General features: G+C 41.3%; 1 protein-coding gene across 11 annotated transcripts; it reads right to left on the reverse strand.

Moving 5' to 3' along the window:
* Positions 1–2,326: 2,326 nt before the first annotated feature.
* CDC42BPB (CDC42 binding protein kinase beta) lies at positions 2,327–97,823 on the reverse strand. Of its 11 annotated transcripts, XM_027893632.1 has the most exons (39): positions 97,501–97,823; positions 69,193–69,284; positions 58,072–58,155; positions 54,145–54,240; positions 49,650–49,798; positions 46,292–46,385; positions 44,334–44,534; positions 42,185–42,433; positions 41,144–41,223; positions 39,975–40,141; positions 39,766–39,885; positions 37,748–37,881; positions 35,565–35,807; positions 33,831–33,941; positions 33,127–33,371; positions 32,846–32,951; positions 32,186–32,310; positions 31,380–31,485; positions 29,619–29,767; positions 28,944–29,038; positions 28,777–28,856; positions 27,266–27,316; positions 26,087–26,176; positions 25,573–25,662; positions 25,069–25,174; positions 22,562–22,698; positions 21,845–21,984; positions 20,205–20,286; positions 16,793–17,009; positions 16,338–16,400; positions 11,281–11,877; positions 8,171–8,268; positions 7,975–8,059; positions 7,700–7,820; positions 7,488–7,605; positions 6,512–6,550; positions 6,274–6,382; positions 6,111–6,181; positions 2,327–4,071 (listed from the first exon to the last, which is right to left on the reverse strand). In XM_027893632.1, the coding sequence occupies exons 1-39, from the start codon at positions 97,676–97,678 to the stop codon at positions 3,940–3,942; spliced, it is 5,250 nt and encodes a 1,749-aa protein (XP_027749433.1). In that variant the 5' UTR covers positions 97,679–97,823; the 3' UTR covers positions 2,327–3,939. The 11 variants fall into 11 exon arrangements, 10 of the variants coding, with proteins under 10 accessions (XP_027749433.1, XP_027749423.1, XP_027749426.1 ...); XM_027893622.1 differs by lacking the exon at positions 27,266–27,316 and having other exon boundaries at positions 97,501–97,820; XM_027893625.1 differs by lacking the exon at positions 27,266–27,316 and having other exon boundaries at positions 7,700–7,817; positions 25,573–25,647; positions 97,501–97,678.
* Positions 97,824–144,179: the final 46,356 nt, after the last annotated feature.

Below are 144,179 nucleotides of genomic sequence, written 5' to 3' on the forward strand. Positions count from 1 at the left end.
CCGCACCAACCCTGCAGCTGATGCCCGGTCTCATCGTCACCTGCTGTCCCCAGAAACGTGTTTAGGAGGCTTTGCAAGGGAGCACTGCGATCTGCAAGGCAGCACTGAGATCGCGTAGCTCTTTACAACAACCATGCTTTCTGTCCTGGCCACAGGGAGCAGCTCTCGCTCCATAGGAAGGGGCTGCCCTGCCCTGGGAGAGGGTGGCAGCACGCACAGCCTTGGCACACAAGCTGTGAGGAGCCCCAAGGCTGTACGGGGAAACTGAGAGGGGAGACACGTTTTCAGGGGTGCAAACAGACGGAAGGCAGTCCAGACTCGCCGCCACAGTAATGAAAGGCAAGGGCCGGGCAGGTGATTGCTACATTTTGGATTGTCCTGCTCCCTCCTGACTGCAGGACCTGCTTCACACAGAGCAGACAGGGTGCAAACTTAAACACAAGATGCTCCAGTAGCCTGGCATGCAAGAATGCCATGTCTCTTTTTTCCCCTTTTTCTTTTAAAATAAGCTAGACAAGGTTTTTGGTCATGCTGCATGCAACACCTTCCTTTGACTAATACTTTGCTTAACTGCACCTCAAGGTGCAGTGCAGTTCCCACAGTCATCTCTTCCCTCACCTTCCTGCTTCTCAAGTGCTTTAGGCTTACTCTTAAGGTTTTTACACATCTGCTCTCTCCCAGGGATGCCCAATCTGGCGCTGTGCAGAACAAGGATGCCTGCACCTCCAGCATTTCCATGCTGAGCCCCCTCCCTGTGACTTACCTGAGTTAAACACTTACCCTGCAAAGATGAAGTGTTTACACACCCCTCCTCCAGCAGACAGCACCTATTTAAGCAGCTGTTGATTCTGAGCACAACTGTTCTGTAGACAGAGGTGGTGGCAGATGAGTTTAGTTCTAGGGTGGCAAGAACACCATGATGCATTCCAAAATCCTCAGCTTTGAGGAGAAGGTCTGTGCTAGAAGTGACCAACTTGTTCCGGTGAGTGGTGCGCCCATCACCCCCCAGCTTTGGGACCTGATGTAATGCCTCTGTGAAAATGGAATGAGCAAAGGAACTGGCAGAGACCAAATTATCTTCATTCCTTGCATAGCTCAATTCCTCACTTTCGATCCCAGACTGGTAGCCTCTAGGGATAAGAAAGTGCATTGTCAGAGGATCATTTCACATCCTGAATTTCTGCATTTCTGAAAGTTCTTCTGAGGGCTCAAGAGGATTCTTTAGGTAACCAGAATGAGAATCCTCAAGGGAACAGATGATTTGCAAAGGCCTGGGGTGGAGGACTTGGGGAGGAACTCTGCTTGGCCAGACTCAAGGGAAGAAAAAAAAATGAAAGAATAATGTATTCATATGAGCAATTAATTTATTTTTCTAGAAATGTTCTCCTGCTTAAATTATAACCAAGCCCTGGCACTGCTGAGTGCTATGATTTAATACCCCCATAATTAAAGACTTTGTTGTCATCCTAAGCCCTCACTGTGCAGAGAAAAATCAGCTCAAGAGCAGGAGAAATGTTTTTTAAAAGTCAAAGGCTGATTAGCATGAATACTTGTGAGAAGGCTTCCAGCACACAGCCTCAAACCTCCTGTCAGCTATCGCCCCATCCCCAGGATGGGATGGGTGCACTCTCCCAAGCAACCGGCCCCAGTCTGCCCAGGTAGGTTTGGTCAGGCAAGGAACAGCAGGGTCCAAAACACCCACTCACTGTTAACGGTGAGCCAAACCAAGAATCACTTCAGGCACTCCCTTATGGGGGAGGGATGCTTACCCAGAACACACTAGAGAAGACATTGGCTCTGCTCTAGATACCGTGGGCTCTGCGGTGCTCAAATACCAGAGCATGAGGGGAGCTTTGAAAAACATCTGCTATATGAAGGGTACCACCATTCACACACCAATCCTTGAAACGTTCCTAAGTGTTTCTTTGGGACTACTGCTTTGATAGAACAAGTCAAAAATATTTACTGTTTATCACACTTAAGATGCCTGAATAGATCCTGCAGCCTCCCTACCGTGCTTTGGCCATAAGGAAGTAGTCATATAAATCAATTAAAAAGGAACTAATAGGGCCAGTGACTCAATGAAATGACAACACAAACTGAGGGCACAGCATTTTAGCACTGTATTCCACCAGAAGGACTTCTTTCTCTCCTGAACATTTATTTACCTGCAGCAACTTGCACCTTTCTCATAGTGTTCGGGTACAGAGCTTCGAAGTATCTTTCAGTTTATGTAAAACATCCGTGTGAACAAACTGAATTTACCATGAGACTAAAGCAAGTGTTAATGATAGATTGTTTTCAGATGTCAAGACAGACGACTATGAACTTTAAAACCTCCCTCTTCTGCTTTATTGACAGGTAAATTGTTCAAAAATGTTCTCACAATTCAATAATTACAAAGACTTAGACTTACATTAAAAAAGTAAAAACCAGAAAACCCCCAAAGCAGTAGTGTCCAGCTCTAACTGAGCCCCTTTATCAAGAATCTGAGAAAAAGAGCAAGTACTGTCGAACACTTAACGTAACAGGATTAAATGTTGACTAGAACACTCAGTTTAAACTAAAGATAAGTGCACGTCCTATACAGTGTTTCAGAAAAGAACATTAGCCATTGGCATATCATTAGCCCATTTAAACCGAATTTTAAATAAGTGACATCCAACTGTCATAGAATTGGCACAGAAGGCACACTAGTGTGACAATGACAAACTGGATATGCCAGCCACTGAATTAATTACAAGCTTTTAATGAAACATGGTCACAAATCCTTGATTACTAAATGTATAATACATGGAAGCATGAGATTAAATATACACGCAAAACATCACTGCACGTGGGCCATCGCAAAATATACAGGAGTGTGTTGTGCATTTTTCTACATGATCAATACTTGATTAATAATCATGGGGTCTTCATGCAGGTGAGGATACAATTAATGAGAAAAGCAGCACCCCCAGTTACACGTCCTTCCCGTTCCACTTTGGTGTAGCCAATAAAGCAGACTGATGTTTTAGTGTGATACAGTCCCTTAGGGCGGGCAATGTGTCCACGATCAGGCTTGCTAGCCAAACAGCGTAGTGTGTCCTTACACCAAAAAACCCAGGAGAAACAACTTCTCAGGAGGAGATAGGCAGGAACTAGGAGTAATTTTTTTTTTTTTCACAGCAGTAATTACCAGTATTTTAAAAGCCCTGACTAATGACTGACTGATTGATGAGGACTAAAAAGCAGGGAATTGGTAGAGATAACTGGCAGTAGTCCTATGTACAAGACTAAAAAGTTGGTACAAAGATAGAAAGACAATTATGCAGCTGTATATGTAATGGCTAAATGATTTAAAAGGCCACAAAACTATAACCAACTTTTATTTGACTTCCTGGTGATGTTGGAAATGACCTACAGCTTCCTAGCATTCTCCTTAAGACTTAGGAAACAAACAGTTATGGGAAGAAGGGAAAAGTGTATTCATCTGAGGATGTAACTAGACCTGCTCACATTTCCTATTTAGAGGTCCAAATTCTGTCTAAAAGGATTTCCTGCTAATCAGACATTACATCATTCTATAGAAAAATAATATTCCTGATATTGTAGCAACATTATCAGTATCTCTCTCTATTTCTCTTTCACCATAAGAATAAGACTATTTACTGGTGGCCTTAAATGCTCCTATGCAATAAAACCGTGTCACAGCTGTGCAGAAAGGAATCAACCATAGCTGAGCCAGTGAACAATTCTGCATAAAAAGCTTGATCGCTATTAGTAAAGAATTTTCTTCATTTCAAGAGTTTGTATCTACAATGTGGATATATAATTATTCTTGTACAACACTAGAGAGTCTGTGTCAGTCTTGGCACTAGCATCTGAGTCAGCTCTGCCCTGCTCTTGAATACCCTGGAGTAGTGGATGACCGGAGCTGCAATGGTGAGAGCGGTAGTGTTATGCGTCACAGGTTGACTGGTCCAGTCCATCTAGTGTAAGCTGATTCCTATGAGGAGAGTTGGGACTTGGGGGACCGCTTGGATTTGAGCTGTTAGATGGAGTAGAGTGTTTGGTGGAGTCTGAATCAGGCTGTTAACGAGAAATATTAAAAAAATTATGTTTACTTCAAGTGAATTCTTTACACTCAAGAGCTTTCAAAGGCACTCAAAAATTAGGGTGAGCAACACCTACGAGGCAGTGTGCATTACATTAATTTCATAGTTAAACATTCATGCAAGTACCTCCATTATCATCAACAGGCTGTAGTGTACTCCCAAAGGTGACCTTCTGACGTAACAGGAATTATGGTAAAGAAATTGCTACATCTCCAGCTCCTCTCTGTTAGCCACTGCAAAACTTCCCTGATAGAATGCATCTATCAATGTTCCCTGTTATTTAGAATTTACCAGCCTGCAATTTCTAGGCAATTTTTACAGCCCTGAAGGAGGTTTATCTACCCATGTAAACATGTAAACAATTACAGTCAAATCATCTTCAGTTTGGTGAGAAGGAAGGAAACAAGCATGCAAACTGTCTACAAAAAGCATGTGAAGTGCCTGACAAAAGAGTGAAGGTTGCCAAGAATCAGGCTGCAGATCTGTAAACAGAACAGACTTACTGGATACATCCTACGTCAATATCTAATAAAGACTATCCACAGTTATTTCCCCAGTGTTAGATTAGTTGTTGGATATTTGCCTTCACAGCCTGGTCTCACTTCAACAGGATGGATGGCAAGATTCCAACTATTTTGGTGAGTTACAACTCTGAGCACTGCACACATTCACAGCAACTGAAACACTGCACAGGAAAAACCGGTACCACTGCAGCAAGTTATTTTCAAGAAAGGGAAATATATATTTAGCAAATAGTCTGAAAGGTAACATCCTTCCAGAATGTTGTTCACAAGGTTTTGCATGGTTTGAACAATAATAAGATCATCTATAACAAGATTATCCTAACATGATCCAGTTCATGCTGCGATAAAGCCAAAAGCCATGGGGAAAAAAGTATAAAGCCAAAAGGTGTTATTAGAGCCTCTTTCCAGTTTCACACTACAATTTTTTAAAATTTAGAAAGGCACAAGAAATTGTAAGATATACCAAAAGAGAAAAGATTGTAAAAAAACCTCTTTAGAATCTATCATTTGTGCCTACAAACAGCAAGTATTGCTACAGCATGGAATATAATGGAATTTGGGAAGGATGTGCAGAATAACTAAGTGAATTAACGCAGTCCATCATCATCACCTTTGAAAATAAAGACTGTTTCAAAAATAGGTGTGTTCAGAGATCGCCATCTTCACGTGCTTTTAACGGCTTACTGAAGATGACAAAGGAAGTCAAAACATGTAATCAGAACTCTGGACTTGGGGCGTACTAAGGCATCCTGCAAAGGTCTGGTTTCAGGGAAATATGCTTAAAAATCCAGAATATTATATGGGCTTGCAGTTGGGTATCAAAAAACACTAAAAAAGATCTTGGTCTAAGAGTTTGTCTCCCAGGACACTAACCCTTTCTTTCCTAACACTTTCATTGCACAGACAGTCCTTCAGGAAAGCCTGGAAGAAGCTACACACATGATAAATCAAGGAAACAAAAATCATACATCTTCTCCACTTAGATTCAGGAACACCAGTTTTGTACAGCCAGGACACTTTCAGTCTGGTGACTCCTGGCACGTACTCTTCCTAAAAGCAATTCTATGTATTTTAAAATATGATTCCTTCTCAAGTTATGTGACAAAAAGTCTTCCTTAAGGCAGCACAGAAAATTACTCAACGAGTCATATTACTTTGCTATTCTATGCTAATAGCCCAGAGAACAATTTTAGGAGCTTTGAGGACATTTCATCAATTAGTCAAATTTGCCTTGCCTATAAAGCTTAATCCAAGACACAATACTTCTTAAAATATCACCATAAAAAGATCTTTTCACAGCTTTGCTTTTGTGCTGGCATATCTAACTTGCAAACACACATTACAGGCTGGAAAAAAACATCTGTGGAAGGAAAACATCTCCATAAACATCTCTATGAAATATTTCCTAGGAAATGTAATTTATTGGATAAAGAAAACAACCTACGTCAACAGGATATCGCCGGTCTCCATTTAACAAAAGCTATTTTACCTCTTTGTCAAACTCCTGGTCAGGGTCAGACATGCTTCGGGAAGGCATGGCTGCTCCCACATCACTGCCACCTGGAGGGAATAAAGGAAAAAAGGCAGGTTCACACCTCTTGCTGATGCTATAGATTACAGCTCAGGACTGACAAGCTTCCTTCCAGCCTTACTTGATGAGGGCCACGAGATGTAGGTTTTGTTTCTCTGCTGCTGCTGCTGCCGTGAGAGGTTTGCTGCAGACGGACAGGTTTTTTCATCCTGTGCAGGAGGTAGGACACTCTGCAGTTGAGATGAAACACCTTGTTAGCCAGCAACAAAAGCTATCCAACGAGAAGCTGTTACTCATGAAAACTTTACTGTGCTTTTGAAGCTATTACAACCCAGTGTTGGTAGAAAAACTGAACTTACTTGACCACATCCACATATTTTCAGTAACAGACACAAACCCTGAGAAAGACAGAGAAAGAACTAAGCCCCATAGCAGCCACTAGAACCTGTCAGCCAGCAAACCCTATTATGATGGGGGAAGGGACTGTACCCACAGCTCTGCTTTCCTTCCTCTCCTCCTCCTGCTGAAAGAACAAACGCCTTACCCACATCTGGGCTATCTGAGAGAGGCAAGAGAAAGCCTGACAGCTACAAAATGGAGCGTACATACAGAGAATGTAGAAGTGTACCTTCACGTCTTCCCCTTGTGGACTTAAAACTAAAATAGCTCACAAAATGATGTATTAGTTAAATACAAAATAAAATTAATGCTAGAAAGCACTGCAACTCACATGCATTTTAGTTACCTCCACAGCATTAGTTTCTTCCCCCTTGTTATTGCTCTAGAATTGGCAAAGTGCCACAAGCATACCATTCCAGTTCCTAACAGTTTGTAGCTACTCCTACCCTTCCTAGGGAAGCAGAGGAGGGACAGGAAGAGGAAGAAAGCAGAGGGGAGCCTTGCAGTGAGGAATGGTCACTCTGGAGAGAGAATTCAGCAGAGATAGGGTTCATGTGATAGACGTGCTCAAAGCCTGTTGGAGGTGATATCAAGAGCAGAAGGTTGAGAGGATGAGGGGAAAGGAAATTCATTCTGTTTTTTATGAAGACAAACAAGAAAAAGGAAGGAGGAGAGACTGATTATTTACAAAACTACTAACAAGCTCCTGGCAGTGATATCTGTTTCATTCAGTGTCTCATTCATAAGCTAGCTAACAGTATTTCCTTGCACAGGATTTAGAAGCATTACACAGCAGGAAGGTTCACCTTTCTCAAAAGGCTTTAAAGAAGAATTTGGTACAGAGATAATATTTGAAGCCCATACAGCTCATCTTCACAGTTTTTGTGATCAAGAACAAATGCACATATATCTCTCTCCCTTTTAAATGTATTTTACCAGTGGGAGGTCCATGAGAACCTGCATTCCATCTCCTGGTCCCATATGAGCCACGTGGTTGAAATTCGTTGGGTTAGAAATCATCTTTGACCTTAGCTCAGGGTCTCTAAGCATTTCCCTAAAAAAACAGAGTGATTTGTTTTTTTATAAGCATTCCCAGTCTCTGCATGTCATCATACATATTAAGTTATATACCACAGTTAAATTCTTACCGCCTTTGCTGTAATCGCTCTTCCTCAGGAACCTTAAATACAAATCTTCTTTTGCTCCTGGTTCGAAGCATTTGCTTCTTGCTGTTGTCAGATGTTTCTGGTACACTGAGGCCAGCCCCTGCTGTAAAACCACAATGCAATTTCACATACACAGGTACACACTGACCCAGATGCATCCAACACAAACTTCATCCCGTGCAAAGGTAATAACGTGGTTAAATTTACCCAGTTAGCTTCAAATCAGTTCTCCGTTTCTCCCCTTGCTCTTTACTCACCTGCAAACTTGTTCTTGAAGTATATTAGTCTTGTTGGCTCCCAGTTAAGGAGGTTCAGTGTGCCCTCCATGTTTAATGGTCTGATCTGTTTTGATGAATGAAACAGAGAATTAACTAAAGCCCAGCATACACCATGAAGAAACATCTCATTTGAAATTAGTCCAATTAAGTTCAATATTCAAGGAAAATTACTTACCCTTCGCAGGCCAATAGTCTGGACCCATTCCATGGTGTTAACATCAAATACATCAACACCATACTCGCTATACACTGTTACATAAGAAGAATTACAACCTGCACAGATTAAAAACAAACAGAAAACCCTAATGTCATTTCAGTAGTCCAGATCTCACATATATTTGAGCAAATTTCAATACTTACAAGTTTTCCACTCTGTGTGAGATACATTTTAAAACACTTTTTCAAAGCCCCAGTTTCAAAACAGAATTTTTTGCGATAATAGACTTGCTAATGACAACTACCAGCATCACGGAAAGATTTAAACTTGACCCTTCCAGTATTTTTAAAAATTCACACTGCCATTTCATGAAACTGCAAAATGGCATCTGAAGTTTTCAGATGCATACAAATGTGCTAGGTGGTAGGAACTGAGCAGCTAGCTTTTCTATGGATTACTTCATTTCGGAAGCAGCAACCTAACGATACATCTGCTGTGTGCAGAGAGATGAGAGGGCCACCATCTGTGAGCTGGGTCATGAACTCATGATGCAGATCTGTTCTCAATTTCCTTCCTCTTTTGCTAACAATTATCTAGCTTTAGATATTCATGTATGGGTGCTTTCATCAGGTTAACATAAAAATGTCACAATGCTTAAAGCCCATAACTCATTTTCTTTTCAACTTTTTTTTTTTTTTTAAAGCATAAAAGGCATCAGCAGACAACTTTATTTTAGGCCAAACGAAAAGCGGAGATCTCTAGAGCTTTGTATCAACATGCTTCTGCTCATGTAAAGACTGTGTTCTGATGTAAAGAGAAGTTACTTGAATCTTATGGGATTTAATAAAGTGATGCTTCAATAAGCAAAATGAAAATAACACAATAGGACACTAAACACATCACAAAATCTTCTTAGAAAAACTGAAGTAAGGTGTGGTGCTAGCATTACATTCATTCACGTAAAGCCTTGGACAGCTACCAGAAATATGTATCACAAAAGTGATTTATGGTCAAGTATTTATTACATGGGGTCACGGTTGGCTTGGATGTTCAAATCAAGGGAGAGAACAGAGCATGAGGTAAAAACACCAACTGCCTCTGCTTGACCAGCTTGTAGCCAAGGCTGGCACTTTCCACTCAGAGCTGATGAGCTAGACTAGATCTCGACTGGTTCCCAGTGAGACATGCCAGTGCCTGCCCTGGGCTTGCCCAGGCTACAGCCTCGGGACCTGCTGGCTCCAGGGCTTTGCACCAGGCTGCACTTGAGCCAAGCAGCCCCACGACACCTGCACTGACTCAGCACAGAACCAGGCTGGTGTAGCAGCAACCCAGACAGGCCACCCTGGGTAACAGCTGTGTGAGTGCAGACCCTGCCCTCTCCCAGTGTGAGGGCACCAAATGCCCCCGAGACATTCTCCGCTGTTCCCTAAAACCTCTGTACAACATGGTGCTTTACCACAGTAGAAACCATAACAGGGAGGATCATTTCCATGATCTCTGCTATGAAGGCAGATTGAGAGAGCTGGGGTCGTTCAGCCTGGGGAAGAGAAGGCTCCAGGGAGACCTTATAGCACCTTTCATCACCTACAGGGACTACAAGCAAGTTGGAGAGGGACTTTTTTCACAGGTATGGGGTAATAGGATGTAGAGTAATGGTTTTAGACTGAAAGAGATTTGGTTTAAATTGGATATTGGGAAAAAATTCTTTACTGTGAGGCACTCAAATAGCTTGCTCAGAGAAGCTGTGGAAGAAGCTGCTCCATCCCTGGAAATGCTGAAGGCCAGGCTGCATGGGGCTTTGAGAAACTTGGTCTAGTAGAAGGTGTCTCTGTCCGTGGCTGGAGGGTTTGGAACTAGATGATCCTAAAGATTCCTTCATCTCAAACCATTCCGTAATTTTATGACCTCTTGATGGGATAGTTAAAAAAAGCCACCATCACTAGTGACAGACACCAGGACTGAGGAGGGAGGACAAGCCTAATGAAAAGGGAAGTAATCCAGCTTCCTTTGGCAGTGAAAAATGTTGCTCCTTCTACAAAAACAGCCCTAGGCCAGTGCCACTCAGGACTGCACATACAAGAAGGTTATAAAATAGTTTACAGTAAGAACACTTCTAATAATAACAGACAAGACCATTAACTAGCAAGTCTAGTTTGCTGAAATGCAAAAAACTGTAAAGCTGATTAAGGAAAAGGAAACATTAGTTTTAGCTAATGGTGTTTTAAAGTAAATTTGCCACTACATTGTTTCCTTGGGCCTTTCCTTCAGACTTCTGAACAAAACTAGGTCAGAGTAAAGCAAGCAAACAATTTCAGTCCAAGACAATTAAAATTAAACAAACTGCTATTAGGGCCTGGTCTGATCAAACCATCATGCACCTAACTCCTTGCTGCACTGTTTAAACAAAAAGTTATTTCTTACCTTCAATCATTCAAAACTTTTTAATTGCTATTTGAGCTCCAAATAGAAATCCCAGCCTTATCATCAACTGACTTTAACTCCTGAATACTGAAAAATGCTCTGCATGTACCTCTATCCTACCTAGCTGATAAATCAACGCTCCTGAAACAAGCAGAGTAGTTGAAAAATTTCCCTCCACCTAGATTATTTTTGGAAATTCTCCTCCTAAAAAATAAAGCCAAAAGGAACAAAAGTACTACCAGTTCTGCCAAAATTTGTCTTTTTACCTCTTGTTATCTTCACGAACTTTTAGAGTCGCAGTTACATTTCTTCTTCAACTTTCTACTGTACTTTGAGTACAGGACACAGAAGACATCCTACAGACAACTAGACATTTACACTCTCTAGGGGAACAAAAATCTTTACAGAATCTCACAGACAGGTAGTCTTGCACTGTCCTGCATCCAGGACTACTCTCTGTAGAAGTTATTGTGCATTCTGCTATTCATTCTTCTGTGTTCTGTAACAAGGCAGAGCTTTTCTTGGCAGCATCCAGGATCTCCACAACCAACACTACCATGAGGAAGAACTTATGTGCCTGTTAACTCACCAAAACTTAAACTGTAGATATTCAAAGGCAATTTGAAGCAAAATCGAATACAATGCTGACTATTTTTAGACAAGTAAAGCAGCAACAGGGATATGGCAACAGAAAAACATATACATACTACAGGCAACAGGAGTTGCAGGCCACATTAGTTCCTGCATGCGTGACCTTCGACCTTGCGAATCGACGTATACTCCCATATGGCTGAAGCAAAGCAGGTATTCCTCATTACTGAGCTCCACAGCACAAAGGGCATCAAAAGACTGCTGTGAGAGGAAGATAAGCGAGGGGTCATTAGGATTTACCAGGTTTATAGATTGTCCATCTCCCTGGATGGTCAACAGAGAGAACCCAGACTGGTAGCCAACACAGAGCTTGTCCTTGAACACTGCCATCCACTGTACAACTCCCGGAGCCTGAATTTCGCTGAATTTTTTGTGGAAAGGTTTAGTTCTGTGAATTTCGTAGCAAAAAACCTGTCGCTTGACAGCCACAAACAAACAAGTAGAAGAACTCTTCTTTAGTGTTCCAGTTGTAATCAATTGGCAGCCTTTAGTTTCTGCAAGCTTAATGTCAAAGTTCCCTTCTGACCCATCCAGAGAGGCCCAGGGGTAAAGGTGGACGTGATGGTTCCGACCACAGATGAGGATGATAATTTTCTCTTTGGGAGCAAGCTCTATCTGGTACACCTTCTTGCAGTCAGCAGCTCGGACTATCACTGCAAAGGAAACAAGAGCTGCTGTAAGTTAAACAGGAAAAACCATCAGGCCAGGAAACACTGCAGTATCACACAGTGATGTCTGAAAATGAATCTAAACACAGACGTGTACCAGGTGAGAAAGAGCACTTATTACACGTCTTCAATTTCTGTTATTAATTCTCAGAGCAAACAATGAAGCAAAACATTCCTTTATCATTTATTGATAAAAAGTCTCAACAACACTTTGTGGGAAAAAAATGCTTAATGTGTGGGATAAACAGAGAAAATTTTTTTTATATAATAATATCTGTACCATCTGTACAGTGTTAGATACCACATCTTCTGAAATGGGTCCCACTTCAGGAAAACATCTGCATCTTGGGTAAATTTTGGAGAAAGACCAAATTAGCAGAATACAATGATAAGTATTTAATGCTGATAACTGAGGAAACAAAATGCAGGCAGATCTCACAGCCAGATAAAAAAGCAGTACAGTAAGTGGGTGTAAACACCTATATGGAAAGGCAAGAAATGCTGTGATGGGGAAAAGATAAGAAGGAATGGGCTTCAGAAAGAGAGGTTTAGGACAGGAAAAGCTACCCCACAGAAAGGGCTAGTTAGGTTACCAATGGCAGCTGGGGAGTTTCACTGTTTGAAGCGTTTTTTTAAAGCTGCGTTAGAGGCAGCTAAGGGGGTTAGGTACAATGTGTTCTTCTTTTGGGATTGTGGCTGTACAAGCACTTTCAAGAATGCAGTGAGTATTTCACGGAAGAGAAATTCTAAGATAGGAAACATAATAATCCTAAGCCAACTGTATTGAATTATAACTTCAATTTTCTGTTAGCTGAATGCATTAAAATTATTTGTAAATGACAATTAAAAAAAAAAAAAGGAGAAAGGTTAACTGAAAATTATATGCCTTTTTTCAGTAATAGTTGAGTCACGTAGACAAGTTACCAAATTCTGTAAACTTGGTAACAAGACTTTGGCTGTTTAGATCACAAAGCCAAGTGCTTTTGTGGCATCCTCCCACTTGCATAAACAGATGATATGTCTGAAGAAATGTTCTGTGAAATAACCAGCTGTTGAAACTTTGCCACAGAGAAAAGATTTTTTTCCTAGCTCCAACTCCATCTTATTTGTCAAGAATTAAGTGGTCTTCTGACCAAAGACCTTTGATATAAACATCTGGCAGTTAATTAACACTGAAAATTACAACTGCCATAAAATGAAAAAGAGATTACAATTCATAAGAATGCTATTAACACACAGTACTGGCCTCAGAAAACTCCTGCTAAACATCATTTACCTTTAATCCAAAATTGACATTTCATTTTCACATTTACACATGACATGGTGATGCAGATAATTGTTCCTTTATGAAATACCCTTTCAAATTAAATGTACAATTTTCTTTTACGCAGGAAGCTGTACTGGAATCTCTGGAATTATCTGCATCTCAAGTTATGTTTATATCTAACTACTCAGAGAATGGTGACCACTGGAAGCTTACTCAAAGGAATGGCATTCATTACTCCTAAAAAGAATTTCAAATATCTGCTGTCTCCACGTATAAAGCAGTTTCTCCTGCATTTGCGCAATGTCTTATTCTAAACAAGACGAAGCAGTAACACTTTGCTTTTGGACTCAAAACGACATCCCCGATGTAATTTAATTTTGGAAGCCAAAGGAATTAAAAACCTGTATTCATTAGTTTATTTTTACATTGAAATGCAAGTTTGAGCATGACTAATCCCACTTTCAAATAGCCATATACTAAATTACATGGAAAAAGGAAATCAAGGAAATCACTGACAAGACCAGCCCTCAGGAATCTCCGACCCAGAAGACAAGGGAAAAGGAATGGTGGGAGGAAGACTTCCCCTTGGTAAAGGAGGATTGGGTTTGAGATCACCTAGGCAGACCTGACATCTGCAAGTCCACGGGCCCTGAGGAGATGCATCCATGAACACTGGGGGAGCTGGTGGATGCCACAGCAGGGCCACTCATAATTACTGTTGAAAGGTCTCATGGTGATCAGGAGCAGTTCCCAAAGATTGGAAGTAAGGAAATGTCACCCCTCTCTTCCAAAAGGTAAGAAAGATGACTCAAGGAACAACCAGCCAGTCAGCCTTACCTCAATCCCTGGAAAGATGATGGAGTGCCTCATTCTGGAGGCCATTTCTAAGCATATGGAAGAGAAGGTTTCTCAGATTCTGCCCCTCTACTCAGGCCCAGTGAGGCTCTGTCTGGAATACTATGTCCAGTTCTGGGCTCTGCTGTTCAAGAAAGACATAAAGCTCCTGGAGCAGGTCCAGCAGAGAGCTGCAGAGATGATGAGGGGACTGGAGCATCTCTCTTATACGAGAAAGTCTGAGGGAGCTGTGCCTGTTCAGCCTCGAGAAGAGAAAACCAAGAGGGGACCTCATCAATGTCTATCAGTATCTGAAGGGAGGATGCCAGAAGGACAGAGCTGGGCTCTATTCGGTGGTGCTGAGCAATAGGACAAGTGGCTATGGGCAGCAACTGATGCCCAGGAATGGACTGACCACAGAGGGTGTGCACTGTCCCTCACTGGAGATACTCAAGAACCGACTGGATGAAATCCCGTGTCATGTGCTCTGGGATGATCCTGCTTGAGCAGGGAGATTGCACCAGATGACCTCTCTGGTTGTCCTTTCCAACCTTATCCATTTTGTGATTCTGTGAAATTCAAATTTTTCCATCAGTGGTAAATTTAAAGAAGTATCTTTTTGGAAATTTGAATGACAAATACTAAAAACAATCAAAGGGATATTTCAGGAGCATCTCAAGTGATTTTTCCAAACTTGGAAAAGGTACCTTTTAATCTTACAAATCTGTATCACTATCCTCAATTCCCAGATAGTTCAAGACACCAGAAGAACCTAAGCTCAGAGTTTATAAATATAGGTGAAGAAAACATTAGTTATTTTTTTAGAAATTATCAGAGAGCTCTTAGCTCTCACACAACCAAAAGTGTGGATTTAGAGTGTTTCCTAAATTTAGAATGCTTTAATAGTTATAGGAAAGGATGGATTTTTCACAAGCTATGTTTGGTGCTTTTAAAGTCTGAACTAAACTACAAGAAAGCTGGAGAGGGACTTTTCACAAGGGCATATAGAGATGTGACAAGGGGGAATGGCTTCAAACTGAGAAAGGGTTGATTTAGGTTAGATATTAGGAAGAAATTCTTCACTGTGAGGGTGGTGAGAGACTGAAATAGGCTGCCCAAAGAAGCTGTGGGTGATCCATTCCTGGAAGTGTTCAGGGCCAGGTTGGATGCGGTTTTAAGAAACCTGATCTAGTGGAAGGTGTCCCTGACCATGGCAGGGGGGCCTGGAACTGGATGATATTTAAGGTCCCTTCCAACCCAGACCATTCTATGATTCTATGAATATTTCCTACAGCAATTTGGAAAAGGATAAAACAGTAGTAGATTGTTGTATTTTAAAGACAATAATTGCAATATAAGTACAATAGTTGCTTCTCAGACATGTATTACTTAACTTCCATAAACTCACAGAATTCAGTTTAACTCAACCACTTCATCTTGTTCATCTGTTTGTTCAAAATAAGAATATCTCATTTTGTAAGCAAACTGCAAAATTAACCAGACTCATTCTTTACTTTTCCATGTTTAGAATTGCACTTCATAGGGACTGACCCCAAATGATCCCCATGCTCATGTCCCAGTAATCCTTCCGGCCTCTGTTTTTTCCCTATCATACCAAGGCATGTGTCCCATTTTTATTTGTGCTAGTGCTCAGTATATCCAGTTAAAGAGAAAAATACTTCTCTTATTCCTCAGCTGTGATGCCTAATAATTCAATGCCCAGTGACTATGCAGCATATGCTTTGCTGTGGTAGCTGGAGCAGTGAATTTATGGAATGGACACTGTGAGTCTTCAGAAAGAACAGACTACACTAATCCCATTTTTCCCAAAGCAGAGGGCAAAGTGCACTAAGAACAGGAAGGAAAAAACAGGTTCAGGATGAAGCATGGATTTAAGGAAACAGATGATGGAAAGGAGCAAGGAAGCATTGCTTTGGCCATCATCAGTGTGAAAGAGAATGTGAGTGGTTGTCAAATTTCTGGAAGAAACAAACAATGAGACACGGAGGCTTTGATGGAAAGTCTACAAACTCTGTGTGTGCTGTGCATGCTCTGGGTGCTTAAACATTTTGCTGCCGCCTGTGGGAACACAGTTAAGGTGAGAATGTGTCAGAATATGCCCAGTAACTCATTCCTTTAACTTCAGCCAGTCAACTGAAAGTAATGATAATGACCAAATTAGTGCTTATATCTCACATTCACTTTTCCTTCTCATCAATTAAGTGAGTGCTTAATACTTACTACACATGAAAGGCTGTTGAGCAACCTATATTACAGCAGCACTAAAAGTTATGGAGCTCATTATTCTGTATGTAATTACTGCATGCATTATAGCCTAACTTACCATCACGGGTCACCTCTATCACATACAGTCCTTCTTCTGAACCAATTGCTATTCTATCTCGATCTAAACCAAGAGAAAAGAAAAGGCTATTAATTCAGCTACACTTAATCTTGTCTTTAAAACATACTGTTTTATTTGAACACCCGAAAAAATTTCTGGACAAACAAGATTTTCAGCAGCAAATCAATTTTGGTTAAGGTCACACAGTCTGTCAAATGCATGCTATATACCATAACAACCTGCTAAACAACTAAACAGTATTTTTTACCCCAAGTGGATGAAGAAATCTGAATATCAATGCAAGATTAACATTTTCCCCCGCTGTTAAATTCCTATGAAGGAGTTCAGCTGAGGAATTTATTTCAAAGTGTCAGTGCTCTCATTATGAAGCATAAAAGCTCCATCCAAAAGCTTCAACAACCCTCACACACTGATAAAAGTTAAAACAAACATACCTACAATAGCAGCAGCTAAACTTCCTTTAATAAGAGGCAGTGTACTATCATAGGCTTCTTGTGGAATATGCACAACCTGGTTCCTTAGTCTGTTTTTGTGCAGGATAGACTGCAACCCTTCTAGGATTCCAACCCACTTCCTCTTCTCATTCTCATTTTCCGTCAGGATCAGCAGAGAACAAGACTTTGAAGGCAAACCTAAGAGAGAAGCTGTAACCTTTTAAAAGAGAAAGTGAAATTAGCTAGAGTAATAAAAGCCCTTTTTGTCATGCAGAATTGTGAAAGTAAAATACACTTTGTCATAACAATGCAACGATGTACCTGGGGGCATGCACAACACAGCTAATATGGCCACAGTGCTTCAAAGAAACAAATTAAAAACAACCACTGCACAAGACACAGTGGTTTCGTTGAGAAGTACTCAGTCTTGCTTAATCATTCTGGATCCTAAAATATGGGCAAGGAATGCTGCATTTCATTCCTTCAATAATCAATACATGGCAGTTAAAGGCTCCTTCCTGCTCTGAACTGGAATTGCAGAAGCATACCATAGTTTGTCCTGATCCCTCCTACCCACCAGATTTTAATAACTTGTTGAAAGTGACACACGTGCCTTCAGAGCTACATGCATTTAAAACCCAAAGGCATTGCTACGATCAGCTCTAGATTTTGATTTTGCTACTTAATTTTCAAAATATTTGCCTGGAGGAAGAGCTCATCATATCTGCATTCAAAGCTTTTGGTGGAAAGCAATGTTTTGAGACTGAAGTCTGCCTTCTCCTACATGCCCATTTTAAAAGAAAATCACAATGGCTTCATTTAATTTTCAGGTAAAACATCCTACAGATCTCAAATCAGAATGCATTCTAAACAGAAAACTATCCAGGAACTTCTGTTGCCTTACTAATTCTTAATAGTAGTTCTCTGTCCGGCACGAAGAGCTTGAAGGGTTTGTGAGATCACAGAAACTATGCTTTCAGTCACAGAAAAAAGTAACAAAAGCTGCAAAAGGGCAAATCTGAAGGCTGTAACATGGATTAACAGACCTTCAGCCTATATGCCTTCATAAGAAAATCATCATAAAGGTGGATAATGTGATTATGCAACACACATATTTCCTGAAAAGAGAGAACTGAACAATAACACTCATCTCAAAGATAAAATATATCTGAAAATAAACCTGGGACAACAGGATTTCAAAGTCAGAACTCCAGAAGTAAGATGAAGGTGAAGGGAGGTAAAAAAAACCCCAAGTAGCTTGCAATTGTTCATAGCTCTTGTTACTTTGCATAGAGTTTTTTCATGTCTGAACTGTAACTAAGCATTATTATTTTAAAGACAGATGGAGGCATAATGGATAATATTTCTAAGTTAGAAACCAAAACCAAACCAGACTCCAGCTAAGGTTTTCCCTTTGAAGTCCCACTATGTATTACTCCTCTCAGTCTTTTGAAGGTGGCATCTTACATATAGTCAAATGCAGGAAAAGATGTGAGAAGTCATAATATACCTTGCATTATTCATCATACAAAAGTCCAGCATTTGCTAGGAAACTCAAGATTTCTTAACTTCAACTGCTAAGCTGTGGAAACACTCCACTACAGACAATCCTACATTATTATTAAAAATGTATATTGATGGAAGCACTTGGACTGCAGTATCTAAATGGCAGGACAGCCTAACATCCAGCTTTAAAAACTGGTTGCCAAAGAGAAACGATGGACTCTGAGACAAGTTCTTCCTCTTCTTGGATTCATGGGGGGTTCAGTGGTGGTCGGAGGTCATTTTATTGTTTGGCAGCATTCTGGTATTTCTTTCTGCTAATGGAAGATCCAGAAAAAAAGGAAATCTGTCTTTGGTGAGCTGCCAATATCATCATGTGTTATATGACACATATGAAAGAAGGACTACATTTTTACACAGATTACATGAAGTAACAGTTTTAATGGCTATGTAGAAGCTACTCTATGTCATTATGTCAGCAAGAAGCAAATCTAGAATTAAATGAAATTGAGAAAAGAGACTCTCGCACTAGATATTAATGGTTTCCAGTTTTAGAAATTTCTTCTTTTGAAGAAGAACATAAAACTAAGAAGAAGAGGTGGACTTTGGCAGCAACTCCTCTGGTATCTGAATGGATTTACTCACACGCCAGGCTTCCAGTAATTCATCAGATCTCTTTAGCAGCGGATAATCTGACCAAGTCATGGAGATATTCTGTAATGTCTATCTCTACAAGTATTCTTACATGAGAATATTTGACAGACTTTTTCTTTTTTTCTTAGATACTCTTTCAGTTAAAAACTGCAGGTAGAAATTAGAGCAAGTCAGGCAGGCTAAACGGTATGGATGCCTTGTTCTTAAATGAATGAACCACCATTCTGCATAGCATATTTTCTCTCAGAAGCCCTTTCCCACAGTATTCCATGTTTGCTAATTTAAGAAGAGAGAGGCAGATGGGAATTTAAAAAAAAAAAAAAAAAAACACAACAAAAACCAGAACAGAAACACGTAAGAGGAAAATTAAGGTAAAGGTATTAGTAAACTAAAGCATAAAATTCCACTGCAGAAAATATTTCCAGAAAAAAGCAGAAAAGCAAAGACACAAAGGCAGTCAGATAGAAAGACATTTCCTAAGTAAAACCCTAAAGGACCAAATGATAAGAGACTGCATGTGACTGTCAGCTCTCTGCTTTCCATGTTTCACTGACATGATTCTAAATGACTGAGGATCAGAGATGCTGAAAACAGTGAGTTTCTGTATTCGAATGCAAGGGATTATAGATACTGGCTACTAATGTACTCTGCTCTAAATTTTAAAATTCCAGATTAAATGTAGTTCACATAAAACCTAGGAAAGAACTTCCTGTTGTTAAAACTAAATGCAGCATTCAGATAGAACATAAATCAGAGGATATTTTAACTCAGCTAATTATTTTCTCCTATTTTTTTTTTTCCTACTGAAATACGTAATTAAAGAAGCTGAAATTTCAAATGCATTTCTTAAATACAAGATAATACATGGCAGACTAGAATCAGTGAGCACAAGCCAGCTTCAGACTATTCTATTACAGCATCAGTTTCTAAAGCAAGAGTCCAAAGTTAAGCAAGAAAAACCAGAATCTGGTAATACCAATGCAAGAAGAGACAAAATATCCCGAATTATAACCAAGAAAATAAAAAAAGCCAAACTTTTTATACAAGGAAGCAGTGAAAGAAGGAGAACTTTTTCCTTTACAGTTCAGATATGAGTACCACCATATTGTTCCTCTATGCAGCAGCCCTTGTAAACTCTTACACTTCTGCATAACTCAATCAACATTAAATATGGATAATGTATGTCCTTCTCAAAACAAAACAAAACACTGGTATTCAACTTGCATTTTCTTCATGAGTAAATTGGTTGCCATACCCTGAATATACAAGGGATGTCTTTACGAGTTGCGTGTATTACATCCGATGCTAGGACAGAGCTCACACAAAAATCTTCATCTCTAGTAAGAAAGAGAGCAAGAGAATTACATACAAGCACACACTGACATTACTCAGCATCGTCTAATTGGTATCACCACTGTTTCAATAGGCTGACACCTCCTAACACCGCACAGAGGTCACAACTGCCATCACTGCTTTGTTATGCTCTAACCATCCTTGACCCAAACAACTCACAAGCCTCAGTTATGTTTCTACAGCAGTCGGTAGCTCAGTCCACCTGAAGTTAAGTGGGGTGGCTTTGTGTAGTTTTGGTGTACCAACCACACCTATATTCTACAATTAGAAGCAAGAAAATTGCTCTTCCAGCCCAGCAGACACATTAGAAATGAATAATTCATACCTCAATGTGTAGCAAGAGAGGGGCCTTTGGAAAAAAAGAAAAATCACATAAAAAGCTCTTGGCAACATAATTATAGTTTGTGGGATTCAAATAAGGGTTTTCAAAACAGCTAGATTTTATTCTCTATTACAGTAAAATAAACAGACATCAGAACAACTTTTGCATTTCAGAGGGCTCCACCCCAGAGGGCTTGTCTACACAAGCCTTTATAAACTGAATTTGACCAAGTTGATCACCATAATTGCCAATTTTAGTGCAAAGATGACATTAATGTCTGAAACTTGCCCATGATAAAATTCATAGCTGTGGTGGTTAACATCTATTAAAAACATCTAAGAATACTCAGAAGACAGCCTCAAAGACGTAGCTACAATAAGCAGATAAAGGATAGGGCAGTTGGTGTAATATCTGGCTGAGCTGCTTCAAGCAATGTACTGATGTGAATGTTGCTATTTGCAATACTTCCACGTTTCTTCTCCCGCTACCAGCATGTCAGAGAGCTGACACTGACAGTTCTCAGTGACTGTGAGAACAGCACAGCAGTACTGGTGCAACCCCACGGTACCTACTGTCTGGAAAAAATATAAATCAAGGTGCCTGTGAATGCAAACTTTATATTCAACAGAGATACAAAGGTGCTGTAACATTAAAAGGTATTACACTTTCTTGATATTTCCATAAATTTTAATAAAAAAACCCTCTTGGTTACTCTGATCACTGTAAGTCTCAGATCTTCTGTAGACAGTGTTCAGTGGTTCAAATGATTCCCCATGAAATAATAACTCCTGTGAGACGGCAGGGTCAGAGCCATTTGCAGTGTAAATTGGTTGGTGCTCTTCTGCAGACTACTTCAGTTTTTCCAATATTCCTGAAATTATTTGCTATGGCATGATCTGTGACTCAACATTGAGGTCAGAGTGCACGGGAAAAGCAATCTACCAAAGAACATTTGCTTCCCACAGATGCATATGGAAGTCTAGCAAGAAGCATGCTAATACTGTAAATTATTGGTGACTGCAGTTTAAGTGACTACAGAGTCACTTAAGTGACTTCTTGCTGAGCCCAATCTATCAGCCTAAACTTAGCCACAGTCTATATACAGAGCATACATATCTTCTTAGACCAGAGCTGTCCTAATGGTATAGCTTCTTGTGTACTATAAATAAATACCACTGTCAAGAAAAAGAGAATTTCTGCTCTGTCATAATAATACAAACCTGAGATCCAAGACTTGACTTGCCACAACTCCAGGCTGAGTGGATTTTCCTTCAGGCACATCATATAAGAAGAGTTTACAGTCACAGACAACTGCATAAGCCCTCTGCCACCCCTTCTTAACTCCTGTAGGTTTTGGGACCTGTGTATAAATAACTGATTGCTTATTAAATCTAAGCACATGTAGTAACACAGAAAGCAAGACATTTAGAAAAGATTATACTAAGATCAATGGAATTAGACCACATTCTACTTTGCCCTTCAAAATAGTATGAAAAATGTCAAGTGATCAAGCAATCATTTCTCCTCTCCTAAGTTCAGCCATTCCTTGTTACAGTTTAATAAATATATTTAGGATTGTATAAAGGCATTAGGCTTGTATACTGCACAAATGCCAAAATAGTAGGACAGTTTACCTTTTATGTTGTGTTTACATCAACAATGACAGAAATTCTTTCTTAACCATTCTTCTTTTTCCCTTGCTGCTTGTGAACATTTTAACTACTAATCTGCTGACCTTCAGCTCCTGTAGTAAAACCAAGTGTTTCTCCCATATCTAAAGGAACGAATGTTAAATAAGTTACATAAGATGGCACACAAAGCCTTAGGGCTTTAGCACTGTTTAGGTGATCTGTTTAAACATACTTAGAGGTTCCAAGCTGCATAGCTGTAAGTGAAGTTTAGTATTCTTCTCTTGTCCAAGAACAAAAGACTGTTACCTTGACATAACCTTTATAGGCGGTTCCTATTCCTCTTTGTACATCTACTCCAAGAGGCCTTTTGGCTTGCTCAGGGGGTATAGGGCAGACCTGAGGTGCACTATCCTTGCAGGAAACATGGCATGCAAATGAACACACTAAGTACAAAAGAGAAAATTCACAGTGAAATGCATGTATAAGTCAGTCATAAGAGGTGATTAATGTAGTCTACACTCAGTAAATTAATTAATCACACTGAAACTGGCAAATAGCTCACTTGCAATAGCTCACTATGCTGACAGAGTGAACACACCTAGATATTGTGTGAGACTTTCCAAAGCTCTTTCATTTCTTCTTTTTAGCCTATTACATCCACAAAGGGCAGGAATTGAGTTCACATTTCAAGGAAATGGAGTTGGGGAGCCTCACTGATGTTGAGCACCAACTAACTCAGTGACAGAAGTGAAACAGTATTAGTAAAGGAGGAATAAATATTACAGGATAGTGATAATAGGTGTTTAATTTGATCCAAGTATGCAAGGATACTGCAAAGACAAAGTAAAACTAAATCAACCAAAAAGATAGAAAGGCTTAAACTATTAAACACAAGATACAGACTTGAAAGCATAAATGAAATAGAAACAATGGGCAAGGACTGAAATACTGCATGATGAAAACGGCATATACATATTGTCCAGAGGTCAAATAAGTTCAAATAAGTAGCAAACATCTGTATTAGTCATTGCATGCTTTCTTACCATTTGCACCACTTTGTACCACTTTGTGCTGCACCAGCAAGGGACAAAGGTCTCTCTGTCTCTTGCCTAGAGAGCACTTCACACAGAGGCAGTACACAGAAAAAACTCATATTATATGCCATTTTACATAAGACAGACTACAGGAACTGCAGAATGAGTTAATGTGTGACATTGAGGCATTCGACCCACAGTTTATGGGCCAGATCTTTCCACAGAGATTATGCTTAGTTTGTCCCAGCTACCCTGTTTCTACCAGTAGGCTTGGGAAGGCAGCAGAAGGGCACAACACTCTGATCTATTCTGTGTATCTTTCTAACCATATTCTCAGAAGTGGGAATCTGGCAGCTATCCTAGGTACATCCAGTCCTGTAATTATGAAGTGTCAAAGGATTCCAAAAAGCCTGGAAACAGCCTGCTTCTGCTAAAGCCATAGACTGGGCAACAAACCTCCTCCTCTTGATGCCTGAGGGAAGAGACAGCAGAGAGGACAGCCCTGAGCAGGCTGCCTGGTTTCTTTGAGCTACTGTCTGCTCCCAAGAAGGCAGGGGTTCCCAAAAAGTCATACATGCAAAGTACTGTAGGTGCTCCTCAAGACCAGGTAATAAATTCAGCTCTTTGAGGAGGTATCATAACTATTTGGGACTGTGCATGTCAAGGCACACCAGCTGTGAAATAGGGAAAATCCACAGGATATAGTCAGTTTCACAGGTCTCTGGAAGTGTAGCAGTATTTTACTGTAGTCTCCAACATCAAAAAGAGGAGGAAGTGGGAAAAACAAGTGATTAGGAGTGGAACATGGCAAAGTTTTGTTCTTCTGGAGTCACCTCTATTCTTATGTGAATGTGAATCTAGTTTTTTCTGTAGCTATCAAATCTGCTGTGGAATAGCCAAACTGGAAAACTAATGATGCAGAGCTTAATCAAAATACATGAGATAAAAAGAAGAGTGAAGCTCATAGCTACACTAAGGGAAAAAGACAGTTTCAAGCTTGCAGGAAGGGATGCAAAACAAAAGTTCAGAACTGTCAGCAACAGGAGACAAAAGGCAGCCCCAGGGCAAGTGCTGGCAGAATCATAGGTCCTCTTGGGGAAGAACTGCCACCAGAAGATCTGCCAGGAAAAAAAGCCCTGAAGGGCAGATGAGGCAATCTAAATGTGATACTGAGGGTGTCAGTGGAGAGGGTGTCACTAGCAAGAACTAAGCTGGGCACAGAAATAAGGTTATTTATACTGTAGTGTCTTCATCGGATTTGTGACCTATTTAACTGAGTTCACGTGTCCAATCAAGATACAGTAAATATTTTCAAATAAAAATACCTCCCTATACTCAAACACAGCATTCAGTAGTGACACATGCATCAGAGAAAGCATTTTTGAATAAAACTGATGGACAGCAAGACAAGCTACAGACAAAATAATCTAGCAAATGGTCCTCCCAACATTCAGGGTTTATGATTAGGATAGCATAAAATAGACATAATCAGATCATTCCCCTAGTCTTCTCTGCTACAGCAACAGAAACCAGTCCTGCCTTCCCCACCTCCTCCCTCGCACTGTAACAGCACTAATGGCAGTAGAATTAATTAGCAATACAAAATTATACAACATCATCATACTTCTAAAGGGATGCAAAAGAAAGGAGAACCATTCAGTGGCAGCCACCCCTTTCTTTCATTCCCTCCCCAGAGACATGGTTGCCTTAAACTACATTAGTGTTTTGGGATGTTTTTTGAGGGACTTGCTGAAAATATAGAAAGTTTCACTGACTCACCGTCACAGGCATAACCTTGTCGAACTAATCCCACCATAAGAGAGGTGCAATGACTACATTGAGTAGGGCTTGTGAATGACTTGATATTGAGCTGGTGAGCTTTAGGCTGAAAAATACATTCAGGATAAAAAATAACTTCATTTTCTGGACTTAAAAAAATGCAAGCACCTCCCTTCACCACCCTCCAGTATATCAGTGTGTACACTATGAAACCTGGGCTTCTTTTATGTAAGTGCAGCTTGTAAAAGGTGCTGCAAGACAACAGTGACAGTTTTATTTCCAACTGCAAAAGACACTCAAACCTAAACTTACAACTATTTTTTGTCATCCCCTACAACAGAACAAACCCCATCCATATGCATTTGGAAACGTGATTAAAAACACAGACCTAACAAACACACACATGACAAACCCAAACAGGACAAGAACAAACACAGAGGGCTAATTTATAGATTATACTTTTTTCCTTTGTTCTTTAGAATAAGGTTAGCACAGTCCCCCTACCTTTGGTACAGCTAGAGAAATGGACTGAATGGTGGGGGAAGGAGCAGCAGGCATCCTCTGAAGCCGAATTGGTTCCTGAATCACAAGAAACTGTAATTGAGCAAAATAAGGCTTCAAGAATTTGTTTCAAGATTGGGGTAGCAAAGCTTATTGGTTTTGATTTTTTTTCCTTTTTTTTGAATACGATCAGAAATTTAATTGTCGAAAACATCACCATTTCGATTTAATAGAAACAGATCGTGTTTTAAAGCACTCACAGGAAAGCCTGCACACTAACAAATAAGCAGCAATACAGAAAACATGAAAATGAGGTACATCAACATACAGAAAGGCAGCGAAAAGGTTTCATTTGCAACTGTCTTCAAAGCAGGTGAAATTAACACTGCGACGTTGCAAATAAGCAGCATTCAATCCTGTTTCTTAATGATGAATGCTGCAATGCGTATTTATCAAGAACAAGACAGAGAGACTTTCTGGGGAATTACTCTTCAGGGTAAAATAACAGTTTTCTTACTTCTTGTTGTTGCTCTGCAGTTACAATAGAAGTAGATTGTGAAACTTCTGACTTGGGACCCTGCATTTCCTGCTCACTAATAGAGCTGGTCTGCAAAAGTGACAGCAAACATGTTATATTAGATACCACATAACTGAATGAAGTGTTCTCACATCAACAGAATGGAAACAAAACCCAGTGTTGGTTTCTAGATGAAATACACAAACATCTAACAACCTTCCACAAACATCTAACAACCTTCCACTCTGAGAAAAGATCTTTCCTCAAAACAAACCCTGCCACCTGATGGAAAAGCTGGAAGTACTGAAATGCAAAATCTCATAGCAGGCAACTACAATGCTGCAACAGTCATCATCTCCCACCAAGGCTGTGTCTAATCTCCTGCATGCAGGTATGGAATGATGTTTAAGAAGCCTGGCAATCATCCCTAAAACAGTTGATTTCTCATATTAGCTTATTACACTAGGATTTTTCTAGCACACAGCAGCCAGCAAGTCTGCCACAAGAAAAATTCTTTAAGTAGTAATAATCAATCGTTAAAAAAGTCATTTAAAAATGTCTCCTTAATCACATTGTCTTATATTTCACTAAATTTTAAGACTAGCATCCATTACAAGCCATCTATTAATTTCACACTTAAATTAGCAACTACTAATTGCCAGCACAAGGGGGAAGTATGCTACAATTCCAGAGCTAAAGCAGCTGGGTGTGGAAGTAGGATTCTGCATTACTGTACTCTGAGGAAATCATAAAAACCATTATTAACAAACATCAGATTAGACTTCACATCAGTGATGTAATTAGCACTAAAGGCAACAAGTAATGAATCACTCACTTCCCAGCCAGTTTAGACAGGAAGAAGCTTCGCTCAAGTTCAGTTAGCTCACTAAATATGTTCGGATACTTGTTATTTTTGTTTTGTTATGAACTGATTGGTAGGGCTGGGCCATTTTAGATCAAATTGTACCATTATGTAATATGAACAATTTCAAAATGCTAAGTGTGATTCAGCTTTAGCCATATAGATAGTCAAACTATAAAACAAGTAAGCCTCTAAAGAGGTTTAGTGGATTAAGTTACAGAGAAATTAAGGAAGCACAATATCTAGTTTTAGAAGGCCATTTTTACTATGACAGGTCACAACAAAATAAGGACACAAAACTACTAACAAAAACTTACTTCTTCCCAAAAGGCTAGCAGAGAAGATGTAGACGAAGAAGAGACAGAATCCTTTGTTGTAACAGATATGAGGGATAAAAACGATTGCTTATCACCCATAGGAAAACTTCAGATAGAATATTAGTTGGCTAACTAAATAAAATGTTTTATATGGCCAAATGATATTTAGTCCAACTAGATTAAACCCCAGTGCAGATGATACAACCTATCTTTATAAGTACATGTGGAAAAAAAAATTGTCAATGTAAGCCATTAAGTACAGTATCAGCAATTTTAATGTAATTAATCAGAAAATGCCACCTGCATTTTCACAGAGACTAGGTACTTATTTCAGGATCTGTAGAATGGAATCTCGTTTAGTTATGGGCTTGATATTCTACATGTTACTGTTTTAAGTAAATTGGTACTTTTTAAAGCAATGTTTCCAAATATCAAGGTCAGTAGATAAAAGTTATTATTGAGATAGTAGCATATATCATGTTTCTCTCTCTTCCCTCCACCTCATCCATACAGCACATCTTGCTGCTTCAGCAAGGAAGTTAGCATGGACATTCTGTGGCTGGGAACAGCATATATACACAAATTGTATGCAAATATCACATCATGTCCATAGTTTGTTTGTTTGTTGGTTGGTTTGTTTCTTTTTTAGCAACAGTGACAATTAAAAAAAATAAAAAGAGTATACACACCTCAAATATAAAATCTAATGAGACTGACAAGGTTTTAACCTGAACCCCCTTAACTCCGCTTCATAAAAAAATTATTCTCTCCAGTTCAAGCTCTTGGTTTTATCCTTAACTGCCTATGCTTTGCAAAATAACATTAAAAAAAAAAAAAAAAAAACAGAAAAATCTCCATGGATCAAGAGTTCATGAAGTAAGGAAATGTGATTCAATGTTGCATTTAACAGCTGCTTCCTCAGGGAATGCACAAATCATTTAAAATGAAACGCCTACTTGGAGCTGTGATTTGTATGACTAGTTTTCTAAGGATCACAGGGTGTGTCACGATAAACTTATTATACAAACATCTGTGGGTCCTCTGATTCTCTTCCCAGCTCCTTCTACCCTAACCACTCCATTAAGATCTGGAGCCAACAATTTTACATATCTGTTTAAACACTCCTTGAACTGTGTGAACACTTTTCCTTGTAATAATCAGCATCTTCCAGCTGCAAAGCATTTAATCCCTTATTTGTAACAGGGTGTGCCAGCATTTCCAAAAGACCCTGAATATATTTCATTTAGTCAAATGTTTGATATTAGCCTAAACAAAGAAGCTAGAATAGGAAATAATTAATGTGAACTTCTGAGAATATTTCCCAAAGGTGCCAGCTTCTCTACGAAATGCCAAGCAATCTGACATCTGCTGGGTATCCAATTCTGTGCCACGCTTATTTGGCTAATATGCCAGATCCAAATGTGCCATACAGTTGCCTAAGAGTTACTTTAACATAATAAAAATATAATTTGGTTATCACATTTTTATAGTTATTTTATGTAATAACTCACTCTGAAAGTCAAATCACGTGTAAGAGGAGAGGTGTTGAAATAATCAAAAATGGAATCTTGAAAATCTGGAAGTTTGAGACCTAAAACCAAAAGCAGAACAGGCTTAGCTAAAAGGCAACATCACAGGTGGTCTTAGAACTCTGTTAAAACACAGTAACTTTAATTACCTGAATCTGTTCTGTATTTTTCTTCCAGTTTTTTCTTCAAACCTTCCATCTCTTCCAGTAGTTCTCTATTTTTTGCTTCTGATTCCTTTAATTTACTAAAGCAACACAATATGATCAAAATGCAGTCTGAAATGTCTCAAAAGCAGGAATGCTAGTGCACAAGAGTTTCGGATAAAGCTTTTTTAATTTTTTTGAGGAGCATGGGTTTTTTTAAGAGATTATTTTAAGGTTGATTAATTTTACTTTTCCCATGAATAGGCACCTCACTACTTGACTAGGTATTTAAAACTGTAGATATTTAAAACTTGAAACTTCTGCTATCATTGCAGATGTGCTATTATTCTAATAGCAATTTGATTTTTAATTCCCAGGAACATGCCTAACTCTCTAGTTAGTCTAATAAATGGTAGTGAATTTGCTTTGAATTTGCTCTTATGCTTTTTTTCCTCATATACCCAAGATTTATATCTCAGTATAGCAGTGAAATGTTTACTTGAAGAAATTTTTACAGTTCTCATTTGACTATGGAAGAAATGTGTAGACTGTAGAATGGGATCTTTCTGGCAAAGTCCAATATCCCAGGCACAAGGGGCCATTTTAAGAAAGTTGCTACTATTCTAATCAGCAGTTTAGATCAGTATATTAAAACCCAAACAGAACCAAAGGTCTGATTACCTTTCAAAAGATATGTTTGCATCTTTAACTTTTCGCAACTCTTCCTGAACCAGTTGTTTGGCACGAATTTCTGCATCAAGGGCAGACTGTAATTCCAGTCTGGCTGACATATCCAACTTCTGACTGCGTCGCACTTTCCAAAGTGGATCCTGTTGCATAAGTTACTGAATATTAGTATCACCTGTCTAAGGATATTTCTGTTCTTGTCCAAAGACATAAATCAGCTTTCACACTGGTTCAGAGAATGCTCTTCTAATTAGTAATGGACAGGATACCTGCTGCATGAAAATCAGTCAATAGCTGGACTTCATTACACAAAAAATGAAGTAATGAGCTATTTTAATAGCGGTTAGACCATTAACACAATATGCCTGAAACCAAAATGCTAGATCACTAAGCATGGAAGTCAAACCAAGAGAATCTATTGAAAATGGTTAGTTTTCCCTGTCCAATCTAGAAGAGAGTGTAAAACTTGCACAGTGACATAGTGGACTTTCAGACATGAGATAAATGTCAATATTTAATGTAAAACATACTAATATAAAGCATAGCAAGAGTAGCAAAACCATAAGGAAAGAAAAAAAGAGAATGAATCCAGGTCTTGAGATACCCAAGATACCTGTAACGTTTGCCTAAGCAATTCTTATGCTTGCTAAAAGTACCATATGCTATACTTCTGAATACACCATGCAATTCCACCCTACTACCCCCAAAAGCTAAAATTCTGAGTTTTTCCAGGCATTTTTCAGTATGGACTACATTTCTGATATTCCCTAATGAATACCTCTCCAGTCACACGTGAACTTGCAAATAACAGACAAGAAAAATGAGAGACATTTTTTATGTTGAGAAATAATTGCCTTAGATCAGGTTCTGCAAAAGTTACAAAACCAGCTGTAATACGAAGAACAGACAGCATCCTTTGTTCTGACAGTAGCTAAAATGAAAATGCCAACTGCATTTGATCTGATCTTTCTTCCTAATAAACCTCTCAATATTATAATCACCTCTCGATGATGTAAGCAAATGTTAGCTCATAGAAGTAACAATTTTCTCTTCTTCTCCGGTATTCATAGGTTTGGAAGGGGTGAGTGACTTCTTAAATGTACAAACCAGCAGCAGATGGACTCTGCATGGCAGCCCGTGCTGACTGGCATTGCTAGGGATGTGGGCTTCCATGCCAAGCTGCAAATGGCTCTCCCTCTCCTTCTGTGGGTGTTTTCTCTTTGAAACCCTACTCCTTCATGAGAGCTCCTCTAATTTGCAGATTTTTTTGAGAATTCATGTTACTGCTATATGGGAAAACTATAGAATAAGGTCTCATTGTTCTACAAATAAATAAAGCTACATGCTTTCAGTGTGCCCCTAGTTTGTGCCAGTATCAATCAGTTAGTACTTTTCACTAAGGAAAACTTACTTTGTTGTCTCACTGTAACAGTAGTTAAAATTATTTGGTTGCATCTAACATGGTGAGGTACATTTCTATATGCCCCTTTAATGGTTTAAGTAATTGTTTCTTCTTTCCTCTGTCCTGTTTAAAGCAGTTTGTGATGGCAGATATTAGTATGAAACAACTACCCCCTGTAATTATCAAATTCTGATCAGATTATCTACTTGGATTTTGCAAGCAATAACTAAAAAACAGAAAGTAGAGCAGGGGATTTATTAGAAAAAAATTCTGATTATGTACAGGTAGCCCAAACTAAAAATGTAGCTTCTCAGACATCCCCAGAACAACCTGAATGCTTTCTATTTTCTTACCAGTGTTCGTGACCCCAGACTGGAACTTCTCAGTGATTCTAGTTCTTCTGTCATCTTGGAAGCTAATGCCTGGAGATAGCCACGAGCATCCTTCTCATCACTTACCCTGTTGTGCAATTACAAAAACCTGTAACTTAGCAGTTTCATGGCTCACAGCACCAAATACTGTGGATAGGGATATAACAGAAATGGACAGAGCAAGGAAAATTCTCCCAGCAACACAAAACTGAATACATCTTAGATTGCCTACTTTAGATTTTTCTTTTATCTGATTTTCTTGATTGTGGCAGTTGCTAGGGAAACTTAAGTTTCCCTTTTGCCATCAGCAAGAGTTCTGCAGAGATTCACTGTTATAGTTTGGAATATGATCTGCATATTACTGCTCAGTTTTTATAAGGGCTACCTTCCAGTCCTTTTTATTTAGCATGCTGAAATACTTGCACACAGATTGCTAAAACAGTGAATTAGAGGGGGAAGAACAGACCTAGGAAGTAAGTCCAAGTGTACAGCTAGTGAGGTTTTATATGTTAACGTGGACCTTTAAAATCATGACCATCTTCCTGACTTAATTTATCAAAATATTCCAGATTGGATGATTTAATAATCACTTTAGAGTTGACATCAAAACTTTCTCCTTTGTACATGTTGCAGTGGCATCTGACAATGTCAATAAAATCAACACTATGCTTTTGTTCATCTCAGACACAGAGAGAGGGCCTAGTTATACATTTAAAAAAAAAAAAAAAAGCCAATCAATATTTCAGAGGTTGAAAGTGGCCATATCTGGATCTCTAAACAGCACATACCATTGAATAATTTCTGCAATCTGAGCTTCCCAGTGAGCAACAGACTCCTTCTTTGCTGCTAGATCTTGAAGCTCATCTTCCAGCTGTCTGTTCTGTGCTGTTAGTTTGTCCACAAAGGAGCAGAGCTGAAACAAAAGATTAGTTTCACTTGTGACTTATGTCAGTTCCAGACTTTTCATATATGTGTATGTCTACACAACTATAGAATCTGAGCAAACAAGACCACCCTGGGCTATCTGGGAGCAAAGGACTGGAAGGGGTTCTTCACTGTGGAACTGTCAGTTCACACAAAATAATCTAAAACAAAGGAAAAGAAAATGCAAGTGTAGAGGTCAGAGAGGAACGAGGTTTAACTGTAAGTCATCAGGAAGGCGGGCAGTCTGTCAATGCTTCTCTCTCTGAGCAGCCTTCATGACGAAATCAGTGAATGGTGTAATCTGAACTGTGGGAATCAATCCCCCAAAGAGCAGTACTAGGATGCTAAAGTTACTATGTAGCCAAATCTCTGACATTTATATGGTGAAAATGACATTTGTTTTATTCAGATAGTGCCTGAACATCCACAGATCCTGTTCTGATCAGTGCACAGACTACTTCAACACCAGAGACTAATGACATAAGAATTAAATATTGCTTAAAAATGTTTCCTAAAATAATTACCCTCTCATTTTCTGTTGTTAGCTTTTTGTTATCTTCCAAGAGCATAGATCTTTCACGCTCATATTTCTCTTTCATTGTTCCTACCGCTTCCTCCATTTCACTGTGCCTAAGGATAAGGACAAGAAATAGAAACACTTTAACATTGCTAAACCTGTGGGATTTTTAAAAGGGAATAAATAGAGTTCAGGTGAAATAGCAGCCTGCAAAGGTACTTTTGCAATGCAATATGTACACACAACAAAAAGAAATCCATAGTTAAGAAATCCTGCCCAAAAGCTTACCTCTCTCTCTTTGTTTTCTCTAGTTTATCCTTCAATATCATGATCTCTTTCTGCAGTGCAAGCTGATGGCTCTCTGAATCATGAACTTCCTTCTTCACATTTTTTACTTCTAAAACATGTGATGCTTCTCGTCGAACCAACTCCTCTTCATAAAATAAAATTTTCTTTTCCAGCTCAGACTTAATTTTGGAAAGTTCCTGCTGATGTTCTAATGTGGCACCAGCTGCCCGGCCTCCCTGCTTCAGCTGCAGAAGAAGAGGAGAAACCATCAGGAAGAGGCCATGATCTTTATATTTTGGGAATATTCTTTCAAGTCATAATTATCCAACTGTGGCAATTTGGAAAAAATATTATTTGGGCACCAAGTGTTTTAAAAGGTACCTGTCTCCAAGTATTTAAGCCCCAAGTAACTGCTCTGCTTACACGACCCTAATAAGGGGTTGAAATGGGTTGCAGAGATAACAGATTTGGACCACGTTAGTTTATTATCTGCTTAGAATTTACATAAACTGGGCATTTTCAAGACATTAGTGTCCAATGACTACAGTCTTTCAAGTAAAAAAGGCAAATAAATTTGGACAGGTTAGGTCAGGTTGCTAGTAATGCTGTAGTTTTCAAGCCTCCCACTGCTATCAACAGTTGAATAAGTAAAACTATTGCAGCTCCTGGGCCATGCGTAAATATTTGTCAAAAAAACATGTAACCTTTAGAGCTTCCAGTTCATTTTCCAGTTGTTTGGAGAAAACCTCACTGTGCTCACGAAGCTTGCGTTCTTTTGATGCTTCTGCTACAACTTCTTCAAGTTGGGCTTCCAGCTGTAACGAGTAATTTTAGGTCATTTCAACCCAGGATAGCACTATCTGTATCATTCATTTCCTTTCCTCCATATGGACTAGCAGCAAGTTTTATTTATTTCTATTTTAAGTTACACGACTCTAACAATCATCTCAGAATGTCATGATAATTGTTTTGCCTTCAGTGATTCAGGCATCCATCTGTCTCATGCAGCAAAACTATTATTTTATGACTCTTTGTACTGATATGAACTACATCAAACTCATTCAGGGATAACTGCACAGCTTCCATTAAAGCAAAGAGAAGGAAATGGCACTAGGACATCACTGCAGTTGTGAAAGAAGAAAGTCTTCCACATTAACACTATGTCTCAGTATCAAGTAAGGCAGCTTAAAAATCTCAACCTTTGACACAAATTACTGCAAAATACTTCAAATATGAACACTGAACATTTTTGCTTTGCAATTATGGAACAAATAAGCTTGATCATCCATTTATTGACTTCAGAAAGCTTATCAGAAAGACAATTTAGATTTAGTGGCAACTAAGGCAACTTGCATTTCAAACAATGGTGACACAGTTTCAAAACCTGACAGGAAGAGTAAAATTTGCTTTTCTGTGTTCAAATTAAACTAGCAAAGTCGTTTGTAAAAGGGTTGTACTTAGAACTGTGGGACAAGATAATGAACTTCCAGACTATGTTTGGAATAGAAGATTGATCTGTTACGAGAGGGAGTACAGAGGAATTTTTAAGAACAAAGACAGGAGATTTTAAAGCTCTGCATGGAAGCATTTAACTGAATAAAGAACAACACTTGAATGCCTGCTGCACTCTGCTCTGGAGACAACATACCAGAGTTCTTTTCCAGTTCCCAGTTATCTACCACTTCTTGTTCATGGATAAAAGCCTGAGAAACTTCATCTTTTACTACACTTTCATAGACTGCCCCTCAATTTACTAGAAGTTTTCTAGTAACATTTATAAAGCTCTTGAATTGGTCTTCTACACTTCACCCAGAGAATGCATAAAACATGATGATTTTTCAGTGATTAAGACACTCTTGATTAACCACGGGAGCTTTTTCTTATGCCCTTTTCTGTTTATCCACTTCATCTTACGTAAAACTATAAATTGCCTTGAATAATAATTGCAAATTAACTTTAAAGATATTACAGATATTCTTACAATGACTAACTACAGAGGAAGGAAAATCACATATCTGTATCACTATTCCTCTCTTCAGCTCAGAAGAGAAACATTCAGTTAAAAAAACCAGTGAACTCAGAATACTGCAACCTCAAAGCACATGAAGGAGTCATTGAGCTTTTTAAGTTTCAAGCTGACTCTGAGTCAGAGTCTACAAGAATCAAAACACAAGAACTAATAACCTGGGCATGCAGTAAAAACAGCTTCCTCCAGATTCAAATCAGTCTGACTACAAAAACAACAACAACAACAACAAAAAACCACACACACACAAAACCCCACAAAACAAAACAAACAAACAAAAAAAAACCCCAAAAAAACCACAAAACCAAGAAAATCCAGAAGACACTCCCAGTTTTTCAATACAATCAGATAGGAGATCCTGATAGGCAGCATGTTACTGAACATGTTACTGCTGGCTGTTTTATCAAGCTACCTCTTTCCTTATCTTCTCGGATTTACGGACGTCCTGTCGCAGAGCATCAATTTTCTGCATGCTCACTTCCAACTCCTCCTCTTTGTCGCGAAGTTGCCGGGACAGCTTCTGCTTTTGGGACCGCAGGTCTCCCATCCTCTCACTGAGCTCGGAGAACTCCTGCACAGCCAACTTTCTCTGCTGGTGGGCATCCCTCAATTCTTTGGACTGCGCCTTTAATCTCTCTGAAGCTTCCACAAGTTGCTGGTTTAAATAAAAAAATATAATAAAAAGAGTAATTTGAACTCCATGTATTCTTTCCAAGAAGGAAGAAACTGGACCTACATAAGCATGACTTGAAAGCTCAACCACCTCGCATAACTTCTAAACGTTATTTCTAATCCTTAATTTACACAGTTGTTCGGGATTTTTTTCTGGTTAAGCAGCTGCAGTGACATGCCAAGACAGCCATTACTCTGTTTCTAGTGTGGCAGCTCCAAGACTACCTTTGGTGTAGCTTTTTCTGCTACTCATACATTCTGGTTAACAGACAGAAGAGAGACTGTTAAATTCTAAGGTAGAAACAGCCCAGAGATTTTGGCCCATGGATTACTTTTGAATTCATCTGAATGCCCATGAACAATATGGCCGATAGGCTTTTCCAAAACTAGTTATTCCAATACAGATAGAATTTTTTTAAATATTATTGAAAGTGGTATGTAGTATATACAACTCCCTATTTACTTTACTGCAAAACATTTTGCTGATTTAAACTAAAAACTGCTAAATTTTAGGAAGCAAACAAAAGTATAATTTACACAGCAGCAAACAAACTTAGCAATTACGTAAAAGTCATCATCAGTCTTAAGCAGTAATTAACCTTTTGGTATAACAAAGAGTAAGTGGGCTCAAGCTGGAGCAGTGATTTAGCTCTATTAACTCTTTCATATATATATAAAAATACACACACATACACATATGTGTGTGTGTGTATATATATATACACACATATATATACATGAGTTTAACTCCTGTGTATGTTATCATAGAATCACAGTATAATTTAAGCTGGAGAAGACCTTTAAGATCACTGAGTCCAACTGTTAACCCAGCATTGCTCAGCCCACCACTAAACCATGTCCCTAAGTGCCACATCTCCACATCTTTCCAATACCTCCAGGGATAGTAACTCTACCACTTCCCTGGGCAGCCTGTTCCAATGTTTGACAATTCTTTCAGTGAAGAAATTTTTCCTAATATCCAATCTAAATCTTCCCTGGTTCAACTTGAGGCCATTTCCTCTCACCCTGTCATTTGTTACTTGGGAGAAGAAACCTACCCTCACTTTACTTCAACCTCCTTTCAGGCAGCTGAGCAATAATGTCTTCCCTGAGCCTCCTTTTCTCCAGACTAAACAATCACAGCTCCCTCAGTTGCTCAAGGTCTCATAGGACTTGCACTCCAGACCCTTCAGCTTCTTTGTTGCCCTTCCCTGGACTCATTCCAGCACCTCAGTGTCTCACTTACAGTGAGGGGTTCAGAACTGGACACTACTCAAGGTGCGGCCCTCACCAATGTCGAGTAAAGAGCAACAGTCATTGCCCTGGTCCTGCTGGCCGCACTGTTGCTGACACAGGCCAGGATGCCATTGGCCTTCTTGGCCATCTGGGCACACTGCTGGCTCATGTTCAGCCACTGCTGACAGGACCTCCAGGGCCTTTTCTGCAGGGCAGATTTTCAGACTCTCTGCCCCAAGCCTGGAGCACTGCAAGGGTTGTCACTACCCAAGTGCAGGACCCAGTTCTTGACCTGGTTGAATCCGTCACAAGTTTATCCCACCCCCTCTTTGGGGAGAGAAGCAGTAACTCCTATGTGACTCAAGGAGTCATCCCAGGGCTCTGAAGTCTCTCTTGATTGCCCTCAGATTTCTATTTCAACAGTTAAGAATAATTAAACAGCTTAATTAATACCATTCTTTAGCTGTTTGTTCTATCTAGCAGAACACATAAATAAGAAGCCCATCAACTTCCAAAAGAGAATGAGTGATACTTTGAGAATCTACTGTACTGCAGAACAGGTTCCCTAACATCTCAGTACAGTTCTAAAAACCAGCATTTAAAACACTAACATCGCAATCACAACATAATTATTCTATATCTACTTTATATGACCATTTTTAAAAATATCTGTCTTTGGATCAATACCTTATGAAGGTCCTCCTTCTCTTGCCGCAGTACTCTGCACTGTTTTTCTAGTCCTTTCAACTTGTGTATGGAGTCCTCATGTTCCTGTCGAAAAGCCACTGCATCTGCAAGCTGTGCTTCCAGTTTACTTACATCTGTAGATGAATACATATTAAAGGTAACTGATCCCAAATTAACACCAATAAAACAAGCAATATCACTCATACAAATTGGCATCACTTTGCTTGGAAAATCAACTTCTTTCCCATTCCCACCATTTTAGACTGTGTGAGGTCATTTTGGGGCATTGATACCTCAAAACAATTTGATTTTTCTCCGCCCCTTAAAGAAGTTCTCCCAAAGATTGTGATCTCTAAGTGAAACAGCCTTAGCACAGGGCTTGGTTTTGTTTTTGAGGAATGCAACTTCTAGCCCTTGAAATCATTAAAATAAATTTGAGTTGTTCCAATTCTAGTTCTAGTAGTGTGTTTCCTAAATAGTTTTTACTATGTGACAAGAAAGGCTAGTCAGTCATTAGTGCATTCAGCCAGACAGGCATGGACTATTTATTTTCTAGACTAGATAAGAACTGATAGTCTGGGAATGAAAAACTATCCTGGACGAGGTAAGCTGGCGACTGTATTGCCCATATTGCTGGCATTTTGTTCTCTCTTTACTATCAAAGAAAAATGAACAAATATGACTTGAAATTAATGCTTTTATGTGCAAAAAAACCCACAAACCACTAGTCACCTCTATATATTTCTGCTCAGTCTTAGAACTGGTAAGAAAATGAACCACCATTCTCCATTTGGTTTTAACTACTAAACAAATAAATAAGAAATTTCACAGGGAATAACTGTCTCCCTCAAGTTTCACTGATGTCTGTGGCAGAACACAAAACTGGACCCATGTATTCAGGAATCTCAAGCACTGCTGGAAGCTTGAAGCATTATTCCTTTCCTCACTCCTGCACAAACTTCCTCCCACCCTACATGAACCAATGCTACTTCTTTTTAAATCAGGACATACTGCCAGAATTTATATTTAACATTGGCTGAAGAGCTGGATAAACCTCAACCATTTGCAGAAGTAGCACCTTAATCTAACTATTGTTAGAGTCAAACCTAATTTCAGAATACACAAGAATAGTTTTTTTTGGAAGGATAATTTATGTAGGAGAGCTGAACTGATTTCTGCAATGCTTACACCTACAAAAGTGGTATACTGCCAAACTAACAGGGGAAAATGAATTAAAAAAAACATCAGCATCAGCAACTCTGCATCTGAACTCACATATGCTATACTACAGGCCCCTATAAAACTCTCAGTCAAATCATTAGGATTCAAAACTAACATTTTGTTTATCACTGATTCCCACTTAAAAATTAGGTGCTAACAGGAGGCTTGTATGGATAAACTAATAGCATTGTCAAGCAACAGATTTTCAGTGATATGGATGAGTCAGTCTTCCCTCAGGACAGATGCCAGTATTTGTTTTTCTGCAATGCTCAGTGATTCCTAATTAATGCATCACCAAACAGAAACACAAAGGGAGCAGGAGCTCAGAAATATTTAAATGTGAACTATTATTACACATCCCCCCATCTATTCCCTTATGTTACTAAAGAGCAACCAGACTTCTCTCTCCCCTGTCTGTTACACCTACCTTCAAGTAAAACCCCTCCAAAACAGTGCTCCCCCCAAAAAGAAGGAGTAAAAGAACATAATCTCCTGAGATTTTTAAGGAAACAAACATCACACAAAATATTTAACTGAATCCATCCAACACAATTTATTGTACTCTAGACTTCCCATTCTAGTATATGCTATCAGGCCAAGTAAGTGGAAGAAGTAGTTAAGCACTCACCTGGAAAAACTGAAATGCCACTTAATATTGAAGGAGGATTAAAAAAACTCTTTTGTTTTTTAAGTACCTCAAGAACATTAATTCTACTTATTGCAAAAACACAGCACATCACGTTACTAGGAGTAGCAAAATAAACTGCATTACTATAATTACCATGCCAGAGGCTTACCTGTTAATTTGTTCTTCAACCGTTCAATTTCTTCATTTAATTTTTTAATCTCCTTATCTCGACTTGTATTTACTGTAACACACATTGGACCTTGGAGGCTCTGCACTGTCTGTGTAGATTCTTAAAATCAGAAAAGAAAGCAAAATATTTTCAATAAAATATGTTCCAATGACCAGAACTAAGAATCCAAACAAATATAAATTACTAACCTTGCAGTTTTCTGTTTAAATCCTGCTTTTCTTGCTCTAATTTCCGTATTTTCTTTTCATAGCCTTCTATTTGTGAAGTGTTCTTTAAGTCACGTTGTACATCTGCATCTTTGGTTACAGTGTCAGACTGCATCACACTCTTTAAAGTGCCTCTATCAGATAAAGAGCTGAAAACAATTACATAAGTTAGAACATTTTAATAAATACTCACAGCAGTCTATAGCAGTGACATGCTGGGATTCCACCAAATGGGCACCTTAAATTTACAAGAACAATTAATGCAGTAATTGTTACTGTAGAGACAACTGTCAGAGTAAAGTTATTATTCCCTAGCTACTGTCCATGCTGCTGTAGAAGTAAGATAACTGCATGCAGGAGTTCAGTAATGCAGAAGCACAATTCACTTTACAAACTACCTAAATAACTGGAAATGTTAACTCTCCTGTGCCAAAGGTTACTACTACCTGGCAGAGAAGGAAGCAGGTAAGTGTACCTGCACTGAGATAGCTGAGGGACAAACCTCAAAGTTTAGTTTAAAGCATGACAAAGATGGATTTCAGTGAAGGCAGATGATCTCACTCTGAAAAGGATGAGATGTGTATATCGGGTTTACAGCATAACAAACCCCAGCAAAGAGAAATAACAAAGTAACATACAGTGTAAAATACCTTAAGATCAGAGACAAAAACATGCTTGAGAGATCTCAGGGAGATCTCTCTACATGGAAGCCATTTCAAAGATGTGCAAAGTGAGCCACTTTGTCCACTCTCAGAATCCTCTGTGTTAACTTGGCCTACCAGCAGGACATCGGAGCAATGAGATAATCCTAAACAGCTCCTCCTGGAAGATGTCCAGCGGGGACAATACTTGCTCTGAGCCTCACAAATGCAAGGACAGCAAGTTTATATCCAACTGCAATTGACACATCTCATCCCTTAACTTTCGTTCATTTCAAATAGATAAAATATTAAATACAAAAGCATCTAATCTTGGCAAGCATAATTAAAATATGTTCAGACATTTAAAGGGGGGGAAAAAAAAAGGATACAGTTTTATCAAGAGGTATACCTGTGGACACTAACCTTTCTACACATTTATAAAAATGAGAATTTCCCAGAATTAGTTGCATTTGGGAAACAAGTTTAAGGAAGAACAAATCCTTTGCTTACCTATCAGTTGTGTATGTAAACCCAACGAACGGTAAATGCAATCCAGAAAAGCCTGTGTGAGAACTTGGTGGCACCACTTCCTGCATGAAAACGACATGCATGAAAATCCAAAAGAGAACCCATACAGAGTGAAAGGCATTTGACTGAGCCTCAACAGCTACAAGAGAGACAGCTAGGGGAAACACTTTTCTTAGTACACCAACTGACAATTGGTAGTTATGCTCCGCTGTCCCTGAACAAACTTTATTTCAGATTAGGTCACTCAATATAATGACCTGAATTTAGGAGCCTCTTGAACTGGCACTTGAAAGGGCAGCATTTCAACAAGTTGAAAGCACAATCCATCCACTAAAAGAAAACCCAAAATATCAAGTTCCTAATTAAAAGTGACCTGGCACCGAAATGCATGCTGTTAGTTTTAGCATTCTAGTTGCTGCCGGACATGTAATCAAAAAATGTTCCAAAAGCTCTTTATTTCTTGGAATACAAGCTGATGAACAGATTACCACAAAAGCTCTCTGCTCTTCCTGACACATTTGTGAACTATGACACAACAGAAATGGAGGAGCAGAACTCCAATGCTCCCTACTCCAAAAACCAACCTCCCGGTTCCTAAGTGAGTGGAGTAGCAGTGTGAGTCCTCTTGCCTGGACGGCCATGATTGCAAGCTGCGTGGAGAATGTATGTGTATTTCTAAAGACAGATGTTTTTTCACCTTTGAAAAGGAATAAACTCAAATACTAAGCTCCTTGTAAAGGTAAACTGAAAGGGCAACTAAGGGTTTTTTCCCCCCACCTAAATATGTTTTAATTTTGACTGACCATGTAACAACAGTGCATTTTGGCAAGTGTTACCACCTACAAAAGCAGCTCATGACTTCTGATAACCCAAAACGTCAAAAAGATGAAAAACCTGAATTTTCACATTTGAAGTGACTTATTTTTCATCTCTCACATTATTTTGAAATAATTTCTCACTACTACCTTACAGCGCAGCAAGGTTGCACACTTCCATTAGTAATATTTAAAAACAAAGACTCACTGGATTTCTTAGTACATCATCATCTACATCAAAGTTTGAGGTGTCAGAAGGACTGCTAACTTCTGGAATGTAAGGTGCTTCTAGGTTTCGGATGTTATCCCAATTAAGTCCTTCAAAAAATGCATGAGACTTGAAATCCTCTATTCCATTCTGTCCCAGCCTACGCTCCCTGCTGCAGATAAGTCGCTGAATAAGGTCTTTTGCTTCTTCAGATACATCTGTAACATGGGATGGAAACTGAAATCGTTCCTAAAACAAACAAACAAACAAATATGAGAAGTTTTTAGAGAAGGAATCTATTCTGTAACTTCAAACAGTAGTTTCAAAAACAACATGCTGGTAAAACTGGATATGAATAGTCAAATATTGTTCTAGTTCCAGCAAGCAGTGACAGAGCACAATTCAATACATTCAGTGATAGACTTTTTGTAATAAAATGGATTTTGAGGACAAGAAATCATTTTTCAATTTCTTTAATACAGATATGTTTTAAATTAACTGTGGTTACAGTAACTCTGTTGAGAAAAGTGAACTTTTTTTTAAGACATACCAGAATTTTTGCACACTACAATATAATAAAGATTATACAATAAAGACAGGCTCCCACTGGTATTCTTAGTCAGAGGTTCATTGATCTCTTGAAGATGTATTTTTTGAGATTTAATTAATTTCAGCTCTTAAAACCCCATGATGGTAGTTAATTCTTTACCAAATGTTGTTATATTTAAGGATGTATTTTTCTAATTTATAGGTTAAACACCTGCTTTTATTACCAAAATTAAATCTACATTTAGAAAATATTTATATTATCATAAACAAACCATAAGATCTAAAAATTGCAATTACCACTAACAACTAAAAGTACTCTAGATAGAAAAAATTAGGAAACCTTTATTTCTATTTTAGTTTGCTACTACTACCACCACTGTACCATCAAGAAGGGTTTTTCGATGTTTGGTTGGTTGGTTTGGTTTGTTTGTTTCTTTTCCAGTAAAAGAAAATAGCATATTTATACATATCATAGAATGGTTTGGGTTGGAAGGGACCTTAAAGTTTCAGCATTATTCTAGTTTCAACTCCCCTTTCATGGGCAGGGCTGCCAGCCACTAGATCAGGTTGCTGACAGATATATATAAAATATATATATTTATAATACAACTTTTCAAGTTTAAAAATGAGATCATTAAGGACCAAACCAGCATAAATGAAATGAAACTTAAAAACCTCCAATGGAAAACATACAATCATATTGACTGTGTGTCCAAGTGAGATTAAAATATTAAGTTTGCAGGACAGCAGCTTCAAATTTCCTCCCAAGTAGTTTAAGAGCCAGATAGCCACAGTTCACACTGGTTACATTTGCAATCAGTTCACGCATTGAAGGAATTAAAGCAAGAGAGATATTAATATTCATCACAGCAAGGGTGTCAGCTCTGGCAAGAATTTCATGTCTTATCCATCACTGCCTCACTGTAAGAGTCAGCATGTAAATTCCAATAAAGTACACTCTCCCTGGGGAGAAGAAAATGCAGTAATAACCCTATTGCAACAGCTTCTGGCTACCTGGAATGAGTTTGCACATAAACACATCCTTCTAATACAGCTCTTGAAAGGACACCATGAAATGTTTTATTCTCACTCTGTAACGTTCAAAATGCACCCACAAGTTCCAACTCTTCTTTACTGCTCTGATCCTGGGCAAACACCTGACCTCAGGTTCTTCATGCAGTTCATGTCTACGCTGATTGACTTGCCTGTTGCCTTTTTGGCACTGTTATCAGTGTGACAGAGAACGTGCACAGCTGTGTAAATAATGCATTACTTCATTGCTCCTGCACAGTCCAGAGGAAACTTGCATTGGGCCTAACACAAGAGTAGCTTTTAATTTTGACTTTGTGATGACTGCTTAGATTTTCCAAAAACCACAACATCAGCATTTAGAGGAAAATTTCGATTTGCCAAATAATTAAATTTCTGCAGTTCAGAGAACCAAACATTCCCAGAACCTGAACCAACAAACCTACACAACATGACTCTAAAACACTGAAAAAGCAAAGAACTACTATCACTTCAACATCTTCAAGCGATAAGTTTCTCTGTAAACACTATAAACTCTGTGAAAATGCAAGAGATGTAATATAGCTCTTACTTCATGGTTCATAATCTTCCCATAGGTTTCCACTAGTGACTCTGCATAGAAGGGTGTTTCCCCATACAGCATTTCATACATGCAGACACCCAGTGACCACCAGTCACATTCAGGCCCGTATTTCCCCATTCCATCCTCCATTGCTTGCAGGATCTCAGGAGAGATGTAGTCAGGCGTACCCACTGCTACTGATGACTGTACCTTGAATATAAGGCAAACATAATTCTCATAAGTTTTCAGGTTCTTGCAGCAACTTTTTTAACTCAAACACTACTATTTCAGACAAACAGAGACAGCAGGACATGATTCTGGAGAAGGAAGGGATTTATAAATTCCTAGCAACATAACAAAGAAAATATTAAGAAAGTAACAAAGACTGCAAAGATTAAGTTCCAGTCTACTGCTACATAAAATCAGTTGATATGTTTTATTCTGAAGACAGTAGAAGCCAAATATAATCACAACTATTGTGAAAGCAGAAAGACAAAATATGTTTGCGTCTGTTTATACTTCAAAATTGCAACTGGCTGCCAGAAGTTGAAATGAAAAATGGATAAGTAGGGAAATCAAGTCCTACCCCTGAATTTTACAGTTTCATTTGAAGATCACAAAACAAGTTCCTTGGGTAAGTTTTATTCTGTCAGAAATCAGCCAAATGTTTACTGCCTAATGTGCAATAGGATACAATACAGGGGTAAGGTGGAGAATGGGCCTGTGCCAAAGCAGTAGAGAAGCCGTGACCATCAGAGCAGTGGCAGAGCAGCTCTGATCTCTAGGAATACGTTCTCAATTCCAAGGGCTCCTTCATTTTGCAATTTAACATGGTAAAGCCTTGGCAGGCATTTTATAACTAGAGAACATCACCAAGATGTGAGTTTGTGCCAAAATCAGGGAATGATGCTGCATGGCATACTTTGACAGATCTGGCACCCCTGGAAGTGCCCTAAACTAGGGAAAACAAACAAAAACATCATGCATAATTTAGCTTTTAGAGGTATATCCAATCTGGTGCACAAGATGGCCAATTACCAGCATATTACTGTTCCATTTGTCAAATGCATATAAAATAAATTGCTTATTAATTATAGAATCAGACAATCATTTAGGTTAGAAAGAACCTCAAAGATCATCGTGTCCAACTGTTAACTGAGCACTGTCAAGTCCACCTAAATCATCTCCCTATGTGCCACATCTACACATTTTTTCAATACTCCAGGGATGGTGATCCCACATTTGTATGTGTCTAAGTGGTGTAGAAGGTCACTGACCGTTCCCCCTGGGATTGTGGGGACTTCATTTCTGCTCTCCCTTCCCATCTTCCAGCCCATGGGGCTTGTTACCCGGAGAGCAAAGGGTCTTACCATTAAAGACTGAGGCAAAGAAGACATTAAGTACCTCAGCCTTTTCCTCATTCTTTGTCACCATATTTCCAGTCGCATCCAATAAAGGATGGAGATTCTCCTTAAACCTCCTTTTGTTGTTAATGCATTTATGGAGACATTTTTGTTTTTTACAGCAGTAGCCAGGTTAAGTTCTAATTAGGCTTAGTTATGTCCTCACTTGGGATGACTTACACTTAAGTCTGTCATGGCTTTTAAGATTCTTGGTCACATGTGATTCTAACACACATATAATATCAAATTTCTGTCCTTTTTTAATAAAAAGGTCTTTGGATTGTTCATAAAAATCTCATGAAAACTCCAATGGTTAGTAGGAGAAAAAGTGGAATCAGAAAAATATAGCAAATTATAACTTTTTAGCAGCCTGTAAAATGAGGAGATGAAGACATCAGAAATGTGTTTAAGTACGTTAAGTTACACTCTTCCCTCAATTTTTAGCATATCAGAAAGTCTACAATATATCACATCCCTGATGCACGCTTATGATGTCTAATTTCCAGCAACTCACTTAAAAAGTCCCACTACCAGCAACCCAATTAAGTTTTGCTTCATACATACTGTGCCATCTTCACTCATTTTCAGACAGGACCCAAAGTCTGCCAGTCGTATGTGGCCGTTCATGTCCAAAAGAACATTATCAGGCTTTATGTCCCTGTTAGAATAGAAAGAAGTGAAAAGATTTATGCATATGGAATTAGCTCTGACTGTAAAGATTCATCTTGCATAAGAATAACACAGAATTTTAGGTTGGATACCCACTGATGGAAACTCTTTTTACTGTACTATTTAATACCCTCTCCTCGTGCTCTCTCCTTCAAATTTTGCCCACAATGTTGAAGACATAGACTATATCAGATTTTTAAGCTCAAAGTTGAACTTTGAATGTTCAACTAACCATGCAGACCAATGACAGTGAGTCTACCAACTGTGACAGATAGGCAGTTTACTCCATCAACATAATTTCATTGATCATATGCATCATAACATATTGTTTAGAGGCAGGAAAAATAAAAGAGAAAAGACAATATTTTAATCAAATGTTGGGGTTTTTTTTGTCAAGACCTATAACTAACTTCTAACTTCTTATCTAGAACAATTTTTTAGTGCAGGGAATTTCGTCCAGTATTTCTGTTCACTAGTATTTTTTATTTGCTATTCAAGCCTTTCTATATCCTACTGCACAGCACATGTGCTTCTAGGAATACCTAAGGATATTTGCATCCTGTGTACAGGCAGTAGTTACCCTACAAGCCACTGAATTCATCCAGCTCTGGGCTCAGGGCAATACTATTTCAACAGGATACAGCAATATTAGAAAGTCTCCAATGTCAATCTGCATCTTTCCTGTTCTTACATAGATATAGCTGGGTATGAAATTATATACAGCACAATAAGGCTACTAAATTACACAAACTAACATTCCTGTTTCATTCTAGCTTATTACTTGATATTCTTTTGAATATCAGGAAGGTCATCGAAAAGGATTTACTGAAAAGCATACTTATTTAATTTTGTCCACCAATTAACGACATTTTATTTCATCACTTTGCACTCAAATTCACATGAAGTGAAGTATCAGCAAAAGATCAATCATTCAGACATTCGGGTGTTGTTTGTTTGTTTGGTGGTTTTTGGTTGGTTAGTTAGTGGGTTGGCTTGGTTTTGTTTTTTTGTTTAGTTCTTTTTGGTTTTGTGGTTATTGTTGTTGTTTGGTTGGGTGTGGTTTTTTTAATTAACAGCCTTAAAATATCCTAAATTATTTAAGAGCATCTAGCCAATATATTGGGAAGTTGGCAAGAAAGGAAGAAAAGACACGAATGCAGAAAGCAAAACCAACTCACTTATGTACCAATTCTACAGGCTACAAAGGAGAAAATCCATGTGTTCCAAGATAACATATACCAGTCTCCTCTCTTCCTTTAGCCAACAATACCCAGGATCAGCTTCCAAGATGCCAGCATACTATCATGCCATTTTTTAAATATTATTTTTGATCTGAGCTAGCCAAGAAAAAGATAACCAACCCAATAAATGTGTTGATTTGGGTGGGGGAGTTTTTTGATATTATGTTTATTCAAATAATACTACTTACTAGTAATAAATAAAATCACATGCGTTTTACCTTAAACCTTTAAAAGTGAATTTCCAAATGCCACTACACGTGCCCAAAACTTTAAATACTGTACACAATACCTTCAGCTTAATCTTTGAGGAGGAGACTAGAATTACTAAGAGTAAAAAAAATATCGTGCTCTAATACACCCTCCACCTACACAGATGTGAAAGTTCACAATATTTGATTTTTAAGGTGGTAAATTCCGGTTTCACACTTGAGGAGACTTGTAAGAAGAACCATGATAAGTTTAACAAAAGGTCCTCATAAGTGTAAAAATCCCGCCAACCTGATACATTTTTATTCAACACAAACTTGCGTTAACCTTTTTTAACCAAAGGCTAATGCTCTGCAATTAATTGCTGAAATGTCACTAATACTGCTGCTCATTAGCAATTAATACAAAATAATAAATGCTAATCTATGCCTGTCATCATAAATTTAAATGCATATTTATTTGTGATAATACAGAAAAATATGTGCTGAGGAAATTAGACTATGTCACTATGCTTTCCCAATAAATTCATTAGCCATTTTGTACTTTTAAACTTATTCTATATATTTCAGTTCCAGATATTGTCAACATTCCGTTACAATCCCATAACCACAAATCAAGCTCAATAGTTGCAGGGGACCATGAAAGCTAATATACAACTATACATTCATTTGTTTGTTTTTTAAAGAACACTGCTCACAGTGCCATTTGCAGCATGAGCCAATCTCATGCAACACTTCTCTGCTTCACATGCAGATCTCACTTGCCTCAGGGACCATTGCTGCTGTTCAGAAAGGCTTAATGCCTCATCTCTGAGCTCCACTGTTTCCTATCTACAGCTAACAGGTCGTATAAGCCTTTAAAGGGTCCTTCAAACCCTCTCCAGAGCAATCATGCTCCCTCCTAATCCATTCCAGTTGCCAAGCAGTAATTTCTTGGGCATTCATACATCTCCTATTCAAAGCATATGTTTTGAACTCAGAGGAATCCATTCCTATTGCCACAACAGATATTCACTCAGTCCCATGAAAAGGTGTAGCTGGTCAGTTAGTTAGGCCACCTTCTTCAGAAATGGATGCAAGGTGCCTCTGGTGAACTACTCTGAGACTGTAACATCTTGAAATCTCCACATATTGTCCGCTTTTACTCACAGAAGTTTTATAGAATTTATACATATTTTCTAGTTTTTTAAAACAGCAAAGCCTGAACAGAAGAGTTCAAAGCATTACAGTTTGAGAACTCCCTGTGCTTTTTAAACATTAATTGTACCGTTACAATCCAGAACCTAGGTTTATACGATGGTAGTCACTGATTCAGAATACACATCCTGTGTACAAAAACAATTAGACTGGTACATGCCCACTGATTACAAAAACTGTTTGAGATGACCTCAGGTAATCAGATGCACTGATGTTATCATGGGTTACCTGTGCATAAATTTTGCAGAATGTCTAAACATCTGTATAAAGTTCAAACTGTTTCAAACTGCTTTAAACTTCTAGATTGGCTTAGACAAAAGCAGATAAATATTCATTAAGTGAACCGAGAATAAGTCAAGAACCCTGATTAAAAATAGAAGCTTCAGTAAAAGGTTAGTCAGATAAATGTCACTGCTTCAAATATCAATCCATCAATACTTGATATTTAAAATGTAATAGCTTACACAGCTATTATAGAGTATACAGTAAGCATGTACCCACAGTAGCTTGCCTGTGGCTACTGAGATCATTTGTATATGTAGCAGTATCTTTAGGATTAACTCCATATAACTGTACATGTATTTCTTGCCAAATGAGATGGTATTTTACCTGTGCACATAATGCAGTTCATGTATGGAATGTATAGCAAGCACCATTTCACCAATGTAGAACCTAGCCATATCTTCTGGAAGCTTGTCTTCAAACTTACTGAGAAGTGTCAGCAAGTCACCACCGACATAGTAGTCCATCACTAGATACTGAAAATGGAGAAATAAAGCAGTCAAGTACTGAGAGACACTTGGGAAGAGGAAAATCTGAAAGTTCATCAGTTAACCCCCCCCAAAAAAACCTTTCACTGCTTTTTTTCTGTGCCTGTGGGAAGCAGTCAAAATTGGTGATCTTCTGTTTAACTTTTGTTTACTTAGTATAAAAAGATACCATATTCTTTTAATAATCACAGTAAGAATGACACATCAGCATTTAGTTCTTACCATAAAAAACCTCCAAACAAGATATGGCAACAACAAACAACTATATCAGAGTTTATTTCTATCTTAACCAATATCACTCAAAGAAACTGATCTAATATCACCACAACTAATGCTGGTTATCAACTCTTTAAATGAGAGATGATGGAAGAAAAAAACAAGTATAGTGAAAACCACTATTTCATGCAGCTTAGTCTAAAACATTTCATTACTACTTTTAGTTTTGGTATAATTTCATTACTACTAGTTATTCCAAAAGTGGCACTTATCACATCAACATCTTCAAGTTGGCACAATCCACATCATGGATGCATAACATAGCTGGCAGGGGCTTGATGACACTATACATTACAGATGCCCATGACAAGCCAAAAGCACTGTCAAGCCAGAGGCACCAAAGTGGGAAATTTAAAAATCAAGATTAATGGTCTTTTGAATATATTTCAATGAAAAAGAGCCTCCTAGGTCAAACACCCATTACCCTATCTAGGGAAAGGACCAATACTGAAAGGGTAACATGAAAGAAAAGGACTCAGGTGTGCTATTTGTTTTTCGTACCACAAAATAAGGATTATGGTTTAGTTATCTCCTAGCAACCGCCACCTAAATGCAGCCCATCACTTCAAGTATAATAACTTTATCTAGTACTACCAATCTTGAACCATTTTGTTCCATGTTTCCCAAAGTGATTCAATATGTGGGTTTAGGAGTAACTTTGCTTATTCTGGAGTCAAGTTTCAAAACCAGTCATGTTATCTTTCTCCTCAAAGTAAAGCAACCGAGAATCCACTGTCCCTGCCACAGATTCATCTTCCACAAGGGAAGGAAATTAAAGAAGATAGGAATGAAAAGGAACATAAAGTGCAATATTAACCATTTCCTCACTATCTTTTTGCTTAAACAAGCGACTCTGAAAGGTGTAAGTTTTGATATTTTTCTCTATCTTATTCAAAGTACAGCTTAATCCGATACGCAAATTTCATCACTTCGGTCAAAATCAATCTGCATGTATTGCACCAACGAACTTCAAACGTGATGAACACTGTACACAAGTAACTTTTAGGTTTGAAAACAAAATGCCACAGACAGGAACCATCAATCTTCTAAAAGGGGTACTGTCTTAAAGTATTTTCCTTCAAATTCAAGGCAAAGAGACCTTACAGAGCCTTCTGTGGGAAGTGAAATATCCTGCCTGTCAGAGAAAAGGTAATGCACTTCCTTCAGCACCCAAAGCATCTATAACTCAACAAGAACTCAGCTGACCCATGAAGCAAGGAACTTGGATCAGAGAAAGATGGAGAGACCTCTTCTATCAGAAAGTCAAATTTTATTCACTTTTCAATTCAGAAGAATCTACTTGCCAGGAGGTGCTTCTCCATTCCTATGGGGTTAAAATAAAGGCTATTCTGATGCTGAAATCTAGAGGCATTGCATTTCCTCCAGGGAATTGACTACATCAAACAGGGTGAGAGTAGTTAGAAATCAAAGGAAAAAAGGATATCAAAATACTCTTATGAATACTCACAAGCCTTTAAGGGGCTGACAGCAGACAAACATACATGCCCCTTCATCACAACTGAGACTGGGAAAGAAAACTAACAGATTTTAATCTGGAAGAGATAGAGAACTTCAGGTCTCATACAAGTTTCTAATTTTCATGGACTGTGTTTCACCTATATCATATCTGCCTCAGCAAAATCACCAAAGACTTACTTAATCCATCTTGACTCAAGATATCTCTATTAAAGCTTTCTAAGACCCAGAAGAAAAAAAGTCATGCTAGCATTCTCATGTATTGTCATTTAAGAGTTGGCTGTTTAGAAAACAGTAATGTATGATGTGTTTGCTTCAAAGGTTTTAAAACAACAGAAGCAGAACCAGAAAATGAACTCCAGAATATACGTTTTGTAGAACTTTGTATTTCTTCCTTAAATATAAGTTCTGCATTTTTCAAATGCTCTATTAATATTAAATAGAGCCTATAAAACCCCAGTTACTTTTAGACTCTTCAAAGGCAGGTACTACTTTTCTACTTTAACATCTTACCTTCTCTTTGTCTCATTCTAAACCCTTTGTCATGTGGCCAGAGGGGGCAAAGTCCGAGGTGTGGGAAGACACCAAGGCTCACTCTCTGCTTCAGGTTTGGCTTAGGTAGTTTGGCATTTAAGAATCTCTAGCTATAAAGCACAAACATCACTGTGAGGAAATACTGGAATCTCCAGCTTTCTCTTTCAGAGGGCCAGGTTGGAAAACCTGAGCTCTGTTGTCTGTTCTTGTTTTGTTCTCAGCTTTGTATTCCATTCTACAAGGATCACAGATGAACAGCACAGATAAAAGTAAACCAGATCTGTCCAGGTTCTGTAACAAGGCAGCACTCTCCAGGATGAGCAAAAATGTAGCTACAAACTTCTTCACGCTCAGAAGAGAATCGAACAGAAATCTTTTAGCCCCCGGACAAGCACTAGACAGCATGGAAGAGAACCTTCTGCCCAGGTTTTTGGATGAATTTGTTTCCCAATGTGTTTCACCTTCTCTTCATGCATCATTTACAACAGTGACTGAGATGCAGATCCACTCCATCTGTGGGCATCACACATTTACAGGAGATAGATGCTGAGTAACAGACCAAATTGGAAGGCAGCACATGCAGAACCAGACCTCAGGCAAGTTGAGAATCTGCTGACTTTGGCTGCTGGGCAGAGCTGTTGCTTTCTCAGATACTGGATCTTATATTACATGTTAGATGCCTTTATTCTGCTATGAAGTGAAACTTCAACCTCTTAAGTGCCTCTGGGAACTTCAGGAAGACAATTGTATTTATATTGATACATCTTGCTTGGAACTGATTTGTATAAGATGGTATTAGATCCCCCTTTTGCTGTCATTGCTATCTTGTGCAGCTAACAATTTTTTCTGGGTTAGCTCTGTTCTTACAAGCTACTTGGAAATACAAACAGGATACTTTACGTTATTTTTATGCAAGTCTGAAGGCTGTTTGGTTCTGTGGGAATTTGAAATTATAAGTTACCTACAAAAGGCAGTGCCAGAGATAACCAAACTGTGAGAGACTGAAAATCTGGATCTATCACAAACCATTCAATGGAAATAGCCTGTAAACGAGGGCCTAAGACATGACTACTTACTTTCTTACAATGTGCTTGTTATTCTAAAAATACTTTAAACCTGATAAAGTAATGTGTTTTGTTTTAGTATTTGTGGAAATGAATGTGTCTTTTCTAACTCTTGCTTAGCTCCTGAACTCTTTGGCAGCCTTTTATCAACACATTTTTTCTTATTTATATTCATGACTTGCTACTGTGGTACTATCTAAAAAGTGTTAAGAAGGTGAAAACTTTCACACTACAACTATTTCAGTAGTTACAGAACCAGCAGGTTTGCAAATCCAGCCTCAAGTAGCCACATGGAAGCTGTATGGTTCAGCATGTTGCAGAATGGGAGGACTTGATTGTCTTTGCTCCCAACCAGTGCTCTCCTGTATTCTGTGACTAAGGTAAACACAGCTTATGTTACAGTTCTAGTAACCCATCATTAAAAAGTGTCATAAGAGTATGGACTTTCTTTATAAATGGTTGCTAAAGTCTCTCAATCTACTGAGATGACTCATCTGCTGATTTAAAAACATACTTTTTAAATACTTATAAGAAATAGGCTTTTTTTCCCCCTAAGGCTTTTAAAATACCAACATTTTAAATTACTTTTGCCAGTTTTAAACTGCTTCAAAAGACATTCTGAAAGTTTAAAGTAAAATAAAAATATTTCTTACTTTCACAGAGTTAACACCTCTCAAATTATTTAATTTCAACCTTATCCAAAATATTAAACTTGAAAATGTTATTTTTTATGCAAGGGTAGATTATTTTACTTAAAATGCTTAACTAAAGCTCTACATATTACATTACTACACAACTTTCTCACTCTCCTGGAGTTACAGTTAGTCCCTTTGAAGTTTTTCTTCAAGGAGAAAACAAGAATTTTGAAACACTGCTGTGAGGCATGAGGTAGACTGATCTAATGCACTAATATCCTTAAAATATACCTAAAAATAAAGTTCTTTCACAACCCAAAGCTTTTATTAGATGATGAATCAAACATACCAAATAGTTCTCATCTTGAAAGGCATAGTGCAACGTAGTAATCCACTGACAATCTCCATTCACCAAGACATTTCTCTCCTCTCGGAAGCAAGCTGTCTAAAGGAAGAGAGGGGGGAAAAAGCCATTGTCAACATCAACAAGTAGTTTTCACAGGATGAATATATATGGATGTTTTATGGGATTATTTCAAATTACTGAACAGAGGTCTCTATTCATTGGAATTCAGTCTGCACAAGTGACAAGCCAAGGAATCTCTGCAGGCTTTAGTGAGGCATTCAGTCACTCTAATCCTGACTGCAACTTTTAAAAAAAACAAAAAACAAAAAACAAAAAAAAAAAAAAACCAAAAAAAAACAAACAAAAAAAAAACCAACAACAACAAACCAAACCCAAAAAACTCCACATCAACACACAACACCCCTGCAAACACCAAAAAGCCCACATGCCAATTCAAGACAACACTAGATCTTTGTTTCATAAAGTATTTTTAAAGCCAGAAAATGATAACTTGTCACTGCCATCTGTAGCAGAAAGATAATGGCTCTAGGGAAGTAAGTCTGGTTCTTCTGATAAAGACTTTTATGAAAACAGTTTCATGTATACTTTTATTACATTGCAGTCCCAGTTCCAGACACTGTTAACACATTATAGGAAATAAGCAGATTTTACTATTACTGTCTTATCTTTGTCCAGTAGAATACATTTTCATTTTCAATAATCTTTCCTCTACTTCAAACAGCACACTGCAACACTTCAGAGAAGCAAGCTCTGTGTAACAGGTTTTCTCAGCATCTTTACATAAACCCAACTTTCATAAACTTCAAGCGAGTCCTCCTTAATAAAAATATATTAATGTTTTTATTGGATCAAAACCATCAAGACACAGACCTTGGGACTCTTCCACTACTCCCAGTTCAGAGAGGCATTATCAGGATATTCAGTAGATTCAAGTGTTAGGGTTCTAGACAAGAACTGTGGTTTTTTTTGTCACTGCTATTTGTTCAGATGTCTTAGAAAACATATAATGGAAATGTGACTGGGGAGACCTAGCCTTCCCATAAATGATTGCACCTTATAAAGGTATCCTGACCCTTTTTCCCCTCAATGGAAGCAAAATTCCATTTACATTTCTACTGAAGAAGACCATGCTGTGGTCACATTGTAAAGCTAGTAATCATTGGTGCAAAGAGAAGTAAGTAAGTAATGGCCAGTCTTCACAAACGAAGAACCAGGGAAGGTCTTTACACCTTCCAGCCTGTGCATTGGATTTTTTAGGTGAGACACAGTGTGCGCAGAACTGAGCCCACCCTTTAATCCTGAGGTTCATCTGCCGGGGCCAAGCGAGCTTGGACGGTGGCAGCGAGGTCCTCAGGACGTAGATGGATTGCCTTACAGGGCTAACGAGCTCCATCTGCCCGGGGAGTGGCCCCGACCAGGAATCGAACCCCGGCCTCGGTAGTGATGGCGCCGTGTCCTTAACCACTAGACCACCAATGCCAACTGAGTGGTTTAACGGTTTATGAATGCAAGGCCAAAGTAACGCTCGACAGAAAAGTTTGGCAGCTACAGCAGCTCCAAGTAATCCTATTCCCTTCCCGCAGCACCAGAGCACAGCCCTTCTCAGATCTTCTGGCACCACGATGAGAGGAGGCTGCCAGCACAGAAAACTAGTTTGTTTATTTTCAAAGACATCAGTTCCTTGATCCAGTTCACTTTGCAACCTCAAATAGTGAGGGAACGTTATGAACACTAAAATCCCAGCAATGCTGCTGAACACTTTGCATCATGAATTCAGAGTATAAAACTCTCCTTCTCTGCTTACACTAGCTTAAAAGGCCTTGAGACGTGACTTGAGAAAGCATGACAGGCTACCTAATAACCCAGTCAGGACTTATTTGGAGCTGTCAACAGTAATACACTAATGACTATGTATTTCGCTGTCAAAACAATAAATACAAATTGTCCTTATCAGCACAGATGGCATGCCAATTTTGCTTGTAACCCATTTATCAGGTGATGTCAGGTGATATTCACTAACCTTTCCTGTATTTTAGTGGCTTCCAACCATGTGGGGCTTTTTTTTTCTTGCAGCTAGTACATGAATAAGCAGTATTTAGATAACTTCTTGCTATGTTCAATAAGTCATACACAACAAACATAAACCAGTAAAACAGCATGCTTCTCAGATCACTCATATAGTGGATAATAAAACACCTGAAATGTGCTTTTCATTGGAAATGCCCATTTAAGAAGCTGCTGTATTCTTGCAGGTTTCATTTTAAAAATAACAAGTTTTACCATATTTGGGAAATTTTAACACCCAGATGTTGTATGAACTTGATGTGCAGGCTATAAAGTCTTCCTTACCCAGAAACTGAATAAGCAAACTGAACAGGAAAAGACAAAGAGGCCAAGCAGAAAAGGTAGTTCCTTTATTGCCCTTTGTAGATGTGAAAAATGAGCAGAAAGAGAACTTTTTTTGACTGTTATTTAAGTGTGTATTGGGAAAAACTATAGTTTATATATTTTTCTTGGTGGTCAAACCTCTTCCACCTCATGCCTATCTGAGAGGGTAAGAGTCGCATGATGTGAAGACAATTTCTAAATAGCTGTCTTCTCAGGACATCTCTACATGCAAAAGTTGCAGCTATTCAGACAGGCCATTTAATGAAGCCACTTAAAAAATTTCTAAAGTAAGCCACCATAGTTGTATTTCCATGAGAGTTTGGGAAATTCCTGCAAACGTTTCTGTTCAAAATAATTCTATACTGACCAATGAATTAACACAGCTGAAATCTGCATAGAAAGGGCACCAAATTTCCCTCATACAGGGAAGGGCTTAATGCAGAACCGCTGATGCAGCACAGCCCAGAGTGTGAAATCTCCTGACAGCTCAAAGGAGAGCTGGGCTGCCGCTGCCTATAAAGAAGTGCATGGATGGACGGAGTGTGACTAAATCAGGCAAAGACAGGGATGAAGAGGGGCTTAACAGGAGGGAGGAGATTTTTATCACAGGAAAAGAGCTGGCACTGACTCACTGAAAGGAAGGGAGGCATTAGGAAGGGCAGGCTGTGGGGGGAGGAGGTGTCAGGAAGGCGACAGAAGAATGGAACAGGGAAGGGTCAGCAAGCTCGGTCCTCAGCAAAGCAGCGAGTGCTCACCCCTTCATAGAACTCCTGCAAGTACTGATGCACTACATGTACTTTCTCCTCAAATCTATTGCTGTTAACTTATATAATATTACATTTGCCATAAGGTTTTCCTCTACTGTGCAAGCGTAGGTATCCTAGGAATATCTATCCTACAAAGCTGATTCCCACTGCGTATTCTTTGTAGGTCTTTTCCACATCTGTGAAGTACCCACTCCTATTTACACAATTTGTTGTGACAATGTACATCTCCTTTCACAAAAAAACCCCTTCTTAGACAAATTTACCTTCTTAACGTTTTGTTTTACAATCTGAATCTGTGATTCAAAAACATTTAGTTACAGTTTCACTAGTTATACAAATCCTTTTACAAACTGTAGGATGCAAAGCTCCTTAATGTATGCTTTCTGAAGAGAAAAAAGACCTTTTCATAATGTTTTTGTACATAGCTGTGAATGTCACAGTAGCACCAATCTCAGCTTTCATGTAGTCTTTAACTTGCCTTTACTGTAAACAAAAATCTGGCCAATAAATTCAGGGTAAGAACTAGGGCAGACTGTCTGGTAAACGAATACAGAGTAATGCTGAGAACAACAGATGCCTGGAAGGGACTGTCAGACTTGATTGCATTAAAACAGCTTAAGGAAAAAAAAAAGAAAAAAAAGAATGAAGCTCCTATGCTCATGAAATAATTCTTCCTAATCTGGAAGAGCTTCAATGTAATCTTCCTAATGTAATTTTAAAAATTCTCTGTGTTAAAAAACCCCATATTACTTACCTCTGCCCTTTTAAGCATTTCCCATTTATTTAGAATTTTCATTGCATAAATGCGCTCTGTACACTTCATTTTAACAACCGCAACCTGAAATAAGAAGATATTTTTATTTAATAGAAGCATGGTCAGAAAAACACAGTTTTCAAACAGCCTAATGTTCACAAATCAACAAAATAAGTTACTCATGAGTAATCAATTGACACATTGATAAACCCCAGCTTGAGTCTTTGCTCCTTCTATATTTCTCCTACATTAATACTATGTGCCTGATGCACCATGTGTGGTCAAGTGCTCATGATGAAGTACATGGGGGATGATACAGGAGGAGCATGAAGCTTTTCATATGAAGATGTGTAGTAGAGCTGCATTGTTTCCCAAGAACAAGCAGGGCTTGTAGCCAGGCCTGCAGCCAACGGGACAACACTTAAAAGGGCAGCCTGGGAAAACAAGAAAGGCTGCTGTCCATAGAAATACACTACATTTGACTAATTTGTTTTCACATTTCAGGTCTCAGAAACTTGAAAGATATTTGCAAATTAGCATGCTTTTGTGTACTGTATGCAGATACTTTAAAAGAAAAAAATCATTTATTTATTCACCATTTTGCTTGTAGCATTTTACTCTGCATCCTATGCACTAGATTTGCTTAAGCTGATCTATTATGAACAGTAGCTGTGCACATAGCTATAACAGTGGAAGAAAAAACAGAAGACTACAAAAACTTCAAGGCTTAAGAATGCAAAGACTTTATTTTGACCAACACTTGTATCCTCCAAGACCAAAACTAATTCTTCTTGTGGTAAAGCCATCCTTTCCACAAAATTCTTCCAGCTGGCAAAAAAAAACCAAACCAAAAAACAGTCATCATGACTAAGACAGCAACGTTTTCACAGGACTATACATGGACTGCTTGAATATTTCTACTGCTTGTCAGCTCATCTTTATTTCAGAAGCAGAAAACCAACCAGCTTCCAACAGAGCTCTGAATAGCCGTGTGAAAAGTAACAGGAATGACATCAGCCTGCCTCTTCTGTTGCTTAAAACCCCTTATCAACAAAGGATTCAGGAACTACAGCAGCTTTAAGATGATGCTGACTACAAAAAAAGGCTGGAATAGTGCATCAAGCAGAGCAACACTATACAAAGCCATAAGTCTTGAGGGGGGAAGTGGGAAATGTAATACCTCCCAGCACCTTAGCAGTAAAGAAGCTCTAGATGAGGGGCAGGGGGATTACAGCTTCTCCAGTAACACAAGAACGGGATATTCACATTTAGACAGACATCTCACCCTGCAGGTGAATATCTAAAGCCTTCCAGCTATCAGAGTGAAACTCCACTCACCAGGTCACATAATGGACAACACCTTCTACACACCTTCACAGAGTCATGTATTGGAAACACAGCTCTAAAAAAGACCTCACAGGTACCCACTGAAAGAAAGACATGGGAATCCGGCCCTAAGCACAGCTGGGAAAGGCACAGCATTAAGAAGCAGCTTTTATAAGTGATGTAGAATATCCACAGCTACATTACAACCCCAGTGCCTCCTGGCCTACCAGCACCTCTCGCAGACACTGCTTATGCTGCAGGGGAAGGATGAGCAAGACAGGAGTGTTTCAACCGAACACACATTGGTTCCTTGGCACATATGAAAACCCTTCAACACTGACCTTCAGCAATGGCTTAAAATGTAAACAGCCTTGCTCCTTGCCTCATCACAGCTAAAAGTCATTGTAACAGCCTCTCTCCGTACACTTAATTGGGTCATTACCCTGATCCAGCTGAAGGCACGCTGTAAGTCAAACAGCACATTAAAAGCTTTGAAAAACTGCAAGATGCTGACTGCACTTCTTCAACTGTTCCAGGCAGAACAGGTCGACTCAGGAAAAGCCCCCCCTCCAGAGCAGGGACAGAACAGCACAGAATGCTGTTACCTGCTGCAGAGGAATAAAGGAAGGAACTCTCTGGGGCAGATGCAATTTGCAAATGCAGCTCTGCGAGCCCTGGAGTAGCAACATTCAAGCTTCACTACAGCACAGCACTAGAACTGTTCAGCTATTTAACTGCAAATACAGTGCATGAATCCGAACCCAGACAGGCATCTACTGCACTTCATCTGAGGCCATCACTGCCCGAAAGCACTGCAGGATGGTGCAAGTTTGGAGCGCACTCAATTGGTGAGGAGGGATGGGAGCCTGGAGTGCGGGAGGACAGGCACAGCTGAGGAGCTGTGCAAAATGTTAGAACAAAGTAGGAAATGAAACAGGCCTGAAAAAAAAGAAAAGAAGAAAGGATGCCAAATCCGTAGGACCAATTTAGCGATTCCCCAGTTGCTAACTATATATTAGTGCTATTTATTTTCAACTGAAAGGACTGCTTAAAAAAGACCAATTTAAATTTTCTGGAGGAAGATAATTGTCTTCTGTGGAAGAAAAAGTAGAATTCATAAAAAGAAAGTTGAGTCATATTTTCATATAAAGTGGTTATCAAGTTATGACACCAGTAAACACCTTCTACTTTAGCAGTAAGGGGAACAGTGAGGCAGCTGCTTGTGTCAGCAGAAAAATTAACTGAACCATACATCAAATTAGGTAATTCCCCATGAATTTTATCTCTGAAAAAAAGTCTGAGGGAAGATACTTCACAGAAGTGACAGAATTTCTGCCTGACTAGACATGACTCCTCAACCAATTCCAAATCATTAGGGTTTTTTTAAGGAAAATAAACAGAAAAGTGTAACCCAAACCTCCTGGATGTCTGAACTGAAACAGGGAAGCACAAGCAAATTATGCCCTGATAAACTCATTGCTATTATATGCAAGAGTACTTACAATAATGAAAAAAAAAAATCCTTTCTTCTATAAAACACCTCAGCGTTTCCTTTGAGTTACATTTCTTTTACTTTCCTCATCAGGTAGCAGTATTTCTAAGTTTACTATTGGCACTTTGGCTGCTTCTGAGATGGTGCAGTGCAGTTGTTTCTTCTTAGTTTTGTATTAATTCCTCTTTCTCTGGAGTACCTCAAATTCAATTACAATAACCACACTGACCACTTTGCGAGATCAGAGACCTCTTTTACTGCAAATGTACTAACCATGCAAGAGGTCTGGTTTTAAATATGCTGGTTCTTATAGCACATGCTGATTCACCACATCTGCTAAAGTTGGTGTTCAGAGATATTCCAAAGGACACAGATTTGTAAACTGCTACAAATGCCTACTTTAAGAACAAAAGCATCACTTCTACCTTCAGTGCTTAAAAGTCTACTGGCTTAACGAGTGCTCATGTTATGCACAGACCAGGATTTAATTTTGGTGCTCATTCTTCATTTCCAAGGCTAATACAACTTACACTGTAATAGAAGTTAAAAAAAAAAAAAAAGTATGTTGAGAATAATGAAAGGAAGAAAAATGTACAAGAAGAGGTATAATAAAAGAAGAAGAATCTTCTGAAGAAGAAGATTTAATAACCTAAAATATTCCAGGCCTGAAAGAGATAACAGCTATGATGGATATATAAAACCATGAAGAAGATGAACAGAGAACAATAATTTGCTGTTTCTCATAACACAGAAATTGAAAAGCATCAAATAAAATAAAAAGGTAATAAGATTAGGGAAGTATTATTGTCACACAACAGTTCTGGAACTCAGCCACAGGCTGCTATGGACACCTAGGTATTCAGAAAGTATTTAAGTACATACATGCTTAATACCTGAGTAACACACACAGTAGTGAGGGTCTCAGTGACTACTGACTGCTGGGTTAGGGAGTCCCTGAACCCTCAGCTGCTGGAAACTGGGAGGGTTCAGCTCTGCTCTGTCCTTGGATTTTGTTTCCTACACCTCTGTACCTGGCCAAAGGGATGGGATGTGGGCTAACACTTTTGACCCAGAACAACTAACTCTGACACCTGTCTCAAACCAGGAAAATTAAAACTTAGCCACCTTGCATTTCATAATGCCAGACTGGAATGCAGTATCAGGGGTTCTGAATAAACAACAGTCACAGAGAGGTTTGGTAGAGAGATTTATGTGATTCTGTTTTACTAAGTCTTGAAACACTGGTGAGGAAAACTTGTAGATGCAAGGGTTGCACCACCACTGCAACCCCCCCCCACCCCCTTTCCAGGCATGTCTGTATGGGTTTACTATCTGACTCAGTACTATCTGTTGCCATTAGCATCACAGTTACTCTCAGACAACAGGAACACTGCAATAAAGCTCAAGTATGTTTCCTCAAGGACCTCAGAGAGTCTAATGAATCCTAGTGCCTACAATTCAACCAACTTCAGACATATTTATGTCAAAAAATATATGAGTATTGGTGTTAAACTGTAAGTGAGATCCAGCTATGGTTACTACAGGCCACAACACCCAATCAGATTTGTATTACTTCTGCCATCTGTTTTATTACCACACTTTGTGCCTCAAAGCTCTGTTTCACTTGTACTGCAATAAAATAAAATAAAGAACCAATATAGCTAAAGTAACTTTTCTAGGCGTTGGCAAGAGTTAGTATTTTCCTTCTTGAATTGTTTTATAGAAGTATTTTGTTACGTTTTGATCTTCAAAACCCACTGAATACTGACACTTAGGGCTGCACTGTGCAAAAGTCATCCCAGGCCAATTTCCACCTTTCCTCATGCCCCCATGAAACCTACAGGGTGGGAATCTGAGCCAAATCAGCCTCTACAAACATGACAGAACTTCCCACCGCTGTACTTTGCCCTCCGAGTGACATGATCAGCATTAGTAAGCAGCATCAAGTTACAAATTTTCTTTTATGTAAACAATAAGTATGGCACAAAGTGCAGAAATAATTTAAATGTTAAAACTGGCTTTCCAGAAAACAATTAAGATAGTTAACAAAAAGACTTCTTGGAAACCATGCTGGCATTGATTTCTAAGCAAAGATAAAAAAAGCTCACTAGGGCAGTACTCATGCTCATGGCACTTAAATTTTCTGCTAAAACTTATCCTCGAGGACTGGACTTTAGTAACAAGCTGAAACTCAAGTACAAAATGTTCTCAGCTGAAACGAAGAGGAACACAGATATATAGGTGATAATACTCATGCAAACAGCTCATAATAGTAAGTGGTTAAGAAAAAAGGCAAACTTGATTTTGGAATTCACAGGCAGATAGATACACACCACAAGGGATGGGTAAACATTACTGCCTTGTAATACAAACTCACTGGAAACTCCACATACAGCCACACCTCAAAAAAATAAACTTTATCTGAAGCAGGTGTGAAAGAGGACTATTGAGATGATCAAGGAACTAAAGAGCCTCTCATACTACTGTGGGAAGAGAGGGAGCTTTACTTGTAAAAAAAAAAAAAAAAAGGTAGATGTTATTGTTATCTACAAATAAAATTGTGAGGAAGGACATCAGTAATGTGGGTGATAAAAGATCTGGTTAGGCTAATGTACAATAAAATTACACAGATAAAACAGTGTAAAATACCATGGCAGGAACTCGGAATGGCTTTAGACATTTGAGCAGAGATTTTAGTCAAGACTTTCAACTGGGAGAAGAGACAAAATGTCATTTCAGATGTAAACAATTTAGCTGTAATGTCATATTACCAGATTCATAATTGAATATTACAGTCATTTCCCTCAGCTAAAGTTTGTGTATGCCGCTTTTACTCTACTATTTCGGTCTCATGCTATTGATACCGTGGACACCAGCTACTGCAAAAACACTGCAGGAACTGCTTTATCCTCACGATACTCTTGGATATGAAAAGTCTTTGATATAGAGCTCATTAGTTAAAAGTTTTAATACTGCATCCTGGAGGAAAAACTGGTCTGGGCTGCTCTATCATGGGTTTTTTATGTCTATTTTACATATAAAATTAACAATCAGAGTGTCTTTTGATAGAGTTCATGTGCCATGCTGTGTATTTCCAAAGCAAAATCGGGTTTTTTTGAACATGTAGTGTATATTTTCATGTTGTGCAAATATGAAATCCCTCATAAGTGCCAGTCAGAAAGATTCTGCAAAGTAAGAATAAAGGCCTTGAATAGCACCTAAGCTGCTCCTCAGCAGTCAGGGGGTTTGCAGAGACAAATAGCTGGTCTCCCAGCAGCATTACAATGAACTGTGTCTCTCCAGCTCCTTGCAACCTGCCTGTCTCCATAGTTACTCGGTGCTGCCATACAAACACACACGGATCTGGGGAGGACTAAGATAGCAACCAGCTCTTTTGAAGCATTTTCAAAACAAAGCAGCTTCTTTCTTCATCCATTTCCACAGCAGAAAATAGCTTGCTTTAATTTATTTTTTTTTTTTTTTGTGATGAGCATACTGAAGAAAAGCAGAGCTAATTAAATACTTCCACATCATATTCTGAATGCTTTGACTCTTTGAATAGTTCAACGAAAAGTGTCATATGCTGTGTGCAGTACTTAGGAATTCTGTTAATCTACAATGTAGGAAGGCATAGTCCCTGCTGGGCACCTAACACCAACCACCAAAGCTTCTGAATAGGTGAGACAGCCTTAATTGCAGTCTGTAGCTCACTGTGCCCCAGGTTAATTTCGAGAAGTACATCAAAACATAGAACTCAGTACCCTACAGCTGTGATTACAAGGTGGAAAGGGCACAAGCAGCTCTGCCTCTCGCTGCCAAGCACAACTGACCGCAGGAAGCTTAGGCTTTACATATTCACTTTTGACTCTCACTGCAACCTTAGCCAGTATCTCTCTCATTAGGAACCACATAACTGCTCAGAACCTGTGGTTACACAGAGGATCAGTCTTATTCTCTCAACCTTTATTTATTTTCTTCTGGAAACACATTTTTATGTCTGCTGATTCCAGCTGAGACTGACTAAGCCTCTGAGTCGAGGTGACATGTACTATTACTAAACACTACACAGATCAAGTCTGTACAGAACAGCACTTACATGAAAAGGTATTTCTAATCCATTCAGAGCAGTAATACTTAGGTGGGGCACATTAAGAGTTTTAGTTATTTTTGTGCTAAGCAAGACCAAGCAGTCCCACCCTTCCGCTGGAACCACAGTAAGCGTTGCTCATTCAAGAAATCCTTGCTAACAAACAAGGGAAGGAAAACAATTATTTCAATCCCACACTGCTGCATTTCCAGGAGGTGTCAGCCACGTTATACAATCCAAGTTCTCAAATAAGGTACATCTTGACACATGCTTCTTTCAACAACTGCTCTTCAATTGCTCTGAAATTGCATACAGCAATGTGCCTAAAATGGTCTTCTACACAAAATGAGGACAACAGGACCTTAAAGGCTTACAAGTACCTTTCAAGAGGTCAGACGAACCTTACAAAGCATACATACAAGCATTTAGAACCACAGTCCCCATACACAGTGTCCTCCTCCTGTCCTTCTCACCATACTGTAAGCAGGAATACTCCCAGTTCCCGTGCTACAAGAACTTTCATTCAGGTAGGTTTTGCATTGGGTTTTGTTCTCTAATTGCTGGAAAAAATGCAGAGAACCAAGCTGAGTTCTGCTGGTTTGCAAAGGAGTAAGAAAAAGGCAGTGACATGCCAGTACGGATAGGTACTGGTGATTATATCAATCTGCCTTAAATTAGATACTGATTTCGCAGCTGTGGTCACAGGGATAAGCTCACATGTGGTCTCAATCCTCACTCTGGTCAAATACCACGTTTCCTTGGCTTACGTGTTCTCTGCCAAAAACTGACCACTGATCCTGACTAATAACTAATATCATGCTTTTATTTTGTTTAAGCTATATTTCTTCAAAGCTACTGATTAAAGCTAAAGGTCTTAGGTAGGAATAAAGCTGCTGGCATTCTCCAAAAAGTCCAAAGGAGCTAAACTGAGAAGAATGGAATGTAATTTTCATCTTTTTTGAAGTCTCTCTCGTTTAGCTCTTCAGTGCTTAAATTAAACTACTTAGTTTTAACAGGAATATGCTTAGTTTAATTCTGAATAATTTCGTTATAAATTTAAACACATATTGTATAGGTATTTAAAAAATTTACTTCCAGCAGATAAATCCCCTCAACTAATTTCTAACACAGTTCCCATGTATGAATGAATGTACTATGGACAATTTACTTAAAGCCCCTCCATTCAGTTTTACCAAGTGTTATTTTATACAAGTCAAATGTCAAAAGTTCCTCTCAAAGGACTATATTTAGGAATATATATAATATATATAGGAATGTCAGCCTTTAAATAATAACTATTTTATAATGCCTATAATATTTGGCAGTTATAGCGGTGTAGTACACACAAGGGCCAAAGGATGCTTTCATAAGCAAAAAGCACAAAATAGTCTGTGGCAAGAGTGATTAAAGGTCAGTGAACTTAAAATCAATTATTCCTGCATAATGTAAACTGATAAAAAGTTTCACACTGCTGCAACTATAAACTAAAATTTTCCTAGATAAGAGATGAACAAGATGTGATATTGACAGATAACTAACACCACTGACTCTGTTGAGCATTCACAGCTCTACCAGAAGGATGAAATTAAGATCCTTTCTCATTTCACTTCTGTGAAATTTCATTTCCACCGGGGAGGATGGGATGTTTGAATTGCTTTAGTTAAGTTGCATGCTTTTCCAAAAGAAAGAATACGAAACACATTGTTGATTCAGGCACTCCAAACACCATTAATACAACTTTCCATCCAGAATTTGTATCTTCTATACACCTTTAGACTTTTGATCCAAAGCTAAGAAAGGTCACCCTAAAGCCCCATGGCAAATATAAACAGAAATTTCTGGAAGTGCATATAAATATTTCATTCTGCTGTTGTACTGAGATTTCCAGTTGGTCAATTCTTGAAGTGGAGAAGAGCATCTTTTGAAAAAGAACAGAACAAGTATTATGGAAAACAGCTCTTCCTTAAAGTTATACTCTCAGAAGGCAATCCCAACACTGACTCCATCTGCAAGTCACTATACAGGGTTCCCATTTTTGACAGCTACAGCATTCACAAGTCTAGCTCTGAAAAGATCCAGAAACCCTTTCTTATTTTGCCAAAAGACAAACTGCCAAAATACTAATCTAAAATTCTTTAGATATCAGTGGTCACAGCCACTATAGCAAGTAATTCAGCACAGCAAGACCAGCACAACATCAAAGTATCCTGTGCTGAGCCTTCCCATCTATACTGTATGCACTTCAGAGTTTTGTTTCAGACTGTATCTAGCCTGGTTTCCTGGCCCAAACATGCTTTGAAGCTGTTAGGAGAGTCAAACCCAGTGATTGATTCTTAGGTACTCCCTGGGCCCAGAAGTGCATTTGGCACACACTTGGAATGGAGGTACTGGTTAGTGCCCTCCAAAAGAAAACCGGCTCATGCTTAATAAAATCATTCTGCAGTAAGTGGGGACACTGTCTTCAGTGCCACTGCTTTGAACCAAAACCCTAAGAGAGAGGTAGACACTTACCTACTACTGTCTTGATTCTCCAGGCCTTTCATCTACTCATAAACCTCTCTACTTAGACCTCTTTCCTGGACTAAATGTGTAGGGTTTTTTCAGTCTTTCCTGAGACTTAACAAATCTTTTCCAATTTTTGCTTTTCCTGCCAAACTCTTCACAGTAACTTTTTACTCTAAAAGTCATGTTCAAATAGTACATACCAGCTAAAAAGAAACACTCAAGTTGAGTAACTGATTTCCATGCAGTATTTTCACTGCCCTAAGATTCCACATTCCCTTTTTTGTAACAAATGAAGTTCAACATCCACTAGAAAGTGAACTTTTGTCTTACAGGTCAAGATATTACTGTTTATCTGCACATTTTACTTAAAATGCTCCAGTTACTTCAGAAGCTATATTCACAATAATTACATCTGAAATACGTGTTACCTCATCGTATCATTAGATGATGGTACAGATGAAGAGCTATTCCTGAAACACTAATTTCTGTCTTCTAATTTCTGTCTTCTTCTATTACTTCACCCACTGCAAAGTGCATATGTACATATAAACCCTATTACTTTCTGAACCCAGTCCAGTAGGGTCCTGGAATTTCTGGTATTTCTCCAGCTTAGTTTCTGGTTGGCCTGTGACAGCCCTGTCCAACAACCAAACCCTACGTGGAAGAGTTTGAGGTGTCTGGGGCACACTTCGCTTGGAAGGAAAGGCCTGCATGGCACACAGTCCTGCTCTCTGTGGAGACAACAGGAGATGGAGATCAGGAAGCTTATCCTTAGCCACCAGCAGCAGAAGTGCTAATGGGCTGAAGTGAGCCACTAATGGCAGTCTCTAAATTTCACTTTAGTGTGGCACTACTTAAAAGAAGTTTCCTGGAAGAAATCTACGGGGTTTTTTACTTCTAGAAATTCTCTAGTTAATAACCTCTCTTGCTGACAGCTATGAGTTTAGTTACCTGTACTTAAATGCTGAAAGGGTTCTCTTTTGAGGTTCTCCAGAAGTTTCAGGTATCCTATGCCTGCTGGAGGGGACACGCTCACAAATGCTTTTGCCAGTGGCAAGCCCTACCAGTACCAGACTTGTGTGACTGATGAGACTTTCATGAAGCATATTAAGCAGTAAAGCTTCAGTCCAGGGTCCTGGGACTGGCGAGTCCTCAAAACAATGCGTTCCTATCATCCCAGCATGATTCAACTTGCTGTCCAAAAAACAGATCCAGCAGCCTTTGATCTTCAAAGATGACAGGGAGCAGTCTTTGAGGCAGCCAAATGCGTCTTTCTGCATTACCAGATTGCTACAGAGACAGGCAGATGGGTGGAGCAACCTCCACGCTCCTGCCATAGAAGCAGCCCAGTTCTGTGTTAAATTAGAGCAGCACCCAGCAGCACATATGGCAAGTGGGAGAAGAGATCCCAAATTCAGCTGTGCAGCTTCTAGGTGGGACCACCCTGTTCATAAACACATTGAAGAGACACTTGTTTTGCTACAATGAAGTCAGAATGCGCCAGTCACAGAAATGGCAGAACTGGGCGCTAAATAACCTGATTCAAAGGGACCTGGCAGTAGTACTTAGCTTCATCCCACATTTGGAAATATTTTAACACATCTGTGTGAATCTTTTGTCTTTAGGACAAGTACAGGTCAACTATAGCAAGAAATCAGATTCACAAAGGATGAAAGTTATATTAGTGCAACTGTGAGTAAAAATCTCTTACCTCTCCAAATGCACCTCTTCCGATCACTTTTATAATTTCAAAGTCATCTCGGTGGAGTTGCATTTCCTTTACCAATTTTGTAAATGGTTTTGCTGTTCAAGGAAAAAAAAATTCAATTACAAAGAGAAACATTGCAAGCCAAAATAATCCATAAACCAAAGGTCAAAATTACTAGTTGCGTACCCAGAGCAACAGTAAATTTTCAACTATTAGAACTATAGAAGGAAAAAAAAGTTAATTACACTATTTAATTAACACTTAAAAGTTTTTTTAAAAGTTCAATCGTATGAATGGCTCTGTCTTGCTGCTAATGAGTAAAGTGGTCTTGCAGAAGGATTCCCCCCCCCCCTTTCTTTAGGGCTTTGTGAATCAGTAAAGGACTATGTGAAAGGGAGAGAGCTCATTCATTATTGGTAAACCCTAGAGACAATCTGTCCTACCCTTCAGCCACTAGATTAATTCTCTTCTTCAGCAGAGTGCAGCTTTACTCTTTATTATTTCAGCTAGTACCAGCTAAAGCTTTAACATCCGACTCTCAAGAGAGCTGTCTCTACTCAACAGCAATGAAACCATTTCCCACAAGATCTGTGGCTAATTTAGGATTTATACTTTGAACTATCTTTTCTGTTAAGCAACATTGACCAGATCTCAATTAGACCAAGTACTGACAGGCTCCAGCCTAAAAGGTGTCCAGTGATTAACTAACCTACACTTACTTTATTCTGTGGTCCCACTGGGTTCATGATATTTCTCAAAATATTTGGTTGATAAATTCTACTGCACCTGCAGCTCCATCAATTTTCTCCTCTACAGATCACAGCACAGGGATCACTATTTAGATACAACGTTGGTTACAATTCACTATTCTGATTATGAAGGTCAAATCAATAAGGAAAAGCAAGCAGTGGTGCAAGTGCAAGACAAACTGCACAAGGGCAAGTAGGCACAAGCAAAGCAGCCGCTCACTCTTCAACCTAAGTACAAAAAGATCGCTGCTCTTCACTTCACCACACACATTATCAGACTAAAAAGAATGAAGTTTTTCAACCCATGTATTTTTCCCATCTGCAACTGAGTAAAATATCACAGAACTACTATTTGAATTCAGCCCAGGTTCCTGTTTTACCTCACCTTACACTATGATTAAGCTAATGAGTTACAAGCCAAACAGAATTCCTAGAAGAGGGGTCATTGCCTTGATGGTGTATTTTGGTTGATAACAAAAACAAACGTACCCCTACAACCACACAGACAGAAATTTGAAAGGGAGACTGCATATTTCAGTATAAAGTCTAACTAAGAAAGTGTGAAAACCTCTCAGCAAAAAATCATCAGGGCTAAAAAAATGAAGAAACAGCTGTACTGAAGAACAGCCATTCTGTTTCCTTGTACTTAGGAGAGGTGTAACTAAAACAGTTTCCTCCAGAAGTAATACTTCTTTCACTGCATGTTTCTTGTCTACCCAAAGTATGAAACTTAAGAATGAGACTCTACCAGCTTTTCTGCTAGACTCCCTATTTCAGCTGGACAGAAACGCCTACCACAGTCTCCCTCACCCCAAGGCCAGTGAGACTATCACCCCAAACTCCCAAATTGTTTATTAACACCACCTCAAACCAGTTAGAGACCTATACCAGTCCAATCAGACACCTGTGCAAGTAAATACCACTGCTGATGCCTGTGATATATGTCAATTATTCTGCAAAGTTCTCTCACCTCCTTCCCACCAAACCAAGACAGAGGAAACACAACTGCAGACAAGAAATTAACGTGACAGTTCCATTATTAAGTAGGAGACTGCTAAGACTAATGCCACTACAGAATGTGGGTCTTTGGACTAATTTTGAAGAACATCAGCTCCTGTTATTAAAATTCAAGGACAGGGGAAATGAAATCTAGTAATTATATTTCTGGGGTCACTAACCCAGTAATAATTTTTGTTTTAAATAAATAACAAAGTTTAGCAATAGTTCTGGTAAGCAAACAGAACATCAAAATCATAGAATGGTTTAGGTTGGAAGGGATTATCCAGTTCCAATGCTCTTGCCATGGGCAGGGACACCTCCCACTAGACCAGGTTGCTCAGAGTCCCATCCAGCCTGGCCTTGAACACTTCCAGCAACGGAACATCCACAACTTCTCTGGGCAATAATTGGTTCAAGTATAAAAAACCCTGTTACTGTAAATTGATCCCAAGCAACCTTCAAAGCAGGATGACACAACCTATCAAAGTCTAAGCTGTCTTGTACACTTCAAAAAACCCTTAAACCCTTATATTTCTGTTGACTGGTGACAAACTATTTTGTCTGCAAACTTCCTTGCTTTGAAGTGTATCTAACTTCCCATCACTAAAACTGGGACTCAGTTTAGAAATGTGTAGAGTTATATAAAAGCAAGTAAATTCGATTAGTTTTGTATTTCAAAAGATAATAAATATTATGTATCAAGCAGAGCACATACTTTAATTTTAGTAAGCAGAAGAAATAGTCTCTGCGGGTAAGGGCATGAACACCACCTCTCTAGGAACTGTACCCTTGAAGGAGGGATGAGTAGCCCTCATTCTCCTGACCAGCATTTCAATTGTAAAACTACATGAGTCTTAGTTGATCCTGCTTTTTTTCATCTCAATTGGTCAACTGAAGTATTACTTTTAAAATTAATTATTTTAATATATGTAAATGAAAAAAGTATTCTCTCCTAAAAGGAAGTTACTATTTTTACAAGCCATTTGTGCGCTTAAGTAATGTTTGCTTTTAGTATTTAGCAGGTGTTGGTGTCCAGAAACACAGCAGCTTCAGTGGCCTCTCTCTTGGAAAGCATGAATATTTGAATGTACAGAAATATTTTAAGTTGGACAGGACTTGTCTTGAAATAGAACAATTCGAGTCCTAAAGTAAAACCTAATATCCACAGAATCTGATCATCACAGAGACTACAACAAAAGTTACACATCAAGTCAGAGCTCAAAGGAGGCAACAGACCAGTAACGCATTTAAAGTCATAATTACTTTATTATCACTTTTAAGTAGAACCTTGTTTACACCAGGATGTGACCTGCTGCATTTAAGTACTGGATTTCACAATTTCTCTCTCTTAGTAAGTTGAATCAAAAAACATTTCCAATTTGCTTTCCTACTCTCCTCCCAGGAGGCTGCTGTTCCTTAATCCACAAGTATCCAGATCAGCAGCATGCAAAGAACTGGCAAAATTGAGTAAGCAGAAACTTCCACCAAAAAGTAGCAGAGACAGGCTGTGTTTCCTGTGCTTGCCAGAACAATGCCAAGTGATTTATCACTATCTAACTGGTAAAAAGCTTCAGCTTCTCCTTTTACATACCACTATTTCATAAATAGGGAACTCAAGACAAACTTATCTCCATATACTGGAATGAATAATCACACTTTACTGATTAGTTTTGATCCTAATTTTGAAGGCAGAACTTATGATTTAGAGTTGATTTAATACTTAATGAAAGTATTTCATCCTGGCAAACAGAAGCATTAGCTGTGCTGGGGGTTTTGTTGGCAGTGATTACTGAATTTTGTTATATATACACACTGTTGTCAGGGTAACATTAGCTGAGAGTAATTGCAAGAGTTTGTTTATTCATGACTGTGAGGATGTAATCAGAATTTGGGATAGACATTCTACATGCAAATATTTGTATGCATCACTGCCTTTTCTCTCAAGCTCATTTTGCATTACTGTACTTATCCTTGTTTGGAAGAAGGGTGTTCTCCATAAGGCCAGACACAAAAAAAACCCAACAAAACCCCAAGCAACTAATTTTAAGGAGCCAAGTAATGTATGCTCTCAAGAATATAATACAAAACAGTAACAGTTGATGTTTTGATTCATAATGGGAAGTGACATGCCAACCTTTATTTCTTCATTGAAAAGCAGGGTACATATGAAAGACATAATTTTCCACGCGCAATTTCTATTCTGATCATATTCTCCTCTTCCACTGATAGTTGGGATTAGAATATTTTATTTACACAAAAAGAAAACATCAATTTGAATAATTTGAAAATACAATTTAGAGCGCAGTCACAGGTAAATAGGTTTGTGATTTAGGTTTGAGAGCTGGTGCACCTACACTGCAGTCAATCTGTATTATGCCACCTGACAGAAAATATTTGAAGGCTGTTTCAGAATGACTAAAAGCTGCAGGAAACACCACTGGAGATGATCTGACATAGCAGACTGGGCACTCTGCACTGCTACCCCAGGAACGGGTGCACACCAACCTCTCCCAAGGTCAGAAGCATTTGCCAAATTTCCTCTCATTTCTGAAGGCAGGTCAGGAAAGGCAGTATTGTCAACAACATCCTCAAAAAATAAAAAGTTAACTCTTCCCACCTAGAATGCTGTTAAAAATGAGAAGTGTTGAGGTATATTTTAAATTTTTACTTTCTGTTCAGATTCTGAATCATTCAATTTATGTCAATAATTTACCATCTGGAATCACACCAGCCAGCACCTTTACATCACTGGGCAGAAGACTACCTGCTGGGTTTATGATAACTACTGCTTCAGTGGTGGAATTATCCCATGCCTGTAATTTGAGGACTCCTCCATATTTTGTTAGGCAGTGCAAGTTTCCAGAATTTAAAAAAAAAAAAAAATCACTCAGCTTAAGCTGCCAAATGTTCAAGAACATCTGATGTTTTGTATCATTGGCAGCTCCAAGTTTTAAATAAATGTGACAACTGCAAGCAAACAATACACAGACTCACAATTCAGGTTGAAAGGGACTAGCTGGTCTTTAATCCAACCTCCTACTCAAATCACCGTCAATACTGATTTCAGACCAGGTTATTCAGAGTTCTGCCTGGTCAGGTTTCAAAAACTTCCAAGTATGGAAACTCCATGGGCTCTTGGAGAACCTTGCTCATATACTGCACTGCCCTACCCCAGATAGTTTCACAGTTTGGAACCAATCCTGTAAGTGATTTGGGGTTCAAGTCATTACATATCATAACAACATCACTGAGGTAGATCTACCCTGAAGGTACGTCCAAACCGTCTGGTCAGACAGAAATTCATCTGCCACCACAGTCCCTTTATCTACTCATCCCCTTTACAAAACATTGTGGTAGGAAACTATGTGAATTGCAAAAGATTAATGTCAGGGAAACAAGAAAATGACGCAGATAACTGTCTGTGGAGCCACGCTCCCATCAGGCAGATACAATATTTTATTTAAGATGTTTTCTTTGGAGGAAGAACATGAAAGAGCAGCAAGTTTTACCATTTCCCTCAACCATCCCTCTTAACTTACATTCTAGAAATCAAGTAACTTGTTTGCCCTCTGTGCACCCTTTTCAAAGAGACAGCATTCCTATGATATTGCTACTAAAACAGAAGGCTGGCAGGTTTAACAAGTTAGTGCTTGTATACACATCTTGGGAGATACCCACACCCAGGTAGCCCCAACCTGCTCACTAGGGTGATAAATACCTGTTACAACCCACACTTGAGTTTTAAAGAAGTACAATCCCCTTGCTACCCAATTGTGAAATTTTCCCTGTATTTTAAAAATGTAATTTTTTTTATTCTTCCATCTTTTGCTGACTACAGTTTTAATTTTTCCAAATATAGATCCTTGCCTCCCTTTTCCTGTGCTGCCTGTTTCCTCTTACTGTCAACGCATGTGAAAGCTTTCTTTCAGTCTCATTTCCTAAGGAAATAAGGTATGTGTGATCACACTGCTGGGCAGTCTGAGGCCATTCCTCCCACCCAGTATCTTTTGATCCCACTGAACACCCTTCATATGCACTTTATCAAATTTCACCAGAGTCATCCGAAGATACCAAGTTGCTACAAGTTTTATTAAAAAAAAGGCATTGACTAGAAGACACCCACAGTGTCACCTCCACTAAGGGAAAGGCTGCATCAGCAATGCAGCAGTCACTTGGCAGCCAGCACACACCAAGGTGCAAAGCATCCATGGTCATGCAGGGACAGGGGAGCAGTACTACACAGCAGAGGGAAGAAAGGAAGAGTGCAGCAGAAAAGGGAAGGTAGTACAGTGGGAAGGGCAGGGGGTTATTCCACTGAGCCTAGTAAAGGAGGCAGATACAAATTCTACAGGAAGATGAACTTCACCAAAGTTCTGCTGTTTACAAGCCAAAGGTGACACAGTCTGTGTTCTCTGACACATTTTCTGCTTGCCCTCCCTCCTGTTGTTGACATACACGCACTTTCCTTACTCTGTCTGCCTCTTGCTCAAGGATCCAATTCTTTGTCATTCATCAACACCCATTAGACCAGTGCAGTGGTGCAAAACTTTGGTTATCACTACAGTGACAAACTCCACAATCTGGTTACCTCTTACCAAGTGCCTACAGCCCTGGCAGAACAGCCTCCTGATATGACACTGCTTCACACACTGTCAGAGTTCTCTTTATTCCCCAAGCAAGGGGCCATCCAGTTTTACAGTGCCTGGATGCCCAGTATTTCCTAATTTTAAGATGTTCTCTTCTAACAGCATTTATCTGAACTAAAATGACAGTAGAAACAGACATTAACACAACAGCAAGGAAGTCTGAGTCTTCTTGAGGCTGATTTTTCAAGACAGTAAGTGGTAACTAATTATTAAATTATTGTTGTTTTTTTTAGTATCCAAATACTTAAAAAACCTGCTTAAGCTCTTCTGAAGATCTGTTGCACAGAGGTATCCATTTGCAACCATGATTATGGATTTGGTTATTTTATAAAAGCTTTCTGGAGTATGTAAGAGTGTCTGACCACTTTCAATTAGATACCTTGCTGACACTTAACAGAACTATGAATTGGGACAAGATTTGGATTAGATAATTACATGCAAACCCCTCAAAAATGTAAAAGGATAAAAAGATAATTAGCTTTAGGCATAAACCAAGACTGAGTGCTCATAGCTTCCGCATTTTGCTCTGTAAGTGGCTTTATCAATTACAGAAGAACTGATTGTGGTATTTAGAATTTGTACACTAGTCTGTGATAACTGCATGAAAAATTTATCACCAAGCTAAAGGGTAATGGCACTGGGAAACGCTTGGAAGAAAAATATTGAGTAGTAGTTCTGATGTTGATCCTATTAGTGCTGCTAAATTTGCCAGCAGAAGAGCAAGGCATTTACCTTGAAACATCATCTGTGTTCACTGTTACTCTTTTTGTGTGGCAAGCCCCAACTGCAAGAGCCACACAGAAGGACTCAATCAGCAGCAACATGCCAGCTCGCTGATGAATGTTACCACAAACACTTAATAGCTGGCTATCTGCCTGACTAGCCCATTCACTGCTTTTCATGCTTTCAATGAAAGGACACCAAAGATAATACGCAGGGTTTGAACAGACTAGAACAGAGGAACACACAGATGGTTCCCAATAGTCCAAGCGACAAAACATATTGCCAGTTTAACTCTCATCAAAGCCACCGCATGTGTCTTCGAGAACTAAACAGCAACAGTGTTCTAGCAGGTGAGAGGAAGTAAGTGTTGGCTTACATATCTTTAAAAAGCCACCAAATGACTATTTGGTGTACTCATATATATGCAACACCTTACTTTAACAAAAGAAAAATAATGGTCAGGTAAAATAAAAACCACATGCCAATCAGACCTAAAGGTAATGGCATATGCTAATACTACAGGGGATGCAAGCACAAGGAGAAGCAGCTTACATCAAACAGAGGGCAAAGCTGAGTGACTAATTTCTCATCTTACTCCTGTGTTAATGGCATGGAATGATCCAAATTTAGGAAAGTATAACTTAGTCTCTATAACCAATTCAGGCAGGATTTGTATTTTCTTATCTTCCCCCCCCCCCCTTTCCCCCTCCAAATACTGGAGTTGCTCTTGGAAGATGGAACTATTAGTACTAACACTGAAGAAAAACATGCCTGTGAATAGCATTTTGTTTGGGAAAGCCAGAAGTGACTTATTATCCACACAAACCCGGTGAAGCTTCACAACATGTAACATTTCAGATACAGCAGGAAAAAAGACTGAACACTGAACAAGAAAGCACCTTTGGGAGTGCTCATCAGGGCATTTCAGAAAACAGCAGCTTGAAATGAAGTTCTAGCCCAGCTTTCATGGGAGAACGAAGAAAGCTCCAAGAGAAATTGTGTTCCTGACTGCGCTCTGTAGCCCAGCTTTTCATACCTCTTTCCAACTTCGCACATTTGTTTGGGAGAGGGAAAAGTAATACGCCATTCTAACCTTTCCCTAGGGTTTCCAGATCCTTCAGCAGACTACGCACCAACCATAGATTCATCAGCCTCTTCAGCTTCAGAGCCTTCACTAACTATTCTGAGCAGAAGTTCAGACTCTGCAAGTTGCCACTTTCTGAAGAGACTGAACAAACATATCTTGCTTCTACTCAAATTCTGTAAGATTTACTAAGGTAATACTTTCCTTCCTCTTAAGCCTTGCTAAAAAATGTAAAGAAAAGATTACTATTCCATAAAAAAGAAATTTTCCCACTCTTATATAACGGTTGATACCCAATGCCTTCATAGGCTTTATCTTCAGTCCTTTTATTTTCGTCAATACGATCATATCCAGTCCGGAAGATGCAAGTACATCAAGTCCTATAGAGGCTCTTTGAATTACAGATTTTCCTTGGAACTGTCTGGCATCCCAGACATTTGAGACAACTGAATAGGGAGCTACATGACCACTTTAATTCATAAAGGAAATTCATTCTGCTGCCAAAAGAGTTTCTCTTTGTTCCTTACCACCACACTTCACTCTATTGTTTGGACCAACATTATCATTCACGTGTAGGTCAAACCAGAAAACATTTCCAGGCAAAAGCTGACATGTCTGTCCCATTCTGCCCCATCCCACCAAACCATTCACCCAGTGTGACCCAGATACAGCTGCAATGTTGGTGACCCAGCCCAAAGCAGGGAGAAGGGCAAAATGGCTTTTGGAATTGATGTGAATCCAGCTTGGACTGCAGCAACCATGAAGTGCTACACCAGAGCCTGTTTCTAGTCAACATGTACCAAATTAGCACAGGATCTTCCAAGATACATGTCAAAACACTGTAAGAAATGGATGCGACACACCACAGAATGCAATCTCTGTTTAATATAGCTTTATTTGTGCCTCAGTTTTTCTGTACTCCTAGTTCAGGGCCAGATTTTGCAGGTGTTGGAGAGGTCATTTAAGCCACATCAAATGGCAATCCCATGTTGAAGCACATCAGTAATGGAAAAATTTTTTTCAGGGTTTTACATGAATCACTAGTTCCAAACAGTAAAATTTCAATTATTCCATTTCTTTTATTCCATAACAATGTTGTAATTATTGCTAAAATCCACTTATTTTACTGCATGATGAATAATCTTAAAAACATAGGGGTTTTTTTGTAGAATAGTTTGAGAATTATGACTGCTTAGAAAAAGAACTTGGATATCATCACTTATTTTTCAGACGGTTTCAAAGCAGAGATTAAGAAAATCTCAACTTTAAGCTCCTCCAAATTTCATCAACACAGGATGAAACTGAATTTCATCAGAACCAGCACCTCTAGCACACCCTGCTAAGAAATAAAAGAATTCCAATCTGATGATCACACTGCTGATATATAAGCTTACATACACTTACATCAATTAAGCCACCACTTACATCATCAATGTATGAGCAAAGTTCTAGTTCCTGATTGCATGCTTTACTTCACCTCAGAAGTAGAACTTCACAAGAAAGCAGCATCAATTACCTACAGTGAATGCACATCTTTTTTTCTTTGCTCCAGATATATGCAAGATGTTCTTTCAAGTTTCTATAAACTTAACACATGCTAAATGTAACTGAACAATTTATACTTTACACTGGTGCTGTGTTTACTACACGCCACCTCCTTTATTTTAGAGGTTAGAGGTTTCTATTAAGTTCTTCTAGCCAAAGCACCCTACGCAAATGCACTTAAGAGTGACAGGAGTGAAATCCACATAATGAGGTATCCCTTTTAGTTTAATGACACAACCACAGTGGATCGCTGCAACCAGAGGGGCAGTTCCAGAGGTCGCTCTCTTCCTTGTACCAGCTCCAACAAACCCAACTGGTCTCACCTCACTGACCTGATTCTACTCACTGAACCAGCGGGATCCCGAGACACAGAACACAACTATCATCCTGTAGTTTAACAAATTGAATCATCGTCGCTGAAGGGTCAGGAGAGGCTGCTGCGCCAGCAAAAGCAAGAAGGTTAAAGGAGTGCAGATGTTCTTTAGAGGCCCCTGTCCCAGGTGGCACAGGGTGTGATGAACTGCCCACACATCAGCCTTCGATGCCATCCAGCTGCTGCAGAGGTGGCCTGCCTTGGTGCTAACACCCATGGAAAGCTGGATGAGGGACCAGAGACAAACAACAATCATCCTTTTACTGATATTTCAGTGCCCAAACAGATCAATACCATAAGCTAGGAAATATAAGACTAAGGATCAGCATACAGTGCTACAGAACTGCACCTGATTTTTATCGTTTTGATGGCTCAACGCTGCAACACTCCACATATAAACACCTGAGCTGTTTTTCAATTTCAAGAGTTCAAACATCTTTCTTTTCACTTCCTTCTAAATGGCAGTGTACAGGAGGACATTTTCTCAGACATTACTCATGCTGTTTCAAAACTTGCCTGGAGCTTGAGATCTAATTAAAAGGTCACTGAAAGTCATATTTTTGCCATAGGAAAAGGCCACAAAGACATTCGACAACAATTACTGTAACCAGGCATTAGAATATTTGGAGGAGCTCAAGTTACTGAGCAGGAGAGAAGAGGAGGATTGTCTTTAAATCTGCAGAGAATACTAACAAGTCCCATGCTAAGATTTGCTACACATTATAGTGGATGGCACAGAGTGACTTTTTTAATATTATAAATACTCTCACTCAGTTTCCTCTCTAGACCAGGAAATCTAGAGCCAAGGCCATTCTGTCTCGTCCTACTAATTCCAATGTCACCAGCTGGGAACAAGGAAGTGGAAGACCATTTACAGAGGCACTGTTTTCATGGACTCCAGGTGCTAAAGGTCACTACCAACAAAACACAGGGTAAACATTAGGAACATGGCCAGCCACCTGTAACAGCAAAATCACTGGGTTTGGGGCCATTCAGAAGGTAAGCACATCTCCAGAGGGCATGTCAGGATGTTTCCTAACACTTACTTGCTCAGAAGATGTAAAAAGTGTAAAAAGGAAAGAGAAATACATCTCTCAGCCTTCCAAGATGTGAGGAAAACTTTATCCAGACAAGGCAACGTGCTTCTAATTTCACTTTGCAACCTTTCCCTAATGTCTGACACTGACATAGCTTATTTCACAATTTGTCTATATCTATCCCCAGGCTTTTCATATACTACAGTTAACATTTAAAATGGATAAGTAAGGTCTGAATTTTTAGCAAGGGCAGGAAGGGGAGAATCTATTGGAAAACTGTGAGGACATCCTAAACTTGGCCTTAGATACAGATTTCTAAAAATGGAGTCAAATTGTACGGTACATGGATCATTCGCTGTACAGAATTTTTTATAAGTGGTCATGGCTCAAAAACAAACAAACAAACAAAACCACAAACAAAAAAACCAAACAAAAACCAAACAAAACCACACATCACCCCCAAATAAAAAATTCACAAAATGTCATTATTAGGAAATAAACCAAAAAGTCTGCAGAATGCTGTTTTAGAATATTACCCATTCCAGTTAAGTTTGCTAGCATCAACTAATTAGACTGAAGTTTCAGACTGACCAAGATCATAACACCCGCTATTAAATAAAGAAAATGAAGCCATTTAAATTTTGTCTGGAAGTAGGGTTGGGTTTTTTAACACACATTGAATAGCCCTGAAAGAAAACATTTTTGATAAATGATAATTTAGAATATTAGATACATGACAGTTTATACATGTTTGAATTTTTAAACTGTCCTTTAAATCAAAAAGTCGTCCTTAGGGAAGTCAAATCCTGGAACAGTTAGGAGTGAATTTTTAAAATCTAACTGATTTACAGCATGACTAAAGAGCTTTAACATCACTTCTATATATGCAAAGCATACGGAACAAGAATCTAAAAATAGAACACCATGCCTTTCCTAGAGACATTTCCAAGTCTCCAAGCATTATAAATTCAGCTTTCTCTAGTACAGGCAGGATGAAGTTCTTCCTCCTTCTCTCCCCCTCATTCTGCATTTTTATCATGCTTTCCTATCCAAATTTTTGCTAATTTATGTACAGTACACTGAATAAGCTCTTTCCCCTTATCTCAGTATTTTGTGTATCAAAGAACAGTTTTGGTTTTGATTTTGTTTAGTATTTATAGCCCATCTTTTCCTAACATCTTTGCTGTGATATCTTTTAAATTCTCAAATCCAGTTTCTGGATCGTGGTTTTAGAAAAGCTCTCAACAGACTGCCAGCCCACATGACATGCTGTTTAAGGGACACGCTTCCAGGCATTCCCAAACCTCTTGTAGGCTCCCGGAAGCTTGTATCCTCCACACCAACATTCCAGTGCAGAACATACATCCCATCACTGCACACTGCAGCATGATCACCAGCAGTCCAAGATCGCTGGGTTCTAGCTTCTCTCTCCTTCTTGCATATTCTTAAAGCCAGTAAGAAACAAAACTCTGTTCAGTCACTACCCTCACAGTTGTAGATGTCATGTCTCACCATTACATCTTGCTCCTCACCTTTACAAGGTAGGCATATCAAGTGAGGATCTTCCCAACAAGTTTTTATATCAGATGCAGTATTAGATAGAACATTCTGCTTTAAACTTGTCATTTTAAACCCAACTTTTCAGTTTTGTACACTCCTCTTTACTTAAATTTAGGTGTAAGATTATCCACATGCCATCTGTGTTTAATAAGCACCACATCCATAATCCTTTTGCCCTAAGATTTATTTCCACACATTTAGGCGGAGAGTTTCTTTTCTTTACTCATCTACAGCCCATCTAGACAGGTGTGTTGATTTCAACACAGAAATTCAATTACTAGGACATTCAGAATGAGCTTGTAGTACCCTGGAAATCTCAAATCTTCATCTATACCTCAGGCTCTATTCTCTTGGCTTGCAACCTTTTTCTTTACTCATACTTGGAAATAACCAAACATTTGGAAGCTCCAATGCAACACCAAGGTGAGCAGCTGCATGCCAGTAGAGATGAAGCTGGAAAACCCTACTGGTATAGATGTGCTTTTACAGCTTTTCATTTCCAGAATAGGAACCCGTGAAGATGCAGTAACTTCCTTCCACAAGTCTTCTGACATAGTACTTAGCCTCTGAGGAGACCATGAGAAGAAGAGGTGATCACAGGCAGAAGAACAAGGAATTTCAGTTAATCCTCAAAATACTTTAACCTACTTCAATGCAACTGCAAACTCTGCAAACTAGTAGAGATACTGAGTCAATATTTACCCAGAGAATAGCCAAATGGTTGCCTTTCTACCTCCACATGCATCATTTTAGCTATATCCCATTCCCTTCCTTTCCCCCCCCCCACAGAATTTAATATTTTCCTTTACTGATTTGTCTCTAGTGTCATCTAAGTAAACCTTGGCTACTTTGCCCATTCCATGATTCTTTTAGCTCTTAAGTAATATTTTCCAACTGCATCGACTCACTTTAAAAAAAAAAAAACACAGTCCCAAACCACAATTTACAAAGGCTGTCAAACTTTTCATCCTTGATAATGTAATTCAGATAAGTTAGTTAGTTTCTTTTTTGATGCTAGTATTGTTGAGCTGAGGCTATGTAATTCTTTTCTTCCATAAACTTCTTTGGAATTCTCTAACAGAAAAGTCTGGAAGAGATGCAATCTTTAATTTTTTGCTTTACTTTATAATCCCTTAAAATACTCAATATATATGCCTCTCTGGTCATCTTTTTTTTTTTTTTTTTTTTTTTTAACATCATGGATAGGCTGCTCAGGACTGCTTGTTAAACAACACATCATTCCACCTGTGAATCTAACAAGGACATGAGCATTACCAAAAATATTTTTCATCTCTTAGTAATTTCATGGTATTTGAAGCAACATATAAGTTTCAATCTGGTCCTTATAGGCAGGTACACACACAACACAAGTTTGTGGCATTGGTCTGCAAGACATAGATACCACAAAGCACTGAGGGGAAAGTAGGATATACTTACTAACTTGCATTTTTGTTGATCAAATTGTCTCTAAAGAAGTTTAAGTCTTGGAGGCTATTTTTCTGGCAACTGTCCTAATGTTTATACCTTAACAGCAACAAAATTTCACTTAAATAACAATCTCAGGAAGCTCCCAAGTCCATAACAGGATCAAAAAAAAAATTAATTTAAAAATTAAAATCTTTAAAAAGAAGTAGCAGGAACAGTCATCTGTTAAAATATTCCACTTTATTATCTGCATGAGCAGCAAATGTCATTTTGTCATTGTTTCTATTACTGTGCGCAGATTGCACAAAAATGCACCTTATTATTTTAAGAAATTTTAAAATTGCAGAGTAGTTTGTGCAACTGCTGGCAAAAGTTTGTCCCTCACTGATTGTTCAGCTGCATTTTAAAGGAAGGAAAGAAGCCAGAAGCATTCATAGCTGTATTATATGAAATGAAAAATTTAAAAATTATTCTTTTCTAAAGACCCACTCTATGAGAAAGGCATTTTAAAAGAACCAGGAAGTCAAATTGGATCTCATCTTTCTTACATGAACATATTTGAACAGATCAAGACCCCCAAGTCTAGTAAGAATCTTTGTTGTCTCATATGAAAAGGTTTTTTTTTGAGTGCCATCAGTTCCATCACTCCTTCAAAATCTTCCTTTACAGACATTTTAGTATATAAGCTCAACTTAAAAGTTTTCCTTAAAGTACAAGAACTTCTGGAAGCACAAGTAAAGACATCTGGCCTGACCAATGTTTGTAGTGCATTGATCAATATTTAGGACTTTAAATGATACCTTTCCCACTCCTTTCGAATTCATGTACTGCTTCTTTTTTATTCCAATACTACAAGTTTTAAAACAAGTACTATGAATCCTCAACAATCTATTTCTGGATAAGTGTTAAAAGATTACGAGCTGACAGTGTTGATTTCCTCTTCCATGAATTGTTATGCACATCTAAAATTATTTCCTTGCCAATTAATTTTTTTTATTTTATTCTTTTAAACACAAAAGTGATAACTAGCAGTCTCCACCCAAGTCTCTCAGAAAATGGAGAGGATGGGTTAAGTGTTATATGGGACATGAAGGGGGAGGAAGAGATGAGGGCAAGGAGATTGAAGTAAGAAGTAGGTCTTGCCCATGCTTTCCTCTTGCAGAAAGATAATCCATTATCTTTCACCAGCTGTCACCCATTTCAGAGCTCCCCACAGAGCTCTGAAGGTAAATTACTGGAGCACATTTTCCAGTATAGTCTCTGTATGATTTATTCTGCAGCTATCAAGCATACACTTGAACAAAGAGCTATCATTACCAATGTGCACAACGACATATTACAGCCATTGACACAAAAGATCATTGCTGCAATGTGTGCACAAGCGTGCATTGCTGTTTTAAAGACATCACTGCAAAGTGCCTTCTCTAAATACAAATAGGAAATGAGAAACGAAGAGTCTGAACTAAATGAAAGAGGAAATTAAGGACACGAGAAGAGGGGAATTATATTTCTCAGTAGTTTTAACCAGCAAGACTCAGTCCAAAAAAAAGAAGTTACTGCCATTATTTTACTATCTGCTTTTTCTTCCAAGGTACCTGCAAGTGTGCATGTACCAGAGCATCTGAAACAACTACAAACACTTTGAAAAAAGTTTTTTCTGAAAAACTAACACACATCATAAACTGCTCACAGACAGTCCTTGCCCCAGAAGGGCAGTGGAGCATTACATTATATAGTACTGTCAATTAATGCCTTCATGACATAGCTGACAGTGTATGTTCTCTGAGAAGAATGTCTACCAGACTTCCAGGCATTTAGGAATGTAAGAATTTTGAAGATTCTTATCATTTTCCAAGGAGTTTGCTGGAAGCAACACACTCAAAGACACAGATATAAATTCACTGTTTGGAAAGTCAAGTGGCGCTTAGGATACCCTATAGACACGGCACACAACTGACAAAGGATTTAGTTCTTGGGTTTTGCCCCATGTATACACTGTTATCCTCATCACTGATAGCACTTCCTGTGCTATTTTCCATACATCAGTATGATTTTGAAACACTGAATTTGTTGTGTGCTTTGGTTAGCTGAGTGTACTATCATCAGTAAAGAACATCAGCATTAAAACCATGTTGCAAGTCCAACTTCGTGTAGGTCATAAAGCTCTTATTCTACAGAGGAAGCAAAAAACCCCAGCTACTATTTCCCATTAGATCTTTAGAACTATGAGGAAGATTTGTTTCACCCTGTTGTTAGCAACCACTCAGCCAGACTCATTATAATGTCAGATATAAGGATATTAGGAACCCTCCTAGATAGGGATCCCTTTGTGATATGAGAACATATATCCAGTAGAACAGCTAGACTTGTATTTTTCATAAAGAATGATTCAGGCTCACAGTCATGCAGGGATTTCAGGCTCTTCTGACACCTCCACAGAACAATGCTTTAAAATACTTCAACTGCTATCAAGGCTAACAACCAGACATAAGGAAACCACACTTGAGAAAAAGCACTAGACATAAAACATAGGTTCAAAGTTCTTAAAACCTGTTCTGGCAATTCTCTGCCAGGAACAAGGAAACTGGTGCTTTCTTTAAATACACGGCAGAACAACATGAAAAAAGTTTAGTTTCCCTTCATTTACAAGCCCAGTTACAAGTCTGTCGATACTTATATTCAGAATGTGGTATTCACCTAAGATTACCAAAAATTAATAGTAAATTTACACAACTTGTGTGAACTTCTTTCTTACAACAAAAGATTCTATTTCACATATTTCATTCCATTCTGAGAAGTATGAAGAACAACTGTTTTCTATTAGAGCAGCCATGATGTAAAATGCATTTGCGAACACAGGAAAAAATATTACACTGAACCACAGAGTAAATTTAGGTTGGAAGGGACCTCTGGAGATCGGAGTCCACCCTCCTACTCAAAGCTGAGATAACATCAAAATTCAATCAGGTAGGTGACACAAGGCCTGTCCAGCTGAGGTTTGTCCCTTAGGATGGAGAGACCATCACCTTTCTGGGAGACTCTTCCAGTGCCAGACCACCCTCACAAGGAGTACTTTATATCCCGACTGTTTCAATAGTCAGAATCCTCCTTGCCATAGTCTGTGTCCACTGTATCTCCTTTTTGGCAGTGAACCCAGGAAGCATCTGCCTGTGTGTCCTCCCTAACCACACATCTGGCAGCTGAGGATGGTGATCAGCTCCGCTTCTCCAGGCTGACTAGCCCCAGATATCTCAGGCCTTTCTTGCATATCTTGTACTTCAGGCCTCCAACCACATCAGTGGTTTACTGGCAGACTCTCCAGTTTCCCAGTGGTTTTTCTGTACTGGGAAGCCCAGAAGTAGACAAAGTACCCCAGAAATGGCCTCAGAAGTGGTGCAAAGAGACAAATAACCACTTCCCTCAGCCTGCTGTCTACAATCTCACAGATGCAGCCCTTTACACAGGCAGCTTCTGTTTCTACAATGGTGCACCACTGACTTGTCCATATAACTGTTTACCAGGATTCCCAAATGTTTTTCTGCAAGGCTGTTTTCTAGTTGGTCATTCCCCAGCTTTTACAGCAAGACTTCACACTCGTCATGCTGAACTCTGTGAGGTTTCACAGTGTGAAGGAAGTATAATGCTGGTATGCAAAAGACTGAAGGACAGAATGTAAGGTCTGCCATCCCCACCCTCAACAAGCGCCCAGAACTGTAAACACAATCTTTACGATGTTTAATACTACCCACAAGAACAGGAAGGTTATACCTAGACAACCTATAGCTCTGATTCTTTCATGATCAACCAGGGCACTTCTGCTCCTGGTCCAAGCCACTCAAATCCATGCATACCTTTAAAGTTGAGGAAAATCAATGAAAGCCCTTTCCTAACGGCAGTGAAAGCTTCTCCATTACAGAATTTAATTTTTTTTTAAATTAAACTTCTCTCCCTTCCCTCCTCCTCAAAATGCTAAGTCTTATATCTTTACAGTTCACATCAGACAAGAGTCAGCTTCAGGACTCACAAGGATTGATTATTTCTAGCCACAGATGTAGACCTGCCTGGGTCAAGCCTGACCAGTATAGCCCTCTTCATAGAGCACTATATCCAATCCAGTAAATCCTGCTGGCCCACAATAACAAACACGGTGATACCCACAGTTCAGTTGCCTTAAAACCAGTAAATATTTCTAAGGGCAAGATAAGGACAGTGCATGGGCTGATACAGCCTCCAGTTAGGCATCCCCACTGTATGTTGTTCCTGTGTTATCTGGAGTACAAGGCCAACAGGACCACAGTTTAAAAACAACTGTGTATATTGTCATTATTCCTAACTTAAATATAAACTGTTCAGGAAACCAAAGGATGAACTTACTGGTAATGGAAATCTTCAGTTACATAAAGTAATTTAACACAGTCAAACTTAACTCCTCTCTGCAGTCAATATGTTGCCACACGACTAAGGCATTTTACTACAACTAGTTAAAGCTGGTCTGGAAAGAAAATGTTTGTGCTTCTTCCGCGTGACACAACCAATCTGCAACTTCTCAGAAAGTCTGCTCTGAAAGATGAAGTGTTGTGAGTTTAGTAAAAATACTGTATTATCCTTAAAAGGCAGAAAGATTAAATACCACAGACTCCAGCCTTCACTCTGCACTATAACCCAACATGTAGCAATTATCAGCTCCATTAGGACATTCAGATCACTTTTAGCCTCTTGTACATGTAAAACTTTTCTTCTCACACCCTCCTGTAGGGTGAAGTTCTGAATCATAAAAATGTAGTTTCCTTTAGGGTAACTTGAGAGCATTGCAGGGCAATGAAGCCACCCTAAAAGGAACCACTGATTGCAAGGGCACAGCAAGATCCCCTCCTTTGCTTAAAGAACATACAAACTAAAAAGAAAGAAAATGTGGCCAGACATTACATTGCCATTTCTCACAGACATAATGCAAACCTCGAGACCTAGAAACCTAATTTAAATTTTTTAATGTATTAATATAATTAACAATAATATTATATTTATAATATATTGTTATTATTATTAATTTAAAATTTTCAATAGAAACTTCTTACTTAAGTACACCTATAGCTATAGGAAAACCACATTTGGTACTCTCCTTTGGATCCAGAGTCCAAGAATGGACAGAATCCTGCAGAACAAAGCCTGCAGTGCCTGCACACTGGGCATTCATCTCTCAGGCCTAACGAGACAAGGAGAGCCCAGCCATGCAGCCATTATACACAGAAATGGGGGTGGAGGGAACAACATAGGATGACCTAACTAATCCTATCAGAAAAAAAGAGCTAAATTTAAAGACTAAACATGCATCTTAAAAAGCAAACCTTTGGGAGCATATTTCAAAATGATATAATAGGATCTTCATGCCTGAAGTCACCCTCCTGCTGTTTCTACTCTGCCTTAATTACAGTAAAATAGAACGACACTCAGAACACTCACAGCTTCCCTCATTGATAATCCAAGTCACACGGACAGCAATAAAGCCAACAGCCACACAGAAAAGCTTCATGAAGAAGCCATCTTTTGAGGAAGAATGTGCAAAATGAAGATCATAGAAGTCAGAATTGCAGCAGAAATCCAAAGGTGTGCAAGGCAACAGAAACAACCCCCATCCACCCCCAAGGTACACACAAATCTCTGGAAAAGGCAGAGGAGGGACCAGGAACAGAGGAATTCCTCAAGGGTGGGAAAAGGGTTTCAGACACCCCACCAGTATTACCATGCAATTACTGGAAAACTTGTCCTTCCGCAGATGAGGACAGAGATTTCATCTATCCAGGGAAGGCATACAGTTTAACTCTTAGGCTAAGGGACCATTATTAGCAGGGAAATCATAAAGTACAAAGCCCCCATACTTCTATAATGGTTGCTAAGTTTTGGGTAAAGTTATACCACCTGTAAAAAGAATTAATCCACATCCCACAAACTATACAAACTTCCCCAAAACATAGTCCCAAATAAAAGTACAATATTGCCAAAAAAAGAGTGGTTTAATACTCCCTTAAGATCGACTTCCACATATCTATGTGATTTTAAAACATGTGTCATCTTACTTGTAACTGTATCTTTCACCTAATTATTTAATGACAATTAAAACAATATAACCCAGGTTTAAGATGAATTAAAAATCCAGACAGAATTTTGTATGGACTTTTCTAAAACCCTAAACATGCACATCTTGCTAAACTGGCATAAACACATTTCAAGCAGGACTTCACAAAGCAATTATCCATGTTTGTTTTTATGTTGGAAAACAATTATAAATGGTGAAAAGAATTTGGAATTGGTACTGCTTCTCATCTCTTGTCTTCTTGGCGTCCTGCAGAAAGGCAGCTATACATACTCAGCCCTCAATGGCACTGCACTTAAGCAAATTAAGAACTATATCTCAGCTTTCGTTAATACACATCTGATTAATAAATTCCATTAATTTTCAATGATTCAGTATTTGGTGAAGATACCCCACCAGTTTCTGAAGCTCAGACTCCTTTACAGAGGTCTCAGGTTGGGTGTCCAAAGATACTAATCACATTTGAAGCTTTAGGCCATGGTTAAGTAATAACAGGTTTCAGTGTTAAGACCCTGATGACATGAATGATAGAAATTAAGCTCTCAGGCACTTCAGGATGCCTAAGGCCTCAGCTGGAAATGATGGATGCACACACTTAATCTGAATGCACTCTAAGTATATCTACAGACATGATTACTGAGGCCTATGCAAAATCAGGGCTTAAGAAAACAGTGTGTAGTTTCCTATTGAAGAAAGCTACATTCATTATAGTGAACAAGATCTTTATAAATGAAGGCTTGCATTCTGGCAATCTGCATACGCTGATGAGAAAAATAGGGTGGAAGATTTTAGTGTCAGGAGAGAGCTAAAATGAACAGATCACAGTGAACCACAGAGCAAATGTACATAAAAATTCTTAGACCTGGAGAAGCTTTTCAAAATTAAATCCTTTTTCTTAAAAAAAAGTAAAAATTAAAAAAAAAAAAAAAAAAAAAAAAAAAAAAAAAAAAAAAAAAAACGCCACAAAACCTAGAGCTTCACTGATATATTATGAAGCATGATACAAGCCCTTTGGTAACTACATCAAGAATACACTGGAATTCTCAAGTATACTTTATGAAAGACCTAGGAAATTAATCTCAGCTCTGTTTAAAGCATTATCAAAGGCAACAATACAGCAAAAAGATTTAACAAGCCCCTTCTAATTTTTTTAAAGTTGGTTTATGGTCCATCATCCTACTAATCTTTTCAGACTTGGGTAATGAAAAAGATGAATCCATAAAACTTTACCTAATCCTATTCTATTAAAGGCTCAGATAAATTTGCAATTGTTAAGGTAAGTATTATAATTCTTCCTTTTTGTAATACCCATCTAAAAACAGCTGCATTAATTGCTTCAAATTACATGCAAGGGATAAAATATAATTTTTATGAATTTTTTAATGTTCCCAACTAATCTCAACTACAGATCAACATTTTTAAAATCTGAAACATTAATACAGAACCATAAAGTAAAAGCAACTTGCTAAAAATAGCTAATGAAAGAAGTCTCCTCAGTTCTGATTCATGCAGTTAAAATCATTTGTTCTAGTAGGTGTGGAAGAAACTGACTCACCCCCACACGTGAATTGTTTGCAAAAATAGGTTAGTTCAACTTAATTTGATTTAAAAAGTTCATTGTACTGGATCTGTTGACTAAACTGACTTCCAAGAAGTTTCACTGGTAATGCATAACTCTGCCAACCGTGGAAGTTTTAAGGATGTAAAGTTTTTTTTGCAAAATATTGTATCTTAATATATGTGAAAAATCAATATGAAAATAATTTAGATTTACAAGTGAAACAAGTCAGAAAAACCATTAGATTTATGGATGCTTATAAAACCTTATTTCTGCATTCTATACCTTATCATGCACCATCACTGAGAAACTCCTAGATGCACACATTTTTTCCTATATGAAGACAAATTTATCCATTACTTACTTATCCTTTTCTGAGTTTTTATAAACAAAATTAAAATGCAAAATATAGATCACAGCCTTTAACATACCACATAATTCCTCAAGCCCTCACTAAAGACCTGTGTTATTTATTAGCACCTTTATCCACAGAAAAGAGATACTGACTTCCTTCTATGGGACAAAAGACAAGCTTCACCCAGGAGTCTGTCACACTGACAGCACATGCCTATGGATCTCTCATCTTCCACATCATTACTAAAATACGACTGCACCATTCAGTGTGATGTTTCACTGCATAAAGTTCTACAGAAATAGTCATTATAAGATATTGCCTCTCTCTAAAAATAACAGATTAAAACAGATGTCCTGTAAAGAGTCCATCACCACACAGCAGCAGGGTTTGAACCTCATGCCCTCAGGTCATTAGCCCAGCCTACAATGCTGTCAAACATGGCAGCTTGGGCTACTTCAACGTGAATTAACATATGATTTTGAAAAGAACAAAACCAGTTTAAAAAGCAGAGAGCAGGGAACTGGGATTTGGTGGCCATGCTCTCACTAAGACTTCACTAGCAAAGGTGATCCAAGCTATGGTGTGCCATACCTGACCACAGGAAAGCCTTCAGGACCAGAAAAGGGTTCCAGCTGCATCCACATTGCATAAATAAACTGTAGTGATCTCCACCACTTGCCTTGCCAGGACCTCTGAAAGGCACCTATAGCTGGACGCTGCCCTAGTGCACCCTCAATCCACACCCTCCTGCTGGTGGCTCTAGTATAAGAGATCATAACAGGCTTTGGTGGATAGAGGATGGAAGTAAAGGAAATTTAGCCAAAATCTGAAATTCAGTTGTCTTGTTCATCAGCTGTCTTCATTATCTAACCACAGTCATTTCACACTCGTGCCCAACAGGCTTATCACTCACTGCACAGCTTTTGCCTGCTCAGAGAAGGACATTATACAAGCTGGCAGAGCCTGAGGTCCCTTCCTGGCTTTTTATGTGTATTTCTGCAAGCAGGAGATGGGGGAAGGAGTGCCAAAGGGAAAGAAAAGAGGAATTTAAGCCCTCAAGTCAAGAGATATAACATGTTATCAAGTGACAGTTTTTCCTGGTGTAACCCCGAAAGGCCAAAAAAAGAAGATCCTCATAAGCAACACTCAAAGTTCGACAACTCCAAGGTCATCTCAAAAATACTTAAGGATAGTTTCTGTCTCCTAAATCAGCAGCACACTCCCTCACACATCATGCCCCTGTCCTTACCTACCACTTTTTCTAGTACATCAGTAACTGTAGAAGTCAGAGAACTACATTTACCCTGCAGCTCGTTTTTAAGATGCTCTAATGCAGGCTGGGAAGATCTTTTCTCAAATCCACATCTACACTTCTAAACACAACTTCTTTTAGGCTGAGAGCAGGCTCTACACTATTCTGACAGAAAGGCCAGCCTGCAAGATTCTCCCTTCCCTCATTAGGTATTCTTTTATTTGAAAGGTTAAGGTGCCTTTTTAAGCAGAACTGGAAGGAGGAGAAAGAAGGCCTGCAAATCAACTTGCAAAGTTCACAAAGCCCCTCCAAGCAGCAAGATCCAAACTTGAAGCACCAGTCCTGACAGCGACCCAAAGCTGTGAATCACTGCACCAGCACAACAGCAGCCCTTCCTGGTAAACGTTCTGTGCATGATTTTTTCCATCTATGGTCCAGCCTCAAGCGTAACAGAGATATACCCAAAAGTGGCAGCTCAGGGCTAGGCTAGAGGTTGCTTTGAGCACTGTATATGTACATTTTTCTCTCCTCTAGTCCACACTGGGAGCACATTGCTGTTACTACAACAGCATCCACTGTCTATTATGTTGAACTTCAAGAGCTCAGCAGCAGGTGCCCAGCTGGCCTACTTGGGCTAATCATCTGCAATCTTCCCCCACAGCTTCAGCCCCCTTAAAGTTCCTTTCAGGAAAAAATAAAAAACACACAGACGAAAAAAACCCATCGCCACCTTCCAAAAGCAGAACACCACTCCAGCTGAGTAGCAGAACTTGCACAAACTGAGAACACAGAAGGTAAGTCAGCATACAAACAGATAGCCCATAACACATCAGGAGAAATGGTCCACAGAAGTATCTCATGCACCTGCTTCAAGCAAAAAACCACACACGTTTCAGATCAGTCTAAACCATCATTTTTGAGGTGTTCTCACAAAGAAAATCAGCCAGTACATAGTCCAGGAGTGAGACAACACCGAATGAAGTATACGGGGGACGTGTGCCACCTTGCCCTCTGCAGCAGGCCAGCAGCACGACACAGGGTCAGAGGAAACAAAGGCTGGAGCAAAAGAGGCTGTGTAGCACCAAGATAATTTTCAATACAAATAAAGCCCATTCCTTTGTGACTTTCCTCGGAACATGCTTTCCTACTGGCTGCAAACTATGCCAAGTAGCTGTCCAAAAATGGAGCAGCCGGTTGCACCAGTCCCTGCTGACTGTAAGTAAGGGGTAGTGAGCACCAGCCACAGCCAACTAAGATAACTCCTGAAAAACAAGGTGATGTCAGACCAGCACAAAACTGGTGCCAGCCAGCAAGGTGCCCTGGCAGCAGCCACTCTAGCACAGGATTATGCAAGACTCAGATGCTTCAGTATGACAGAACAGGAGGCTCCATAGGGAGGAACACGCTGTACCTGAAAGCTAAAGGACAGGTGGTGCTCGGACACCTGAGCTGCAGCAGTGCTGCTCCAGCACTCCTGCACTTCTTGTCAGGTTAAACAAGGGACAGTACACATTTTTTGCAGGAAAAGTCCCTTAGGAGGTCTCTCTGCAGTGCATGGACAATACCACCCCACAGCACCAAGGCACTGGTGTGCCCCACAGTCCATCAGGTAAGTCCGAAGGACATGCAGCCTCCTCTGTGCCTGCTGATAGCTTTAGGTTGTCTCACTTTCAGAGAAGAACGAGCAAAACCAACTAGAATAAAGTGGACTCTTCACTGTTAGGATTCCTCTTTATTTCTCACTCTAGGAACAGCAGATACAGGAGCAGTTCAAGACATTAAGAACAGATTTGGGAAATTCTTCTGAACATGGGTCTGTATCTAGCAGATTTGGATTCAATTCCCACTGAGAATATTGAGCATTATTTCAGTATCTATTATATAAACAATATATTGATAATCAGCTGGGTGGGATCTTATTCAACGTAAGTTATAAATAAAAATAACAAGAAGAAAAGGCCTTTGGACTCCTCACTTGCAGCTCAGCTAGCTCTTCTCCAAAGACATCTGGCATAAAGATATGCATATTATAATACATCCACTATAGGGAAAAAACAGTCTGAAAGCTCTGTTCACCATGGGAAAGCTGTAATTGCCAAGGTTAAAATGGCAGATTCTTACAACATTTGTAAAGCAATGGAAGCCACAAGCTGCCTCAAGGCAAATGGCCACACCCTACACTCTTGTATGGTTAGCAAATAGGAAGAAGATTTTGAAGAAATAAGCTCGTGGCAGGTCTGCCAGGAAGCAGCAGTGGGATTTACAGGACAGAAGCAATGGGATCCACCATTTGGAGCTCAGCAGCCTCTGCAGGTAAGGTGTGAGGCTTCCACAAACGTTGAGTAGGGACAAGTTGGCCCAAGTATCACAGGATAAACGTGGGGCTTAAATTTTTGGACTCCCCATTTCTCTTCTCCAGCAACCAAGCGCCAGTTCCAGAATATGCTGCTGTCAGAGAGCAGAGATGTCCACATCCAGACACCGCACCACACAACTCTTCAGCTCCTCTGCACCACACAGCCAGGAAAAGCCCTGCCTCAACTACCACGCCTGAACTCTCTTTTCTCTTGACGATTAAGAATGAGAGCAAGTCCATTACCCATGCTGAATCATTTCAAGGGAATTTTACATGTGTGATACCTCACACCCAGTTTTAAATCCAAAATTTTAAAGAAATGTTTGTTACATAGCTCAGTTTAATTCAAATTTAGAACCTGTGCAGCTTATTTCCATTGCCAGTGATAAGTCTCCATTTTGTCAAAAGGAAATTCTGTCTGCAGTTGATAAACACTGCTCTTCAAAGTATATCCCAAATATTTAACTACACTCTCATGCTTCCACAGACACATAGCAGCACAGAATACTTGTGCACATCAATCCAGAATATCTTCTAACAGAGAATCAAGCTGTAATTAAGACATATCATGACATAAGGAAGATTAGCATGTTTGGCATGATATTTTCCTTATTAGCTGGAGGCAGAAACAAGTTCCTTGTCAGTGGAAACATATTGTGAGGGCATTAGGACACAGATAAAAGGTTTCTCGTTGCTGGCATTTATTTGTTTTTAACAGCTTGAAGGAAAGGGAGGAGCACAGGGTATCAACTGTAATTGGTTTTAAGGGTATCCCTTGTTGATGGAACACAAATATACAGCAGTCCAGACTTAGGCCCACCCCCTTACCATCAAGAGCCTGGATTATAAACTTTTATCCCCACTCTGCAGCACCAGATGGTAGCTCACATACATTTCAATTATTTATTGAATAGGCACTTTGTTATACCAGGGTAATCCCACACTGCAGTAAGAACTACACACTGTTTTTATTGCAAGCTATACTTTTCATCAAGTCAGTAACCTTTTCACATTCAGTGAACACAATAAATAGAATTAAAAGAAGCGATTTCATAAACAATTGGATAATCGGCCTCTCGATCACACAGAAAATGACAACGCAGGGATCAATCAGTGAGACACAACCACCAGCAGTGCTATAGAAAAAGCACATCATTCTCTGGCCTGCCCCAAATCCTTTCCTCAACTTCAGTGCTATAAAGTACCTTTGCAGTCTGATCTATCACACTTAACAGTTTGCTGGTGCTCACCCGTTCAAGCCATCAGCTTGAAAACAAAACACCCTGAATGCACTTTGCAGAAGATGTACAAAGCTCCCACGACAAAACAAATAATCAATGGTCCCCGGGCTGCAGCCTTGCGGGGCAGATGTGATAAAGTGGTTAATTATTCAGTTGGCAATCGCATTACTGACGTCAATAGAAGAGTCCAGGAAGTGAATCCTCTTAGTTTGTTAGTGTATGACAAAGAGTGGTGGTCCCCACAGAAATTAAGGAGAACCAGCTGTCCCTTCATGGTAGTGCTCTGGTCTCTGGTGCTGAAGACACACATTTGCATTTACTGAAGTAAATCTGCCCCTCCCTCTCTCTTAGGAAATCCTTTGTTTTGTTGGCTGTTTTTTGTTGTGTTGTTTTTTTTTTTTTTTAAGAGTGCTCTTTTAAAGCCTAATTAACTGTACATGCATGAAACAGCTGATAAACGGGACAATGTACTCGTGAGCAATGATCTCTCCTCCCTCCCCTTCAATTCTCATTTCCATGGAGAAGTTAAGTCACCTTCATCATGCATTATTATTCATAACTTACTCAGCTGAATAAACCAGTCAGCCACCATGGCCGTTTTAACATAAATTCATTTAGACATGCAGCAGGGAAGGATCTCTGCTCTCCACATACCTGTAGTCAATAGCCTTTAACTAAACAATACTGGATAGGAAACTTTTATCCTAAGTGTTACCAAAAGTATCCACATCTTCTTTTGTCAGCACTCTCCGGACTACTGGAGGTCTCTCATTATCAGGCTGCTTAGGAGTAGGAAACCATTAAAGAAAAGTCTTATAAAGGCCGCCTAGGAACGCTCAGTCCTTCGGGGGCATACCCAAATCACAAAAAAAGACTGCATGATGAACGGGAGCTGTTGTTTCTTCAAGACACACGCACACACACACAGGCCCTCTCCAAAGCAACGACCCGGCACCAGAGCAGCGTTTCAAAGCCCGAGCCCGCTGCTCTCCCCTCCCCCAGGTAGGAAACCCTCCGAGGAGCCCCGGATTAGCCTGACATTTCGGGCTAAGCCGAGCAGGGTTTCAGGCCAAGGACACCCCGGTGTTCTTCCTGCCGCCGGCTGCCAAGCGGTTCGCCCGGGACCGAGGGAGGAGACCCGCGGGGTCAAGGCCCGGCTGGCGGCGGGGGTGTTCCCCAGGGAGGCGCCGCATCCAGGGGCGGCGTCTCCGGCCGCTGCCGGGAGCGGGGAGCACCGTGCGGGGCCGGGCCGCCTCCGGCCCCTCGCCCGCAGCCCCTCGCAGCCCCCACCCGCAGGCCCCGGCCCCCCGGGCTCACCCCACTCGAGGAAGTCGGACACGTATCGGTCCCGGCGGAGCGGCGAGTCGCGGCTGCACTCGGCGTAGACGCCGACCAGGAGGTCGAGCAGGGTCTCCACGCTCAGCACGCTGTCGTGCCGCTGCGGCCCGTCCAGCACCAGCTGCTCCAGCCGCTTCAGCCGCACCTTGGCCGACATGGTGCCGCGGGGGCGGCGGGCGCGGGGCGCGGGCGGGACGGCGCTGGGGCCGAGGCCCCGGGGCTCAGCCGCGCTCGGCCGCCCCGCAGCCGCCGAGCGGCTCCTTCCGCGGGCTCCGCCTCAGGCGCGGACGGTCCATGGGCCGGGCCGGGCCCGGCCACCCCCCGCCCCGCTGCGCTGCGGCCTCGCCCCGGCGGCGGCAGCGAAGGGAAGGGAAGGGAAGGGCCGATCCCGATCCCGATCCCGATCCCGCTGCTCCTCCCCCGGAGCGGCCACGGCCACGCCCCCCACGCGGCGCCCGCGCGCTCCGACGTGGGCAGGGCCGCGCGAGGCCGCGCAGGAACGTTGGGCCTAGCGGGGACCCGTAGCGGCAGATTCGCCGCGGAGCGGGCGGGGGCAGCGCGGGCAGAGCGTCCGCAACGGCACTTTCGTGTGTCTGTCTGTGTGTGTGTGTCTGTCCCTGTGTCTATGTCTATCTGTGTGTGTGTCTGTGTGAGTGACAGATGTTCCTCGGGAGGGCCTCTGGTGTGACATGCTGGTGTACTTCCGAGCCTAAGGAAGGAGACCTAATCAGTGGAGCAGCATCCCTTACTCAAGGACATGGGTGGGGCTCATGGATGAGCTTTAGGGATGCAGTAAATCGAGATGTTGGCGTATGTCTGTGTTTCCAGAACCACAGGATGGGTCAGGTTGGAAGGCACTGCAGTGCATCATCTGCTCCAACCTCCCTTGCTCAAGCAGGGTCATCTCAGAGAATATGGCACAGAGCTGCGTCCAGATGGTTATTGAATATCACCAGTGAGGGAGACTCCACACCCTCTCTGGGCAATCTGTTCCAGTGCTTGGTCATTGCACAGTAAAAAAGTTCTTCCTCGTGTTCAGGTGGAAGTTCCTGTGCATCAGTTTCTGCCCGTTGCCTCTTGTCCTGTTGCTCAGCACCACTGAGAAGAGCCCAGCTCCATGCTCTTGGCACCTGCCCTCCAAATATGTATAGATGTTGATGAGGTCCTCTCTCAGCTGTCTCTTCTCTAGGCTGAGCAGCCCCAGCTCCTTGAGCCTTTCTTGTAAGAGATGCACTAGTCCCTCAATAAACTTTGTTGCCCTCACTGGACCCACTCTGGGAGCTCCATGTCTTTCTATACATTGCTAACTTGGCAAAATACTCAAGGTCCATGTATCCTACAGCTGAACTATCTTAAATATAATACTACGAATCACACTTAGATATCAAAAAGACCCCTGCCCAGGTGAAGACCCTTCCTCTGAACGTGCACAGAAGGTAGCTGGGCTTACTTAACTTGTATGGAAATTACTAACCAATCCTAACAGAGGGGTTGTATTTGGAAAATTACTAACTCTGAATTTCTGTGTATAAATAATAGGCCAACAGTCTGGTGGCAGGTGCCTGATTTGTGGAATACCACTGAGCACCCGGGCTTGTGCAATTCTGAAATAATCAATGTCTCCCCTGAGTGTGTGTAATTATTGGCTTGCTGCACACCAGGTGACAAATCCCATTTTCTGGACAACGTGTGTGTCCCAACCTGGTTCTGTGTGTGTGTTTGTGTGTGTGTATTTGTGGCTGGGTTTGCCCTGGTGGCAACAGGCGTGGGGCTGGCAGGGTAGGCATGGCCTCACACAGCAGGACGTGTTGTCTGGAAACTGTGGCTTCCTATGCCTTTCAGAACCTCCCTGGTGACAGGGCTTTATTTCCCAGCAGCAGCAGCTTGCCTGGGCAAAGAGAGCCTTGTGTAGTAAATTCCCTACTTACTGCAAGGGACCTGAGTGTAAGGCACTCAAAACTTTCTGCAGAGCTACTTTTTTCCTTTCTCATCACAACTTATTCTGAGAACTGTTCTCTGTAGAGGCTGCAGCACCTCAAGGCAAGATGCTGAGTAGCTTGGCATGGGAGTTTACTTCTGTAGGAATGCAGCCAGTCAGGTCCTGATGCAAAGCTGAACCGGCAAGGATGCCGTTTCCTTGCTTGTCTCCCCCGGAGAGTAGTTGGAGTGCTGTGTGCTGAAAACCATCACACCCGAAAGAGAGGCAGCTGAGTGCTGGTTCTGTCACGGCTAGGAACCCCCTGCCTCTGGCAGTAGGAGCTGGATGGGGGTTTGCAGCATGGTGGCTGCAGTTGTTGGGGCTCCTTTGTGATCAGATGTGACATGTAAGTCATTGCTGAAAGACCTGAATGTTCTCATCCATCACCTTCAGGGCCAGTGGCAAAGCCAAACCCAACTAGCTGCCCTTTTCAAAGGGTAAGGAGCATAACCAGGCAGAGTTAGATGGATTATTGTGTAGCAGAAAGTGTTGCTTCCAGTGTGTCAGAGAGGTCCAGCTGATGATTACAGAAATACTTGTTATCAGGTATGTTTGATAGCTCTTTGACACCAAATACCTGAGAGCTATTCAGTTCATAATAATACTGTGCTGTGTATTTGGAGCCAGTACCTGGGTCAAGAAGATACAGGCATGTTGGGACCTGCTAATTCTAAAAAATGCAAGTCTATAGAAGATCCTGTGAATCATATTTTTATACTGAGAACCTGTAATTTTAAAACAAAGAAAACCCACAGTGGACTAAAATAGTTTTGTTTTTCCTGAATAACTTCTATCTCTTGGTGCTTCCTTCTGAAAACATCCACTTGAAAAAAAAAAAAAAAAAAAAACAAAAACCACACACAAAAAAACCCCATTTCACATCAGATCTCAAAGTTTTCGTTGTTCTTTTGCTGTGTTCCTCCTTGGTTACAATTGTTTCACCTGACCTCAAACTGTGTCATATCACAGATACATTCATCTACAGGATCCTTGGCGTTTTTAACAGTCACAATTGTTTTTCTGGTGCTGTTCCTTTATTTAAAAGGAGACCTTAACATTTTCTACTTCTTACCATTTTGGAGACTCATTTTCCGGTAGTTGATCAGAGTAATGGCTGGGGAGAACAGAGTTTTAAAGATCCTGTTACAATATCTGTCTTTCCCCTTCTTATCTGTTCCTGCAGGTGTTGATTATCATCACCTCCCTCAGCAAGGAAGAGATAAAGGAGGCGGCAGCTGGGTGAAGAAATAGCCATTCCTGCCCACCAATTGCTCTATTGTTTCCAGTCTTCTTAGTCTGTTTTACATTTGTAGAATTCAGGGGTATTCAGGAGCTATTCCTGACTTACACCAGTCCCGGGGAAGAGCCGGGTCCAGTGCTGGGAAAACGACAGATGGGTGACAGATGATGTTGAAGCCGGCTTTAACAGCTATGGAAGGTTTAATACATCAGACCAGCACGTGCAGGACTATTTATGAGCAAAACTGTAGGTATTCCGGAATGAGTTGAAATTTCATTTAAAAAAAAACCCTTGCAAAGGGTTAAAAGCATTGTGTATTGTAAATAATGCCGGGTGCTCACAGCAAGGATTTCAACTACAAAAAAACCCTACCGACCTGAAAAGTGACATTCGATATTCCTACTAGGAAATATATGCAAGTTTGGAAATGCAGCTGAAGATATTCGGCTTCTGTTACTCATCTGTGCCAATTCCATAGGCTAAAAATAAATGTGATCTGGCTAAAATGAACTAAATGATCCATCTTGCCTGTTCCTTTTTTCCTGTGGCATAGTGGAAAATTAATTTTTTTTATTCTCTCTTTTTTTTTTTTTTTTTAATTTTTCTATTTTTTAATGAGTGAATGGGTTCTCGCTTATCTCACTTATCTGGAATTATTATAGACCTGCAGAACTGAATGCACAAAGTCCATATGGCTACCAAAAAGTTATTTTGCATCCAATCAACTTAAGTCTTTTTATTATTTATTTTTGTTGTTGTTTTGGCGGTACTCCAAGTAACTTAGTAACTAGAAGAGGGAGAAATTCTGTTATAGAATTTTGATGGCAACAGGAAATAGCTGTGTCACCACTTTATGACTTCAGGAAAATCCACCCACAGATCATTTTGGAATTGAGGAGAATGAAGAAATATAAAGAGTATGGACAGAAATTGCAAACATAGCTCATTAACAAGGAAGACCCCATGCTGAAAATAAAAAGAAAAAAAAAAATGAAGTTGTTGCAAATATTTTTGTCCAGACAGATAATTCTAGAAAAAGAGGAAAAACCCATCAAGTTGCAATATTTTATTTGCTTTTTGTTTTAATTGTTTTTACATTAGTGAGCAAAGGGGAAACCTTAAAGAGCTAGAAAACCTAGCTAGAAGACCTGAATATATTCTACTAATTAACAAAATTAGATGAAAATTTTAACTGAGAGAGAAGATGACTAATGTGCAGCAAGGGAGGAGTTTTTCAAGGATCCAGAATGCAAAATATAATTAAACTGAAATCAGAGAAAGCTCATAGTAATAAGTTCCAAAGGTAGAACATAACAAAGAGTTAAATAAGCCTTAAAACAACATGACTGTTTTGTCATCAAGGACTTTCCTTCCTGGAATTATTTTTTAGGAAACTGTCACCTTTGCAGCTCTGTTTGTATTTGGCAATATTCTAAAAAATTCTTGCTTGCCAAAAGCAGTGTAAATCTACAGCTGTCATCCATACTGGGAGCCAAAAATAATCCATCAGTGGGGGCTGTCTTTGATGATGTTGCATCATGTAAGCCTGAACACTGAGCCAGTGTACTCAGTATTGAAAACAACAGCTAAGTCACCACTGGGATGATATTAGCTGTGGTGGGAAGTACATGGAAAATTTCTCAAAGTCTCTGCTCTTTTGGTGATGAATGCTGGAACTCTACTTCACCTTCCAGGGAGCTCTGTCTGCTTCAGCTCACTGGTAATGCACTAGCTGAGCAAGGGAGTTTCACAAATGCTCTTGTCTTTGCACATGATGATGAGTGAAGTGGTAGGAAAGAAAGGGCAGTTGTTCACGGGAAAGTGCTGGGAAGGGCTAAGAGTCTGGTCATGTCCAATTTTCAGTAAAATGCTTTCTCATAACAATAATTAAAAAAAAAAAAAGAGCAGCAAAGCCATTTGGCAGGCTACCTCCTGTTAAGTGCATTCTGCCATTACGTGCGTATGTTAGCAGTGCTTCTGTTTTGCTTTTGTAAGCATCTAGATTTTAGTGATGGTGTAACCCAACATTTTGAACTGAAGGTGAAGCAAACTGGGGTATGAAAAGTTTTTTACTTGGTGCATGCTGTCCTAAAGAGAACAAAAAATAAAGAAGCAAAATATCATTAGGTGTATTAGCAGATACTTTTAAAAATCCTATCACTTCTGATTGGTTTGCTTTGCAGGATTTAGGGAACAGAGTGCTATAATAGGCAAAGAAACCTTCCTTCTTCCAGTCTAGATGCAGCAGGTTCCCAAACACATAATTTTATCCCTCGGTATTTTTTCTTGTTCATATAGTTGTCTTACTTGAAAATTTCTTCCTACATCTCTACCTGAAAGAAGGGAACTTCCCTCCCTGCTGCTGTTTCAGGAAACCGTCAGTCTTATTGATCTATATGTTTCCTGATTACAGACAGTTTAATAGAAGGACCCTGAAATGGATCCCATCAAATTAACAGGCTTCCCATTCCATTCACGCTTTGAGAGCAGCATTAACTGAAGTGGGCAGCTGCTTTCATCAAAATCATTATGAGATCACTTGTTCTTGTCTTTCTTCTTTTTTTGTTTTTCTTCTCCCCTCACCCCCACCCTAGGATTTGTCTGAAAATGACTGAAGTGTAGGGAACTAGGCGCTTAGATGAGGTCATTGTCATGGACATCTGGAACAGAATGTCATCACCACATTTAGGCAAGACAACAGCTCATTTTTATTTCAGTTCTGGTTTCAAGTCCACAGTATCCTAAGAAAAACATTGGCTCAGTGATCCTGTCTGTTTAGGCACATGGCAGTATTGAAAGGCTGACAAAACAAAACAAAAAAACCCAAAACACCCTCCTTAGTGTTCAGATCTCTGCTTCTTCAGGGATCCTCCGAGAAGGTGGAGGCAGTGGTACAGAGAATGATGTTAAAAAACCCCAATACTCATCGCCAGTTATGACACCTTACAAGTCACAACACCATGTCTTGCTCTCTGTACAGCTGCCATTTTGTCATTTAATAGTGTTGTGTTACTGCAACTTCACATCTGCCAGACTCGGTCAGATCAATCTCTGTACGAAGTGTGAAAAGCATGGTGTTGCTAGAGGCGATTTTTTGCACCTGGGTTGATGCTAGACTAAGATTATCTAATTTTGTTTTGTGGGCTTTTTTATTTTTTGCTAGATACTCTGGCAGTGTGGTTCAGCCAACCTGACAGTCGCACTGTTGCAAAGAATAAGAGGAGTTTTAGGTGATATGTACAAAAAATAGGTAGGAAATGTGTTCCTTTTTCTTGGCGAATCTGTAGGATTAGTTCTCCTGGGTTGCTGAGAGTAGCAGTGTTATTCATACTGCATTTTAAATTAATACTAATTAATACATTTTATTTTTTTATGTCTTGAGAGGAATGACTGAAAAATAAAACTTCTCCAATCTTCTCTCTTGAACCTTTAAAAATCTGTCACTGACTTTAATAGTAGTGTTCCCATGGAGATAAGCACAACTAAGTCTATCTAAAAGGAAAATAAGTAATCTGCTTTGAATGAAATATTTTTGCATTTTAAGTAATGTTACTTTAATACACACTTCTTTCTTCTCTAACAAAGTGCTCTTTGATTTTTCAGAAAATGTGTAATCAAAATAAAGAGCAAGATCTATTGTATTCTCTTCCCTGGTTCCCTCTCCACAACGGACAATCCATAGATAATAATTTTGTGGTAATGAGAAGTTGAAATCAGAAAATATTCCAATCTTTTTCTAAGATACAGGCAGAGCATAAATAGCATTCAGGCAAAATGCAGTTGTACACTGCCCTAAAAGCAGCAGGAGACATTGTACAGAAAAATGCTTTTACTTCTTTAGTAATGACGACCTGGCAAACCATTCCCAGCTGATGGTTCTTTATTATAAATTTCTGAGCACTATTCAGAAAGGCAGAGGTGGGACCAAAATGGCTTCAATTCACAGTATCCTGGGACAGTGAAAAAAATAACTGTACCAGCTTCAGCATCACATATCCTGAAAGGCTGCTCCTGATAATTCTCACTTTTCTGTCCTATAAATCATCTTCCAAAAACAAAGTGATTTTCCTGACAATGTGCAAAAAAGACATTTTGCTCCTATTCATTTGCTCTGAACGAAGATTTCAGCCAACCTTCAGGCTGATCTTGACTGCACCATTACACATCCAGGGCCACTCAGTCTGGATTTACAGACTTACCCCGCCTCAGCACAGAGCTGCGCCAAAGCCCTCGTCTCACACGTAAGCAATTACAGAGATTTGTAACAACACTGACAGCAATTCAGAAGAGACTTGAACTTCACAGCACCGCAGGGAAGTGTGAGTGATACCGCTACCTGACTCCCCTTCTCAAAGCCACTGCCAGTCACCCACCCACTGGAAATATTTGATCCCCCACTTCCCACCTCCTTGCTGGGGGCTGGCTCCTTGTCATGCCCATGTCAATCCCCTACTCTTCTCGACTAGCAATGAGCTACTCATCTTCCAGTAGCAGATGCTATAGGAGTGAGTGGGGGCACACAACTAGATTTTCAGAGGTCATGCCTTTTGGACGTCAGATAGCAGGTCATGCTGTCTGCAGGAATCAAGGGGAAGGACAGAAAAAAGCCAGAAAAGATCCTGAAGAGCTGGACATGCACCTGCTAATTTGGGGATGGGGGCTATAGGGTGGCTGGCAATGCCCCTAGTAGTGGATTAACCTCCCTTGGAAGGAGTAGCAGCAAGGCTTGCTCTCCAGCTTCAGTCAAGAAGGAAAGGATAATGCTACTTCCACACGTTTCCAGCTAGCTCTGTAGTTGCTAGGCCTCAACTACTCCTAGCGTTTAAAATTATCTCCTGCCCCTGCTCTTTATCTTGTTGTCTTTTTAGCTTTGTATAGTCTCCATATTATGTTGAAATTATGCATGCATTTTAGAGCAACCTGAGGCTCTGAAAACTGAATCTGTGATGAGCTGCCTCAGTTGGGTTTTCAACTTCAGAGACAAGACCAAACACCATGTTGCAGGTGTGTGTGCAATTCTTAATACCATGGGGATAGAGACTGCATCTGCTAGCGTGTGTGACAGTGTCAAACAGACATTTTTATGGCATCACACATGTCCTATCAAAGCTCTGTTTTCAGAGACAAAAGACCAGGCAGTGATCACCTTGTGTGCTAAGAGCCCATAGTCCCAGGCAAGGAGCAAGTACCATGGGAGGAGCAGCAAGGAAGGAATCCCCAAGTAGCCTTCTATGTGAGAGCTGCTTCCCTGCTGGAGATATAAGAGCAGATGTATAGTGTATGAGGAGGAAGCTGCTGTGGTTATCATTTTCTGAATCTGTTAGCTGTGATTGGGAAATGGGAACTTTCCTGAATGCAAAACTGAAGACTCTGCAGTGACCATTGTCACAGGCCAAGAGCTCGGGGTGGACAACCTGGGAGAGCACGAAGTTGTGATCGTTCTTTCTGAGAGGATCTTCTTGTATACTCTGTGTGGCTCTGACCCCAACAATTTAGGAAAGATGTGAGGTCCTTGAGTGCATCCGGAGGAGGGCAACAAAGCTGGCGAAAGGGTTGGATGGAATGGCCTATGAGGAGTGGTTAAGGACTTTTGCTTGTCTAGTTTGAATAAAAGGAGGCTGAGGCATGACCTCATTGCCTCTTACAGCTTCCTGAGAAGGGAGGGTAGAGAGGAAGGTGCTGGTCTCTTCTCCCTGGGTTCCAGTGACAGAACACATGGGAATGATTCAAAGCTACATTAGGGAGGTTTAGGCTGCATATTAGGAAGCATTTCTTTACTGAGAGTGTGATCAAACACTGGAACAGCTTCCTTGAGAGATTATTGATGCCTCAATCATGTCAGAGTTTAGTTGGACTGGATGATCACTGTAGGTCCCTTCCTAATAGACTGAAATATTCTATTCTATTCTATTCTATTCTATTCTATTCTATTCTATTCTATTCTATTCTATTCTATTCTATTCTATTCTATTCTATTCTATTCCAAATGGATATTGCTCCTGTTCCTGATATAAAGTGGGGGCGGGGGAGTAGGTCCTCAGCTACAGTAAATTGCCATGACTTCATCTGAGTCAATAGCAAATTGCAGAGTCTCACTATGTCAATAACTAAACTCCCCAGGGCTGATAGAATCGGTCATAACTTCACTGAAATCCACTGATGTCCATCTGACTCTGAGGTTTTGGTATTGATTATGCTGGGAGTAGGACAAGACCTAAATTGAATTTTGTGATGGTCCAGGAACAGGATACATTGTTTCAAAGCATTCGTCATTACTGCAGTTAATTGAGGCCTGTGCTGGACAAGGCTGTCTCTTTCAATTATTAAAATGCTGCTTGCCAATCTATGATTTGCCCTGAAGATGTGAAAATCTGAACTGACATAATATATGTAAAACAGAAGGGGTTTGACTATTTCAGGTTTCATTTAGGTGTGTAGCCTATAGTTGCCTCAGGTAACACTGAGGTACTACTTAATCATGATAACATGATTAAGATGCAAATCTACATGCCTAATTTAAATACATTTGTTCTCTGAACCATCCACCTGGGTGTAATTTCTAAGAGTAAATGCAAAGTACTCACAGCAGGCTTCAACTCAAGCAGAATCTCAGGGACAGCTTCCAAATGTAATCACTCATTGTCATGGTAGAAAGGTCACCTTTTTTAAAAGTCCAGGTGTTACACTGATCCTCACTGTACTATAGAATAACAGATCATAGAGTGGATGAAATTGGAAGGGATGTCTGGAGGTCACCTGGTCCCACTTCCTCTGCTCAAGCAGGGCCATCTAGAGCCAGTTGCCCAGGGCTGTGGGAAGTATCTATAGGGATGAGAGAATATTTCTTGGAGTGGAAATTTCATGGCCTCCCTGGGCAACCTGAGCTGGTGCTTGGTCACCCTCAGAGAGGAAAAGTGCTTCTTCATGTTCACGTGGAAAGTCCCAGGTTTCCTTTGGTGCCCTCTGCTTCTTGTCCTCTCACTGGGCACCACTGAGCCTGGCTCCATTCTCTTTACGCTCTCCCTTCAGGTGTTTATACACATTCAGAAGGTGCCCTCAAGCATTCTCTTTTCCAGGCTGAACAGGCCCAGCTCTCTAAACCTTTCATCATAAGAGAGATGATCCAGTTCCTTAATCACCTTACTGTCTCTTCACTGGACTCTCTCCGCTATGTCCACGTCTGCCTTGTACTGAGGAGCCCAGAACTGGACACAATGCTCCAGGCAGGGCCTCACCAGGGCTGAGTAGAGGGGAAGAATATCCTCCCTCAACCTGCTGGCAGCATTCCTCCTAACATAGCCCAGGAAACCTGGGGCTTGCTTTCTCACAAGGACACATTGCTGATTCATGGAACTGCCAACTTTTTTTCTAGGGGAAATGGGCTTTGTGCAGGAGTGAGAGGATATCACCCCTGGAGCCAAGCCTCACAGTTAGAGAACCTGCAGAGAGACTGCTCAGCAGGGCTGACAAGGTCTCTGCTCTGAACATTAGAGAGCCCTAATCTAACCAATGGATCTACCTCTTCAGGTCTTCCCTAGTCACGTCCACCCATCTGTCTTGACCCAAAACTACCTGGTGTGTAACTACTGAGAAAGCCTCCTCAAGGAGCAGCCACTACTGAGCAAGCTGATGTGCAGTTCCCATTTTGGATCCTGCTGGACCCCTAGCAAAGCACAAGGATGGTATTGATTGGAGATACATACAGGAATATGGGGCAACAACTCAAGGTCTGAGCCATGTCTGGCTGGACACCTATCCCAGGATTTTGTCCCTGACAACCTGTAGGCAAAGCCAGGTGGGGGTTGGTCTCTTCTCCCAGGCAACCAACAATAGGACAAGGGGACATGGGCTCAAGCTCTGCCAGGGGAGGTTTAGGTTAGATCTTAAGAAGAAGTTCTTTACAGAGAGGGTAATCAGGCATTGGAACGGCCTACCCAGAGAGGTGGTGGATTCACCATCCCTGGAGGTTTTTAAAAAGAGATTGGATGTGGCCGTTAGTGCCATGATATAGTAATTGGAGTTGGATCGGGGGTTGGACTTGATGATCTTGGAGGTCTTTTCCAACCCAATCTATTCTATGATTCTATGATTATCTAATGATTATCATATCTGTAGCAACCCCTGAGTGGTGAGATACAGCCTGGTCAGAGTGGCCATTTCCCCTCTGGCTGTGAGTAGCTGTCTTGCCTGTGTGGGACAGGCCATGATATTGGTGGTGGATTTGGCGGTGCTAGGTTTACAGGTGGACTTGATGATCTGAAAGATCTTTTCCAACCTAAATCCTTCTATGATTTTAATGCAGTTGACATGCAGTCTCCAGTCTGCAGCTCAGGTTAAACCCAGATGTGCTGCAAGTTTACAGCTTGTCCTGTTCTGCCTGCATTTCCTCCTGCCTGCTGCATTTCCCCTTGAGAATAACTCCTGAGGCTCCAGTGAAGGTTTGCTTCATTTTCACTACCCTAAGGCAGGGCTATGGGCCTCACTCATACAAAGTATGAGCTCTAATGGTGTTTTAATGGCCCTTCCTAGCTAGTGTATGACCCTGCAGAAGGGCTTTAGTATTCCCATGGGTACACAGCTAATCCTCCAGTAGTTTTACTTGCAGGCTCCTTCCTCCATCATGCTGAAGGAGAGTGTCCAGGTGAAGAAGCCTGGTCCTTTAGACTGCAGGCTGGGCGTGTGTTGAACATTCCTCCTATGAAAGCCCTGATTTATATGAAACTCAAATACACTTTAGGAAATCACCAAGAACAATGTGTGCAAGTGAAACTTGGAATGTGAGATGTTTTGATCCTGTGCGGTTCAGGCCACCCCCAAAACATGACATTGCAACCAGAGGAGTATCACAGCCATGCAAAAATTGAGAGAGCTGGAATACACTCACTTAAAAATGCACAAACCCACTGTTTTGTAGCAGAAGCAAGTTGGCCAGATATGCAGTGTGAGCATGTATTATGATGAGCCTGGGTTATTAGCAGCCACCAGTTTGGAAGCCCTCAGTGAATAAATTCGCTGTTTCAGGATAAAAAAGGGAGCACGGCATCTGCTTTGTCAGTATCACTGCAGAAGTGAATAATGAAATAACAGGAACAGTGCATGAAGAACTGTGCGGATACATGCTGGGTTTCTCAAGTTTATCAAAGAAACAGGCAAGAGAACTACAGTGCTAAAATAGAAAAAGAAACTAATCACATGTTAAAAGAGTTCTTGGGCTGTGAACAGTTACAAGGGAATGAGATCAGACACACTTAAAGATATGATGCAGAGATCAGGTCACTGTTAATCATGTCAATCAGTTTGTCAGCAGTGATCCAGGATGGAGAGTGTTCATGAGCTGCAGATCTAAGGAACCTTTTTCCACTGGATCTGTGCCCTTACACTAATGATCACTAATGAACTCTGCTCATCCTCTCTGTCATTTCCACATCAGCATCCTCAGAACTGTTCTACATCCAGCACCACAGTCCTGTACCTGCCTTTCCCACTCATGCTTTCTGTGCCTCCATCCTCCAGCTCTTCAAAGCATTTACCACTTCCTTCTGGCTAGTGTCAGTGTTTCCAGTTCCCTTCTTGTTTCCCACCTACCTCTTGTGGGCTCTCAATCAAGTGTCACAAGCACCCAAGCTGTGCTTCTTGCCAGACCTTGTAGGTGAGGGCTGAAGACAGTCTTGCCTTTCTCTCTGGGAGGGTAAAACCTCAACTTCTCTCTCTTCTTTTAAATCACCCATTTGCACAGAACATTCAGGAAGATAAGATCTTTGCTATTTCTTTGCTTTTGACAAATTTGGTAGAAATCAGGTTCCACAAGTACTAGTGCAGGGAGAACAGCAGACACATAACCAGAAGACAGTTGCTAAGGAAATCAGAAAAACAAAACACGAGGTTCCTGAGGAGCTCTGACCGTGACTTGTAGGAATGCTGATAGCAGAAATACCTGCATGATGGAGAAGTAGATGAAGAACAGCCATAGAAATACCCCAGAGGCTTTGAGAAACCGAAGTCTAGAAAGGGACATTACAGAAATGCTGAGTTTAAGGTTTTGACTGAGTGTTGTATGAGAGTTGTGAAAGATGTTGGTACCTCCAGGATACACCCGGCACAGGAAGCATGACACAAAAGCAGCTGAGGATTAATGTGCAGTGTGACTGATTGTTTGCATTCAAAACATAACTCAGTCTCTTGCAGAGGCATATGATACTGCTGCAAGTGGGCACAAAAAGCTGAGAGAATGAAGCAAAAGGTATTTCTTTTGTGGCTTTCCGGACATGACGGGTCAGAGTAGGAGTCCTAACAGCATGTGAGCGTTTTACAAAACTGGCAGTGAAGGGAAGATAGCAAGTGGGAGTGAATCCTATAAAGAAGAAAAATGGAAGCTTTTAGTTCTAAAGAATTCAACTGCAGAAAGGCAGAGGAACACTTTAATGAGGTCCTTAACAGAGAGGTGGGCAAAGGTGAAGAGTAAGTGGCCATTTACCGCACAGCTGAGCTGTTTGCAGAAAGATTTTTGAAAAAAAAGATGCAAAAGACATTTGGGAGGCTCAGGACCAACAATGGAGAAAGGCACAGAGTGTTCCTGCTGATTTACTAAAAAATAGGTGGTAGAGATAACGTGAAAACATTTATAAGCTATTTTTACTGGCTTAGGGGTTTCAAACAATAATGGAAGGGTTGACTGTGATCTAAACTGCATGCCCAGTTTGGAGAAAGGAGTAAAACAAGAGCCTGGGAACATCAGAAACTGCTCTTCAAGGCTTGTAAAATGTAATGGTGATGCTCTGGAGAGGCAGACCCCTCAAGCCAGGGAGCTAGTCAGGCTTTCCTGAACACAGGACTCAAGAGTGCCCAAGTCAGTTTTGCTGCCTACATCCCAGAAAACTTTTCAGTCAGTGCCTCAATGTGAATGAGCAGCTCTCTGGATTCAGGCTGGACAGACACATGGACACAGAAGCCCTGAACTCTCCCCTCAACTACTGCTGCTGTACTTCTAATATATCTTCTTGTATCTGTTTCTGGATGACCTGGGAGTTTCTTCTCTATCTCTCAACCCTTGTCACTCAGCCTCAAACACTACCCAGACAAAACCACGCTACCCAGAACAGCTGAATTCCTGAGCAGCCTCCCCTATATGAATCATATGTTTACTGCCTCTTAAGGATTCCTTAAATGGAAGAGCAGCATAGAAACCTACCATAGCTCATCAGATTTAATCCAGTCCTAAAGCAGCATTTGTGTAACTACTGTGTTTGTTCTGTGCTGTAATCGCAGCAAAATGCACCTACCACAGGCCATATGGCACAGATTCTGCATTCTGTACCCCCAGCAACACTGTTATTTCTCTCAGTTTTATTGCAGTGACATACAATGCTGATGAGCTCAAAACTTTTCTGAATAGGACTCCCAAATACTTGGCAGTGTATTGCATGACAGTGCTATTTGCAGCTTGGCACTTCTCCGTGATTTATTGTTTCACATTAGTCATCAACAGTAAAACCCATCTCTCCTTTATTGGCTTCGGGTCAGCGACTGATGCCCTGATTCACTTTGAGAAGCACCCAGCTCCACAAATATTCCCACTGATGTTCACCGATCTCCTGTTCAGTTTGCAGAGCAGGTGGTTATGAAACTATAATTTGCTTTTACATGAAATACAACCATGTAAAAAAAAATTCCAGTATATAATTTTCACAGTCACCTTTCAGATCAGAGCTCTGTTGCACACATACCAGCTCCCTTCCTGCTTATTAAATCCGACTGTTGTTTTAACCTGCAAATTTTGGTAACTAATATTTCATATCCCAACCTAGTCATTTAAACATACAAGACATTACACATAATTAAAGTCTTAAAATCAAATGCTTGCTGGTTTGTTCATGTCCTAGCCTCCCCTTGTAAGCTGTTTTTGAGCCAGTTGTCTATCTAACTCAATGCTTTAGTGCATTATCATACCACAGCCAATAGTCAATTAATCTCTTTATGAAGTGCTTTTTAAAAATCTTGGCACAAAATATCCTCTCTATTTTCCCTTACTGTCATCCCACTAACAGCTCTGAAACATTGCAGTGAATTAGCTATGCAAGACTTCTTATCATTTCACATCATCTGTCTCATCATTGCAAAGAAGGCACTGAAGCACTGATTTACCAAGACCTGTTTTAAATAGATTACTGCATCCTTCAGAAAGAACAGTGTTTTGTTCCCAGTACAGTTTATGATGGGTTTCCCCCACCCTGTGCTGTTTGACTGCATTTTCTTTTGGGAATATTGTCTTGCTGTGACAGGAATGGTTCGGTTTTTGAACTCTGCAAATTCTATGCTGACTCGCCTTTTATTGCCTCTGTCTTTCACCTTTTTGCTGGGCTGGATTGCAAGTTCAACCAACTCCTCATTCCCAACACAGAGAAAAACCAACAGATTCTGCAGCTTCTCTAATCATTCCCCTTGGAGGAGTTGCTGAAAGGCTGAGGAACACCAGCCTTCATCCTGGCAGCATATCATTGCTTAAGCACACTTCACAGGTACTTCAACTGCTAGGACATATGGTGTAAAATATGCACCGGCAAATCATTTCCAACTGTCGTGGTCTTTAAGGCCCCCAGATACCTCATTTGGCAGCCTAGGCTGTGGCAAGCACATCACTGCATCCTGTGGCATCCTCCTTCTCCCTGACTTACATCCCCTTGAGTAGAAGGAAAACAGTAGCAGCAGACTGATTGCAGTATAGTTACCACTTTTCAACACAGAAGGCTTTATTTTAAAATTACGTTTACACTTTATCTTGTATCTTGCTTGTACTTGTCATGTCTATAGTTACCAGGTAGGGAGAGGAAAGAAATGCAACCCCAGATAACCCAGCTAACAAACACGTGATGGGCTAATTTTTACTGAAGGAGTTTTTCCACTTCGCAGTGATTCAGCAGCAGCTGCCATAAAATCTTTGAACATTTTAGTATATATTTTTTAATGATAGTGGCATAAATAACAAGTTATTAATGCTCAGGATAAAAAAGCAAACCAAAGCTCAGAGATTTTCTTCAGCTTGCTAATAAACCTGGCACTTTGCTGTTCCAACAAAAGCAATATATCTAAGAAAGCAGCAACTACAATTTATTCACACTTGACCTGACGTGAATATCCAAGGACACAGAGTGATCTGAACTGCAAGGCAAAAGCAACTTATTTCTTGCTTTTAGAACACTAAAAAGAGAATGAAATACCCTGGAATGGCTTTCACAGACAGCACACAGCAGGCCTGCCCAGCAGCCACCCGTGGCACTTGGCAGGTGGGCAGCGCTTGAGCTTATCCTTTGGTGCGAGTGCTCCCACTTAGTTTCTTCAGAGCTGGACAGGCTCCACTGTAGCTGGTAGACTGGCAAACCCCTTCTCTCCAGGACTCTGGCACAGCGTGCCACATGGCACAGTGCTGGCAGACAGCACTTTTGGTGTGCATGGCTGGCATAGTGTGCCAATATGCAGAGGTGGGCATCACCCCACTGCTTGCCTGGCTGAGCTTGGACTAGCCTACCCACCAGAGCCTCTCCTGCCTCTCCATGGGCTGTGTTGGCTGAAGGAGACTTCTAGTCCTGCTTCAGAGAAACCTCCCTGAGCGTGAGCAAGAGATGCCAACCCAGCTGCTGCTCCTCATCACTTGCTGCACTGCAGCAGCAGGTTTGGTGCTCCAGGTAACTCCTGAGCCCTGGAGAGCTCAGGGTCATGCCCTCAGTGGTGCAGTCTAGTACTGCCTCCCTCCCTGCCCCATGCCTTCTACACAGGTGTCTTTTATTTTGGCTTGAAGAGAGGAAACCAGAGCTAATACAAGCCCCTGTAAGGGAGAGAGGGTGGGTTCAGGTCTCTGTAACACTGAAACTGCTGCAGCCAGCAAGGGCAGCGCTCACAGCTCTGCTCCTTCCTAGAGGAGACTACCAAGGGCTGGCATGGTCACACGAGCTCATGGCTCCAGCCTGGTGACATCCTTGAGGTCCAGGGTGTAACTCAGCAGGCAGTATAGGTAATTTTTTCCAGTCTAAGGTAAGATGGGCATCTGTGGAGAAAGGAGATGGGATGGTCCAAGTCAACCCACGGCCAACTCACCTTGGAAGGATTCATGTCTGTGTATGGGAAGAGACAGTGGCTGGTGGCTGTAGAAATGGAGGAGGCAGGGAAGCTGTGCCTGGTGAGGCCTGGGTTTAAGATCCAGCTGCAGCCTCAGTCTCCTGAAAGTTTCTCTGCTTGCCAGAGAGGGATGGGCTCCTCTGGGGCTCAGTAAGAGCAGAAATCCAGTTTGGATGATCAGATGTGCCCTCTGTTCTCCTCCTATGTGGGCATGGAGAAATCCTGCAATACATGCATGTGTATGTGTGTGACATGGATAAGCCAGTCTCAATAGATGCTCAGGAACATTTGAAACATGAATCTGAGCAGTCAAAATCTGGAAGTAGACACAGAAACTCATAGAACCCCACCCCCAGAAATACACACAGTAAATAGCTAGACAAGAAAGCTGCACATGGGAATAGTTTTGAATTAAATACCACCTAAATTGTGATGGTTACTCTAACCACAAACAGGACGCAATTTGGTCTTACGTTGTGACAGTCACAGTGTCCAAGCACATGAGAGATGCTGGGAGTGAGCACATATGATGCAGCTGAGTCACAGTGGGGAAAAAGGTAGAGAAATATAGAAAGGTGGGCTAAACCCTCAGATTGTAGTTAAACTGTACCAGACCCCTAGACCAGTGAGACCTCATCCTGCTGCTCTCTCCTGTGTGGGGTTGAGTGCACGGTGCTCTGTTCTGCACTGCTGCTAGCAACATTATTTGTAGCTCCCCCATCCATTTCATGGTAAGACCAGGCAGGGACAGGAGTGGAGGGCATAGAAACTGCTGCTGTGCCTCAGGGCCATCCAAGAAGCAAACAGGGACAGGGAGGTACCTGTAAAAGCAAAACTGCTGAGGCAATGTGTCCTGCAACCTCAGGCTTGGTAGGACAGCTTCATAGAGAGGTGAGGCCCAAGGTGCTGGAAAATATCTGTGTTTTCTCCCCTTGTGTGACAGAGAACATTTTGGGATTAAACTGAAAGAATTCTATCATTGCAATTGGAGTGACAATTAGTGACAATAGCAGGCAGCTGCTGTACTGTGACCGCGGGTTATTAAGCTAATCATAATTGTCTCCCTGTTACCTTGGACTCCTCCCTGTCTGTATGGGGCATCCATCTGTTGTCGCTCGTTCTGTAATTAAACCGGAAGCTCTTTGGGGCAGGGACCATCTTTTCATTATGTCTTGCACGAGGGGGTCCCAATCAGAGCCTCTAGCTGCTACTCCAACACAAATAAAGTGGCAATAAATAAGGGAAAATGCTCTACTTCTCTTGGATTTGAATACCAGTTACAGCTTAGGAAGCATTACTGTTAATGAGATGTGGTTTGTGAGAGGGAAATGTGCCGCATCAGAGGAGATCGACACGCACTTTGCTGCTGGCGAAGACCCCAGGGTCATGGTGAGCCCAACCCCCCTGTGACTGCAGTGTGCCAGCTCTGGCATCCTGTGGGAAGGCAAAGGCTTTGCTCCCAGCCATCAGTGAAGGAGGAATCAGGGAATTTGCCACAGGTCATATACCCCCTGGATCAGGGAGGGCCCAGCAGCTGGGGGAACCTGGGAGCTGTAACCATCCATGTCCCTCCCTCACAGTCTTGCTCCCTGGAACTGTACCGAATGCCAGCTGCTGGCTGCTCCTGGGGCATGTGCCAATGGTGCCCTGTGTGCTGATGTGTGTGTGTGTGTGTACGTGCCTGTGGGCAGGACATGGTTGGGAGGATCTGGCATGGGACATCCTGCAGCTGGGGAAGTGCAAAGCATGGTGCTGAGCTGGGGAGGCTGGTGCTGTTCCGGCTCAGGACCATGCTCTGCTGGGGACACCAGAGTCAGGGCAGGACATCAGGAGCCTTAGGGTCAGGTCAAAATAGAGGAAAAATCCCATCCAAGTGAGGCAGGAAGTGCAACCTCTCGGTCCAGGCAGATCACCACTCACATCTCCTCTTTCTAAAGGATCTTTTCTAGGCCCCTAAAGAATTGCTTCACTGCTGCATTAGCAATCTGCTTCAGAGGCAGGAAACAAAAGCCCACACTGCTAGTTCATCCTTCCTCAGGCATCAAGCTTTGGACGTGTCAGTGCTCTTATTTTATTTGGAGCTCTGAGAGGCTAGGAGTTTACACTTTACTGAACACCCATCTCTTCCTCCAGCACACCTCGAAGTGCAGCAGGATGTGATCCCATGGATGGTGGGCGCAGCATCCCACGCCGTGCCCGCAGCAATCCCGGCACTGCCGTCAGCCCCTGTGGCATCCCCGCCGAAAACAGGAGCTGCCTTTTGCATTCGTTCCCGCTCCCTGCAAAACAGCTGAAAAAAACCTCTCTGCTGCCGTAACAGAATATTGCCAACCCGCCCCAAGAGTGCGGCGCATGTTATGAATATTAATACTCAAGGCTTGCTGGAAAAAATAACCCGAGTGCCCTCTAGTGACACAGGATCGGAGCCGTGCCGGGGGCATCGGTGAACTTGGGGCACGGCTGAGGGATGGTGGTGGGAGCTCAGAGGGGTCTCTGGGGGTGATTTGGGGGAGAGACCTTTGCAAGGGTGAGGTTTTATTAAAATAACTCGTGGCCTTGTCATTGTAGCCTGTGGGAAACTCTGGTTGCCTGTGGCAGCCGTGCAGCCTGGAATGTGAGTGTAGGAGCATGCTGACCACGTAGGAAGCCCACTGGTAAGGTACTGGCACGGTCCCTGACCTGCCTTTTCCCAATCCTCTTACCCAGCTTCTCCAGTTCCTCAGCTTTTTCCTGCCTTGCATTCATACTCCTCTGTGACACAGTATTTTCCATGGAAACTGGTGATAGAATCACAGACAAATATTCCTCGTGGTTCTGTCAGCAGCTGCCCTTTCAAATAAATGAACTAAATGAGGAGGACTGTGGCACCTTCCCCCAGCCTGCTCCTTGCCCCTACAGCACCAGGACTCTGAGCCAAAGCCCACTGCCCTGAGCAGGGTATCTCTCTCCTCCCTCCCTTTAGCCCTGCACACTGGCAGGGCAAAGAAATCTCTCTTCCTCCAGCTTTCCCGTGCACGGGGACTATATCCATCCTAGGCAGCTCTCTAGTTTTTATCATGGTTTTGTTGTATCATTCACATTAGTGCAACCGCAGCAGACTCAGGTAGGAGCCTACCTGTTCCTTGGATTCCTTGTGAAAATCTATTTACTGGCATAAGTCAAGCGAGGAGACAAACAGCTGAGCAAATTGCCAGCATGCTCAGCAGGCAGGCCTTTGCTCCACATGCTGGCTGGACTGGCAGGCACTGCCATTGCTGGGGAGAGGGAGTCAGTAAATATGGGCAGCTTGATTGCTGATGTATCTTCCCAATCCAATGTGGTTGCTTGGAACAGAGAGAAGCTCTCATGCAAGAATGCAAATTATCATCCTAAGTCAAATAACAATAATAAATAGCTAGGCTGATAATGCTGATTGTAATTATTTGTTTATTATGGCAAAGCAAGACAAGAGTGAAATGCCACTGAGCTGATCTCATAAGCTGTCCTTGGCCCAAGTGGGCTGCAATCCCAACACACAGCCCTGCAGGGCGGCAGAAGGATGGGGATGTTCACATCAGCCACATACTGATCCTCGGGAAAGTTTGCACTCTGTGACCTGCTCAGTCAGAGAAACTGGGTTGTCTAATGACTCCAAATATTCTGATGATTTTGTTTTAAAAGGAAGCTTGAAATAAGTGAGAGCTGAGTGGATTACTGCTTGGCTTTAGTCTGCTGAAGGATGAGGCTTTTAATATGCATGGCCAGTTTGCAAAGCTTTTCTTTTCTATTGCTCTTTTGCAAATCATTTAAAGATGTTGACCTGGAACCATAAAGCAAACACCCAGACATTAATTCCTGACAAAAAGCCTATTTTTCCCTGGGAACTCTGATTGGGAAGATGTAGCTAGTAGATGCACCTGATTTATAAAGGAGCATCCTTGCAGCTCTGACCCCTTGAATATTGCAGCTGCCTTGTGAGTATGAGTTTTCAAGCCCCGACTACCTGCGAGAGGCCAGGCTATGACTGCTGTGACTGCTGGGCTGGCTGTTATCCCAGAGGACGACCCCAGGTTGGGTCTCTTGGCGGTCAAGAGTGGGGGCCTGTCTCTTCCCATCCATGGGGACTGCACAGCAGCATTTTATACCCTGCAGCTGATGCTAGCTGCAGCCTGCATTGCACTGCAGAGGAACAGGCAATCACTCCTACATGTCTCAGTCCATAAACCAGCTCATAAATCACCCCAGCAGCAGCCCAGGGAGGGGACAGGATCTTGTAATAGTATTTCTCCATCATTTCCAGCCAGAACCCTCTTTCTGAAGTGCCATTTTCCAGCTTTTAAATCCAAATTCAATGCTGAAGACCCTGCTTGCTGCAGCAGAAGACCATAGCCATGCCCTCTAACCGTGATGGGGATGTTAAATGCAGCCCTACGCTGTAGCTGCAGCAGAAGCAGCAACTGTGTTCACAGAGCTTCTGGCTGCTTCTCCCCTGTCAGAAGTGATGTCCTTCCAGGATGTTTCTCCCTCTGTAACAGTTAACAAATGAGATGAATGAATTGAGCAATAAGATGCCACATTGCTGCCTGTGACTGGACTTCTCCAGCCTAACTGCAAACGCTCTTATAAGTCAGTGGCCCTGAGCCCCTGGGGAGTTACAGCTTCCAGCACCCAGGTTTGCTGCAGACAAAGTCACAGTGCCACTGCTGGTTTTGTGCAAGCTGACGTGTGTGGGGATGAGCAGGGCAACCCAGCTCGCAGCCACCGGCTCTCACAAGGAGCCCTGCATTTATTAAACAGTCCAGCTCTGCAGCTTGCCACCGAAGATGCAGGCTGAAATAGTTTACTTTCCTCACCTTCCAAATTAATAATTTGCAAATTATTAATAAAAAGTAAGTATAAAAAGGAAGGAAAAGTAACTTTTGTTTTTGCATCATAAGATTCCATAACACCAAAGCCATGCCATTTTCCCTCTTGGCTCAGAAGCTGTCCTCCAGCCAGACCACAGGCTCTGTCTTGAAGTCATGCACCCTGCCATCTACTCCCTTGGCCATTTTGCTTCCCCCATGTAGGAAATACTGATGGCTGACTTATGGTCTGCTGCTGCTTGTGGTTCTGCTTCTGTGTCCCCTCTCAGCAGCTGCTAGAAATGCCTCCCCAAATCTGCCTGCTGACTGCAAGGGTCTCTCTTAAGTCATCTCCAAAATTTTCTAACAGAGGTTTTGTGGTGAATGAGGATGAGTGGAGAGGACTTTAACCATGGGCAGCAAAGGGGCTGGTTTTGTGGCCATGTTGCAGTCCCCTGTCCCATCCTTCGGCATGAAGACCCTGTAGGAGGAGGGGACCGTCCTTTGGAGGTGTTTGCTCAGCACCTCACCCCACATGATCCTCCAAGGAGGTCCCGAGGGAGACCCCAAGGTGCACACCCACCAGGTTCAGAGGTGTCACCAAGGGGGGCTCAGTGCAGAGGTCTGGGCACAGCCATCGACAAAGTCCTGAAGCTGCAGGGCAAGGAAAGCACGTGTTTATGTCTCCTCTAAGTACCAGCTGGTTGCCACTCTGGGGCACAGACTAGAGAGGACGTTGTACCTTTATGTGATATTAAGTTTATATATAAATATATATATATATTTATATATATATATACACATAAAAAATAAGAAAATAAATATAAAAAAGTAGAAGTAAGCTGTTTGAACCAGTATCAGTGCTGGTGAATAAAAAGTGGTAACTAATGATGAATAAAAGTAAGTGCTTGTCCCTGGTTGGGGCTGTAGACACCTGGTGAGAAATGACTGAATTTACTGCCCAAATGAGAGGTGAATAAACTCCATTTACCTGCCTTCACCTTTGACTCTGATATGCAGAATCAAAATTTCTGCCCCTTCCTTCACTGATGGAAGCAGCACAGAGATGTCAAGGCTTCCTCCTCAGGACCCTTAGGGTACTGAGGTCTCCCCTCCTTCCTCGGCCCTCTGCCCCTTTATCTACTGACCAAAAATCTGAATTCAAAGAGACTGATCCTGGGGTAAGAACTGTGTCCTCACTCATTTCTATTATACATCAAGAGAGTATCTGCTCAAATGAAACAGAAATAGATCCAACAGCAAAGGAAACAAAAGGCAGAGCCCGTCTCTGGCCGCGGCCTTTCTCCAACTGGAGAGCAACACCCAGCCCTTCACCGCTGCTCCTGGGCAATAAATAATTCCTGCTGAAGGGAAAGGACATGAGGAGAGCCAGACAGAGAGCACATGCTGCTTCATTTAGCAGCACATCCCCAACTTAAAAGGCACTGAACAGCCAAGCCACTGGCCAGCATTTATCCCTCTGGTAAAAGGATGCATTGGGAAGTGGTTGCAGGTTGCCAGGATGGAGATGGCAGTGACATGAGTGGCTACTCTCTCTGGCAAACACTGACAAATTAATGTCACACACCTTCCTCTACGTCTGCATAGGGGCTCTGTGATAGGGGATGGTCAGCACCAGGAATGAGAACAGGGAAAGGGGTTTGTTGGCCGATGGCCTTGCAAAGGGCTGTGCTTCAGTGCATTCACTCTGGCAAGGGTCAAACCCAGTGTCTACAGACTGCACTGAGAATCTGGGAGCTGGAATCAATGGGAGCCAAGCCAGTGCTTTAATGTAGTAGCCTGGGTCTCACCAACACGGCCAGCTCTGTGCTGTAAAGCAAAAAGAGTTTTCACTCTCACAACAGTGGTTGGGCAGCGGGCAGTGGCTGTTGCTATGCTTCCTGAACTCAGTTCTCTCCTGGTGATACTGGTAGTGCTTTGGAAGGATCTGCTGGAGAACTAGCAGCAAGAGACAATAAGAGAAAGAGGAGTCTTTCTGTTCACCTCTCTTACCTCCTGAACTTCCTCAGGCTTTGACTGTTCTTTGGGGTGGTTGGAAAGGCATACTTATCCTGCCCTCAGCCCAGCACCTTGCATCATCTTGTTTTTTACAACGAGGTTGGTGAAACACTGGAAGAGATTGCCCAGAATGGTGGTAGATGCCCCATCCTTTGAAACATTCAAGGTCAGGTTGGACAGGGCTCTGAGCAACCTGCTTAGTAGAAGATGTCTCTGCTTATTGCAGGGGCTTGGACTAGATGACCTTTAACTGTCCCTTCCAATCCAAACTATTCCATGATCCCAGGACAGCTCATGTGCAGTTGATGTTGCTGAGACCTGGATGACCACACTGAAGGGACACCAAACTAATCAAAGCAAAAATTATTTTCTCTGACAGCTGTGAACTATCTTGCTATGTAGTGGAGAAGTTTCATCTTGATGGGGAAACCCTCCAGTCTGAATGATACCATTCAGAAATAGCCTTGCTTTGTTTTCCAAAGACTTCAGACATTTCTAACACACACAATCCTTGCTAAATTTTCCAAGCAAGTGACACGTAAATAGTGATTCTCACAGAGAAAGAACACGTATTTTCCACTTCACTTACACCCTTTTTACCATGAGGCAAAGGAGCTCTTGCATTGATCGGCAGGGCATGCTCCTCCTTTCTAAATGCTCCAGTGAGCCCAAAGAAACCTAACCGGTGAGAAGGGAGAGGCAGATGCATCACCAAATGGTATAATTCTCCACAAATTTTCAGTGATTTATGTCTCTGAATAAAGCACATCAAGCATATTGGATAGCTCAGTGACTGTTCTACAACAAAACGCTTTCCAGCTCCTTTTTCACGTACTGTCACTAAATCTCATGGAGTATCTCACAGGAAAATGAGGTGGAATTGAAATAAATTGTCCTGGAGGCAGCTGCAGGCTCAAGGGTGTTTAATGTATAAAAGACTAGAAAGCATCACTTCACTTCCAAGATACACATTTGCCAAAGGTTTATTTCACAAGCGCTACATGCTGCTGTTATTATTTGTGTTGTTATCAGGCCTCAGATTCACACAGAAAATAGGACCTCTTTGAATCTATCACCTTACCACAAGAGAGTAAGAAATTGTCCTGCACTGGACAGCTTATGTTTGAAATACAGAGAACAGATGAAAGGGGGAAAGAAAGGCACAGGAAGGTTCATTTACCTTCCTGAGTTCACGCAGCAGAGCATCAGACCCTAATTCACAGCCCTGCAGCTGCAGGCATGTTCTGATCCTCATACCAGCGCCACGTCCCCAGTGCAACTTGGGGTGACATGGCTTGTCAATCTTTGCATCTCAGAATGAGTTATGGCTGGAATAAGGGATACAGCTGAGACTGAAACATGAAAACATGAGAGAGGAAAGAATAAAAGGAAGGAGTGAAGGATGAGGAGCATGTTTTCAGGTGGCTGGCATCACAGGGATGAAAGGAGGGGGTCAACTGATAAAAACAGACAGCAGTGGTGACAGTGCCCCAGAAGAGAACAGCATAGAAGGTGCCCAGAGAGAAAGAAGAGGTGTGAAAGGGCTGCCAAGCAGGTGCAGCGTCATGGCTAGAGAAAAGGGAGGTGAAAGCTGGGGTGCAGTGGGTCAAGAAGGAACAGAGGAGCTTGCAGACAGCCTGGGAAAAAGGAGGAAAGCAACAGCTCTCTGAAAGTGCTGCAAACTCAAGACTTAGATGAAGATTTAAACGAAGTTGCAGGGTAAATGGAGGATGCTACAGGGACAGGCTCAATCCCATGGAACACAGCGTAGCAGCAGCAGAAGGAAACGCAGCAATACTGCCAGGGATTCAGCTACTGTAGACTTCAGCTTGAGAAAATGCAGGAAAGGGCAGAGGAGTGACAACTGTGGATGATGTTTTTGCTTGGGAGAAAGCACGTTTCTCCCTAAAGCTAGTTGTAAGGCATAAAGGCAGGAGCATTAAATGAGGAACCCCCCTCGCTGGGGATACGAACACAGCAGTGAAGCCAACACACCCTGGAAAACTCAAACTACTGGCTTTTGCCTGGCAGCCAGAACGATGCCTCTTTGGCCGGGTGTCGGAGCCCGAACTCCGGTTCTGTATCACACTCACTCCCGGAGCTGAAGGACACCCGGGAGGAGGCGAAGGGGCTGCGGGCTGGTGCCGGGGCAAGGGGACCTCGAGGCAGGAGCTGCGAGGCAGACCGAAGTTGTGCTTTTTGGGGAGCCCACGAGAGGGAGCCAGGAGTAAAGGAACGGCGGCTGTCTCCGCCGCTGAGCCCCGTGTCCCGCCCGGCGGCCGCGGGGAGGATGCGCCGGGGGCTCCGCGTGGGTACCCGGACCCCCTCACCCCGCGGCCCCACCACAGCGCCCCAGGCACGACCTGCGCAGCTGGGGTTGGCCGTCAAAGGGTTAACAACGTATTTATACACGCGAGTACTCGCGGAATAGATTTTGTAGGGAACCTTTGCTGTGAAAGACCAAACCTGACGTTAAGGAGCGCAGGTGGACGCCTCTTGTGCTCGCTCCTCTTCCTCCCGCGGCTCTGCTTCAGGTGTTCAAAGAAATGGGCCTTTGTTATCGCAAAGCGGTGTGATCTCACCCCCGTCGCCATGGCCCTGCTCCCGCTGCAGGGGCCAAAGGGACCTTAGAGCCAGTATCTTCCATTAGTCTGACATCGTGGAGGGAGAAGGAGGTGAGTGTGAGAAAACTCGGCACTGATGGTGTGGATGCCACCTCAGCACCTGCTGAAGTCTTCACCTCCTCACTTCACTGGGAAATAAATGTGGTTTGGACTTTCCCAGGGATGATCCTTTGAGCTCTAAGCTCCCAAGGAAGGTGAGCACATGCTTGTGGTTAAGCCTCTGTTTAAGCACTTTTATGAGTCTGGTTATAGACCAGTGGGAGACTTGGACCCAGAGGAGCTACATCCACTTATTTGGGGATCAGTTCGTCTTGTATTGCTGAAGTCTGTGGGAGTTGTGGTGTTGGCCCAGAGAGCAGGGGGGTCAGCAGTGCCTGTGAACCTCCCTGGAAGAGCTCTGAAACACCTCCTGTGCTGCAGCAGGGAAGCAGCAGCTCAGCTGACCAGAGTGAGGGAAACTCTTGAGGCTACACTGGTAAACTGACACATAGAAATCGCTGTTTTAAAAAGTGCCTACAAAAGGAAAATACAGTCCCTACTGAAAAGCAAATTAGTAGCAAGCTCTCTAGTGAGTGTTCAGGGAAAGTGTACAGGGCTTGGGTTGTTATTACTCTCCTGAAGCTTCCTACCACACTGAGAGAGACACAGCCAGGGCTGAATAAATAATACATCATAATTTTCAAGTCCCAGTGAGGTGACTCGGAGGCAGTTCAAAAGTTCAGTGAATTATCAGTTCCTCTTGGGTTCATTATTTCTTTTGCAAAGGATGCTATCAATCTCTATAACTCACTAGCTACCAAAAATAATAATAAGTAAAAGATCATTATGTTGAAATATGTGTTGTAAAGCAGCATAGCAATTTGGAAGATTAATTCAGTCTAGAAGGGGCAATAGCTGCTGGCTAGAGATGGGCTGGACACCAATTACTGCTCTCACTCATTACTTCCATGGACAGAGATTGGGAAAACACCTGCAGTGCATGAATAATTCTCCTTGAGTTAATATGCTTTCATTCAGTGCTGATTAACTGTATTTATACCTTGTCTATGGTGATGCAATCAATGTGATTCATTCCTTTATTTCTGTAACTCTCTGATAAACTGCATTTATTTGCCACCTCTGACCTCTGCATGTACATGCTGCCCATTAATTCTTCTCTCAGCCCTGGCTGCTACTGCCATCCCAGGCCTTCAGTAGCCATCAGACAGCTGCTTCTCATTTTCTTTCCTTCATTTAAAAGCACCTGCTACAAAAATGTGGGTCAAGGGAGAAAAGAGACTGGAAATTTCACTGTGATGATGGAGAAGAGGGGGTGTACTTTGTGCATGTAATATTTAATTCTGTAGGCTGCTTGTCCTATAGGGAAACCTCAAGGTACTACTGAAGGAATTATGATAATGTAGCCTGTTTGGGGTATTCAGGCCTGAGTGACTGGCAGCTGCAATGTAAGGCATCCTGGCCATGCTTCAGTAAGCAAGGCATGACCAGCTTGAAATCGCATGTTGCCAGTGGTGTCACTGAGGACTAGTTTATGCCATGTGAGTTTTCTTTTCCACTTTAATTTCTCAGGTTTATTTTAATTTTTATTTCCCTAGCTTCTACTCTGAGTCAGGGCTACAGGGTTCATGACCTGGGGCTTACTCTTGAAACACATTATGGTCAAACACTGTCCCTCCTGAGGCTGGCAGGATGAAGTCTGCAAAGAAACCTTGAGTATATGAAACGTTCCTGCTTCTCTCCCATCACTGCCCAAACACAGCACTAAAACTTGTCTTGAGATGAGATGTAATGTAAAAATATCTGCTTGAAAGAAGCAGAGATGCTCTTTTGCTCCACTGGAAATGGAGATGCATTGCCCAGTGGAAATGTGGGCTGGTAAAATCTCTCACATTCACAATGGGAACACAGGCCCCAGTCTGAGAGCAAACTGGGGAAGTTTGACTTTGGTTGTTAAGAGCCATTCTAGGAATAGCTCAGGTTTTGCTGAGCTGTGGATGGCCTGTATTTTTGGTAAACTCCCCTCTATGTCTTTAAGTCCAAATATTGCAGTGCTTGGGTTCCCAGGACAGCAAGCAAACATCTTAAAACATTACAATATTACCCTGAGATAATTTCAGATCATTGAATTACAGAATCATGGAGCAATTTATGTTGGAAGGAACTGCCAGAGATAATTTGGTACAACTCCCATTCAAAGCAAGATGAACTTCAAGATTAAATCAGGTTACCCCAGGGCCTTTCCCTCTGAGCTTTGAGAATCACTAAGGCTGGAGATTGCACAACTGTAGGTGACCCGTTTAAGCATTTAACACCCTTTGCTGTTAATTTTTTTTCCTTTTCATATAGTATCTTATTTTTATACATTCTTCCATGCTATCCTAGATCTAACACTTAGGACCTGTGGCAGAAGGAAACTCGGCCTATCTGTTAAGCCCTGTCCATGTGTTCCCTGCAACACAGACGTGCTTTCCTAGTGTAGGACAGGCTGGATTCCCTGGAGGAGCTGAAATACCTCTTCTAATACCTGATTCCCACCACTGAGCTATGAATCTTTTTCCTCTGACTTTCTGAGGGCAGGTTCCTCATTTGCATTTTCCTTTGATCATTGTTTAAAAACCTTGAGGGATTCAGCTGCCTGCTCTGTTTATCTTGCTACCCTTTCTTCTCATTCAAGGTCTCCAAACACCTTCCCTAGGAATGAGATAAAAGCTCGCAGTGAGACCCTGGCCATTTTGTCTAATTCCCCAGTCTGCCTGGATCTGGTCACCAGCCTTGTCAGGCTTAAATGTCATTGTACTTTTGTGTAGATGCTTCAAGATAACTCACTGTCCTTCTTCTCCCTGCATCTCAAACCACCCTTTTATTTCCAGTGTGTGCAAGGTCTTTCCATTTCTTTGTAGAGATCTGTGCTCAGCAACCCCCTCTGCTCTCACGGCACTTCAAAGCCACGTCACCACGCCCAAGCCTTTGGTGAAGAATTTGTTGTAAATGGCCTCTTACCTCTGATGGCAGTGGTTCAGGCAGTGTCTCTGCTGGTGCTTTTTGCCATCATCAGGCACCTGTCTGTTTGTGCCTGATATGTGGAGGAGTGTGGGGGCAAGAGGGTCAGAGCTGGCAAGGGTGGGTTAAAGCCACCCTTCATCGTGACTGTGGTGGTGAGGAGTGTTCAGTTGCAGGGCCTGCTGGCTCCAGAACTCGCAGCTTTGCTCCCTCCCTGTAGGCTAGAAGGGAAGATCTCCCCTTACTGCTGCCCTCCCCTGCCACCCGGCCCAAATCTGAGAGGGCCCCTGAGATTCCAGCTGGCCATTTGGGGAGAACGGGATGAGGCTTCAGTCCCATGGATCAGGGTTGTTTTGTCATGACAAACTGCCTTCACCTGCTCTGCAGTCGGAACATCGGAGTTAGTCTCTCTTTGGCTTCTTGTCACATTTCAGTGTGAACTCATCAATTTTTGGCTCTCTTTGCTGAGGCTTCTCTCACTCGAAAGCTGTTGCAGGGCTCCCAAGAACCAACCCTCTCACACCAACAGGGAGGATTACCTCCAACAACAACACTCCTTACTCCCTGACATGGGTTCCCAGCACTCCTCTCCCCAGAGACTCCCAGTGCTTGCCCAGGCTGCCTGCTCTCAACATGGTGAGGCTGGCAGCAGGTACAGGTCAAATACCTCCACTTTGTGGAGGCTGAGACTGGGACCTGCCACTTCCGATCCAAGCAGCTCAGTGCCTCTTGCTAGTGCAAAACAGCCGCAAGCCAACCAAGGGCATATTGATCTGGAGATACTCTCTGCCTCCAGAAGATCATCAGGATGCCAAAGTCTTAAATAAGAAAGAGGAAGGCTCTTCAAATGAGCTTTTATAGCCCCACTGCTGTGTTTTGGCATGGCAGAGCAATGTTTCAAGTGGAGTTGAGGTCAAATAATCACTGGTAGAACATTAGGTGGCCAGGTCAAACTTCATGAAACAACACTGAGATTTTTACTTGGGAAAAACACTGTAATTTGGAAAAATTCATGTAATTTGCTTTTCCCTGGCTCACTGTTGAAGGGAAGTCATCAATACTGAGAGACGGTTAGATCTGAGAGGCGGCACAACAGTCCGCAGATGGACGGACATTGGAGTCAGGCTGTATGGGGATTAATTCCTGCGAGCCCAGAAAATAACCATAAAGGGATAACACAGCTGCTGCTGGAAAAAGCAAACCTCTTGGCTTCTTGCACCGCCTCACTTGCAATGTTCCCCTCCCCTCCATCCCTCGCTGCTCCCCGTGTGCTGCCATAAGGCACATCCTGGAGCTGTGGTTAATGGAAAAGTGATTTGTCTCATAACTGCAGCTTTACACAGTGTGCTACTGTGGGCGTTACAAATTGCTAAGCAGATTTAAAGTGTTCTTTGAGCTGCAAACTGCAGTGTTTCTCCACGTAGTGATTATTATTCATCTTTTCCAGGACACTGTGGGCCTGATCCTGCAATCTGCACTCCTATTAGAGTCAGTGCTGTGGGAGTACTGCCGGCGTACAGACAGCAGGAGTAAGCCCCAGTTAATATGGCCACAGGGAAGAGCGGGGCAGCAAACCACCTTTTTTCCTTTCTTTTCTTCCTTTTTCTTTTTTTTCCCCTATGCACGTACGTGGATTTACTTGTTCCATGGCCACTTCTGGAGAAGTGTGTCCAGGTGCAGGCTGCTGGCTGGTGGAGCACAGGTGTGCTTGCCAGCTTCCAGGATATCTGGGGAAATGTCCCCTCCCTCTCTGCATCATTCTTTCTGTCTTTCTCTTTGGTCAGATGACCAGAAAATCTTTCTCAATGGAAATGTCATCCAGACTGGTTCACAGCCATCAGAAGTTTTGCTTAGGTGCAGTTGGTATGGTCCAACACCACCACGTTTGGTTTAAAACAGGTGCACTTGTTTTGCTGGTAATTCTGGTTCTTCTTCCTGAGCTATCAACATGGTGGGAAGGGGCACAGACATAGAATTAAAATTCTATGTCTTGGAAAGCAGGAGTTCTAAAAATGTGTGGAATGTGTATGACTTGAGCCCCGACCCACACCAGCAGCCCTGTAGGGGCTGGTCCCCACTAATAGCAACCCCCATGGGATTGCTGCAGAGAGAATTTATGGGTCTGTTCCCCACCCAACATCAGAGTCTGTCCATGGACAATCTGGGAAAAGCCTCTGACCCTCATTCACCCTCTTCTTCTGGGGTAGACAGCTCAGTGCTCTTCTGAAGGAGAAGGTAACTCTCCTCCAGTGACTGGCCCACTGAGCTCTCCCTGCCTGGAGGTGGTGGCACCAATGTGGTGAGCTGCTGCTGCACTTCAAGGAACCCAGGATTGCTGCTGCAGTGGCTCATCCCATGGGCTGTCCCACCACTTCTTGTGTCAAAGGAAGGTGGCTGCTGCTGCAGGACATGGCAGCAGGGGGTGGTGTGTCTGTGTCACCCATGACCTCCATCCCAGGATGAAGACTTTGCTTTAGGCTCAGCTGATGAGTGTTGAGGCAACAGTGAACCTCGTGGCATGAAGTGTTCATGGAAACGCATGTTGCTAAGCAAGGAGGATATTGTGCTTTGTACTAACTAGAGCGTTTTTAGTTTGTGAGATTTTACATGCCTCAAGGAGCGTTGTAACAGCTGAGTCTTGGAGCTGCAAATGGATGGTCTTGGAGCCAAGGATGAGCTGGAGAAGGGTATTAATGTGTCTGTGATACTGAGACACTTGGGTGTTCTCAGCAAGGGCTCCTCAAGTCCTGCTGGGTTTTGGACAAGAGCTTCGACCACACAGGGAAACCTTTGCCTCCTTGCCCCAGATCCCAGCAGCACAGGGTGATGCCTGTGTGAAAGCAAACACCTCCTCATTACTTCCTTCTGAAACCTTTCTGGGAATTTTCCTGGTCTCAAGAAAGCCATGACAAATCTCCTGTCCCTTCCTAGGAGGGCAGTGCCAGCCAGGAACATCTGAGGGAGTGAAAAACTGTGTCAAAAATGTAAAGAAAAGCAAGTGGAGAAAGGTCATGATTAGTTGCTTTTCTGCCATGTGCATGTATACTAATGAACCTTGGGAGTGAGGCCATGTTAGTCCTAATTACAGCTCTTTAAATATTTATATAGCTTAATCTGCTTTCCTTGCTCTTTGGCATGGTCCAGCATATCTGTAGGGCTGACCTTTCCAACTCAGCCCCATTTGTTTACTTCACAGGCCCCTGGGTAGCTACTACTTTGCTTTTTGTGAGGGGGGAAAATACATCACACTAGAAGAGTAAACCCCAGGTAATAAGAGTACAGTGTTAAATAAAGACAAGAGGTACAGATGTATTGTTTTGACTGCATAAGAGGCTCATATACAATCTCCTCTCTCAAAGTCACTTCTGCAGATTCTTAACTAATGCAAAATTGCAGATTCAGGAAAATTAGCCATTGGACATGCCCTGAAGAATCAACTAAGACAACCATGCTTATTTTCCCGTATGACCTCCATCAAATTATAAATTATATCTTCAGCAGTAGCAGACTAGTACATTAACCCCCTCTTTCACCTCTCAATGCTTCATTACAACAGGTCTGTTTAGATATAATGGGAATGGCTGGGAGATAGATGAGGTGCTCATGGCTATGATGTGGAATTAGTTGTGTAACCAATCTCTCTTCTTCAGCCCTTTTCTTGAAGTCTTTCTTCATAAACCTTTCTTTCAACATACCTAGGGATCCCAGGCTGATTTCCAAAGAACTACTCATAAACTAGAGGAGTGAAAATCCAAACTAATGTTAGTTAATATCCTCTAACCTTGCTTGGATCCCGACCATTCCCCATTCTGTACATTGGAGTTAAATCCATGTAGAAACTCTCCCACAATGAGTCTGTGAGGAACTGGGCAAATTATGGACAGTCTATAACACCACCACTGGAATGACAATCCACATGTACAGCAGAGCTGGGCAGCACTCAAGATTTTGGTCACCTTGGCAATTTGAAGAATCTGTAGCGTAGCATACTTAATCCTGAGCACCCTTATGAGCCTGTTATACAGGCAAAACAACACATCTGTACCTCTTGTTGCTTCCACAAAGCCTTCATTAAGGAGATGTTACACCAGAGGAACTAAATTAGTTTGCATAAAAAGTGCCTGATATCCTCATGCTGCTCACTTCCATACCAAATTTGCTGGCTAGTCTAGATCTGAAATAAAACATAAAGTCAGGACAGGGACTAGTCTGTGGCCCTGAAGCCAAGTGGCACAGATTAGCCACTTCCAGTCCATAACACAACTGATTCTGGGTCTCATCTGGTCCCCCTCTGCTGCTTCCATTGCCTTAATAGAGTATTACTAGAATTAGCTTTTTATTTCTTTTTCTTCTCAATTCTAAGTGTATAAAATAGTATTGCAGTTGAGCAGGGTGATATTTTATTTCTATGAAAACGCTGTATAGAAGAAGTGTGGCACTGTGGGGGGAGGATGCTGCTGAAGTTGGTGCAGCCTTTCCCTACCTCTTTTTTGGGAACAGTGCTCAGTGCATACTGCCCTCCATGCCATGCTGTGCCAGGGCACTGGTTGGCACCAGGCCAGGGAGGAAGACAATGATTAAACCTAAACGTTTGCTCATGCCATAAGAAACCTCTATGAACAAGTGCTTGTTGACTTCACAGTGAAGCTGTTTGGTCTCCACAGTTCCTGCTTTCTTCAGGACTTAAATGTCTCTTATAGAATGAGTTAGGTTCAGCCAACCAAACATGAGGCCAGGCTCTGTGGTGCTCTGAATCCCTCACATCCCCAGGCTGGGGGCACTTCAAACTGGGGAATCTGAGAGATGTATTTGGAAAGTCATTTTGTGGACTTAGAAGCCTTAAGGTTATGGGTCTTTGGCCCAAATTTCCTGAAACTCAGAGGTAAGGGAAGGCAAGAAAAACGTTCTTTTTGGTGAACCAGAATTCCTGATCTTCATCCAGCTCTGGTATCAACACTGGCACTTATGCTGCGTTTCCAAACATTACCCAAGTGATACTGCTCCTTGTTGGGATTGACCTCCTTGGTATCTGTGTGAGAACACCACAACTCCAGCAATATCTCGACTAGAAGCCAGCTCTGTGGTGCTGTCATTTCACAGTGCTTGCAGTGCGTTCATTTAACAGCACTGCACAGCTCCCCTAAGGACCTTGCAGGGGCCCGGTGAGGCCAGAGCTGCACGTTCGCTCTCCCTCTGAAGAAGCATCACCAGAACGAGGAGAGCCACAGGAAAGGAGTGGTTCTCCCTGAGCCAGTGCAGGGCTGAAGGAAAGCAAGGCCACTCTGGCAGGCAGACAATGATCCATTCTTTATTTGACTTACGAGGAGCTGGACTGTATTTCTGCAGGTAGCTTCCCTGACATTATAGGTGTGCTGTACAGATTACACTGCCAGATAGGACAGTGGTGGGACAGACTGTTTCCTCAGAACCACCCTGTTGCCAGTGAGGAACAAGACAAAAGCATCTTATTTTTGTTACCTCAGAAGTGCTCCAGGATCTGACAAGGTGGACATTAACAGAGGCAGACAGTGATGGGCAAAGACCTACTAGATTTCAGCAATGGACTCAGGCGCCTCGAGAAGAGCTTTCATCAAACACAGTGCAGAGACAGCCTCCAGTAGTATATGTGCACAAATATGTGCAAATTATATCATATATATTCAAATATTGAGACACTACATGAAACCTCTGTTCTCCAGGTATTGACTCTTTATTTGCTTGGCATTCAATGCTTTTTCCTTCTATACATAGAATCCTAAAATCGTTAAGGTTGGAAAAGACCTCTAAGATCAACGAGTCCAACCATTAACCCAACTCTGCTGTCTTCACCACTAAACTATGCCCCAAGTACAACATCCCATGTTTTTTGAACACTTCCAGGGATGGTGACTCCACCACAGTGCTGGGAAGCCTATTCCAGTGCTTGACCACTCTTTCAGTGAATAAATGTTTCCTAATATCCAATCTAAACCTTTCCTGGTGCAACTTAATGCCATTTCCTCCTGTCATTTACTTGTTACCTGGGAGAAGATACCAAAATGCATTGAAAAACTCAAAATGAAGTCACCCAAAACTTGGAGGTTTTCTGCCTCCTACCACCACCCTGCAGCCATTATCCAGGTTTGCTGCAGTTGCATCCCATTCCCGTGTTCCTGGCAGTTTGCTCAGCTGTGCACACTCCCAGCGGTTCATTGATTGGCAACATATTGGTTAAATAATTAAGCGCACTGTGAACCTTGCATGTATGTAATAATAATACATTCTGGGCAGAAAAACTCTCTAGGAAAGGTTCTCTAGCTCATTATTTCACTCAGCTGATGAAGGTGAACTATCAGCCTTTGGCTTCTGCAACTGAACTCCCAAGGCTGATCAAGGTGCAGGCAGATTTTGGGGTGCTGTGAAGTGCTTAGGAAGACCTCTGTGAAACTCGGTAAATTTGCAGTGCACTTGTGCTGCTCTGTACGTGCTGTATAAGGGAAATCAAAGCCCAGATGGCACAACACACCTCTGCAAGGCAAAGAAAGCTGTGCTCTCCTCTTCCACTCCTGCAGGCACGAGGAGAGCTCATCTGGCAGACGCTGGCTCCTGGTGTGGTCCTGGCACGACCATTTCCTCTTCAGACAAGACCTATTTGGCTCTTGGGAGTTTGTACCAATATGATATACCAGCTACCCAGTGCTGCCCCATGTCCTCTAACATCTCTCCTTGGAGGCGAAGGCACCACCGAGCCTTTGCCACAGGGATCTGTCCCTGAGGAACTGAGGGGTATGCGCTGCCTCCTCCTGAAGGGAACTGAAGAGTGGGAAGAAAGGAAGTGAATGGCATTCCTGAAATGTGGGAAAAGAAACATTTAGCATTGTTGCCATGGAAACTGGGAATGGACAATAAGCACTTAGATACTTTGTCATTTCCCTGAGCACTTGTAGCACACAACCTCTATGAAAAGAAGCATTATCCTGTACAAGGAGGCTGACAGATACCTGAATGGGAAAAAACTGAGAGAGAATCTATGCCAGGGCTGACTGAACACATCTCAGCAAAGGGGATACAGAGACAGCAGGGAGATGGCACTTCCTGAAGTGCTCCCATGGGGCACCCTGGAAAGAAGGATTATATGGGCAGTGCCGAGTCAGACGTCTTTGGAAACAGGATTTGGCACAGAGAATCCCATGCAACCCAGGGCACATACCATCCTGGGGCTCTCAGCCCCGCTTGGGCACCTTTTGGTATCCTTAGTCAAACCAGGCATCTCATTCACAGCTGTTATGTTTGTGTGCTTCTTCGCTGCAGTCTTTGGGTTTTTATTCAACACATCATGTATTACTTTCCTCACTCAAATTCATTTTGGTGCATTTGAGTGGAAAAGGTCACGTACATCCAGCTCAACCCCTAAATGACAGATCATGCTCACACACCATCAATACTTCAAATGGGAAGACATTTCCTTGGTTACAATGCATTCACAGGCCAAAAATCACTCTCTTTCCTCAGCATACCCAAAATCCAGTTATGTTGTGGTCATGACTATTTTGGTAATTTTGCAGAGATCCTTTCCCCATTTGCCTAAAACATTAAATTTCTTCCTCCTGCTCCTACTCACATTCCTGCTCCAATATTTCCTTCAGGATGTCTCTCTTCTTATGGAGATGCAAAAAAACTGCAGGCACTTATCACATGAGGCACATCATGATGAGAAACACCCACCCTTCCCATGAAGTACCACCTCCCTCCTATCCATCTTCCTCAAGTACATGCCAGTAATCATCTACAGCCACTCTGCACAAAGCTAAATAATTCTTCCTTCATGCCCAAACCACCAACAAAGAGCCTTCTTGGCCAGGGAAACAGAGCATACTCTGAATCCAGATGCCCAGAACAAGAAGGGGAACCATAATGTTCGTACTAACTCCAGAAGCAAATAGTCCCTCTCCATTCCGGCACCCAGACCTGTTTTTTTCAACAACACAGCATCAGACAGAACTTTCCACTTCCCATTACTGCCAGTGAATATTTTGTAGTGACCAGTCAGCCTCTGCAAACCCATGGAAAATACCTGATTCTGCTGGCAAAGACCAGGCATGACTGTCATTTACAACCCTTTAAAGCCAGCTCCAACTCTTTCACATTTGCAAGCTTATGACATGATGGAGCTGAAACCTCCCCATTTCAAATCCCTGTGACAACATTTGCTGTAGCTGATCTCCCAAACCCAGCTGGTGAGCTCCTGATCAGCAGGGAGATGCCAGAGGCAATGGTGGCATGGACATTCATGGGTATGCTCTTCTCTTGTAGCTCTGGGTTCTGCTCACATATCTAACTGGCCTTTGTCCTCCAAAAGCTTTGCCACTGGCAGTGACCGTACAGTTCTGCACCACTGCCTGTATCCCAGCAGTTGTTGCTGCCTACGTAAGCCCTGAAACAAAAATTTCATCAAGTAAAAAGGCTTCAGGTAAGTGCTCCACAAAATTTGAACTCATCTTCCTACACCATCATTTCCTACAGCTGTATCACCTCAGTATCCAGCGTCTTTGGAAACCCCAGATGTAAATTTTTCTGCTTGCCCAACTACAAATGCATGTGCATAATCCCATCCATATTGATGAATCTCATAATCATAGCACTTAGCAGCATGTCCTCCATCTGCTGCCCAATAGTAATTTGAAAATGGTGCCAGGAACATTAATGAATGGCAGGAAAGGATGTGAATCATGGGAGTTTGGTGGTTTAATACACTTAACTCTCCAGACCAGTATTCCTGTAGTTTCAGAAAGTACTGTCAGTAAATTTGTAGAGCAAGGGATCACTGGACCTCAGGATATCTCTCAAGTACTGAGAAAATAGTATATGAACAAGGGTTGTCAAGAGAAGCACCTTATACTGTTGTAACAAGGAGGGTGGACCAGGGAGTTCAATGTAGTGTGTAAAATGTCTGTGTGTATATATACATACATATATATATATACAAACACACAAACTGAAAAATACCATCCCTATATAGACATGGCCAAAGCTTTAAAAAAGTCAGTGTCATTTCTAGGTGGCTCAAGGACATAATTTAAAATTTAGAGATATATGTGAATACTAAAGAGGAACAAAACCACAACCTGTTTTCCCAGCTGGTAGCTGGGATTAAATCTGGAATAGTTGCTTTTCCCCTTTGAGCTATATGACTATATAGTGATGGGTGTTTCATTTGAATCTACTCTTTTATGGTGGGGAAAAACACAGTTCAGTTGACTTTCTGTGAGATAAAGCCTCTCTCTGGCCATATTAAAATATGTACAGGCCACAGCAAACACGATTGGAAGCAAGGGTCTGTAGAGAAATAATATTCTAGATAAATGCTTGGGTTTTGCCTGACGCAGCACCAGGATGAATGAGCTGTTGTTAGGTTGAATTCTCTTCTTGTTACCAAGCAGGTCTCCCAGTAGCACTTGCAAAGATAAGGAGATCAGATCTCCAAATTCAGGGTGAAAGCTGATCACTAAGTCATGATGGAAATTATTCTCTTGCTTTCAAGGTATCAGGTAGTGATCATTACTGCAGGCTATTGTGTCAGTTTGGAGACACACAAAATACCCTATTTTCTTCATCCTTAATACCAAGATTGTTGCCACCCCATTAATATGCCCTTTTTATCTTTTCTTCCTTTCCTTCATTTGATATGTAATGCTACACTTTGCTTTGCTTGGTACTTTGCTGTGTAACCTGCATCCCAAGGAGAATACAAGTGACTGTGGGTCATATTTGTTTGGTAGCAGGTCTGGCAGCTGATTGTCATCCAAGCTGTCCATGCAGGATATGGTTGGCACATAGTGATCTTTGCCTCATAAATCTGAGGTCTCCTCCTCTGTCACATTTTTTTCTCAAAAGAGATAAGTGTGTCCTGCAAACACATTTCTGTGCATCTGAATCTTTTTATGGATTTGCTTTGACTGTGTTCCTTCCTTTTTTTTGTGTTTGCTTTCCACAGTTATCCTAGGGAACACATTTTCTGGAAAGAATACTCACCAAGTGTGAATTTAACATGAAAACATATTTCAAACTCATAATAACAGCCACTTACATCACAAAATAATTCCAGAAAGTTACACTCACCCATTTGGGAACAGAAACACATCACATCATCAGAATATCAACATCTCCCAAGGAACTGGCCACAAATGAAACACAGAGCACAAATTATTCCAATAAATTATTTAGCAAATAAGTCTGAGGAATAGGTCCATATGTAAATATTGTGATCTCTTCTCAGATAATCTATGAAGATAAATGATTTAGCTATGTGTCAGATGAATTATTCAGCCAAATACTTGGAAAATAAGTGAGATGCAAAACATTTGCTCTTAAAGAAGTCTTTTTAATCAACTAATCTTGTCTGGCATAGGAAAAATGGAAAGAGAATGAAGCAGAACAGTTTCTTCCTGAAGAGCATTGATTATATGTCAGCAACATCCTTGTTTTAAATCTGGAGTAGTCTTTGAATGCTAGTAACTTTCTTAAATCTTGCTTCAAGTCTGAAAACTTATGCATAGCATCCAGACAGTACATCTCAAAACTTCTGCTGAGATGCTCAAGGTCATGATCAACATTTTTCTCAGAGAGATTCAAGAAATTAGCAAAAAAGGCTTGTCATGTCACTCTGTTTGTTTTCTCTGTTGGATCATAAAATGTATTTCCCTCTTCCTGCACCTTTCTGGAGTTCTATCACAGCACCCCACTAAGGGAAAGATGAATTCATCTAGTGACTCTCTCTTTCAAAACCACATTGAAATGCTTCTCCAAGAGAAGCAGCCTGCATCCCCCTTGAGCAACGAAGTCTGCCATCTGGTAGGTTTGTTCTTTATAGTCATTTAGAGGATATTAAATCTTCTTTTGTATGCAGAGAATTAGGTGGTGGAGGGACTTGGCATTCTATTGAAGAACAAAAAAAAAAAAGAAGGAGAAAAAACAGTTCATAAAGGCATTGTGTCCAGAGAAGAATATTAGAGAGGCACGAAGTAGAAAGACAAAAGGCAAGCTAGCATCAGCTCCTTTGAAAGCTGTAAATCATTCTGACTCCTCGGGTGGTTGGTTAAGTTCATTGTTAGTTGAGTAATTATTATCCTTCATTAGAACCTAAGTTTCTAAACATATTTTGAAACAAAATCATCCAAAATGAGCTGCCAGAAAGACCTAATGGTGTCAAGGGGGAGTCATAGAAAAAATATGCTCAAACAGAGACTCTAAAGAAAACTGTAGCTTTTCATTTACATCGCTAATTTGCTTATCTTTGGAAAATTTGGACTTTTTCAAGATTTTGTCTTTAGTCACTGAATAAGTGTTGTGGGTATCAGGTTCCTAAGGGAGAAAAAGTCTCCAAACAAGGTTTTTGATATACCTTGGAGACTTTCAATGACCCTTTAACTTGGAGCCTAATGGAGCAGGCTAATGCTTCCAAATCTTTTGTTTCAGCAGATGCCAGGAGTGTTTGCCTGGATGGAGGGCCCCTTCTGTGAAGTGGAGGCTGTTGGCAGACTCTTCCAGCTGGAGGGATCAGGTAAATCCCAACAGAGAGTGAAGACCTAGCAAATCTCTGGGCATGCTAAAAATTCAGGAGATTTGTGCACGGTCTGATAATCTAGACCAAATGCTTGCAGTGATTGATGGCATGTTATTGATTGATTGATTGCAAAGACATAAACCAGCAGCTTCCAAAACAGGCTTCACAAACCTAGAAGGTTTAAGCAGGGCCATAAGCCTAAGTTAGATTCAAGTTAATTTTATTTTAATGCTGATAATTGTTGTGGCTTCAAGTATTCTGCCTGTAAGTGGGGATTCAAGAAAGAGAAAAGTTAAGAACACTGAGCTAGACAATGTCACCACAAAACACAGGAGAACCCTGAGTTTGAAACTCATAGTAGTAGCACCTGCACTGGGGAAGTGTCCAGGGCCACACAGAGCAGCCCTGAGCTGCTACTCTCTTAGTAGTAGCAGTCAGGAGTGTGCCATTTTGTGCCATCCTGTAGTCTCACACTGCAAACTCACCCAGCCTTGCAGGACACAGCTGGCCCAGACACCTACCTGGGACTGCATAGTCACCTCAGGGCTCATGTAGGTCAGGAACTCTCTAAAATGGGAACTCAGGTGTTCTTGAACCATGGCAAAAATACAAAAGGCCCTCAGAAAAATACTATACATCCCTATGAAGTGCTGACCAAGCACAGGGCAGCACCTACACCACAAAGTAGATCCATGTAAGCCAGCTGGAACAACCAGATGTAAATTGGAGAAGCCCTCTGGCTCACACTGCTACCTGTAGGAAAAAATAACCCTGTAACCAGCAGCAGCAGCAGCAGCTGCAAATCTCCAAACCCCTCTGCTGTTTCTCCAGATTCACAGTCAGTTTCCTACCAGACTCATGTGTCAGCAGGTCATAAAAAGTTTTAAGTCGCCTTTTCTTTTTCTGGCGTTCTGGAAGAAGTTGTACTAACAATGAGCCACTGCTTGACAGCTCCGAATCCCAAGCTGTTGGGATACAGTGTGACTTCCAACATATTGCTTCCAGCCCCCACCACCCACAGGGAATGGCCTGGCAGGGGGAGCAGCACAGCCTGTTAGGAGGAGCCTTCAACAAAGAGATCCCTTATTCCCTGCACTCATCGAAAGGGCAGCACCCACATCAGGCGATGCAAGGAAGCCAGTTCAGCTTCTGGCAGGTCAGGAGGTCAGAGGAATGGGGATAACTTCACACATTTTTTGTGCTGCATGGCCCAAATCAAAGGATGCGGAATGAAATAAATATACCACCTCCAGAAAGGATGGAGGGTTTTTTCACCTTGAACTGCAGCTTCAAATCCATGCAGGAAAGCTAACCCTAGGGGGCTGGAGGAGGAAGAAAAAAATTAAACGCCACCAACTGCTGTCATTGGATCTGGCTTGGCTCCAAGGTCTGTCAGAGCTGAGATTGATTAGGATATATGGTATCCTGGAAACAGTCAGTACCTTCAGCTGATTATAAAGCCATTTTAATTGTCTTGCTACCACCATGGCAACCATACTCCCAACCACAGCCTCCAGGAGTGGAGATGGGCTATTGGAGGGCAGTCCTGTGCCTGTAGACTGCATCTGACCTATGCAGTGATTCAGATAGACAAAACCTTGCTCCAGTACCAGAAGGGACCAAATTTGGAGGAGGAAATTATGCCCATACTATAATAAAGGGTAACTCATTATCATAGCCAACATAAAGCATAATAATTTAAATGGACATTGGGTATTACAAAGGGAGGCCCCTGTTACAGCAAACCCTGCAGATCTTATCCCACAAACAACCCCTGCAGTGTTACACACTCACGTGTGGGGTAGGCAGAGCCACATTCCCTGAGCAGCAGCAAGGGATGAAGATGTGTGGCCTGGAAAGTGGATCAGGGAGTAAAGCTTGAAGGGATGGGGAAAGCATATAAGTAGAAGCCAAGGAACAGCAGATGTTTTAATAAAAAGAACTCTCCTCCTTCTAGTGGGTTTTTGATGTTTAGTATCAGAATGCTTTGTGTGATTCTTCATTATTTCCCAGCCTGAAGCCCTGGCACCTGAAGCCTCTGTGATTCCCATGCTCAGTGCATGTTAATACACCTTACCTTCCCTGGCTCAAACAGAACCACAGTGTGACCAGATTTTCTGACTCAAAAGCCCTTGTATCAGGTGGGAATCAATCCCTTTAGTTGCTGCCTGATTTGTGTGAGAGCTGAGCCTGTCACTGGCCAGCTCGCTTATGTCTGCTTAGACTGAGGAACTGTGCTGCGTGGGTTTTCCCTCAGGATATGTAGCCATGGGACTTTATGTATTATGAGATGCTTCACAAAAACACCTTTTAAAATAATCAAGAATCTGCAAATGAATTGGAAACTCTTCTCTCCACTGTTCTGCAAGGACATTACTCAGTCGAACGCAACTAGAAAACTGAAGGACTGAGAATTTTCAATCAGAACTGGAATGATTAATTGTCTTGTAGCACTCACAGGTGACATGCACAGCGAACAACAAGGTATGACATCTCACGATTCACAACAAGAGGTGTGCCCAGGAAGCACAGCGATCCACAAAGGGGAAATAGATGGGAGAAGAAAGGTCAAATTTACTACATTAAATTCACAAGATAAATAATAATGCCTCAGCATCATGTATATTCATCTGACTCCTTCACTTCAGCTAAGCCAGCACTGCTGTCCCTGATTCTGATGTTACCCTACAACTGAAGCAAAAGAAATTTGTTCCTTTTAATCTACAGCAAAAAGGTTTGTGGTAAGACACACTATTATATAGATACTGTGTGGATGGGCAGTTGCCACTGCTCAGCTGAGACACCGACTTGTCAAGGCACATGGAAACAGCAGGACACACACCATGAAGAAGCAAGGTGGCAGCTGCATCTCTGGCTCTCAGCTCTACAGGCAGATATGGAAGATGGGCACATGTGTGTGCAGGTGCCGCTGTAGACACCCAGCTGTGGAAATTGCATGTCTAACCTGGGTGCCTTTGGACATAACAACAAGTCACATTTTGGCAGAGGCTCAAGGCAGGGGCTTCTCTTATGCAACACATGTCACTCTAGCACTGGGGGCTTGCACATCGTCCCCTCCCAAGAGTCTGGGGGTGGCATGTGCAGCTGGTGCCACCCTGGGCCTCAGCAGTGGCATGTCTCACTGAGCATCTTGACTCTGGGTTTTCATCTGGATTTGGTGTGCAAATTGAGTGGCCTTCCCACACCAGTCTTACCCTGGATCTGAAAATGCAAACTCCTTCTCTTGAAACTAATAACTACTTCCATGACATACATTTAATAAAAGAACCTATCCAATACTTGTGGTCTCCTGCCATAATTAATCATGAAATTAAATTCAGTCTGTGCAGTGTTCAAATCAGTTCCACAGGAATAACATTGGTTGATTGGCACTTGCCTTGTTCCTCATCAAAAGAGCCTTTGCCATTACAGCCTATTTTAGAAACTGCAGTGGGCTTCAGAAACAACCAGTATGGGGCTTCCAGCAGCCCACACAGAGGATATCCCATCCACATCCTCTACTTTCCCAGCTGGTGTCTGATCAACTTGCCCATGGAGGGAAGTGAATTCCCCACTCAAGGCCTCAAGGGTTGGAAAACACCACTCCAAAGTTCTCCTGGAGAGCACCAGGCAGATGCTGGTTGCTTCTTCTGAATGTTTTCTCTAGCTGCCATGGACAGCTCTTTTCTTCCTTGGGGCCACAAAACCAAAATAAATAGTTGTTGCCACAATACTCAGAATAGCTTTAAAACATTGGTTTTTTTCTGACAGCAGTCACTGCCTGTCTCTGCTCTCCACCTTGCCTTTCGCAGATCCTGGTGAAGCAGCTCGGGAAAAGCATAGGTAGGAACCTGCTTGTGGGGAGTAGAAGGGAAAGCAGAGGGGCAAGTCCCTTGCAGGAATAGCACTGTCCCCACCAACCTCCCTGCAAGATTCTAGTGCCCTTAGATACAGGTGGCAAAAGCAGTAGCAGCCGTTTCTCTGTTTGACACAGTGGAGCAATTTGCCCAGCCCCATATCCGGACCCTGCCCTGTCCCAGCCAGCACCTGCACTGCTCAAGAGATACCACCCTGATGGGGTATCCAGGGATTCCAATATCTCCCTGGGGAACTGGTCCCAGGGACACCTTCTTCTAAAGATGTCCTGCAATTCCCGATGTTATTGAGAAGTCGGTTTTAGCATCCACACTATAAATCTCCCCTTGCAGCTGTTCTGTCCTCAGACAAGAATAACTCATGAGTCTGGGAACAAAACTCTCAAAAACAACTGGTCAGCCCATTGCCACGTGTTCATTCTCAGAACACTGGGCCTTTACACACTGAAGCTATACACTGAACATACAGGATTAGACTGATAGTTATGTTTAATACACACTTGCAAAAGGAGCATGTAAAAAACATGTAGTGTGTAAAAGCTCATAGTTCAGGAGCAGGTCCCAAAGGAGAGCCTACAAAACTCGTTTTTGGGTGGCTGTTGAGCCACCCAAAAGGGAGTTGAGGTTCATGCCTGTAATCCTGGCACTGGAAAATAATCCAGAAGATACACTCCATATATGGAGAGTGTACATATATCTATATATATCCTTTTGGAAGGAAGCTGCCTTCAGGCCCACATGGGTTCACTGGGCACAAGGACAGATCCCTCCTATCCACCATCCTGAGTGCATGAAGAGCTGAATGCAGCTGTGCCAGCACTGTCCCACTGCTCTAATTGAATTACCTTCCATCACTGCCCACAGAAACAGACAGGATCTTCCCTTAAATCAGCAGCAGCTGACATTTTTCCCCCCACCAGCCAAGCATGAATCACCCTGAAATGGAGGTCAAGATCCTTATTTCCCAACAGCTCAGTGTTAGATGGAGCAGAGGAGCTCGAAAAGGGTGTCACACATCACCTCCTTTTCCCCTGCTCCAGCACCAAGCTGTGTCTCCCCTGGATGCTCCATGCACCCTGTACCAACCATGCATGCTGCCGTTCATTTTGCAGGACATCACCCAAAACAAATGCTAGAAGGGTCTCTCCTAGTCAATATCCATCTCCCCTTCAGTGCTGCTCCATCCTGAACTTGTGTGCTTGTGCTGGAAATGCCACTCTGGGGAAAGGCATCAAAGAAAAGGCCTGTTCTGGGAGCTGCGGTGCACGTCCCTCCTTGGAGCCCCATGTCCCCCAGGACCAAGCAAAGAGGGGACCCCAGGGGCTGCAGCTCTGCAGCCTGAACCCAGAGCTGCCATGGCTGGATTTGCGGAGGCAGAAGGACAAGTCTGGGCCCCCCTCACATCCCTCAGCACCTGCACTTGAGCTGCTTTCTGGGAGGATGCATGA

This window comes from Empidonax traillii, unplaced genomic scaffold, assembly GCF_003031625.1.
Source record: "Empidonax traillii isolate 1590-97213 ecotype Southwest subspecies unplaced genomic scaffold, ASM303162v1 scaffold398:size1781980, whole genome shotgun sequence".
In the NCBI taxonomy this organism is placed as follows: Eukaryota; Metazoa; Chordata; class Aves; order Passeriformes; family Tyrannidae; genus Empidonax; species Empidonax traillii.

Bases quoted from the DNA above. Each gene is read 5' to 3' on its own strand.
- CDC42BPB (XM_027893632.1), bottom strand. From the start codon at position 97,678: ATGTCGGCCAAGGTGCGGCTGAAGCGGCTGGAGCAGCTGGTGCTGGAC. The intron at 46,386-49,649 runs GTAAAATACCAT...CTATTCTAACAG, and splicing joins GAACTGCATTATGTGCACAG to GGACATAAAGCCTGATAATG. The intron at 37,882-39,765 runs GTAAGCCTCTGG...ATTCATCTACAG, and splicing joins GTTGAAGAACAAATTAACAG to ATGTAAGTAAACTGGAAGCA.